This window comes from Rana temporaria, chromosome 2, assembly GCF_905171775.1.
Source record: "Rana temporaria chromosome 2, aRanTem1.1, whole genome shotgun sequence".
NCBI classification, from domain to species: domain Eukaryota; kingdom Metazoa; phylum Chordata; class Amphibia; order Anura; family Ranidae; genus Rana; species Rana temporaria.
In genome coordinates this window covers 392,807,513-392,916,162 of record NC_053490.1, presented here as the reverse complement: position 1 = coordinate 392,916,162, position 108,650 = coordinate 392,807,513, and the positions used below count along the sequence as shown (strand labels likewise).

Sequence of the window (108,650 nt, the reverse complement as noted above, 5' to 3'; positions counted from 1 at the left end):
CTAGACTAGTGATCAATCCCACTAGTCATATCAATCCGTAAGTTTACAAGAGTATCTAGCCGAAATTTTCTATTATTAGCAGTAGGGTTGTCCCGATACCACTTTTTTAGGACTGAGTACAAGTACCGAACTTTTTTTCATGTACTCGCCGATTCCGAATACCGATACTTTTTTTTAAATGTGTCCCCAAATGCAGCCAGTGTCCCCCACAAATCAGCCATGTCCCCCCACAGATGCAGCCATGTCCCCCCCATATGCAGCCAAGTCCCCCCACATATGCAGCCATGTCCCCCCACAGATGCAGCCATGTCCCCCCCATATATGCAGCCATGTCCCCCCCATATGCAGCCATGTCCCCCCATATCCAGCCATGTCTCCCCCATATCCAGCCATGTCTCCCCCATATCCAGCCATATCCCCCATATCCAGCATGTCCCCCCATATCCAGCCATGTCCCCCCCCATATGCAGCCATTGTCCCCCCCATATGCAACCATGTCCCCCCCATAATGCAACCATATCCCCCCCATATGCAGCCATGTCCCCCCATATCCAGCCATGTCCCCCCATATCCAGCCATGTCCCCCCCCATATCCAGCATGTCCCCCCCATATCCAGCCATGTCCCCCATTATGCAGCCATGTCCCCCCCCCCATATGCAGCCATGTCCCCCCCATATGCAGCCATGTCCCCCCATATGCAGCCATGTACTACCCCCCTATCCAGCCATGTCCCCCCCATATATGCAGCCATGGTCCCCCTTACCGTACATGCTGCCACGCCGCTTGGTTAATGCGGGCGGGGAACATTACAGCTTTCATTTGAATAGCTGTAGTCTTTCGCGCTGCGTATAGACACTCCCCCTTGCTCGGGATTGGACAGTTCCACCCCGAGCAAGGGGGAGTGTCTATACTGGCGCGGGCGGGAAACACTACAGCTATTCAAATGAAAGCTGTAATGTTCCCGCCCGTATTAACCAAGCGGCAGCGGGGGATGTCGGCGTAGCGGCGGGATGTGGCGTAGCGGCGGGGGGGGGGTGCAAGTATTCTATTTCGGTATTGGGGTATTTGCGGGAGTACAAATACTCCCGCAAATACTCGGGAATCGGTCCCGATACCGATACTGGTATCGGGACAACCCTATTAGCAGTAACGGAGGGGCGAGGGAGAGTTCAAAGAGTATACTGTGAAGGATATGTCAGTGTAAATCTCCCTGCTTGGTTAAATTGTGGGTTAGAGGTAAAATGGATTCATGTGTTACAAGCTATTGACATGGTTAATGACCCGTCTGCAGCTAGCTCCTTATTTCAAAGGGATGTTAAACCTGTTACTGTGATTAGAGGTGACTCATGCTATGTATTCTGATTGCTTCATTATGCGGGTGCCAGGCTGCCCAGCTAATGTGTTCTGTGCACCTTGTAATTAACTTCCCTGATGTCATTATTTAAAGAAAATGTGTCTCAGGGCGGCTTCGGATTGTCTGGCTATATTCTGTATGAGAAACTCAGAGTGGGTGAAAAGGGGGTGGGGCTCCCATTGTTCCTTGATTAAGGATTTAGCTTGTAAAACTGTATTTATAACCAGCAGCAAGCTGCCAATAAATCATTCTTGGTTCCAGCATTCAGTCTTGACTCATGTGTGATGATCCTGTGATGTTCTTGTATGGAGAGGAGGAATGCTTGACGGGGATATCATACTGATACCGTCACAAATTGGGTTGGCAGCCGCGGGATTTTCCCTTCTACTCTCCCTTACACCAGGATTCCAAGCAGACACTGGGAACAGTGAATGGAAGGCTGCTACACCCTGCTTAAAAGAAATACACTGAAAGAACTACTGGAAGTTCGTGGAAGGATTGCTAGCAACAAAACCAAGCGGGTCATCATAGCAGAATTAATGGAGCTAGACCAGGAGAACGTGATTGCAGCAACGCCATCAGTACAAGAGATGGAGACACCAGTGATTCAGGAGGAGTCACCAACCAACAAGCTAATGAGAGAGAAGCTAGCGTGGTTCGGCCCGAACCCAACGCCGGATGTGGTGCTGAAAGTGATGACCTGTTAGCGAAGGAGGCTAAACAATAAGAGACGCCGGAACTACAGAAGGGATTAAAACAAATAAGAGACGCAGAGCTACAGGAGGCTCTAACAAATAAGAGACGCAGAGCTACAGAAGGGATAAACAAATAAGAGACGCAGAACTACAAGAGGATAAACAAATAAGAGACGCAGAACTACAGAAGGATAAACAAATAAGAGACGCAGAGCTACAGTTAAAACTGGCAGCAGTCCAACAAGCAGCCGCAACATTCTCCAAAACAGTAAGTACAGAACAGCAGACACAAGGAAGATTCCGTTTAGCGCTTTTAAGCTTTTGATGAAAAGGACTGTGAGATTGATAACTACCTGGCAGATTTTGAGCGACAATGTAACCTGCACCGAATAGCTAGAGGAGACTGGGTTGCAATATTGTCAGGCAAACTGTCAGGCAAAGCTTCTGATGCTTTCCGGACCGTGCCAGATCAGGATATCCATAGCTACGCCAGGGTTAAAGAAGTGCTCCTGGCTCGTTATGCAGTAACCCCAGAGTCCCACCGACAGAAGTTCAGGGACTCACGCAAAACCACGAAAGACTCTTACGCTGAATGGGCATGCCAGTTGTCCCTGTCGGCCTCTAACTGGGTTACAGGAGCCAGGCCACCACCGCAGAGGACATTTTGCAACTAATGCTCCTGGAGCAATTTTACAATCACATTCCAGACGGATGTCAAAGATTGGGTGAGAGATCGCAGGGCCCATGACTCTACCAGAGGCCGCGAAGTTTGCAGATGAATATGCGGATACTCGCAAGACGAAACCAGGGTCACACCACGGGTACAACCTCCACGACCAACGGCGCCCTCACACCCACCAGCCGCTAGATACCAACCGCCTACAGACCGATGACATTGAGGCCCTCGCTATCCACGCCAGGAGGACAACGCACAACGCTGCTTCCGGTGCAAACAGCTGGGTCACTTCAAGCAGAATTGCCCCCTGAATGACAACACCAGATCAAATTGGTCCTCAACCTGGGGTACCGCCCACCAGCAGCAGCCCATTGTGTAGACTCGGCTTGGATCCCCAGTGAGCTGGGTCAGGAAGAACCATTGGGCACCCCTTACGAAGCCCTCATGGTACAATCTGTTATTACGGACAACAGGGGAACACCATTGTCAGCTGGTCATGGGCGACAGCCATGAGCCGGAGGGGCCTTGGAGGGAGCTGGGCAGAAAGAGGCACCGCCAGCTACCCTCCAAGAAAAGAGGTCCTGGAAGTCATATAACCAGCGGACCTCTGGGAGGAGAAGAAGCGACTGGAGGGAGATGGAATGCGCAGCGGGCGCCCCAGATGCGGGCCGAGATGTTCGCCAAGGGGCCCACCCCCGTGGCCCCTACAAACACGCACCACCACCCAGTTCCTGCTGATGAAGGGACCCACGTGGAGAGCCTGCAGGACATGCGCAAGCAGGAGTGATCCGTGAGTACATGGAGCTGGAGGAGTGCATAAGCCGCATGGAGGAGGAGAGAACAACCCGCCTGAGGTCACAGCAGGCTGACCCCCCCAGGCTCCATGAACTGGAGATGGAGCTTGAGAAGCTCCAAGAGGAGAAACGGGCGGCTGCGGAGGGAGCAGGGGGTGGCTGACCTTATGGGTCTCTGATTCCCCCCCCCCCCCCCGGACTCTGAGCACCAGTGCTACAGCATTTCAACAAATATAACTTTTCCTTTTTATGAATCTCCTGTGATTGTCACTTCAGAGCCATAACCTGCCCCTCCCATAGCGGGACACCTAGACGGCGGCGCACAGACCCATTCGCCGTCTTCACACTGACTTCTGGTGACTCTGCAGATCGCACAAAGACTTGGGGACTGACCGGCGTGTGATCTGACGACCCGGTGGCATACCTGAGTCGGAAGCAGTTACCAATGGAGGTCAGTCACGCCAAACGGAGTTAACCTCGGACTAAAAGCTCTGAACCCGTCAACCCTACTGGACCAGGGATGGTCCAACTGGGTTTGCCGGAGCAGGGAGAAAAAGGGGGGCCATTGTGAAGGATATGTCAGTGTAAATCTCCCTGCTTGGTTAAATTGTGGGTTAGAGGTAAAATGGATTCATGTGTTACAAGCTATTGACATGTTAATGACCCGTCTGCAGCTAGCTCCTTATTTCAAAGGGATGTTAAACCTGTTACTGTGATTAGAGGTGACTCATGCTATGTATTCTGATTGCTTCATTATGCGGTGCCAGGCTGCCCAGCTAATGTGTTCTGTACACCTTGTAATTAACTTCCCTGATGTCATTATTTAAAGAAAATGTGTCTCAGGTCGGCTTCGAATTGTCTGGCTATATTCTGTATGAGAAACTCCAGAGTGGGTGAAAAGGGGGTGGAGCTCCCATTGTTCCTTGATTAAGGATTTAGCTTGTAAAACTGTATTTATAACCAGCAGCAAGCTGCCAATAAATCAGTCTTGGTTCCAGCATTCAGTCTTGACTCATGTGTGATGATCCTGTGATGTTCTTGTATGGAGAGGAGGGAATGCTTGACGGGGATATCATACCGATACCGTCACATATAGGTCAGACTAACTTAAGTGAGGTTTAATATTGCCCGATAGGCTTGCATACCCCTCGTCATCCTTCGCTCTCCCCTACTGAAGGGGTACATACAGGACACTCTTTGCATGAGTTTAAAGATGAGGGGGAGATCGGGGAGAGGAGCGGTGGCAAATATACCTAGAACAAGTGCGAGCCCCGGATCCATAAGAAAATATATATTACAGGAAGGGGGAAAAGCCAGCCCTGGTAATAAGGCAGGTGCTAAAACAAACTCGGATTCGGCTAGTTTGCTGAGAGAGGAATTAGAGGACGACGGGGAAATGGAAACACGACAAAAAAAGCAACAATTAACTAAAGGGGAGATGGCAGAAATGCTAGCAAGCATGGAACTAAGATTAGAATCCTCTATAAAAGGGGAAATAAACAGCTTACGGGAGGACATGAAACATATGCTGAAAAGAGTGGAGGAAGTAGAAGAAAGAATGTACAGCCATAGTTCAGAAATAAAAGGGTTAAAGAAACAAGTGGAGGACTTATGTAAAGAACAGAGATACGGAGACCTCTTACTACAGAGCACTGCAGAGCATTGCTTAAGATAAGTGTATGTCTAGAGCCAGACTGGTGCATGACACCCGCGATAATTGGGACAGAGCACTGCAGAGCATTGCTTAAGATAAGTGTATGTTTAGAGCCAGACTGGTGAATGACACTCGCGACAATCGGGACGCTTTCCATTTTTGCTTGTGCTTTCTGCTTGTGCTGACCTGTATTGTGCTGACCTGCATTGACCTGTACGGTCATGTACTGACCTGTTTACTGAATACTGTGTACTGACACATCCTGTCCCCTGCTGGAAAGGAACGTTACCATCTCTGTGGATAGTTGTCAGCGGATCTCACAATCATTTACTATCATTCATTCATTGTATATCCAAGTATATATCCAATATTATCTTTGATATAATCGCTGACACTATTGCCTATATTATCATTATCATTGATCAGTCATACTGCCATACTGCTATATGGTTCTCTGTGGTGATATCTGAGTATACCCGCTGCTCTCTACTTATCCATATCACGATACTAATATCTATACCCTTTGAAACTACCGGAAATTATTGACAATTATCGGCTTCATAATTACATGTTTCACTATATTTGATGCTGTGCCTGGTGATCTTCGGTGCTTATCAGTGACTTCTATAAAAAAAAAAAAAAAAGGGGGGGGGGGCGGAGACTCTATCTTAAGATATTGTAACGGACATTGGTCAAAATAGATTCTCTGTTCATGGACTCTTTTATACCAACTGTTTTCCATCGGGATATATGATGTTCTATGTCTGATTCCACACTTCTACAGTCGTTTCCATACTTATTTTTTGTGGTTGTTTTTAGGGGTGGTGCTCCCTAGACTAGTGATCAATCCCACTAGTCATATCAATCCGTAAGTTTACAAGAGTATCTAGCCGAAATTTTCTATTATTAGCAGTAGGGTTGTCCCGATACCACTTTTTTAGGACTGAGTACAAGTACCGATACTTTTTTTCAAGTACTCGTCGATACCGAATACCGATACTTTTTTTTTAAATGTGTCCCCAAATGCAGCCATGTCCCCCCACAAATGCAGCCATGTCCCCCACATATGCAGCCATGTCCCCCCACAGATGCAGCCATGTCCCCCCCACAGATGCAGCCATGTCCCCCCACAGATTCAGCCATGTCCCCCCCATATATGCAGCCATGTCCCCCCATATGCAGCCATGTCCCCCCATATGCAGCCATGTCCCCCCCATATCCAGCCATGTCCCCCCATATCCAGCCATGTCCCCCCCATATCCAGCCATGTCCCCCCATATCCAGCCATGTCCCCCCCATATGCAGCCATGTCCCCCCATATGCAGCCATGTCCCCCCCATATGCAGCCATGTCCCCCCATATCCAGCCATGTCCCCCCATATCCAGCCATGTCCCCCCCATATCCAGCCATGTCCCGCCCATATGCAGCCATGTCCCCCCCATATCCAGCCATGTTCCGCCCATATGCAGCCATGTCCCCCCCATATCCAGCCATGTCCCCCCATATGCAGCCATGTCCCCCCCCCCATATGCAGCCATGTCCCCCCCATATGCAGCCATGTCCCCCCCCATATCCAGCCATGTCCCCCCATATGCAGCCATGTCCCCCCCCTATCCAGCCATGTCCCTCCCATATATGCAGCCATGTCCCCCTTACCGTACATGCTGCCGCGCCGCTTGGTTAATACGGGTGGGGAACATTACAGCTTTCATTTGAATAGCTGTAGTCTTTCGCGCCGCGCTGCGTATAGACACTCCCCCTTGCTCGGGATTGGACCGTTCACCCGAGCAAGGGGGAGTGTCTATACGCCGCGTGACGGGAAACACTACAGCTATTCAAATGAAAGCTGTAATGTTCCCCGCCCGTATTAACCAACCCTAAAGGCCTATTTGAGAGGAGCCCTAAAATCTACTATTGAATATATTAGGGAGAATGTTGCATGTTCTCAAAATTTCGATTCGGTGCTGTCACGGAAGCATGAATCAGACGTACAACAATAGATAAATGAAATAGGAAGGCTTTATTGAAAACCAAACAGCAAGGTAAAAGTCCAAACGGATGATCAAACAGTACAGAGTCTTCCACCGGAGCCAGGGATCGGAAGCCAGAAGGATAGTCCAAGCGAAGCCAGGGATCAGGAGCCAGAAGGGTAGTCCGAACGAAACCAGGGATCAGGAGCCAGAAGGGTAGTCCGTGGAAGCCAGGTTGGTAACCAAAAGCAGCAGCACAATCTCAGGAGCATGTGAATACAAGAGGACCAAGCAGGGAACTGAAGCAACAGACCTCCTATATATATGCAAGGCATCCAGCTCCTCCCAGTGGGAAGGAGGAGCCGCAGGGTGTGGTAAGTTATAAGAAGCCCAGAAACCAACATGGCCGCCAGCACATGTCAGATGAAAGAAGCCAGCAAGAGGTAAGATCATGACAGTACCTCCCCCTCAAGGGCCCCTCCTCCGCGGCGCAAAAAACGGTTTCTGGGGGAAGCGCGCGTGGAAGTCTCGGAGCAAGGCAGGAGCATGGACATCTGCGGAGGGAACCCAGGAACGCTCCTCTGGACCATAACCACGCCAGTGGACCAAAAACTGCACCCGACCACGGACCAAGCGTGAGTCCAGGATATCCTCACCTCATGATCGCCCACCTGGACCGGACGAGGCCGAGGAACCGAGGAGGTGAAGCGATTGCACACCAGTGGTTTCAACAGGGAAGCGTGAAACACGTTGGAGATCCGCATGCCAGGTGGGAGCGCAAGGGCATAGGCAACCGGGTTTACCCTGCGAAGCACTCGGAAGGGACCAACAAAGCGAGGAGCCAGCTTGGGAGTGGGCACTCGAAGGTTGAGGTTGCGAGTGGACAACCATACACGGTCTCCGACCTGGTAGGAAGGAGCAGGCCCGTCTGCGATCAGCCTGGAGTTTCTGGCGCTGCGCAAAGACCTCAAGGGACCTCTGGATCTGTATCCAAGAAGCACGTAGAGCGGAAAGGTGATCCTCCACAGCCGGAATATCTTGGGGAGAGAATGACTCCGGTAACACGCCAGGTTGGAACCCATAATTGGCCATGAAGGGAGACGTCCCAGAGGAAGAGTTCACCGCCGTGTTCCTGGCAAACTCAGCCCAAGGCAGAAGGTCAACCCAATTGTCTTGATGATCGGAGACATAGCAACGAAGGAATTGCTCCAGGGCCTGATTGGATCGTTCTGCGGCCCCATTGGACTGAGGGTGGTAGGCCGAGGAGAAGGAGAGATGAATCCCCAACTGGGAGCAAAAGGCGCGCCAGAACCTGGACACAAACTGACTCCCCCGATCCGACACTATCTCCTTGGGCAAACCGTGCAACCGGAAGACCTCCCTGGCGAAAACCGTGGCCAACTCTTGTGCAGAGAGTATTTTCTTGAGAGGAACACAGTGGCACATTTTGGAAAAAACGATCCACAATCATGAGAATGACCGTATGGCCTCGGGATGCAGGAAGGTCCACAATGAAGTCCATCCCAAGGTGTGACCATGGGCGCTCCCCGGTAGCGATGGGTTGCAGAAGGCCCAACGGAAGGTGCCGAGGGGATTTACTCTGGGCACAAACAGAGCATGCCGCTACATATGCGGCGATGTCAGAACGTAGAGAAGGCCACCAGAACAAACGTGAAACAGCCCAGGACAGCTGATTCTTTCCAGGATGCCCCGCGGTCTTGGAGTTATGGTAGGTTCGCAACAACCGAGTGCGCAACTCCTCAGGCACAAAACATCTGCCGTTGGGTCTCCCAGAGGGAGCACCAGATTGGACCGCCAAAATCTGCTCTCCAAGGGGAGCGGTCAGGCTGGTGCGAATGGCGGCCAGGATATGATTAGGAGGTATGACCGAAGTCGGTATCGATTCCTCCCTGGACAGCTCGGAGTATTGACGTGATAAGGCATCCGCCCTGACGTTCTTGGAACCGGGTAGGTAAGAGCCCACGTAATTAAACGTGACAGGAACAGAGCCCATCTGGCCTGACGTAGGTGTCAATCTCTTGGCCTCAGAAAGGTAAGTCAGATTTCTTGTGGTCCGTCAGGATGAGAACCGGAACCACCGAACCCTCGAGCAAATGCCTCCACTCCTTGAGAGCCTGCACGATGGCCAACAACTCTCTGTCACCAATCTGGTAGTTGCAGCTCCGCGGGAGACAGTTTCCGGGAGTAAAACCCACAGGGAAGCAGAGGACCCTCTGGTGTTTGACGCTGAGACAGAAGGGCGCCTACTCCCGTCTCAGACTCGTCCACCTCGAGAACAAAGGGCAACCCAGGGTTGGGATGAGACAGTATTGGAGCCGACACAAAGGAAGATTTTAGAGCCTCAAAAGCCCGGATGGCCTCGGGCGCCAGACCTGGGAATTAATGCCCTTCCGGTCAGATTCCGTGAGAGGCTTGGCCAGCATGGAGAAGTCCCTGATGAACTTCGATAATAATTGGCGAAGCCCAAAAAGGCTGCTGCAGGGAACGAAGACCACTGGGCTGGGGCCACTGTAAGACAGCCGAAACCTTCTCAGGGTCCATGGAGAACCCCTCAGCGGAAATATGTAACCTAAGAAGGTTACCTGGGACCGGTGAAATTCGCATTTCTCAAGCTTACCGAACAGCTTGTTCTCTCGTAACCGTTGCAACACTCGCTTGACATCCAGAATGTGGGCCTCCATGGATTCAGAATATACCAAGATGTCATCAAATAGACCACCACACACTGCTGCAACAGGTCCACGGAAAACATCGTTGATGAATTCCTGAAAGACTGCGGGCACATTGCACAACCCAAAGGGCATAACCAAGGATTCAAAATGGACCGGTCCCTGGTGTTGAACGCGGTCTTCCACTCGTCACCAGCCTTGATCCTTACCAGGTTATATGCCACCCTCAGGTCGAGTTTAGTAAAGACCGTAGCCCCTTTCAGGCGATCAAACGGTATCGGGTATGCATTCTTGATCGTGATGCGATAAAGGCCTCTATAGTCGATGCAAGGCCTCAACTCTCCGCCCTTCTTTTTCACAAAGAAAAATCCAGCCCCTGCCGGGGACGAGGATTAGCGAATGTGACCACGGAAAGCGCCTCCTTCACGTACTCCTCCATGGCCCTCATTCTCCGCAACCGACAGTGGATAGACCCTGCCACGAGGAGGAACGGCACCAGGTTGTAACTCTATGGCACAATCGTATGGGCGGTGCGGAGGCAGGGCGAACAGCACGCACCGAATCGAATACATCCCGGTACCCCTCGTTTCAGGAGGCAACACAGAGTCCGAGGAAGGTACACAACAACTTGACAGGCCCATGGATGCAACTAGCCCCACACTGTGGTGACCACGAGAGGATCTCGGCCGATCTCCAATCGAAAGTCGGATTATGCTTCTGGAGCCAGGGGTACCCCAAGACCACCGAGTAGTGTGGAGACGAAATGACCCTGAAGGCAGGCCGACTCCCTGTGAACGGCCCCAATGGCTATCCCCACTGGAAGGGTCTCATGAGTCACGTGTGACGGCTGGAGGGGTCTGCTGTCTATCGCCTCGAGAACCAGCGGGGAAACTCTGAGCCTGCAGAGGAATGGAGTTGGCGGCAGCGAACTTACAATTCAATGAAAAATCCACCAGCACCAGAGTCCACCAACGCCTGGGTCGTCACCGAGCCCCCGACCCAGGAGAGAACAACGTGATCAGTGGTTTATCAGCACGGGAAACCGGGGACGAAGAGACTCCACCCAAGATCTGCCCCCGACAGGATCTCAGGTGCGAGCGTTTCCCGGACGGTTCGGACATGCCAACCGAAAATGCCCACCGAGACCACAGTACATGCATCGGCCCTCGCGTCTCCGGAGTGCCCTCTCCCCCTCGGACAGGCGAGCAAACCCCCAGCTGCATGGGTTCACCCCCAGACATGACAACTCCAGGAGGCGTGGGAGGAGAGGGAGGCACGGGTGGGACAGCAAACGCAGGCGCCAATCTGTTAGGAGACCTCCGCAGGCTCTCCTTAAAGAAAGGTCTCTCCCTGAGTCTGGTGTCAATCAATATCAGGAAAGAAATAAGAGCCTCGAGCTCCACTGGTAGGTCCTTAGCTGCAACCTCATCCTTCAAGGCATCCGAGAGACCATGAGAGAAAGCAGCGACCAGAGCCTCATTATTCAGCCCACCTCTGCTGCCAGGGTACGAAACTCAATGGCGTATTCGGCTACGGATCGATGAACCCTGTCTGACGGACATAAGGAGCTTCGCAGCAGAGGCAGAGCGAGCCGGTACATCGAATACCTTCTGAAGAGAAGCAACAAAAACCGGAAAACTCGGCAACCACCGGATTGTTGTTCTCCCATAAAGGGCTGGCCCAGGCCAAGGCTTGTCCGAGAGCAGCGAGATCAAGAAGCCCACCTTAGATCTCTCAGTAGGAAAGGCATGTGGCAGCAACTCGAAATAAATGCCCACTTGGTTAAGGAAACCTCGGCACTGAGTTGGCTCTCCCCCAAAGCGCTGCGGAAAGGGGGGCAGAACCGGTCATACCCCCGAGACACCGCAGGCGCAACAGGTGTCGGGGTTAGACTCTGGCGCAACAACCGGAGCGGCAGTAGGAGCGGACCCAGGAGCGACAATCGGCCTATCGGCAATGGGAAGCGAGATGAGCCGTGCGTGCAAGCAGGGTTTGCAACGCCTGAGCGAACTGACCCAGCAGGTGATCCTGCTGATCAAGTCTGGCAACCAGCATGGGTAGCGAAGGTGGCCCTGTACCGTCCGAATTCATGGCTTGGTCCTAATGTCACGGAAGCATGAATCAGACGTACAACAATAGATAAATGAAATAGGAAGGCTTTATTGAAAACCAAACAGCAAGGTAAAAGTCCAAACGGATGATCAAACAGTACAGAGTCTTCCACCGAAACCAGGGATCGGAAGCCAGAAGGATAGTCCGAACAAAGCCGGGGATCAGGAGCCAGAAGGGTAGTCCGAACGAAACCAGGGATCAGGAGCCAGAAGGGTAGTCCGTGGAAGCCAGGTCGGTAACCAAAAGCAGCAGCACAATCTCAGGAGCATGTGAATACAAGAGGACCAAGCAGGGAACTGAAGCAACAGACCTCTATATATATGCAAGGCATCCAGCTCCTGCCCAGTGGGAAGGAGGAGCCGCAGGGTGTGGTAAGTTATAAGAAGCCCAGAAACCAACATGGCCGCCAGCAAGAGGTAAGACCATGACAGGTGCACCCCTAATGTAAAGCGCTGCGTAAATTGACGGCGCTATACACAAACCTGAAATAATAAGTAAATAAAACAAGCATCCCATATATATTCATCTCAATTATCAGCTATTGAAAACGAAAGGCATTCTATGCTCAACAAAAATACTTTGAGTATGGGCAACTAGTCAACAAATATCCAGTTCTGTAGTGACTAAGATAGTGAGCGCAGAAGGCACTGAGGCTGGGTACGCCTGGGATATACTTACCCACTTTTACAAGCTCTATACTAATATGTATTGTGAAGGACTTTTTGGTCTATATGCTTCAGTTTAATCCCTCCCGGCTAGTTTACTGCTGTGTGTGTGTTAGAGGGAAGGTGGTTTCAGGTGGGACTCATTCCTCTAACAGACTATTGATATGTTAATGACCCTTCTCAGCCAGCTCCCTATTTCAAAGGGTTAATTGATCTATTGTGTGTGGAAGGAGCCCTGTGGTTACTGTTTACTGTGATTAGAAGTGGCTCATGTTAATCATTCTGATTGCTTCATTGTGGGTCCAAGCTGTCTAGATAATGTAATCTGTACAACTAGTAATTAACGTCACTGATGTCATTATCTAAAGAAATGTGTTTTTAAGGTCGGCTCCGAAATGTCTGCTTTTCATCTGTATGAGAGCCCCCACTGTGTGAGGGGGCGGAGATTTGTCATTGTAACAGTTTGTAAATTACATATAAGCTCTGTGTTGTACCATTAAAGCTGTCTTGTTCCAGCAGTAAAGCGTGACCCATGTGTGGCTTTATGGGGTGATTCCAGGAATATTCCCCCTTTTGGAATATTGGGTGATTTTTTTTTATGGGAAGAAGGGAAGACTGACGGGGATATCATTCTATAATACCGTCACATGTATTAATACCACTCTTACATACCCCAGTCAGGCTATTGACGCATACTTCGAAGATTTAAGCTTTCCTACATTGCCAGTACAAGTATCATTATTAGATGCAGGAAGATGACATTAGAGAAGCGGTGGCCTCCTAGCAGTTTGAAAGGCATCAGTCCGGATGGCCTTCCCCTGGAGGTCTACTGCAGATACTTGGACATTCTAGCGCCTGTTCTAATGCAAAAACTATTCCAAGTGTCTTAGATATTTCCCGGAAAAATAAGAATTTAATATTACTAGAACATATTTGTGAGATTCGCTTAGATAAATATGAGTCCTTTTAGGGACCATTCAAAAAGAAAAAAAAAAAACACATGCTTTCCAAATGGTCAGGGGATTAGCCATCTTCTAATTTTTATGCAGCCCTTTTTGGAAACAAAAGGCCAGGCCTGATTAAACAATGGTATCTAAATAGCTGACAGTGGTGTTTGAGCTCTCAAAAGGTCTGGAACAATGATAATAGCTTTCTCACCAACAAGATGTTTGAACTGGTTTCAAAGTGAGGAGATATACCCATTGTGGGGTAGTTGTGGTGGACACTAGTGTTGGCTTTAGCCGTCCTAAAATAATGGACAATGTTGACCAACAAGGGGTCCCTGAGAAGAAACTGTTTATACCAGCCTGAGCCATCATCCTGCCTTCATTAAGAGGCAGTTTAAAGTCCGATCCTCACAAACCAATGTACAAATTTGACCCCGCATTATAAATAACATGATATTAAAATAATCTATATTGACATGAAATAAATGAAAAATAATGTTAGATTATCATGACATCTTAGACAGAGGAAAATATGATCATCGCATATGTTAATTTAGAAATCTTGATAGAAGAAAATATATATAGATATATGAAGTAATTTTAAAATAGAAGTGTGATAGAAGCTAACCAACATTATGAAATATATCAAATTGTGATTATAAAAATGTGAATTAACACATATTTCATCAAACACATATCAAATGATTCATGTATCCACATTAATGATTTTTTGTATTGAGTGAGAGATATAAACCTATGCATGGTTGGAAAGAATGTTTTTGGGGAAGTATACGTTTATAAAGGAATATAGAAACATGTTATGTAGGAATCAAAAATATACTAATTGTATCATATATAATATAAAGTTGCCAGAGTTGTATATGTGTATGTATATATCTATATATAGATATATACATATATGTAGATATAGCCAGATTCAGAAAGAGTTAAGCCGGCGTATCAGTAGATACGCCGTCGTAAACTCTGAATCTAGCCGTCGAATATTTAAGTGTATTCTCAAATTGAGATACACTTAAATCTAGCTAAGATACAACGGCCTGCGCCGTCGTATCTTAGCTTTCTACTTAGGCCGGCCGCTAGGGGCGTGAAACGTTGATTTACGCCCTAGAATGTGTAAATTCAGCGAGATACGCCTATTCACGAACGTACGCTTGCCCGTCCGCAGTAAAGATACGCCGTTTTACGTAAGGCGTTTTCAGGCGTAAAGTTAGTCCAACAAAAATCTGGCCTAGCCAATGTTAAGTATGGACGTCGGTCCCGCGTCGAATTTTGAAATGTTTACGTCGTTTGTGTAAGTCGTCCGTGAATGGGCTGGGCGTAATTTACGTTCACGTCAAAACCAATAAGTCTTTGCATCCACGGACGGCGCATACGCCGTTCGTAAAAAAAGTCAATCACGTTGGGGCACGATTCATTTGCATAAAACACGCCCATCTCTTCACAATTTGAATTAGGCGCGCATAGGCCGGCACATTTACGCTACGCCGCCGTAACTTAGGACCGCAAGTGCTTTGTGAATACAGCACTTGCCTCTAACTTACGGTGGCGTAGCGTAAATACGATACGCTACGCCGGCTCAAACATACGGCGCCCACGTGAATCTAGCTAAGAGTCCTCCCCAATATATAAATATTAACGTATAGATAATCTCACAATAAATCTCAAACATACGCCGCCCTACCTGAATCTAGCTAAGAGTCTCCCCAATAATATAAATATTAACGTATAGATAATCTCACAATAAAGGTGAGACACCTGGTGGTTGAGAGTGATATTACTTAAGGATCCTCAAAGCCCAGGGGACAGTTAATCATTAAGTTTATCAGCCAATAGAAACCAGAGACAGGAACTCCATATAGGGCCACGAACCTATAGTTAAGGACAGGTATCGAATGGGCAGAACTGGGTATATATCTTTATAGTCCTATTGTCCTGATCGATATATAATGAGGGAAGAAAATTAGAGAGAGGGCAAAAAAGAGGAGACCCCATCAATAGGATGACCCCATGAAAAGCAGGAATGAAGCAATGACTGAAGTATAATGCAGGGAGGACTGACTTCGATGGGAGGGGCAACACTAGCACAATGCATGAAGACATATCCTTATTTCAATTCTGGTCACATTGCCAGTAGAAAATATTATTTTGGAATCGGTAATTATGCCATTTTTGATTTTATCTGAAATCTATTGTGTTTCCCTAGGAAATGTTGAAATATTGGAGTATTGAATATTGGTAGTTATGGTTTGTTCTCATAATCAATAATTGGTAAATCTTTTCTTAAAGGGTACAATTTTTATTATATTTTTATTTTTACATACGGTAGTTCAAATTTTACTGACAAAAACAAACATCCAATATATTTCACATTGTTAACCACTTAACTTACCTGCAGTATAGTAACGGTTGGACGTGTGAAATAGACGCTTTTCTTTCATTTCATTACGTAAAATTATTGTAACCATATGAGAACCTACCATTGCACAAATTGTCAGGGTGTACCGTATGCCCCATTTTGGGGTATTTTCTTGATTTTCAAGTCGTCATGTCACGCAATTGGTATTTTAATTTCATGTAAATATTCATATTTTTGTCAACCAATAAATTTGCTATTGTATGATCATACGTCTCCGTGAATAAGTTTCATATTATAGACTATGTCGTATAGATTGACTTGTATTTAAAAATATCTTCGTTAGAAAATAATTCAAGATAAATTACTGTGCGGGTAAAAATTACCTTAAAAAAGCACAACACAAGGCATTTTCAAGAGGGTAGACTGTCGCCATCTATGTATTCAGCTACAGTAGTACTTATACCCAAACCTGACAGACAAGGACCCCACTGGAAAGTCCAGAAAAAATCCACGTCTATAAAAATTCTAAGGGCTAATTTTACAACTTAGAAAATACATACTACGAGTCTAGTGTATGTGTAAAGCCTTTGACTCAATAGTGTGGCCATTCTTGCAGCTGCATTATGGTCATTTGGATTTGGAGAGAAATGTCAAAAAGTGGGTAAACTATTCTTTATACAAACCCCACGTCCCAATTATTGATTAATGGTCTGCTGTCAGCTTCAATGCCATGTACAGAGGTACCCGACAGGGGTGTCCTCTGTCCCCATTATTGTTTGCAGGTGGCCATTGAGATGCTGATTGCTGAGATTCCGACAGTCTGCACTTATTACAGGTATTATACTGGGTAATAGGTCTGTGCAGATGACCTTATCTAAACTTGCAGGATGCATCAGCATCATTGAAGGCGGCCATGCAGATCAGAGATTGACTATGGGGCTTATTCTGGCCTAAAATCAATTGGCAGAAGTCAGCTCTGATGCCTCTTCATCCCAAACATATTCTCAAGATGGAGCAGTTTGCCCTCTTAAAGTAGTGTCCTCTTTTAAATATTTGGGAGCACTCATTACCTTATCAGAAAACTGAGTCTTTGAGTCTTAATCTAGACCCCTTACTTCAGATGATTAAACTTAAACTTGGCATTCTGGGTAAGGCTACCTCTGTTCTACAGCGGCCTAAAGCTGAAGCTGGGATGGCGCTCCAATATGTACTACTATTATCTGGCAGGGCAATTAATCCCAATTGAATAACTGGTTGTCACCTGTCACTCCAGAGGTGGTAGAATCACATTCTGGCTGGGTGTTAAATCTTAAACACTTGCTGATGGTTTAGAGCTCCATTGTCAGCTTGGGAAGGGAACGCATTCGCTAACCTGACTCTGACACATATGGTGTGGAGGGAGGCTTAACAGCTGGACAAATTTGACGATACGAATCTAGTTTCCTCATTACCTGAAATTCGCAGATCATTCCTTTTGGGAAAATAGGGGACTTGTTGTACTACAGACTTAAAAACAGTGAATGTTATGGCTTCCTTTATGGATTTACAGAGAAAATATGAACTCCCCCCCATTCGGCTTTTTACAGGTATCTCCAGTTGCACCATGCTTTACAAACTCAATTTGGAGTTACTAGCACTAAGTTCTCTGACTATCCATTAATTGGGGTGTAGAGGTCACAGGGCACCAAAGGTTCAATTTTTACTGTTTACTCTCATTTATTGGCTACCTCACTTAACACAAATCCTCTGGAGGTTCACAAAAAATAGCAAATAATTATACCAGATTTGTCGGATGAGGACTGGGAGAAGCGTGTACCTCCCTTTTAACCGTTTGACTGGCTATTAATAACAAGCTTATTCAACTATACATTGTACATCAGTCTTACCTTGAACCCGGTAGGGTTGCACATGATGCATCTATCCCAACACTGGCAAGTACTAGATTTACCAACCAGCATGCAGACTTTATTAACGTTATGTGGCTATGCCCTGTTATTGATGTATACTGGAAACAAGTGATAGATAGATATATTGTCTAAAATTTTCTTGGTCCATGTGCCATGTGATCCATGCATCTGTCTACTGGGTATACTAGATGAGGAACAATGGCTTAAAAATTTACTAGAATAATGCTGAGAGAAACACTATTTTTAGCTCGTTAGGCTATCGCACTAAGTGAACCAATCTGCTCCCCATCTACTCGTCAATGGATCCAGATGGTGAATCAGATACAGCCTTATAAAAACATTTTTTTTGAGCATAGGGTTGTCCCAGCAAATACGACAAGGGTGTGAAACACTTGGTGCTCCTCCGCTCTTACCATTTCTACCAATTTGTGAGCAATCTATTTTCTATACTTACAATATGTGAGAATTGGAGAATAAACTTTTGTACTGGGAATAATGTTAAAATGGAACCAGCCTACTCGGTACTTATATGTAACTGTTCTTTATTGAGTCTGGACACTCAAGTATATACAATTGCAAATTTGTACATCTCATGTGATGGAATGTCTCCACCTAGTGGTCTGTAACAGTGTATAAAAAGGAAAAATACCAATTGTGACGCCGAAGTGGCCACATAATGGTCAGATAATCCCCAGAATTAGCAGCCCACAAGTGGAGTGATCCCTAGCTCAAAAATACCTCCTTTAGAACGCCAAGGAATGTCAATTGAGACATATATTAATTGAAATTTTATAAAAAAGCATGTATATAAAAAATATGCGACCATATTACAGGTAACAAGTTAAGATCTCAATCTTCCAAAGTTATAGTAATAAGGTAGCAAAATAATTATCGCATAGCCCTGTATATGTTAATATTCAAACATGAATATTAATAAAGAGCATAGAATAATAGCAATGGACTTAGCAGGTAAGACGATGAACAAGAAAAGCAGATACCACAAAAAATAATAAAAGACAAAAATAGTATTCTGTCAGACGATTCTGTAACCAATATATAAAAAGGCATAGATGACCATATTTCAAAATGCAGCTAAATTAACCAATTCAGAATCTATTATAGACACCGAAGCTAGTTTGTAGGCTGAGTTAGTTATAAGAAAAGTACTATAGGACTGGGCCTCATTGATACCTGGAGCGCATAAAGCATTCAAACGCTCAATCCACAGTGTTTCCCTACGGAGAACTTGTTTGTCCCAATCCCCCCCGCGAGGGTCCCTAGGGATCACAGCGAGGGCAATAAATGATACCAAGGGAGGTATCAAATTTGTGGTACAGATCCAAATGTCTGCTAACAGAGGGTAATCATTTTACCCCCAGCTGAATAATTATACATGATCTTTGATACAAGATCGAAAATTTCTGATTAGTATTACCTACATAAAATGCGTTTGCATTTGCATTTTATCAGATAGACTATCTCCTGAGTATCACGAGTGGCATGGAAGTTTGGGACAAGAGTTCCCAGTTGGGTAATGTGAAACTGGTACCGACATTGATCCAAGGACAAAAGCACATTTGCCCACATTGGCAATGCCATTGGATGGAACACTTAAATTTGCAGTGTTAGAATAATGACTTGAGGTTAGTTATCACGTAAGGACCCACAAACTCCTTGCTGTAAAAGGCCAAGATTAGCAACCCTAATCAGACAGTGAGATTTATTACTCGCTATTCAAGTCAACATTCTGAATTGAGGAATGTTCTAACGAAACATTGGTCATTATTACTTGATGATCCAATACTTGCTAAATATGTCAACTACAAACCTGACATTACGTTTAAGAGGTCGAGGTCTTTACGTGATAAACTAACCTCAAGTCATTATGCTAACACTGCAAATTTAACCACTTAAGGACCGCCTCCTGCAGATATAACGTCGGCAGCGACCCACGGCTGGGCACTTAAAGAGGACGTACCTTTACGTGCTTGTGCCCAGCCGTGGGTCGCGGGCCACGCGCCCGCGACCCGGTCCGAAGCTACGTGACCGCGGCCCGCAGGACCCGTCGCCACTGGAGTCCCGCGATCGGTCCCGAGCTGAAGACGGGGAGAGCTGTGTGTAAACACAGCTTCCCCGTTCTTCACTGTGGCGCTGTCATTGATCGTGTGTTCCCTGTTATAGGGAAACACGATCAATGACATCACATGTCCTAGCCCCGCCCCTACAGTTAGAAACACATATGAGGTCACACTTAACCCCTTCAGCGCCCCCCTAGTGGTAAAAATCCCAAACTGCAATTGTCATTTTCACAGTAAACAATGCCCGAGGGCTTTCACACTGAGGCGATGCGCTGGCAGGAGAGAATAAAATCTCCTGCAAGCAGCATCTTTGGAGCGGTGAGAGGAGCGGTGTGTATACCGCTCCTTCACGCTCCTTCCCATTTAAAACAATGGGAAACCCCGGTAATACCGCCCGCAATGCGCCTTTGCAGAGGCGCATTGCGGGCGGTATTAACCCTCTTTCGGCCGCAAGCGGGGGTTAATACCGATAGCGGCCGAATCCCGCAGCAATTCCGACGGTATAGCGCCGCTTTTTTTAGCGCCGCTATACCACCAACGCACCTCCACTGCCCCATGTGAAAGGGGCCTAAATGTATCCACAGTGCCACTCTGTGTCATGATACACTTACTTCAATATTTCAAACTTTTTTGAAGAGGCAAACTTACGTCCAGTTTTTGTGCAATTTAGATTGATAAGTGATTTCATCTCCCATCTTGTCCACAAGAAACATGACTTGCTCCGTCATGATGATAATCTCAAATATATTTTTTGAATCGAGACAAGTTTGTGATGACATTCCTATTTTTGATATATAGAGCAGATGCACTCTTTAATGTCATAGGGTTAAAGTTAAATGTCTATATACATATAGCATGAGTCTTCAAACTATGGCCCTCCAGTTGTTCAGGAACTACAATTCCCATCATGCCTATTCATGTCTGTGAATGTCACAGTTTTACAATGCCTCATGGGATGTGTAGTTCCGCAACAGCTGGAGGGCCGTAGTTTGAGGATCCCTGACATATAGGGTTGACACCTGTCCAGGATTGACCTGGACAGTTGGAGTTTTGAATTATGTGTACAGTTTTATGATGAAGATGTAACCTATGTTTTGTATTATGTGTCCAGGTTTATGTAATCTATATTTATGCATTTTATTCAATTTTTGTTAAGTGTTCAGGTTTGGCTTGAAAGATAAGGGGGGCAACCCTATATTCATAACATACTGAAATAAAATATAATAGAGTCCAATACCATAAGTAAATACAGGTAAACTGCATGAAATAATAAATACCACTAAAATCCAGTGATTTCCAACGTTTACTGGACACAGCCAAATATCTTCTGGAAATATATTCTGCGCAAAAGGGTTTAAAGTGCATTAGTAATGGATTTTATACTTATAGCTGTAAAGCTGTAATTGTGACAAGTAATCAACCTTGACGAACAGATTCCTGTTTAAAATTAAATTAAAATTTATCATGCAAAATAACAAAATCAGCAAACATGTGGCCGACGCATACACATAGTTCACATACAATTCACCCTTGCCTGCTGGTTTTTAATTAGGTGATGTAGGTATGCTTCATTTACCTGCATTGTAAAAAAAATATAAAACACATTTTAATAACAATAACAATTAATAACAAAAACATAATCTTACACATTTGATTTGGATACGGCCAACCATATGACCAATAGGGTCAAACTAGCAAAAGAATCCAGCAAAAACATAATGCCAAACAATGTTAAAGGGTCACTAAAGGAATTTTTTTTTTTTAGCTAAATAGCTTCCTTTACCTTACTGCAGTCCTGGTTTCATGTCCTCATTGTTCGTTTTTGCTGTGATGTTGCTGTAATTCCTCTCTGTTCTGGACACTTCCTGGTTGTCTGTTTCCTGATCACCACAGTACTGGGAGATTTTTCACTGTGGTGACTAATCAAGGAGGTGTGATTACTGTGTGTCAGCACCAATCCAGTTTCGTTTTACAAAGCTTCACTGCCCTCTATTGGCTCTTTGTCTCTGTACATCAGAGAACCAGGAAACAACAGCAAAAACGAAACTAAACTGCAGGTACATTATATGATTGGTTTTTATCTTTTTTTAATCATTTTTAAAATGAATCAGTTAACTATTATGTCTCTATACCCTGTAAACAGTAATTTCAGCAAAAAAAAAAATGATTTTAGTGACCCTTTAGGAGCCTTCCATGCCAGAATAGACAGAGGCATGGACTTTTTCCAGGACAGCACTATTAAAGCGGGGGTTCACTCTAAAAAAGATTTTCTAACATTACATTGACATGACCCTCGACAATGACAGTATGCCGGGTTTTTTTTGTTTGTTTTGTTGTACATACCTTTGTACAGCTATTTTCTTCCCTGGCTTCCGGGTAGGGCCTCCTATCCAGCAGGTGATTGACGTGATGACAAAAACTACCTCCCCCCGTCGCATAAGGTGCGTTACGAGTTGTCGAAAGAAGTCGAACGCTATACGGCGCCTGTGCGCCGCTGTTCAGCTTCTTTCGGCAACTCGTGACGCTCCTTATGCGACGAGGGGAGGTAGTTTTTGTCATCACGTCAATCACCTGCTGGATAGGAACGCCCACTCCCGCAGGAGGCCCTACCCGGAAGCCAGGGAAGAAAATAGCTGTACAAAGGTATGTACAGCAAAAAAAAATAAAAAAAACGGCATACTGTCATTGTCAAGGGTCATGTCAATGTAATATTAGAAAATAGTTTTTGGGGTGAACCCCTGCTTTAACTTCCTAGCATACTAATACAATAAAGTTAAAAGAGTGCGTGTCACCCTTATAGGGGCTAGGGCATCAACAAGTCCCAGAAGACACACCTCAACAGCTGGCCGTACACAAAGTGTAGTAACCTCCTACACACATTCAGTGACCCCATGCTGCAGCAATAATTACATTTATAAAGCCCAAAAAAAAATGAATTTTTCGACTCAAGCTTTCTTTATTTTCTAAACAACTGCTTGGAGAGCCAGTCTGTATGATGTGGCCACAATTTTGTGCACTCATAACAAGATTAGAGATTTTTTAGATAAATTCTGGTGTCTCTTTTGCAGACTTTGGATAGAAGTAACAGGTGCGGAAAAATTGATCTTTGGGGGTCGGTGGTGCCTTCACATCGTAATGCCCGGTACACACGATGAGATTATCGGACAAATGATCGTCCGTTCTATTTTTGCATATTAATCGCAGATCGAACTGAAGAGTTTACTAAATTCATGAAAATTCTCGTACGACAAAATAAAAATTCAAAAGTGTTGTAATGGATTTTCGAATGGCAGCTGTAGCAATTGAACGACAATCGTACAACCTTGCATCGTATGAAAAAAAAATAGGATTTTTGTAACAACTTTACCTGTAAAAATCCTTTTCTGAGTATACAACAGGACACAGAGCCTTAATCATTACATAGTGGTTTATGGGTCACCAGAGGTGATTGGACACTGGCAACAACAATGAAGACAAGTTCCCCTCCATAAAACCCCTGCCATAAGGGAAGTACCTCAGTTTTTGTAGCAATGCAGTAAGGTTCCCAAGAGGGGGGGGGACCTTTGTGTTCTGTGGTGTACTCCAAGAAAAGGATTTTTATAGGTATGCTGTTGCAAAAATCCTAGTTTCTTTATCGTACATCACGGGGACGTCACAGATCAATGCTTAATATAGAAGGATGGGGAGACACAGATTCAATCAGGCTGCCAACAGACAAGAAGCCCTAGACCGCTGCCTGCAGCACACTACGCCCGAAGTCAGAATCCTCATGTCCTCTTACATCTATTTGATAGAAGTTGGTAAATGTATAGACTGAAGACCAAGTTGTAGCTTTACAGATCTGAGCCATCGAAGCCCGGTGATGCACTGCCCATGAAGCACTTATTGCCCTGGTCGGGTGCGCCTTAAAAGGAAGAACCTTGTTCCTTAAACCATAAGCTTGAACAATTACATATCGAATCCACCTAGCAATGGTGGATCTTGATGCCGCTTGGCCCTTCCTGGGACCATCTGGCACAATAAACAAAACATCTGTTTCATGTAACTGAGCCGTTGCCTGCAGATAAACTTTTACTGCTCTCACTACATCTAGAGCAAGGATCTCCAACCCCTGGGCCGCGGCCCACTACCGGGCCGTAGCGTCTCTTCAGCTGGGCCGCAGCGGGCGGCATAACATTGCAAGACAGGTAGGAGGGGGGCGGGTGAGAGAGCCCGGTGGATCAAAGAGGCAGGCAGGCGGATGAATGCGAGAAGCGGGCTGGCGAGCAGAGATGAAATCATCTCTCTCCGCCCACCTAGCATCACCACTCTTCTGCCCTCACTCAAGAACGGAAGCAGAGAGATGACATCATCGCTCACCACCCGCTCCGCATCACCGCTCTCCTACCCTCACTCAAGAACGACCACTGCACAGAGGTCTGTGTTAAATGAACCAGTGCCACCAATGCAGTGACAATCTACATCTGGTGGCACTGGCAGGTAACATGGCAAGTGGCATTCCTCATCTGGTGGCAGGCAACATGGCAAGTGGCATTCCTCATCTGGTTGCAGGCAGCATGGCAAGTGGCATTCCTCATCTGGTGGCAGGCAACATGGCAAGAGGCATTCCTCATCTGGTGGCAGGCAACATGGCAAGAGGCATTCCTCATCTGGTGGCAGGCAACGTGTCAAGTGGAATTCCTCATCTGGTGGCAGGCAGCATGGCAAGTGGCATTCCTCATCTGGTGGCAGGCAAAGTGGCATTCCTCATCTGGTGGCAGGCAACATGGCAAGTGCATTTCTCCTCTGGTGCAGGCAACATGACAAGTTTCATTTCTCATCTGGTGGCAGGCAACGTGGCAAAGGGCCGTTCTCCTCTGGTGGCAGACAGAGTGGCAAGTGACACATTTGGGGCTCCCACGGATTCTGCTTTATGGTGAGTTTGAACTATTAATTTATATAACTATGTAATATAAGAAATAATGTGCTTCAATCATTCTGACACATACCAACCATGGTGTCATGATGATTGATGCACCAACACCAGAACACCAGCTATTGCCCCGATTAATTGCCTGAGAAAAATCGCTCTCCTGGGCCTTGGCACAATTTTCTTTCACACAGCCGGTGCCAAAAAGGTTGGGGGATCACTGATCTAGAGAGTGGCAATAACTTTTCCCCCGCTATCTGTGGTTTGGGAAAAAAAGAAGGCAAAACAATGTCTTGATTTAAATGAAACGCTGACACCACCTTTGGAAGAAAGGTAAAATGGGGGCGTAGTACAATATTGTCTTTGTGACAAATTAAATAAGGCTCTACACAAAAGAACTGCTAACTCTGATACTCTTCTAGCAGAAGATATAGCAATTAAAAAGGCAAATGTCTTGCTCAAAAGAATCAAAAGGAATATGGCGGATAGGTTCAAAAGATTGCTTTTGCAAGACTGATAATACCAAGTTCAAATCCCAGGGACACAAGGGCGACTTGATTGGCGGATTTATCCGCAGTACTCCCCTGAATGAAGGCCCAGACTAGGGAATGAGATGCCAGCGGTCTCTGAAAAAAGACTGAGAGAGACAATATTTGACCCTTGATGGTACTCAGGGCTAATTTCATATCCACTCCCAATTGGCAAGAGGTGAGAATCCTACTTATGGCATAGTTTTGAGGATTCCACCCTCTTGATTCACACCAGGAAACATACGCCTTCCAGACTCTATAGTAGATTAGCCTGGAGGCTGGCTTTCTAGCACTAATGAGTGTAGAAAGAACTGGACCCGAGAGCCCTTGTTTCTTCAAAATGTAGGTCTCAGTATCCAGACCGTCAAATGTAACTTCCGTAAGAAAGGGTGGAACACTGGACCCTGTGACAACAGGTTGTGACGTAGTGGAAGCACCCAAGGTCTTCATACCGCTATCTTTATGATCTCTGTGTACCAAGACCTCCTGGGCCAATTTGGGGCCACTAGGAGTACTGGTAATCCCCCCTTCCTGATCCTGCACAGTAATCTCTGTAAGCGAGGGATCGGGGGAATGCATAGATCAGTGAAAACTGATTCCAAGGAATTATCAGAGCATCCGTTCCATAGGACAGCGGATCTCTCGTCCTGGACACAAAGTTGTCCAACTTCTTGTTGAGCCTGGAAGCTAGCAGGTCTACATCCGGGGTCCCCCATCTCTGGCATATTGCCTGAAAGACATCGGGGTGGAGAGACCACTCTCCTGGTGACAGTTGCTGGGGACTTAGATGGTCTGCTTGCCAGTTTTCTACCCTGGAAATGAAGAGTGCAGAAAGACAAGGAAACATGTTTTTCTGCCATGTCAAAATCCGATCACCTCCTTCTGAGGCATCCCGACTCCCGGTGCCTCCTTGGTGATTGATATAAGCTACTGCAGTAGCATTGTCAGATTGAATTCCGAACCGGGTGGCCCTGTAACCTGTGTGTCCAGGTTCAGAGGGGCTAAGCATACTGCCCGAATCTCCCATATGTTGATGGGGCAGGCTCTCTTCAGGTCTTGCCCAGGGCCAAGACTGAAGGACATTTGTGTAGTGTTGCATTAAAGCGGAGCTCCACCCTACAGTGGAACTCACGCTGATTCGGCACCCGCCCCCCCTCCGGTGTCACATTTGACACCTTTCAGGGGGGAGGGGGGTGGCAGATACCTGTCTAAAGACAGGTATTTGCACCCACTTCCGGCCACACGCTACGGGCAAAAGACGGGTTTTTCTGACTTTCCCGTCTGTCGCCCGTTGTGTGCTGGGAACACTCGGCTCCCAGCACACAGCGTGTGAGCCAATCGGCGGGCGCAGCGCGACTCGCGAATGCGACGTAGGAACCGGTTAGTGAAGCCGGAGCGCTTCACTTCCTGGTTCCCTCACTGAGGATGGCGGGGGGAGCAGCAGAGAGACGAGCGATCGCTCATCCTCTGCTGCGGACGGCGCTGGACGTCCAGGACAGGTAAGTGTCCTAATATTAAAAGTCAGCAGCTGCAGTATTGTACTGCTGGCTTTTAATATTTGTTTTATACTGGCACATCCGCTTTAATGCACAATTGTCAAAGTGTGACAGTGCTGAAAGCTGAAAATTGGCCTGGGCAGGAAGGGGGTATAAGTGCCCAGGTAAGCAAGTGGGTAAATAACATGATCCCCCACCCCATAGACTTAAAAGGGATTCACCACAAAGTTTGTGAACAAGCAAAATCAGCAAATCAGTTAAAGCGGAGAGCCGGGGTACGAATTATTTTTTTTAAAAAACCACCTGCTGACTTTTAAAAAATTATTTTTTTTAAAAAAACCACCTGCTGACTTTAAAAAATGCACACTTACCTGTCCAGCGCGCCAGCGATGTCAGCAGCCCGAGGCTGAGCAATCGCTCGTGTCCTCAGCTGCTTCCTTGTGGCTTCACTGCCTGATTCGCCTACTGCGAATGTGCGAGATCGCGGCATCGACCGTCACTGGTCCCCGCTCTCCTCCTGGGAAGTGGTTTCCCAGGAGACAGCGGGGGGGGGGGGGGGTGATGTGTCAGGCTGGATTCCCGTGGGGATCCTAACCCGGAAGTGGTGTAAATACCTGTCTCAGACAGGTATCTGCACCCCCCTCACCCCTTAAAAGGTGTCAATGTGACACCGGAAGGGGGGGGGATCCAAAAAGCGGAGGTTCTTTTTTTGTGTGAAAACCTCCGCTTTAAGCTGAACTCAACCTCCCCTATCAAATATATATAATAAAGGTATATTGTATACTTATATGTACTTTCTGAAATGTAAAACATTGGCAAAAACAGTGAAAATGTACTTTTCTATCTACGCAGGCGCCGGAGCTTTACAGACAGCCAAATGTTTACAACCCCTCCTCCCGGACGTAAGGACGTGCCGACATGCATAGCCCGCGTGCACATATCCCCCTAACAAACATGGCGAGAAGTTCGTCACAGCAGAAAAAAAACAGACATGAGGCCCAACGTCGTGACGTTTTTGTCCTGACAGAGCGCCAGCAAGAAGCTGATTGGTCAGAAGGAGGTCGGCGCCCAGCGCTGCCTCGGCTGTGAGTGGTGGCGGGGAGAGGGGCGGAGTTTCTATTGGCTCGGACAGGTTAGCGCGCGAATAGGCTGATTGTGGTGCCTGGAGTGTGAAGCGGGATTGCGGGCAAGATGTGGAATAACCACGGTGAGTCCCTGGGTGCCGGGAATATCCCATACGGGTCAGCCCTTGTGTGTCGGTTTCCGCACTTGTCTAGCTGCCAGTGTGTTCAGGTGTACATTCCGGGACAGTGACGTTTATCATAGAATAGGGGACCCGGAGTGTTGATAAAATCTGTTGAACTCTATTTATTGCTGCGTCATGTTTTTTTTAAGTGAAATTAGTAAAACAAAAACAACATTGGATCAGTTTCGGTTCTTTAAGATGTGTAGCCCAAAGTGGTAGCTTTTATTACCTACAGGTACGCTTATAATGAAGCTTACCTGTAGGTAAAATGAAACTGTGCCCGTTTAGGTGATATGCTAGACAGCGCACCGCTGGGGGGGCTTCGTTTTAAAGCAGGGGTGTCAAACTGGCATCACTCCAGTTGTTTTGGAACTACAAGTCCCATGAAGCAGCGGCGTCACTAGAGTTGGTGTCACCCGTCCGGTAAAACATGGTGTCACCCCTCCCCCCCCCCCCTCTGTCTAGGCTGCCCAGCACCAAGCAGGCAGCGCACGGGGCACACCCCAAACCAGCCCCTGTAAATGATAGTATAGTGGCAGGTTAGGGTAGTATAGAGTGGTATAGTGGCAGGTTGGTGTAGTGGGGTGGTATAGGACAGGTTAAAGTGGTATAGGGCATGTTAGGGTGATATAGGGTAGTTTGGGGTTGCGTAGGGCAAGTTGGGGTTGCGTAGGGCAAGTTGGGGTGGTACAGGGCAAGTTGGGGTTGCGTAGGGCAGGTTGGGGTGGTGTAGGGCAAGTTGGGATGGCATGGGAAAGGTTGGGGTGGTACAGGGCAAGTTAGGGTGGCATTGGGCAGGTTGGAGTGGTATAGGGCAGATTGGGGTGGTACAGGGCAAGTTAGGGAGGCATAGTGGCATGGGAAAGTTTGGGGTGATACAGGGCAGGCTGTGTGGCACAGGGCTGTTTGGGGGGCACAGGGCAGGCTGGGCATGTCAGCTAAAAAAAAAAAAAAACGGGATGGGTGTCACCCCTCTAGCGGGTGTCACCCGGTGCGGACCGCACCCCCCTAGCAACGCCTCTGCCATGATGCATTGCAAGGCAGGACAGTTACAAAAAAAGACAAAATCTCACAGAGATACCAAGACTGGGATCCCTGGGGTTATAAGGGGCTACTAAGGCAGTGACGGACAATGATATATGTTACAAAATAGTTTAATAAGTATAAATCTACAAATTGATGGATAATAGCAAAAATATTCCTAAAGTTTTATATTGATCAATATTGATTAAAATACCAACTAGCTATGCCGGTCAGTGCTGCACCAATGAACCTGGTTCATTGCATGGTACAAACACATAAAGACTGGGACAAACATAGACAACATAAATCTGTGGCGTCCGGACGCCTAATGGAGCGCAGTCCGTTGATATTCCCATGTGGTAAAAAATTACCATCCGTAAATTAAATAATATAATATAGAATAGGGGGAATTATCAGCGTGGCGTCCCACGGAGGATTGGAAAATATACTAGTTATGGGCTAATGAGCATCAGATGCTATATGTAAAAATGATTGTAGCTAGCGGATGATTACTGGGGGCAGGAATATACGGAGAGATTACACAGTCCCGATAGATTTCAGAACTATTGTATCCATGCTGGTTGTAAAGAGATGGTTGTCCTATGTATGGGCCAATTGAGAAAGAAAAATTCCCATATATCCGTTGTTTATTTTAGAGTCCCTATACAGTCATTTCTTGTTTAGTACAAAGCGCATTTAATCTGGCAATCTTCCAAAGTTATGGATTCAGCAATTCAAACACATGTTATTCATAGTGAAGTTTGTATAAGGCTGATATTGCATTTAGCACTGGCACCGGGGTATTTAGAAGTTATGGTATAATTGGAACAGTCTTACCATCCTTGTAGTTAAAGGTAAGGTAACACGGAAATAAATCGCACATTCTGACTGTCCTCCTGCATGAGGGGTTTTGCTACTGCCGGCGTCTGTAGCGTACAGATGCGCTCTTGTGGTCAGTGTAGTAGCGATTACCCGGGGTCTTAGCGTTCCAGCCATATGTCCCGTGTCTGCCTGCTTGCTTTCTCTAGTTCCTTGCGCCAGATTAGGTCTTACAACAATTTTTGTGTTTGCAATCGTTTTCTGTGTCGTTTGCTGCAAGCCCAAAAGTATTCCAAAACTCCCGCTTGAGCGGGAGTAGCTTCTGCGGCTTCAGACACTGCGTGACGTCAACGCGTTTCGCACGTGGTGTTCTTTAACCAGTTTCCCGACCCCCGCATGTACATATACGTCCACAATATGGCACGTACGAGCACATGGGCGTACACAGTACGTCCTCGCCTATTAGCGGGTGGGGGGTCCGATCGGGAACCCCCCCCCGCTACATGCGGAGGTCGGGTCCGCTCGGGGAGCGATCCGGACCACGGCGCGGCTATTTGTTATAGCCGCTCCCGTCGCGATCGCTCCCCGGAGCTGAAGAACGGGGTAGAGCCGTATGTAAACACGGCTTCCCCGTCCTTCACTATGGGCGGGCGCATCGATCGCGTCATTCCCTTTATAGGGAAGACACGATCGATGACGTCATTCCTACAGCCACACCCCCAAACAGTTTGTAAACACATACTAGGTGCAACCCTAACTCCTACAGAGCCACCTGTGGTTAACATCCCAAACTGCAACTGTCATTTTCACAATAAAGAATGCAATTTAAATGCTTTTTTTGACTGTGAAAATGACAATGGTCCAAAATGTGTCAAAATTGTCCGAAGTGTCCGCCATAATGTCGCAGTCCGAAAAAAATTGCTGATCGCCGCCATTAGTAGTAAAAAAAAAAAATAATAATAAAAAATGCAATAGAAACTATCCCCTATTTTGTAAACACTATAAATTTTGCGCAAACCAATCGATAAGCGCTTATTGCGATTTTTTTACTAAAAATAGGTAGAAGAATACGTATCGGCCTAAATTGAGTAGAAAAAAATGTTTTTATATATGTTTTTGGGGATATTTATTACAGCAAAAAGTAAAAAATATTGCATTTTTTCAAAATTGTCGCTCTATTTTTGTTTATTAGCGCATAAACTAAAAATCGCAGATGTGATCAAATACACCAAAAAGAAAGCTCTATTTGTGGGGAAAAAAAGGACGCCAATTTTGTTTGGGGAGCCACGTCGCACGACCGCGCAATTGTCTGTTAAAGCGACGCAGTCCCGAACTGTAAAAACACCTTGGGTCTTTAGGCTGCATATTGGTCCGGGGCTTAAGTGGTTAAAGCGGAGCTCCACCAAGGGGAAAAAAAAAAATGCTGTAATTTTTTTTTTATTTTTTTTTATACATACCTGAAGTGCCTGTTGCTAGGATCGTCCTGATCTGCCACTTCCTGATCCGCGGTCCGTCTTCTTTCTTCTCCTCGGTTTCCTCCTGTGGAATGGGGTCTCAGGAGACATCACCCATTCACGTCGTGCGGCTCATGTATGCGCAGTAGATAATCGGGCGGTGAAGCCCAAGGCTTCACTTCCTGATTCCCTCACCGAGGATGGCAGCGGGGCAGCCGAGTGTTTGCTCCGATTTCGGCTGCCGTCATCGCGGGGCACCCTGAACAGGTAAGTCTCCTTATTAAAAGTCAGCAGCTACAGTGGCTTTTCCCCGCATCAGATAAAACGCACCACCCATAGGATGCATTAAGGTGAAAAAACTTGAGGGTTTTTTTTGTTACACAAGCACAATATTGCTCACACGTTTAAGAAAGATGTATATATGTATCTTTTTTTTTTTTTTTTCCGGCTTGCTCCAATCTGTGACATGATTTAGCTCCCCTGTGTTTGTCAGCAGTGGCTGCAGTGCAGGGAGCACTGACGATGGTTGGGCCATGGGAATCTATGGGTGACATCACCACTCCAGGCACTACTAGTAATTTCCAAGTGTTGTACTCCCTCCCTTGTAGTCACTGCTGGCTGACATGGGATCATGTGACCAGAGCGGGCTGAGAATAGGCAAATAATTTATACTTTTAACACAGGTTAGTGAGAATGTGTTTGGAGGGGGAGGGGACATTTTTAAGACTAGTAAGATTTAGGCTGGAATTTTACTTTACAGATTTTTAAATGCTATATATTTTTCAACTCATTTTATTTGTTTTATTTTTTGTACATTAGGTGGTTTTGATGGCGGCTATGGTGGCGGCACGGGTGGAGGAGGCGGAGGAGGGTATATGCAATCACCAGGTGGCTTTGGCTCCCCGGCACCTACACAAGGAGAAAAAAAATCTGTACGTATAAAAAAATATATTTAGTATATTTGCTTACTCTTTGTCTCAACCTGCAGAAGATGCTTTAAAACGGGGATTTCAACTTTCTAAACAAAGGGCCAGTCCTGGTGTCAAGTGGGAGTAAACGATGCCATATCTTTGGTGTTGGTGAAGTGGCTCATCTATATCGGTGGAGTGAATAGTGTGCCAGTGGGAGGAATAGTGCCCCACTGTTGGTGTCACTGGATGGAATGGTGCCCCAGGGGCTGGATATAGGCAAGCAAAGACTGCTGCTTTAGAACGGTTATCTACATGAAAGATCATCAAATTGATGAAAAAAAAGTACAGTTGGTTATCTTCAAAATTCGAATGTTTAAAATGGAACAAAAAACTATATTATAATTCACAGCCGCGTCTATTTAGATTTTTACTGTCTTCTCTTAAAGCGGAGTTCCACACATTTAAAAGTCAGCAGATACCTAAAGTGTAGCTGCTGACCTTTTTAATAATCAGACACTCGCCTGTCCCACGGTCCAGTGTTACGGGCGTATGAAGCCCCCGCGGCGCCGGCATTCTAACTGTGGGCACCTGGCTGTAGCCAAGCTGCGAATGGCCGGGCAAACTTCTGGGATCTGTGACGTGCCCCGGAAGATTGCAGGGAGGGGGTGAGAGGTGATCTTCCTTCTGGCACCGCCGTGCCAGGGGAGGAAGTGGGAGCCGGGTGCCTGTAAAAACAAATGTGGCATGTCAGGGGCTCACAAGCGCCTAAAGCGGAAGTTCCATTTCTGAGTGGAACTCCGCTTAAAAATTCTTATGTGGCCCTATGAACCAGAGCAGTGTTTCTTAAGACAGGAGTTGTTTTGAAGGTTTAAGTTTATCTAAACCGAAGGGGGGGAGGAAGTAATATGCTAATCCCAAATTCACATCTATGCAAGGGGTAGGCAAACTTAAAGGGGTGTAGAGCTACCTGAGCAATATGGGAGAAGTCAAAGATCACCAGGCACAGTGTCTCCTCCTCACACCTGGTTTAAACCCCTAGTTGCTGTATTACTAATCATGTGCATTGCACAGCAATCATGGGTTTAAGTCACACACTTGGCAAGCGGCACTCTTAGGGCAGGTTCAAAAGCCTGCTGTTGGGGTTTTACAATCCCTATACTCTTTAGCTGGTGTACACATGCTGCAGCAGGAATTAAACCTCCTGTTGCTTTTGGTAGCTGCTACCACCTGCAAATCGCGACCTTTTCAAGTAAATGGGGCCACTTTGCAAGCGTCTTGCAACTGTATGCTTCTGTGGGGTCCATGGGGTTAGGGCAGGTGGTGAGAGAGCAACACAATGCTGTCTGCTTTAACCCCTTGTTTGCTGCACTGCTAAAGGTTGCAGAGCACTTCCAGACAGCCTCATTCACTTAAATGGGTAATGCTACACCCATTTATACTCGTATAACTCCTGTGGCTGCAACATGTGTACACCCCTGGCCACTGCAGCTAAAGAGTAGTGAAACACGTCTTAACCACTGGGTTTTACCACCCCCCAACTGTAAATATGAATGAATCCTTACTGTTCTGAGTCCCATATGTCTGCTTTCACACTGATGTGCTGCTGTTTACCAGCACCGCTGGAGCAGTGCATCTGCAACTTTCCTGGTTTAGCTGTGCTTTGCCATAGGCTTCTATTATGTCCTGCAGGCGTAGTGCACTTTCTGAAAGTGCCCCAAAACACCTGCATTCAGATAGTGCACCAAACCCGCAGGATATAATACAAGTTTATGGCTGAGCACAGAAAACCTGCAGTGTGGGTAAACCACAGCACATCAGTGTGAAAGCAGCCCTATACTATAATGCCCAGTGTATTGCTTCAGACCTGAAGATCTTTTCTTTCCTGCTGCTGGCACCACTCTGGAGACCACTAGCCTGGTTAAGCGATTGTGTGCAGTGTCGCTTCCCATGGGACAGGAGCAATCACTACAGAGGAGGCGCTCTGTTTGATAATCTGGAATGGCGGGTCAGCAAGCCCAGATCTATAGGTTGCTAACCCCCATTTTAGTGCGTTTGCAGCTCCACTGAAACGCACTACAATCATGTAATCTCATTTCCTATTAATTCCGTTCACATCTGACGTTTCCTGCAATGCGTTTTTTTATTTTATTTTTTTTAAAGGTGATGTGACTTTTTTACATGCAGCACAGTGCACTTTTGGCTCCATTGACTTGAATAGGAATTGCTACAAACCCACATCAACATGCAGTTTTGGTGCGTTTTCCTGCCTGATAACAGATACCACCTCCTAGCAATATCAACACTTCCCCGAAATTCATTAAAATGCACATGAAAAAATGCGAATGCACTGAAAAATGCATTAGAAACACATCATCAGAACATACATGGATGTGAACCTAGCCTTAAATGTGTCTGCTGCATTCATTTTCTTTAAGGCCCCTTTCACAGCAGATGCAGTTGGATCGGTTGCATTTTTTTTTTAAATGGCATTCCCACTTCATTGATGGTGTACATTCCAAAACGTGCAGTAGAAGTAAAGTTTCTGGTTTTGAATGGACCCTTCATCTGGTGATCTGCCATTGTGTCTATGGTGGAGCATCAGGCACCTTTTTAGACGTCAACCTGTGGAGAGGGTCGCTTTTAAATGTTTTTTCTCTTTCGTTCATAGACGGACACAGCATCCTTTGACCTTAGGGTTATGTTCTTCCTACCAGGAGATTTTAGGCAGAATTCTTACAGCACTTAAGGTGTTAAAACTTTCCTTCATGCCGCTCCTCCCAGGGGGCGTGGCTCCCCCAGGCATAACCCACACCCTGCTCCAGCAGCTTCAGTTTGTTTCTGCCTAACCGTCAGGAGAGTCAGGCTCTCTCTGGACTCTGGAGTTTTTTCTTGCAAATTTTTTTGCATTTTGCGAGTTTTTTCTCGCTTTTTTATTTTATTTTTATTTTGAATCCTGCGATTCTTCTATCAACAGCCGACTGGGTGACAGGCTGGGTCCTCGACCCTTGTAGTCCCCCCAGGTTCGGCCTTCGAGCGTGTGCCGGCCCTCAGCTCCGCTTTGGGACGTCCACGACAGGCCCCATTGCTCCAGGGGCGGCCGGGGAACTTCGGTTCTAGGGCACACATATGACCGGTCTCTATGGCCTTGTCACAGTGTGTCTGGCTGACAACCATGCCGTTCGCGGACTTTGGTTCTGTCTGGGATACCTCCAGCCGGGTAGTCGCAGGACAGGTAAGTAGTGGCCCCTTACTCAGGTAAGTGGTCTGGCTGGAATGTTTTCCCTTGGGAGGTCGACTGAGGGTTTTCCCCTGCTTTCCTCTCTCCCTTATTCCTCTCCCTCCTTCCCCCTTTGGGTGACGGCTGTGCAGGGTTTTTTTTTCTCTGGGGCTCATTTTTTTCACTCGTGGTATGGCTGGGGCTGTTCTGTGTCACTGCAGGGGACTGTGGTGGACATTCTGGGCATTTTTGTGTGTGCTGTTTTGGTGTACTGTCATTTTTGGGTACACTGTCTTTTTAAAACTGCGCAACGGCGGCCATTTTGCCGGAGCCGCGCTTGTATTATTCGGCGGCCATTTTCTTGTGGCCGGCGCCGTTTTCAGCACTAGTTCGGCCTCTAGTGGCCGTTTCGGCGGGGAAAAAAGACCGCGAATCATCTGAGGGGACAGACGCAGCGCTGCAGCTTCTCCTCAGCACACACTTGTCCTTCACAGACCGCGCTGTACCAGGGGGGTGGTGAGTCTCAGGGGGCCCCAGACTGTGCTCTAGCGGCCGGGAGGTGACCTGTGGGGGACTTTTTTCCTGCCATTGGCAGTGGGGGTGACACGGCAGCTGCAATATGGAGCCTGAATCAGGCCCCTCATTCCTCACAATGCCGGAATTAACCCTTAGCGCCCCTTCCCCTGCCACATCTGTTGAATCGGTGTCGGCTGTCCTGGAATCTTTTCTCACCAGGTTTGAAGCTGCCAGTGCTCGGTTGGGGGGTAAAAAGCGCCCCCCCCCCCCGGAGGCTGTTTCTGGGGATATCTCTTGACGCAGAATCTGATAACGCTGTTGCTGCTTCTGGTTCTGTCATGTCAGAGGATGCGGGCTTAACCCACATGGACAGCGAGGATGACTCTGCTGCGGAGTCTGCTGACAAGGAATTTGTTGGAGCTCTTATAACTGCGGTACGTGAGACTCTTCATTTAGAGGATGTGGCGGAGACACCAGCGGTGCCAGTCCCTTTTGGATTCCGCAAACCACCGCGTACCGCTAAGGTATTCCCTTGTGTTCCTTATTTGGACAATTTGTTGTATAAGGAATGGGATACACCGCAAAAGGCTTTTACTGTTCCTAAAAGCTTTGCTACCCGTTACCCCCTGGAGGAGGATTTTTTAAAAAAGTGGGTCACTCCTCCGTCGGTGGACCCTCCTGTGTCCAGACTGAGTAAGGCTACTACGTTGCCTGTGGAGGGGGCTCCTGCTTTCAAGGACCCCGCTGATAGGAGAGTGGAGGCCGTGGCCCGCTCCCTGTTCTCGGTGGTGGGTTCGGCGGTAAGGCCGGCTCTGGCCGGCGCCCTGGTTGCTCAGACGCTAACTGAAAGGGCGAAGCTCCTGCTGCAGGATCTGGAGGTCCAGGGTGCTTCCGAGTCCTCTAGGGACCTGGCTGAGCAGTTGATTCAGGGGCAGAAGTTTCTCTGTGAGGCGGCTATGGATTCGATTCCTTTGCTTTCCAGGGCTTCTGTCTACGCAGTGGTTCTGCGCCGCCTTATATGGCTGAAGTGCTGGTCGGCTGACCAGTCCTCGAAAAAGGCCTTGGTGGATTTGCCCTTTTAAGGGCGGACGGCTCTTTGGGGCAATCCCTGGATGACATCATTAAGGATGCCACTGGAGGTAAGAGCACCTTGCTCCCTCAGTCGGGGAAGGGTAAGGAACCTCGCCGCAAGCAAGGTCCTACTTTTACTACCCCTAAGCGGTTTTTTCGTGCGCCCAGCGCGGCTGGAAAAGGTCCGCAAGGGGCAAAAGCCCCTGCTGCCGGGCGTAAGCGCCCCTGGTTTAACAAACCAAACAAGCCTGCGGACAAGCCTGCTTCCGCATGAAGGTCATGCCCCCGCCCCGGGTCTCGGGTGGGGGGACGGCTTCACGACTTCGCGGATCGGTGGAACTCTCTTCTGACCGACCGTTGGGTTTGCGAGGTGGTCGCCCTCGGGTACAAGATAGAGTTCCTCTCTTGTCCCCCAAACAGATTTTTTCCATCCAACCTCCAGCTTCCTCCGGATCGTCGGCTAGCCCTGTCCGGGGCTTGTCCAGGATCTTCTGGACAGAGGGGTGGTTGTGCCGGTTTCCCTCCGCTGGAACGGTTTTTGGGGGGTTCTACTTCAATCTGTTCGTGGTTCCCAGAAGGGAGGGGTTCGCCCTGTCCTGGACCTAAAGGCCCCTCAACTCCTTTGTCAAGGTGCAGTCGATTCAGGATGGAGTCGGTCCGTTCTATCATAGCGGCCCTCCACCAGGGGGACTTCATGGCGTCCTTGGACATCATGGACGCATACCCTTGCATGTCCCCGTTTGCACAAGTCACCAAAGGTATCTGCGTTTTGCGATCAGGAGGACCACTATCAATTCGTGGGCCCTCCCGTTCGGGCTGGCGTCGGCACCCACGGGTGTTCACCAAGGTGGGCTCGCCCCGATCCTGGCCTTGCTAAGGCAGCGAGGGATCGATATCGTGGGATACCTGGACGACCTTCTCCTGAGAGCTTCTTCAAGCTCAGAGTTGGAGGAGGACGTGTCCATCACGGTCGAACTCTGGCAGGAGTTCGGGCTGGCTTCTGAATCTCAAAAAAATCAGTGTTGGTTCCGTCCCAGAGGCTGGAACACCTGTGCTGGTTTTTGGATTCGGGGGAGGCAAAAGTGTTCCTCCCATCGGAAAAAACTACGGACCCTGCAATCTGCAGTGAGACAGTTGTCGACCCAGAAGTGGTCATCTCTTCGCTTCTGCATGCGGGTTCTGGGTCTGATTGGTGGCCTCCTTCGAGGCGGTTCCGTATGCCCAATTCCACACCAGGGTACTACAGAAGGAGATTCTGTCACTGATAGGACAGGGTCCCATCTTCTCTGGATCGCCAGATTCGGTTGAGCCATCTGGCCAAGTCTTCCCTGGCATGGTGGCTGACCGTCTCCGTGCTTCGGTCCGGGAAGTCTTTTCTTCCGTGCCGCTGGACAGTGGTCACGACGGATGCCAGCCTCTTCGGCTGGGGGGGGCGTCTGGGGCACCCAGTCAGCCCAGGGGCGCTGGACTCAGGAGGAGTCCCGCCTGCCGATCAATATCCTGGAGCTCCGAGCGATCAAGCTGTGCCTCGTCAGGTGGTCCCTGGAGCTGCAGGGCCGTCCTGTCAGGATCCAGTCCGACAACGCCACGGCCGTGGCATACGTCAATCATCAGGGCGGCACAAGGAGCTCGGCCGCGGCGACGGAGGTCGCTCACATACTTCGGTGGGCCGAAAGGTCCGTTCCGGCCCTGTCAGCGGTATACATTCCGGGAGTTCTGAATTGGCAAGCCGACTTCCTAAGTCGCACGACTCTGGATCAAGGGGAGTGGTCTCTCCACCCGGAGGTTTTTCAGATCCTGTGCCACAAATGGGGCACTCCAGACGTGGACCTTCTGGCGTCCCGTCTCAATCGGAAGGTACCACGGTTTGTGGCCAGGTCAAGGGACCCGTGGGCAGACGCGTCAGACGCGTTAGTGGCTCCCTGGGGTCAATATCACCTGATTTACGCCTTCCCTCCTCTAAGGCTCCTACCCCGCCTGCTGCGCAGGGTGGAAGCCGAAGGGATTCCAACGATCCTGATCGCCCCAGATTGGCCGCGTCGCTCTTGGTACGCGGACCTGGTACGTCTGGTAGCAGACGCCCCCTGGCGCCTGCCTCTGAGGGAAGATCTCCTGTCTCAGGGCCCGATCTTCCATCCTGCTTTACGGTCACTGGCTTTAACGGCGTGGCTGTTGAGAACCAGGTACTGAAGGACCGGGGCCTGTCGGGCCCGGTAATCTCTACCATGATGCGTGCACGGAAGTCCACTTCTCGAAAAATTTATCATCGTACATGGAAAGCATACATCTCTAGGTGTGAGGAGATGAAGTGGCACCCCCGTACTTACGTGGTGTCCCGGATCCTGCTGTTCCTACAGCGGGGAGTGGACCAGGCTCTTGCCTTGAGCACGATCAAGAGTCAGATTTCTGCTCTGGCTGTTTATTTTCAGCGTCCCGTGGCAGCGCACTCTTTGGTTCGCACGTTTGTGCAGGGGGTCCGGCATGTGGCCCCCCCGGTGCGCCCTCCGCTACCTTCTTGGGACTTGAACTTGGTCCTCTCGGCGCTTCAGCGTGCCCCCTTTGAGGACATTCGGGAGATCCCCTTGCTGACTTTGTCGCAGAAGGTGGTCTTTCTGGTAGCTATTACCTCTATCAGACGAGTGTCTGAACTGGCGGCCTTGTCTTGCAAGGCCCCCTACTTGGTCATCCATCAGGATAAGGCGGTGCTGCGCTCGCGACCTTCTTTTCTTCCGAAGGTCGTTTCGGCCTTTCACATTAACGAGGACATTGTTGTTCCATCATTATGTCCTCAGCCGAAGAACCCGAAGGAAGCCGTTTTACATTCTCTGGATGTGGTTCGGGCCCTTCGAGTTTACTTGTCGGCGACAGCTCCGTTCCGGAAGTCGGACTCGCTGTTCGTGTCTGTGTCCGGTCCCAGTAAGGGCCTGGCAGTCTCGTCGGCCACCATTTCCAGGTGGATCCGTCAGGTTGTGCTTCAGGCCTACGCCCTGAAGGGGCGGGCGCCTCCCTTTCGGGTCACGGCGCATTCGACCAGGGCGATTGGAGCCTCCTGGGCTTTCAGACACCAAGCCTCTGTGTTACAGGTGTGTAAGGCTGCGACTTGGTCGTCGGTCCACACTTTTTCAAAGTTTTATAAGGTGGATGTGAGTGCATCTTCTGATGCCTCATTTGGCCGCAGGGTGTTACAGGCGGCAGTTTAAGGTTGGAGTTCCTCCGTTGAGTAACTCCGGTTTTGTTTGGGGTGTAACCTGTTGTTTGCTGTTATTTTTCCCACCCCTCGTTTTTTTTTTTGACACTGCTTGGGGACGTCCCTAAGGTCAAAGGATGCTGTGTCCGTCTATGAACGAAAGAGAAAAAGGGATTTTTGTACTCACCGTAAAATCCATTTCTCTGAGTTCATAGACGGACACAGCACCCACCCCTCCTTGGTTTGTACTGCTTGTTACGAACTGAAGCTGCTGGAGCAGGGTGTGGGTTATGCCTGGGGGAGCCACGCCCCCTGGGAGGAGCGGCATGAAGGAAAGTTTTAACACCTTAAGTGCTGTAAGAATTCTGCCTAAAATCTCCTGGTAGGAAGAACATAACCCTAAGGTCAAAGGATGCTGTGTCCGTCTATGAACTCAGAGAAATGGATTTTACGGTGAGTACAAAAATCCCTTTTTTTTTTTACATAAGTGACCAACAAAGCTTAAGACCCTTTTAACACTGGGGCGGTTTGCAGGCGCTATTGCGCTAAAAATAGCGCTTGCAAACTGACCTGAAACAGCGGCTGCTGTTTCTCCAGTGTGAAAGCCCGTAGGACCGCTCCAAAAGTCCTGCTAGCCACATCTTAGAGCAGTGTGTTTACCACTCCTCCACCGCTCATTCCCAATGAAAGCAATGGGATACCGCCGGCAATGTGCCTCTGCAAAGGCGCGTTGCCGACGGTATTGACACTTTTTCGGCTGATAGCGGGGGGTAAAACTGCACCGCCAGCGGCTGAATACTGCCGCAATTCTGACGGTAAAGCGCTGCTAAAATTTAAGCGCTGCTTAAAATTTACCGCTACCGCACCTCCCGCCCTAATGTTAAAGGGGCCTAACTCCCACTTTAAGCAGTTAAAGGCACTACTCTCTGGATCCATTCATGAAACCGGTTTTCTATCCATGTACATACAATTTTTTCAATTCCAAGAAAATGTATTTTATAGAATAAATATTTGAGGTACACCATCAATGACTTGGTAAAATCTAGATAAACTACATCCACCGGACTACCACCATCCATTTTCTCACTAAATACTATGCATTCACTTTCCGGAGGGGTGGATTCTATGCTATATTGATTAACTATTCATAATTGTACGTTTATTGAATTGTTTCACAGCTTGATCACCAGCATGTTTTTTTTTTTTATTTATTTCAGAGGGCCAGGACACAGCAAATTGTTCCTTGTACAGTTTCCCAGTTGCTGTCTGCCACCCAAAGTGATGAACTCTTCAAGATAGGAGAGGTGGAACTTTCTCAGGTGTGTGTATAAGGATTGGTTGTGTGACAATGAGAATATGTAGAATAGGTTAGTCTGGACATGTCTAAAGCCACTTGCCAAACCAGTCATGTACCTGGTACGACGTTGGACTTCAAGTAGTTGTACCAGGATGATGGCGTCGGGCATCATTCGGTACTGTGTTTTTTTGTTGTTCAGCGCTGACAGTTGGCTCTTGTAAAAGCAAGCCAGCAGCTACCTAGCCGCTGGCTTACTTTTACGAGCAGCGGGAATGGACGCCTTCCACAGCTTTTCCAGGATCTCGTACCATCGGGATTCTCGATTGATCTGCCGGTGGCTGATCGGGGAGCCAGACAAAGACTGGATCGGCTCTTGTCTATGGTAACCCGCATTAACCCTTAGCACTGGTGTTAGCAGACGCATTATTAACCCTTAGCACTGGTGTTAGCGGACGCATTATTGACCCTTAGCACTGGTGTCAGCGGACGCATTATTAACCCCTAGCACTGGTGTCAGCGAATACATTAAAAGGTTAACTTTTTTAATAAACATAACACGTAATAGTTACACAGGCATATAATCGTAGTGCAATACATTAATCGGGTACACAGGTGAATAGTGTGAAACAGTACACAGAAAACATTAGCGCACAGCATAGTTTACTCTAGTCAGGGCGTAGGCACTGGCAGTAATTGGACCATAATATCCCTATTACGAGTTGTGCCCTAGGGGGCAGGTGGTATGGTACTATCTGAGGTAACCCAGGAATTCCATATTTTGGAGAACTTTCTTGGACATCCTCTAGCCTCGTATGTTAACTTATATAGTGGTATTGCTTGCTTGATAATGTTAAGCCAGAACTTTATAGTTGGGATTTCCAGTGCATGGTTATTGTGTTTTTTTTTTTTTTTTTGTGTAAAACATCACTATGCATATAAAGGATTGCACATTTTTGGACAATGCTTCATCAACATATCCCAGCAGACATCTAAGAGGATTACAAATGTTTGGTATCTCAGCTACAGAGCTGATGAAGGCTGTAACGTCCGACCAAAACTTCCTGATCGGAGCAGATTCCCACATATGAAACAACGTGCCATCGGCCATTCCACATCGAGTGCACACATGAGTGGATAATCTCTTTAGTCTATATAAAAAATATGGTGTAAAATACGATCTATACAGCAGTTTGGTCTGGATTACCTTGTCCCTTAAGGAGATGACGGAGGGCACCTGGAGCGGAAGAATTTTACCCCAGATCTCCTCCGTCGGCTCAGGTATGTCTGTGCGCCATCTCTGTTCAATGGTGGTAAGCCTAGTGGTCGTGGAGTGTAGTAGAGTCTTATAGTAAGAGGAAACTAGTTTGGTGTAGGAGGGATCAGTCAGTAAGTTTTCCAATGTAGACGTACGCATCTCTATATTTCACAGCCCGAATTGTGCGGCAGCGGTATGTCGTATCTGGACTACCACGCACGGTGATATCGTTTTTACCCCTTTTTAAACCAGTACCCCCCATCGGTTCTCTGATGAAATTCTGGTAGGCATGGGTTTCCCTATAGCGGGGCGTTGGGAGAATATTTAGCTGGGTGGTAATAGTTTAGAGATTTTAAAGATCAATAGGGATAATGTACCATGAGAATCAGACTGGCACGAGTATTCCCTCACAGTTGCATGTTTCCATCTCCAGGCCTCCACTAGGTCAAATTGGGTTAGGAAGAATCCTAGGGGCGTGGGGGGTAGCGTAGAACAGTTAAATCTATCCAAAGAATTGTCTAGGACTGTGTTGTAATCCCCAGCTATTATTAAGGGGCCCTCCTGCAATTTCCAGTATCATGCTCGCTACCTTCTCAAAGAACTTGTTGGTAAAAGGTGGTGGGACATATATATGTGTCACTGTATAAGGTTTACCCAGAAGTTCCAGGATCACAAAACAACCGTTGGGGTCAAGTTTAACATGTTTTATTGATACTGGTGCCGACTTGGCAATAAGGATGGATGTCCCTCGAGCATACGTGGAGTGCAGAGCGTACGCTATTTTAGCTCTTTTAAGGGTTATAACCCTGGAGCCCCAGAGATGGGTTTCCTGGAGGATTACATGCGGTTTGTGCCGTGCCAGATAATCAAACAGAGTGCTTCGCTTTAGAATTGAGCCCCGTGACATTCCATGAAATTGGGTGTAAATTAGCCATGTATGGGTGTTGGTCAGAAATATGCGCGTCCAGCTCTCAAAATGTTTGTCAGCTACACTGTGGGACCCTGTGCAGCGTGAGGTGGGGGTGAAACCCGATTACATACATATGAGCCAACACTGTGCTTTTATTCAATAATACCGGAGTACCCTGCCGGCCTGTCTGGCCTGCGAACCTGTAAATAATTGGTACAGAATAACAGTCATGTAACAACAAAACAAAGAAAGTTCCCCAAGCCACCCTAGCCCTCCCGGCTCCCATACCCCAACACGTGAGAGCTTTGTTTCCTGAACTAGAACTGCGAAGCAGGGTTTTTTTAAGGTAGTCCCGTGGCTCACAAACCTTAGATAGAACCACCCTAACCCTCCCGGCTCCCAAAACCAACCACATAAGAGCTTTACTCCCAAAACTGCAAAGCAAGGGGGTCATGGCACAGTCCCTCAACCATCAAACCCTGAGATGTGAAGAAAAGTCTGTAGTCATGGTCTTCCATCCACGTCAACACAAAACAAAAATATGAAGTAACCCAAATTCTAAAAAAACAAGTTCTTGAGTTGGTAGCAGCAACAATTAAGGAGAAACATAAAGTCAACATCAACTGTCATTTCGCCTGGCTGACATGCACGTAGCCCGTGATATAAAAATTAAGATGATCCCCAGCATCTAGTGGGTAGCAAAAGAAGTGAGAGGGCCATAACAAACATGAGAAGCGGACGCATTATTAACCCCTAGCACTGGTCACTATCAGGGCACAGCGCACATCTGGGTACAGGAGGTTAGGGGCACAGCGCATCAGGGTTCAGGGCACAGGTCAGCGTTTACTTGTCGTTTTTCTTCATATGCAAAGTAGGGCAGGGAAGCGTCTGTCATAAGTTCACTTCTCTACCCCTCCTTCGCGGCACCCCCCGCCCTGCCTGTGGGCCATTTATAACCGTTCCACGGGCCGCAAATGGCCCGCCTGCCGGTACTTTGAGATCCCTGCTCTAATAGGGCTTCTAAGATGGGGCTTCTGCTTTAAAAACAAGTTTGGGGGTTCTAAGATTTTCTAACAAAACAAAATACTGTTTCTTAAATGTAAACAAAGTGCCAGATGAGACCTTCAAGTGGTTATCTTTGTTTACATTTTGTTTTAAATTCTTTTCTCCGCAATTTGCCGAATTGGTGTTGTGTGATTTTAAGAGTGATATTGAATCATTTGGAACGATGCGAAAACTTTAAAAAAAATCTCATGCCTCTTCATAAACCTCTCACATTAAAATCATCACATCAAAATCAATGTGTAGCTTCATTAAGAATGCTCCAGGCTCCTTACTGACCGTTAAAAGTGGATCATCTTTGGCTGTCTTGATTGGCAAGCCTAGGATGATGTAACTCCCATACATGTATGGGAGAGGTGATCCATCCTGGCACAAAGACATGCTAAGAATGTACAAGAGGGCTGCGAGCAGGCTAGTATGTCTCCTCTATAGTAAAAAGCCTACCAAATATCTTGAGTCCCTTTTTTAATATGTATAGTTTTCAGCCTAACCTTTAGGACTAGGTAAAAAATAGTTGGCTTTTGGCAAACCAATAGGGGTTCTATCAATCTAAGTAGCAACATTTATTGTTCTAGTGTTTTTCTTCTCTTTTTTTTTTTTTGTGTGTTCTAACATGTTGTCCTTTTTTTTTTTTTTTTCAGGTTACAATAGTGGGCATAGTGAGACATGCAGAAAAAGCACCAACAAACATCTTGTATAAAGTAGATGACATGACTGCAGCACCCATGGATGTCAGACAATGGGTGGATACAGATGTAAGAACATAAGTGATCTCATGGGAATGAAATGTGTATACATGATATTGTCAAAAGTATTGGGACGTCTGCCTTTACACGCACATGAACTTTAATGGCATCCCAGTCTTAGTCCGTAGGGTTCAATATTGAGTTGGCCCAAAGGCAGCTATAACGGCTTAAGCTCTTCTGGGAAGGCTGTCCACAAGGTTTAGGAGTGTGTATGGGAATGTTTGACCATTCTTCCAGAAGCGCATTTGTGAGGTCGGTCGCTGATGTTGGGCGAGGCGGCCTGGCTCACAGTCTCCGCTCCTAATTCATCACAAAGGTGTTCTATCAGGTTGTGGTCAGGACTCTGTGCAGGCCAGTCCAGTTCCTCCACCCCTAAGGCTGCATTCACACCTTTGCGTAGGCGATTTGCGGCGTTTTGTACCAAGATTTGCCGTGACAAATTGCGTCGTTTTGTACCGTGATTTGCCACAACAAAACGCGTCGTTTTTAAACACGTTTTTGTATAGGTCATTGTCGGCTATGGAAAACGCCGAAGCCGCCCGATACGAGCGACAAAAAAGGGTCCGGGACTTGTTTCAGCTTCAGGCGTTCGGCTTGGAGATGTGAACCATCTCCATAGACAATAATCTTATTTTTCCCCTACAGCTTATTGTAGCGTTTTTTGCAGCTTCAGGCAACAAAAACGCCTAGGTGTGAATGCAGCCTCACTCGCGTATTCATGTCGTTTATGGACCTTGAGTGGTGCACTGGTCCAAATCATGTTGGTAGATGGGGATTTGGTGTGCGGGTTGTTTTTTCAGGAGTTGGACTTGGCCCCCTTAGTTCCAGTGAAAGGGAACTCTTAAAGCGGTGGTTTCCCCCTTAAAAACTACATTTTTTTTTTCCACTGTCCACCCCCACATTCCATCATGGAAGACGATTATGCTCTTAATATTTTTTTCTGCTGTACATACCTTAGTACAGCATCTTCACGCCGTGAATCCGGGTTGCGAGTCGCGCGGGAGTGGCGTTCCTCACAGGCTGTTTGATTGACGTTTTCCCAAAAACGAGCTCTCGCCCCCGTCGCGTAAGCCGCGTCACGGTTGGCGAAAGGAGCCGAACCGCGAGTCGGTCGCGTATACTGCCGCATGCGCATCGCCCGTTCGCTCCTTTCGCAATCGTGACGCGCTTACGCGACGGGGGGAGAGCTCGTTTTTGGGCAAAACGTCAATCAACAGCCTGTGAGGAACGCCCACTCCCGCGGGACTCGCAACCCGGATGCACGGGTGAAGATGCTGTACTAAGGTATGTACAGCAGGAAAAAAATATTAAGAGCATTAATCGTGATGGAATGTGGGGGGGCAGTGGAATAAAAAAATGTTGTTTTTAAGGGGGAACCACCGCTTTAAGGCATCGGCATACTAAGACATTTTGGACAATTTCTCACTCCCAACTTTGTGGGAACAGTTTGGTGATGGCCCCTTCCTGTTCCATGACCGTTTACCAGTGCACAAAGCAAGGTCCTGATTTCAACCCGATTAGAACACCTTTAGGATGAATTGGAGTGGAGACTGCGAAAGAAGAAAGGTGTTCTATTGGGTTTGATGTGCGCAACAGGGCATCACCTGTGCGCCGGATCATATAGTCCCGCGTAGGGAATGCGTGCCTCTGGCAGCTTACTTTCGCTGTGATTACACAGCGGAAGCTGATCATGGGTGCACGGTACCCAATGTTCGCCGGGACCCACCGATCGTTGGGCAGAGATAGAACATCGATATGCCTAATGTAAACCAGGCAGATCACTGTTCTGATAGAAGGGATGGAATTTGTTTTCCTGCAGAGGAAAATTCCATCTTTTCCCCTAGTATAAAGCACCTCACACAGTATAGTTAAAACACTGGCTAGGCACACGGTTAACCCTTTCATCAACTCTGATGTTAACCCCCTCCAGCCAATGTTAGTACAGTGGCACTGATCACTGTATTGGTGTCACTGGTACCCAAAAAGTTTCAATGTCCGCCGCAATATCACAGTCCCGCTATTAATCGCTGATCTCCGCCATTACTAGTAAAATAATTTCCTATAGTTTGTACATGCTATAACCTTTGCGCAAACCAATTAATGTACGCCTTTTGGGATTTTATGGGATGTAGCATAATATATATTGGCCTAAAATTTATGAAGCATTTTTGACTTTTTTTATTTTTTCAAAAAATGCAGATGTGATCAAATACCACCTGTACATTTCTATTTGGGTACAGCGTTGCACGACGACACAATTGCCAGTTAAAATACCGTATTGCAAAAAATGGCCTGGTCATGAAGGGGGGTAAATCTTCCAGAGGTCAAGTGGTTAATGAGGAAAACAATAAATATTCCCTTTTTAAAAGTAAACCTGTAAGGATAGAACTACAGGGTAGCGCTGGGGCTATAATTGTGGCTTCACTGCTTGGTGAATAACTGACCTGGATACCATTTACAGGCTACAAACTTGTTCAGTTTTTGATTCTTTAGCTAATAAAGTCAGTCCCTACACAATCAACAGTAATATCTTCTGTTTCCATATAAGTTAACATTGTTGTGATAATCCATTGTACAGTTTGGCAGATTTTTTTTATTTGTTAACCAGGGCTGTGGAGTCGGAGTCGGGGGAAATTTTGGGTACCTGGAGTGGGAGTCGGCAAACAATGCTCCGACTCCTACTAAATTTAGATTGGAATAAAAAAAAAAAAAAAGCAAGTCTCTACTGTAAGAATAAAGACCAATGCATGCAGTGCCTCGCGTAACCGCAAAACGAACACGTTAAGTGACCGTGAAGAAGCGTGCTTTTCATGTGCTTCACTATATGGCACGCAACGCACAATTAGGAGCTGCAATACTTCTACTTTCCATAGTGTTGTGTTCTGCTTTTACAGGGAACGCATGTTAGAGAACCAGTAAGTGTCCAAATAAAAAAATTCCAACAGGAGTTTTATAAAGCACTAAAAGAAGTTGAAAAGTATGATCGCTCATCAAAACTACTGTTGAAGAAGCCATCCTTGTTTATCCAGAGATCGTTAGTGATGTGGCCAGAATAGTTACTGCAATGCCACCCACCCAAGTCAGTGTCGAAAGATTATTTCAGCCCTAAAAATAATAAAGTCTGACTTAAGAGACTCTATGAAAGAGGATCTGGCAGAGGCAATTCTCCTCCTTAGAACTCTACATTGAATTGATTTGCATTTGCTAAGCCTAGAACTACATTTCTAGATTAATATAAACCATTTCTAGGTTTTACAGATTTTGTTTTTGGTTCATTATAGATAAGCTTTGTTTTTGTTCTAAAACAACCAAATAATGTGGTTTGTATTTTTAACTGGTAAAGATCCTGTTCCTGATGTTTATGCCTGCTGCTACTATCCAGCCACTTGATTGTTTTCATTGTGTTGTCTTTTGCTTAAACCTGTGCAATACAGTAGACTGTTGGCTTCCCAGCCAGTAGTCCTGTGGTAGGTTGCGTTTCTTTCCCTCAAGGAATGTATAAAATACATTCGCATATTAATACAGAGGAGTCGGAGTCGGGGAGTCGGAAGTACATAAAACTGAGGAGTCGGAACATTTATCTACCGACTCCACAGCCCTGTTGTTAACATCAGACCTCTGAGTAATTGTTTCTGTAATCGCTAGTTTCCTAGACTTCTAAAAGCATGCTTTTACTCACAAGCTATTACATATAATTTATCTTCGTCTACAGTTTAACAACTTCATGACCGGCCGCCGCAGTTTTACTGCAGCAGGTTGTCTCTCCTGCGTCAACCGGCATCATCGTATGTCGTTCGCGCAGGTGCGCATCGCCAGCACTCGCTCCCACTGCGGGAGCGTGTCGGCGAGACGGGCGGACTTTATGTAGAACAAGGCAGATCCACATTCTGACAGGAGACATGTCAGGATCTCAACTGTGTTACCTTTATACTATTGTACTTTTTTATTATTTTTTTCTAGTGTTTTTACACATGCTTGTGGTGGTTTATTTTTTTTCTTTCCAGGAAGCAAGCTGTGAAAGTGTGTTGTACCTCCTGGAAGTTATGTGAAAGTATCAGGTCACCTTCGTTCCTTTCATGGTAATCTATTTGTGCATGGATTTAGATTTCATGCATTGTTAAGAGGGCCATCTCCACCTTTTAAAAAGTTACACCTGTATTTAGGAGTAACATGTTGCTGGGCAGCACACTTGGGCCTCATGCACACTGAGGACGCTTTTGATGTTTTTACAGCACTGTTTTTGGCAGAAGTGTCCATGCACATATAGGCTTGTTTCAGCAGTTTGAGGTAGTGGTGTTTTGAGCAGTAAAAAAATAATAATGGTGGGTTCTGAGAGACTTTGATCACCACATTTAATGTTTTGATCCATTGAAAAAAAAAATATAGGTATTCTCTTCGTTCATAGACGGACACAGCCTTCATTGACCTTAGGGTTATGCTTCTTCCTACCAGAGAGTTAGGCAGAATTCTACAGCACTTAAGGTGTTAAAAACTTTCTTCATGCTGCTCCTCCCAGGGGCGTGGCTCCCCCAGGCATAACCCACACCCTGCTTTAGCAGCCTCAGTTTGTTTTCTGCCTAACGACAGGAGGTCAAGGCTATCTCTGGGAGTTCCTGACTCTGGAGTTTTTTTCTGGCGATTTTTCTCGCTTTTTTTATTATTTTGTTCCTGCATTTTTTGAAACCTGCGATCTTCTATCAACAGCCGACTGGGTGACAGGCTGGGTCCTCGACTCTTGTAGTCCCCCCATGTTCGGCTTCGAGCGTGTGCCGGCCCTCAGCTCAGCTTTGGGACGTCCACGACAGGCCCCATTGCTCCAGGGGCGGCCGGGGAACTTTGGTTCTAGGGCACACATATGACCGGTCTCTATGGCTTTGTCACAGTGTGTCTGGGCCGACAGCCATGCCGTTTACGGACAGTGGTTCTGTCTGGGATACCTCCAGCCGGGTAGTCGCAGGACAGGTAAGTAGTGGCCCCTTACTCAGGTAAGTGGTCTGGCTGGTGTTTTCCCTGGGAGGTCGACTGAGGGTCCGCCCTGCTTTCCTCTCTCCCCTTCCTCTCCCTCCTTCCCCTGACTGGGTAGTGGCTGTGAAGGGGGGCCTCCTGGGTTTCTTTGTTACCACCGGAGCCTGTGTGTTGTTAGGGGGACTGTGTTGTTACTCTGGGGGGTGCTGCTGTGTGCTGCTGTGTTCTATGAGGTAATTTTTACCTCAGACAGCGGCCGTCTTGGAAATCTCCTTGGAACGCTGTGATTCTTTTCTGAGGTAACAAAGCAGTCAGTGCTGCTGTGTTCTATGAGGTAATTTTTACCTCAGACAAGCGGCCGTCTTGGAAATCTCCTTGGTAACGATGTGATTCTTCCCTGAGATGACTCGGCACAGCCTCTGGTCAGTTTTAGTGCTGTTAGTTTTAGTGCTGTGAATCTTCCATGAGAATACACATCACAGTCAGCACATCAGAGCACACCTGAGGTTTTTCAGCTCCCTCTGCAGCTGGGTGGGGTGGTGAATACCGGGGGCCCCCATGCTCTGCAATAGCAGCAAGGAGGTGACCAGTGGGGTTTTTTTTGTCCTGCCTTGCAGGGTGGGTGACTCAGCGCTGACACTATGGAACTCAAGCTATGCCTGAGTTAACCCTTAATGCCCCTCCCCCTGCCACATCTGTTATGTTGGCTGTCCTGGGTTTCTTGCCAGGTTTGAAGCAGCTAGTGCCCGGATGGGGGGTAAAAAAGTGCCCCCTCCCTGAAGCCTGCTTCTGGGGATGACACAGAATCGCTGTTTTTTTCTGGTTCTGTTATGTCAGAGGCTGCGGGTTTTAACCCTTATGGATAGTGAGGATGAAGAATTTGTTGGAGCTCTTGTTTCTGCGGTGCGTGAGGCTCTAAAAATTGAGGATGTGGCGGAGACACCTCCGTGTCAGTACCAGCAGACTACCACGCATCGCTGAAGTGTTTCCTTGTGTTCCTTAATTGGACTATATGTTATACAAGGAATGGGATGCACCGCAAAAAGTTTGTCAAAAAACTTTGCAACCCGTTACCCCCTTGAGGGGGGGCTTTAAAAAAAAAAGAAAAAAAAAGTAGGTCTCTCCTCCGCCAGTGGACCCCCCTGTGTCCAGACTGCGCAAGGCCACCACATTGCCTGTGGAAGGGGCTCCTGCATTTCAGGATCCCGCTGATAGGAGAGTGGAGGCCGTGGCCCGCTCCCTATTCACGGTGGTGGGTTCGGCGGTGAGGCCGGCTCTGGCCGGGGCCTGCCAGGGCCCCGACTAAAAGGGCGAAGCTCCTGCTGCAGGAGCTGGAAGAAGGACCTCTAAGGTGGCCTTGGTGATCACCGTTAAGGGTGAACGGTCCTTTTGGGTCTTCCCTGACTGGCATCATTGAGGATGCCACAGGTGGTAAGCGCATGCTGTTCCCACGGTTTGGGAAGGGCTAGGGACCTCGCCCTGTGCAAGGACCCTCCTTGCCTACCTCCGAGCGTTTTTTTCGCTCGCCCTGTGCGGTGGGGGTAGGTCTACATGGTGCTTGAATCCCCGCTGCGGGGTAGCAGCGCACCGGATACCGCATGCCTAACAAGTCTGCGGACATACCTGCTTCCGCCTGAAGGTCTGCTCCCGCCCGTGTCTCGGGTGGGAGACTGGCTTCGCATTGCGAAGTGTTTTCCTTGGGGTACAAGATTGAGTTTCTCTCTTGTCTGCCAAACAGGTTTTTTCCCTCCGGCTTCTGGCCTCCTCCGGTTCGCCGGTTGACTCCGTCAGGGGCTGTCCAGGATCTTCTGGTCAGGGGAGTGATTGTGCCAGTTCCCTCGTTGGAACGGTCTCGGGGTTTTACTCCATTCTGTTTGTGTCCCCATGGAGGATGGGGCCCGGTCGATCCTGGGCCTCAAGTCCCTTGTTTTGTTTTGTCAGGTTTTTCTGGCATCCTTGGATGTCATGAACGTGTACCTGCATATCCTCAAACCACCAGAGATTCTGTGCTTTGCGGTCGGAGGGGACCATTTTCAATGGTGTCCTTCCCATTCGGCGGGTTTTCGCCAAGGTGCTCGTACCGATACTGGCCCGGCTGTGACAGCGGGGGTTTGTTATCATGGGATGTCTGGACGACATTCTCCTACGAGCTTCTTCGAGCTCTGCATTGGTGGAGCCGTGTCTATCACGTGTCAGGCTCTCCGAGTGTTCGGCTGGTTTCTGGATTGTCCTGAAATCAGGGTTGATTCCGTCTCAGGGATACCTGAGACTGGTCCTGGATTCCTCCGGGGCGGGAGTGTTTTTCTCCTAGAGGAAAAACTTCAGACTCTGCTATCTGCTGTGCAGCAGTTGCCGACCCAGAAGCGGTCATCTCTGCGATTCTGCAGGAAGGTTCTGGGTCAGTTGGTAGCCTCTTTCGAGGCGGTTCCGTATGCCCAATTCCACGCCAGGGTACTACGGAGGGAACTGCTGTCACGATGGGACTAGCTTCCGTCATCTCTGGATTACCAGATTCAGTTGAGTCATCTGATCATGTCTCCCCTGGTATGGTGGCTGGCGTTTCCGGTGCTTCGGGCCGAAAAGTCATTTTTCTGCAGGCCACTGGACAGTGGTCACGACGGATGCCAGCCTCTCCGGTTGGGGAGGGGCGCTTGGGGCACCCAGTCAGCCCAGGGGCACTGGACTCGGGTGGAGTCCTGCCTACTGATCAACGTTCTGGAGCTCCGAGCAATCAAGCTTTGCCTTACCAGGTGGTCCCTGGATCTACAGGGCCGACCGGTCAGGATCCTGTCCGATAACACCACGTCCGTGGCGTAGGTTGATCATCAGGGAGGCACACTGAGTTCTGTTGCAGCGACGGGGGTCGCGCGCATCCTTTCGGTGGCCGAAGGGTCCGTTCCGGCTCTATCGGCCGGGTACATTCCGGGAATACGGAATTGGCTAGCCGACTACCTAAGTCGCACTGCACTGGGCCAAGGAGAGTGGTCTCTCCACCCGCAGGTGTTTCGGGGTCTGTGCCGAAAGTGGGGCACTCCGGACGTGGACCTTCTAGCGTCCCGTCTCTATATCGGTAGGTGCCACGGTTCGTGGCCAGGTTTAAGGACCCGTGGGCGGACGCGTCAGGCGCGTTGGTGGCTCCTTGGGGTCGCTGTCGCCTACTTTACACCTTCCCTCCTCGGAAGCTTCTTCCTCGCCTGCTGCGCAGAGTAGAAGCTGTAGGGATTCTATCGGTCCTGATTGCCCCAGATTGGCCGCGTCGCTTCTGGTACGCGGACCAGGTGCGTCTGCTGGCAGACGCCCCCTAGCGTCTTCCCCTGGGAATTGATTTCCTGTTACAGGGTCCAATCTTCCACCCTGTTTCACAGCCACCGGCCTTAGCGGCGTGGCTGTTGAGAGCCAGGGGCTTAAGGACCGAGGCCTATTGGGCTCGGTGGTCTCTACCGTGCTGCCTGCACGGAGGTCTACCTCACGTAGGTTTTTTCCTCATACATGGAAGGCCTACTTCTCTGTGTGTGGGGAGATGAACTGGCACTCTCGTACATGCGTTGTGTACAGGATTCTGCTGTCTTTGCAGCAGGGAGTGGTTCAGGCTCTCGCCTTACGTACGGTTAGGAGCCAGATTTCTGCTCTGGCTGTTTTTTACTTGCAGCGACCCTTGGCATAGCACTCCTGGGTGCGTGCGTTGGGTCAGGGGGTCTGGCAGGTGGCCCCTCCGGTGCGCCCTCCATTACCCCCATGGGACTTGAATTTAGTCCTTTCAGTGCTTCGGGATGCTCCCTTTGAGGACATTCGGGAGGTTTTTTGTTTTATTGTCACAAAAGGTGATTTTATTTCTGGTAGCAATTACCTCGATCAGACGGGTGTCTGTCTGTTCTGGTGGCCTTGTCTTGCAAGGCTCCCTGCTTGGTCATCCGTAAGGATGAGGTGGTGCTGCGGCCGCAGCCGTTTTTCTCCCTAAGGTCGTTTCGGCTTTTCACTTGGATGTGGACATTGTTCTTCCATCCTTGTGTCCTCAGCCGAAGAACCCGAAGGAAGCCGTTTTACATTCTCTGGATGTGGTTCGGGCCCTTCGAGTTTACTTGTCGGCGACAGCTCCGTTCCGGATGTCGGACTCGCTGTTCGTGTCTGTGTCCGGTCCCAGTAAGGGCCTGGCAGTTTCGTCGGCCACCATTTCCAGGTGGATCCGACGGATTGTGCTTCAGGCCTATGCCCTGAAGGGCGGGCGCCCCCCTTTCGGGTCAGGGCGCATTCGACCAGGGCGATCGGGGCCTCTTGGGCTTTCCGACACCAAGCCTCTGTGTTACTGGTGTGTAAGGCTGCGACCTGGTCGTCGGTCCACGCTTTTTTAAAAGTTTTATATGGTGGATGTGAGTGCATCTTCGGATGCCCCCATTGGCCGCAGGGTGTTACAGGCGGCAGTTTAAGGTTGGAGTTCCTCCGTTGAGTAACTCCGGTTTTTGTTTGGGGTGTAACCTGTTTTTGCTGTGTTATTTTTCCCACCCCTCAAATTTTTTTGACACTGCTTGGGGACGTCCCTAAGGTCAATGAAGGCTGTGTCCGTCTATGAACGAAAGAGAAAAAAGGATTTTTGTACTCACCGTAAAATCCATTTCTCTGAGTTCATAGACGGACACAGCACCCACCCCTCCTTTGTTTGTACTGCTTGTTACGAACTGAGGCTGCTAAAGCAGGGTGTGGGTTATGCCTGGGGGAGCCACGCCCCCTGGGAGGAGCAGCATGAAGGAAAGTTTTTAACACCTTAAGTGCTGTAGAATTCTGCCTAAATCTCCTGGTAGGAAGAAGCATAACCCTAAGGTCAATGAAGGCTGTGTCCGTCTATGAACTCAGAGAAATGGATTTTACGGTGAGTACAAAAATCCTTTTTTTTCTTAAAAAAAAAAAAAAAAAATGCTAACATGGAAAAACGCTATTGCAAAAAAGTTGAAACTCACTGCAAAGCTACTGGTGTTTTTTATAACGTTATTTTACGTACAGTGTGCATTAGGCTTTGTAGTCTATTGACACTTCCTGTAGCTCAGGTGGAATATTGGGCTCCAGCTGACACTTCCTACAACTCTGACTGTACTGTGTACAGTACGAGTTGTAGGAAGTGTCTGCAGAAGCCTGATATTGCATCTGCAGTGTTTATATTAAAGCACATTTTTACCTGCAAAAACATTAGCAGCCTTTTTTTTTTTTTTTTTTGTGGCAAATCGCACAGTTTGCACTTTTTTTGTGTGTGTTTTCCATGAAGCAACTTTATTAAAACGTGGCATTTCATTAGGTTCTATTGGTCTTGTACTTTGTTACGTTGAAAAAAAATTACTGCCTACAATATTTTTTTTTTTTTTTTTTTACTGCAACACAGTGGTGTGCACTAGGCCCATAGAAGACCAGGCATTTTGCCTTGTCTTGCAGTGGGACTGCACTGGAATAGCGGTCTAACGCAGTCCCATCCACCTGGTGTGAATCAACCCCCCAAAGGTCACCAAGACAGATGAATAAATCCGTGGTTTTGACTTTAAACTAACTTCAATTGCTGCAAGAGGCAGCCGAGCAACTGACATTTTAAGAGGGTCACTATGGTATCCCCATAGTTCTCTCCGTGCAAGAGGAGTTTCTTTCCAGTAACCAGCCCATTGGGCCAGAAAACCAAAACAAACTTGCCTCTTAATCATTGATTTTATTTAACATTTTCATTATGATTTTGTGTTGCATTATATTTCTTTTTTTTTTGTGTTTGTAGAATAAGAAGAGTGTAGTTGCGTTTAAGATTGCTCCTGTTGAAGACATGAATGAGTTTGTGTCACACATGTTGGAAGTTGTTCATTCTCATATGAGTCTCAATGCTCAGGTAAGTTCAGGTTTCATCTGGCCTTTTTCTTTTTTGTTATTCTGTTGGTGATGAGAACCCCATGGCTTTTGGTAATGTGACTTGCTTGAAGGGAGGGAAAGGGAGTATTAAACTCTTCCTTCTGTTACTCATTAACTTATCCCCCAAGACTGTTATTCCTTAACCCTTTACTAGGTTTAGGCTCACTAACAGAGGTTGGAACATCTGTAAGAAATCTGTGGCCTCATTTTGGAGACTTCTTCATGTGTCAGTGACCATGTTATCCAGAGGAAGTGAGGGAAAATCTCTCCAATGAGGCCACGAATGGCAGTCTGTTAAGCCCTAGCCCGTTCAAACTTCCCTTACCCACTTTATTCATAATTCTACTTTCACCAAGACATTTCATTTCACGTTAGAAATTGTTTTCTGAACAGTACACAATACTTTTTTGTTTTCCTTTTTCAATAGCCTGGAAGCGGTGGGCCGTCTTTGGCACTCAATACACCTGGTCGTGCGAGTAGTGACACAGCTGGCAGCTTCTCTGCAGGAAACGATATGCATACAAATGGACTAACACCCCATCAGGGCCAGGTTTGATAACCCATAGCTTCTTATTTTTATAAGCCTTTCTGTCTGCTGTTTAGCATTCTGGTGACAACAGGGTTGAATACATTTGACTTTTTTTTTTTTTTAACCACTTCAATACCCGCCCATTGTCATTTGACATCCACAGATGGGATCTCCCATCCTGGGTGGACGTCAAATTACGTCCTGGGCTTTGCGGGTGGATATCTGATTGATGCCTGCAGCTAGAGGCATCAATCAGATATCCTTTTGTTCTGCCCGCGATTCTGTGCAACATTAGAACGATCATAGAGCCGCTTGATCGTTCTTACAGGCGGCGGGAGGAGACATCCCGCCGCCATCCGGTGCTTCTCCGGGCTCTCCCGTGCCATCGGGGGCCCGGAGAAAGAATCGTCCGGCGCTCCCAGGAAGCATAGCGATGACTAGTGACCAAATGGTCACCAGTCATCTCTATGACCGTCGGAGGACCCGGGCGTGATGTGATGACGTCACGCCCGGGTCCCCGTAAGTAAACAAAGCCGCGATTGCAGCTAGTAAGCAACAGTATTCATGAGATCGGTGAATTTTTTTTCACCGATCTCATGGTTTCCAGCCTGGAGGAGAGATGCAGGGTCTTAATGACCCCGCATCTCTCCATAAAGAGGACCTGTCACACACACTTCCTATTACAAGGGATGTTTACATTCCTTGTAATAGGAATAAAAGTAAAAAAAAAAAAAATTAGAAAAGTGCAAAAAAAGGAATAAAAAATTAAATTAAAACGCCCCTGTCGCTCGCGCGAGGTAGCGAACGCATACGTAAGTCCCGCCGACATATGTGAACGCCGTTTAAACCACATATGTGAGGTATCGCCGCGTGCGTTAGAGTGCCAGCAACAAATCTAGAACTAGATCTCCTCTAACTCTAAACTGGTAACCTGTAAAAAAAAAAAATTAAAGCGTTGCCTATGGAGATTTTTAAGTACCGAAGTTTGGCGCCATTCCATGAGTATGCGCAATTTTAAAGCGTGACATATTAGGTATCTATTTACTCGGTGTAACATAATCTTTCACATTATACAAAAAAATTGGGCTAACTTTACTGTTTTTTGTTATTTTTTTAATTCATGAAACAATTTTTTTCCAAAAAAAGGGCGTTTGAAAAATTATTGCCCGAATACCGTGCAAGATAAAACGTTGCAATGACCGTCGTTTTATTCCCTAGGGTGTCTGCTAAAAAAAACATATATAATATTTGGGGGTTATGCGTAATTTTCTAGCAAAAGAATGATGATTTTTACATGTAGGAGAGAAGTGCCAGAATAGGCCCGGTAATGAGGTGTGTATAAAACCCCGGTATTGAAGTGGTTAATATACATGTTTGTGGTTTTGGCTGTTTTAACGCTAGACTTTTTTTTTTTTGTGTGTGTAAGATTTTGAATCTTATAAGAAGCTGTAAAGGAAGTGAAGGCATGGGCTTTGAAGACCTGAAGTCAAGACTGCATGGAATGAATGTGAATACCATCAAGTAAGTATGGGAAATATGGTGCCAACATTAGACTCCCTGTACCGCTACACGGCATCTGTACATGTTGCTATGACTGAAGTATTCTTTTGCTAAAAGAACAGTAATCTCGACTTGACAGTTCTGAAGAAACATAGTGTCACAAACGGCCTTGGATAGCTCAGGGTATGTTCTATTATGTACCGGCCATGCAGGTTATGGTGTGATTTTAAAGGGAAATGGGCAAATCCAAGATCATGCTTGGTTTGGCTCTCCACTCCATGTCAGGATGTTATCTGGTTGAAGTCTTAAACTGTAAAGAGTGCCTGATTCATAGGGTGTAGTCGCAAATGTGCCCTGCTGTTAGTAAATGCTTTAACTTGGTAATCTAGCATATATAAATCCAATCTTCTATGCATCAGTATCTAACAGGGATGGACTGGCCATAGGGACTACAGGGAGTTTCCCGGTGGGCCGATGGCTCAGTGGGCCGTTTTTTAAAACAGAGATGCTGCTTTCAGTCGCTTTACAGGCGCTATTTTTAGCCCAAAAGTGCCTAAAAAACGTCTCAGTGTAAAAATGGGTCCTACACTCACCCCCTCTCTTTTACACTCACTCTCTTTTTCTTACACTCACCCCCTCTCTCACCCACCCCCTCTCACCCCCTTTCCCTCAACCCTCCCTCTCTCTCTCATTCCCCTCTCTCTCACCCTCTCATGATATACAATAATGGATGTGGGGGCCTTTTGGTGGGCGCGAGCATTTTATTGAATTAAAGTGGGCCAGTCTGGATGAAGTCCAGGGCCAAATTTTTGTCCCAGTCCAGCCCTGGTATCTAATGTATAACTTTAAAATAAACCAAGTGTGTTACTTGAATCATATATTGACATTAAAAAACAAGACCTAATCCCTAACACAATGGTGAGAAATACTTTGCTCAGTGATATGCACTGAGCAGTGTGAGGCCCTGCCACTGTGAAAATGAAGGAGAAAGCAACACAGGGTTCTCAACATTACAGTTGGAGGGGTTCCAGAATGTCAGTTCAGAGTGGAGAAAGATGTTTCTCTTTCGTTCATAGACGGACACAGCATCCTTTGACCTTAGGGTTATGTTCTTCCTACCAGGAGATTTTAGGCAGAATTCTTACAGCACTTAAGGTGTTAAAACTTTCCTTCATGCCGCTCCTCCCAGGGGGCGTGGCTCCCCCAGGCATAACCCACACCCTGCTCCAGCAGCTTCAGTTTGTTTCTGCCTAACCGTCAGGAGAGTCAGGCTCTCTCTGGACTCTGGAGTTTTTTCTTGCAAATTTTTTTGCATTTTGCGAGTTTTTTCTCGCTTTTTTATTTTATTTTATTTTGAATCCTGCGATTCTTCTATCAACAGCCAACTGGGTGACAGGCTGGGTCCTCGACCCTTGTAGTCCCCCCAGGTTCGGCCTTCGAGCGTGTGCCGGCCCTCAGCTCCGCTTTGGGACGTCCACGACAGGCCCCTTTGCTCCAGGGGCGGCCGGGGAACTTCGGTTCTAGGGCACACATATGACCGGTCTCTATGGCCTTGTCACAGTGTGTCTGGCTGACAGCCATGCCGTTCGCGGACGTTGGTTCTGTCTGGGATACCTCCAGCCGGGTAGTCGCAGGACAGGTAAGTAGTGGCCCCTTACTCAGGTAAGTGGTCTGGCTGGAATGTTTTCCCTTGGGAGGTCGACTGAGGGTTTTCCCCTGCTTTCCTCTCTCCCTTATTCCTCTCCCTCCTTCCCCCTTTGGGTGACGGCTGTGCAGGGGTTTTTTCCCTGGGGCTCATATTTTTTTCACTCGGGTATGGCTGGGGCTGTTCTGTGTCAATGCAGGGGACTGTGGTGGACATTCTGGGCATTTTTGTGTGTGCTGTGTACTGTTTTGGTGTACTGTCATTTTTGGGTACACTGTCTTTTTAAAACTGCGCAACGGCGGCCATTTTGCCGGAGCCGCGCTTGTATTATTCGGCGGCCATTTTCTTGTGGCCGGCGCCGTTTTTAGCACTAGTTCGGCCTCTAGTGGCCGTTTCGGCGGGGAAAAAAGACCGCGAATCATCTGAGGGGACAGACGCAGCGCTGCAGCTTCTCCTCAGCACACACTTGCCTTCACAGACCGCGCTGTACCAGAGGGTGGTGAGTCTCAGGGGGCCCCAGACTGTGCTCTAGCGGCCGGGAGGTGACCTGTGGGGGACTTTTTTCCTGCCATTGGCAGTGGGGGTGACACGGCAGCTGCAATATGGAGCCTGAATCAGGCCCCTCATTCCTCACAATGCCGGAATTAACCCTTAGCGCCCCTCCCCCTGCCACATCTGTTGAATCGGTGTCGGCTGTCCTGGAGTCTTTTCTCACCAGGTTTGAAGCTGCCAGTGCTCGGTTGGGGGGTAAAAAGCGCCCCCCCCCGGAGGCTGTTTCTGGGGATATCTCTGACGCAGAATCTGATAACGCTGTTGCTGCTTCTGGTTCTGTCATGTCAGAGGATGCAGGCTTAACCCACATGGACAGCGAGGATGACTCTGCTGCGGAGTCTGCTGACAAGGAATTTGTTGGAGCTCTTATTACTGCGGTACGTGAGACTCTTCATTTAGAGGATGTGGCGGAGACACCAGCGGTGTCAGTCCCTTTTGGATTCCGCAAACCACCGCGTACCGCTAAGGTATTCCCTTGTGTTCCTTATTTGGACAATTTGTATAAGGAATGGGATACACCGCAAAAGGCTTTTACTGTTCCTAAAAGCTTTGCTACCCGTTACCCCCTGGAGGAGGACTTTTTAAAAAAGTGGGTCACTCCTCCGTCGGTGGACCCTCCTGTGTCCAGACTGAGTAAGGCTACTACGTTGCCTGTGGAGGGGGCTCCTGCTTTCAAGGACCCCGCTGATAGGAGAGTGGAGGCCGTGGCCCGCTCCCTGTTCTCGGTGGTGGGTTCGGCGGTAAGGCCGGCTCTGGCCGGCGCCCTGGTTGCTCAGACGCTAACTGAAAGGGCGAAGCTCCTGCTGCAGGATCTGGAGGTCCAGGGTGCTTCCGAGTCCTCTAGGGACCTGGCTGAGCAGTTGATTCAGGGTCAGAAGTTTCTCTGTGAGGCGGCTATGGATTCGATTCCTTTGCTTTCCAGGGCTTCTGTCTACGCAGTGGTTCTGCGCCGCCTTATATGGCTGAAGTGCTGGTCGGCTGACCAGTCCTCGAAAAAGGCCTTGGTGGATTTGCCCTTTAAGGGCGGACGGCTCTTTGGGGCATCCCTGGATGACATCATTAAGGATGCCACTGGAGGTAAGAGCACCTTGCTCCCTCAGTCGGGGAAGGGTAAGGAACCTCGCCGCAAGCAAGGTCCTACTTTTACTACCCCTAAGCGGTTTTTTCGTGCGGCTGGAAAGGGTCCGCAAGGGGCAAAAGCCCCTGCTGCCGGGCGTAAGCGCCCCTGGTTTAACAAACCAAACAAGCCTGCGGACAAGCCTGCTTCCGCATGAAGGTCTGCCCCCGCCCGGGTCTCGGGTGGGGGGACGGCTTCACGACTTCGCGGATCGGTGGAACTCTCTTCTGACCGACCGTTGGGTTTGCGAGGTGGTCGCCTCGGGGTACAAGATAGAGTTCCTCTCTTGTCCCCCAAACAGATTTTTTCCATCCAACCTCCAGCTTCCTCAGGATCGGCGGCTAGCCCTGTCCGGGGCTGTCCAGGATCTTCTGGACAGAGGGGTGGTTGTGCCGGTTCCCTCGCTGGAACGGTTTCGGGGGTTCTACTCCAATCTGTTCGTGGTTCCCAAGAAGGGAGGGGTTCGCCCTGTCCTGGACCTAAAGGCCCTCAACTCCTTTGTCAAGGTGCAGCGATTCAGGATGGAGTCGGTCCGTTCTATCATAGCGGCCCTCCACCAGGGGGACTTCATGGCGTCCTTGGACATCATGGACGCATACCTGCATGTCCCCGTTTGCACAAGCCACCAAAGGTATCTGCGTTTTGCGATCGGGGAGGACCACTATCAATTCGTGGCCCTCCCGTTCGGGCTGGCGTCGGCACCACGGGTGTTCACCAAGGTGCTCGCCCCGATCCTGGCCTTGCGAAGGCAGCGAGGGATCGCTATCGTGGGATACCTGGACGACCTTCTCCTGAGAGCTTCTTCAGGCTCAGAGTTAGAGGAGGACGTGTCCATCACGTGTCGGACTCTGCAGGAGTTCGGCTGGTTTCTGAATCTCAGAAAATCAGTGTTGGTTCCGTCCCAGAGGCTGGAACACCTGGGGCTGGTTTTGGATTCGGGGGAGGCAAAAGTGTTCCTCCCATCGGAAAAACTGCGGACCCTGCAATCTGCAGTGAGACAGTTGTCGACCCAGAAGTGGTCGTCTCTTCGCTTCTGCATGCGGGTTCTGGGTCTGATGGTGGCCTCCTTCGAGGCGGTTCCGTATGCCCAATTCCACACCAGGGTACTACAGAAGGAGATTCTGTCACGATGGGACAGGGTCCCATCTTCTCTGGATCGCCAGATTCGGTTGAGCCATCTGGCCAAGTCTTCCCTGGCATGGTGGCTGACGTCTCCGGTGCTTCGGTCCGGGAAGTCTTTTCTTCCGTGCCGCTGGACAGTGGTCACGACGGATGCCAGCCTCTTCGGCTGGGGGGGCGTCTGGGGCACCCAGTCAGCCCAGGGGCGCTGGACTCAGGAGGAGTCCCGCCTGCCGATCAATATCCTGGAGCTCCGAGCGATCAAGCTGTGCCTTGTCAGGTGGTCCCTGGAGCTGCAGGGCCGTCCTGTCAGGATCCAGTCCGACAACGCCACGGCCGTGGCGTACGTCAATCATCAGGGCGGCACAAGGAGCTCGGCCGCGGCGACGGAGGTCGCTCACATACTTCGGTGGGCCGAAAGGTCCGTTCCGGCCCTGTCAGCGGTATACATTCCGGGAGTTCTGAATTGGCAAGCCGACTTCCTAAGTCGCACGACTCTGGATCAAGGGGAGTGGTCTCTCCACCCGGAGGTTTTTCAGATCCTGTGCCAAAAATGGGGCACTCCAGACGTGGACCTTCTGGCGTCCCGTCTCAATCGGAAGGTACCACGGTTTGTGGCCAGGTCAAGGGACCCGTGGGCAGACGCGTCAGACGCGTTAGTGGCTCCCTGGGGTCAATATCACCTGATTTACGCCTTCCCTCCTCTAAGGCTCCTACCCCGCCTGCTGCGCAGGGTGGAAGCCGAAGGGATTCCAACGATCCTGATCGCCCCAGATTGGCCACGTCGCTCTTGGTACGCGGACCTGGTACGTCTGGTGGCAGACGCCCCCTGGCGCCTGCCTCTGAGGGAAGATCTCCTGTCTCAGGGCCCGATCTTCCATCCTGCTTTACGGTCACTGGCTTTAACGGCGTGGCTGTTGAGAACCAGGTACTGAAGGACCGGGGCCTGTCGGGCCCGGTAATCTCTACCATGATGCGTGCACGGAAGTCCACTTCTCGAAAAATTTATCGTACATGGAAAGCATACATCTCTAGGTGTGAGGAGATGAAGTGGCACCCCCGTACTTACGTGGTGTCCCGGATCCTGCTGTTCCTACAGCGGGGAGTGGACCAGGCTCTTGCCTTGAGCACGATCAAGAGTCAGATTTCTGCTCTGGCTGTTTATTTTCAGCGTCCCGTGGCAGCGCACTCTTTGGTTCGCACGTTTGTGCAGGGGGTCCGGCATGTGGCCCCCCCGGTGCGCCCTCCGCTACCTTCTTGGGACTTGAACTTGGTCCTCTCGGCGCTTCAGCGTGCCCCCTTTGAGGACATTCGGGAGATCCCCTTGCTGACTTTGTCGCAGAAGGTGGTCTTTCTGGTAGCTATTACCTCTATCAGACGAGTGTCTGAACTGACGGCCTTGTCTTGCAAGGCCCCCTACTTGGTCATCCATCAGGATAAGGCGGTGCTGCGCCCGCGACCTTCTTTTCTTCCGAAGGTCGTTTCGGCCTTTCACATTAACGAGGACATTGTTGTTCCATCATTATGTCCTCAGCCGAAGAACCCGAAGGAAGCCGTTTTACATTCTCTAGATGTGGTTCGGGCCCTTCGAGTTTACTTGTCGGCGACAGCTCCGTTCCGGAAGTCTGACTCGCTGTTCGTGTCTGGGTCCGGTCCCAGTAAGGGCCTGGCAGTCTCGTCGGCCACCATTTCCAGGTGGATCCGACAGGTTGTGCTTCAGGCCTACGCCCTGAAGGGGCGGGCGCCTCCCTTTCGGGTCACGGCGCATTCGACCAGGGCGATCGGGGCCTCCTGGGCTTTCCGACACCAAGCCTCTGTGTTACAGGTGTGTAAGGCTGCGACCTGGTCGTCGGTCCACACTTTTTCAAAGTTTTATAAGGTGGATGTGAGTGCATCTTCTGATGCCTCATTCGGCCGCAGGGTGTTACAGGCGGCAGTTTAAGGTTGGAGTTCCTCCGTTGAGTAACTCCGGTTTTGTTTGGGGTGTAACCTGTTGTTTGCTGTGTTATTTTTCCCACCCCTCGTTTTTTTGACACTGCTTGGGGACGTCCCTAAGGTCAAAGGATGCTGTGTCCGTCTATGAACGAAAGAGAAAAAAGGATTTTTGTACTCACCGTAAAATCCATTTCTCTGAGTTCATAGACGGACACAGCACCCACCCCTCCTTGGTTTGTACTGCTTGTTACGAACTGAAGCTGCTGGAGCAGGGTGTGGGTTATGCCTGGGGGAGCCACGCCCCCTGGGAGGAGCGGCATGAAGGAAAGTTTTAACACCTTAAGTGCTGTAAGAATTCTGCCTAAAATCTCCTGGTAGGAAGAACATAACCCTAAGGTCAAAGGATGCTGTGTCCGTCTATGAACTCAGAGAAATGGATTTTACGGTGAGTACAAAAATCCTTTTTTTTCATCGGTCTCCTGGTTTTGTGATTTCTGGACCAGGGTCTGAAGCTCGGAGACTTTGAAGTGCTTTGGGTGGGATAAAGTCTCCAACCCAGTGTCCAGGTCTTACTGCAGATCAGCAGGCTGATGGTGCAGCTGAGCAAATCTGTTGGAAGCTATGACTGTACAATAGATTGGTGCTTCACCCAAGAGACAGGAGGTCTCAGCATAGGAGTCAGGAGGACTGCAACCCCTTCCCAGGAGTCGGGTTACACAGAGCAGCCAGAGCATGTATGTCCGACATTGGTTGCAGACAGTGACGGAACATCAGGGAGCTGAAAGAGAGCTGGGCCACATGCCTCCTGGGCACTTTTACCGCCTTCCTGCCCAGGCCAATTTTCAGCTTTCGGTGCTATCACTTTGGATTTTAGTCCGGACATGTGTACACACGATCCGATAAACCGACGAAACACATTTGTTGTCGGAAAATTTGAGAGCATGCTTTGGACTTGGCCATTTTATAGATAGGCAACTCCTATCCTCATTGATTAGTGGTTCCAAATTATTATCTACTGCAGTAGGGAACAGACACAAAAGATACTCGGCATCTTTCCAAATAACTGTTCTGTTTTATTATGACATAATTGTAGGTTTTTATACACATGATTTACGTAGGTATCACATTAATATTACAATTGTATGTTTATGGTAACAAGGGGCGTAACATAGGCAGACTAATTCTAATCGGGACTCGAAAGAATGAAAACATTATTAGTGCCGTGTGCAGAGTGAGGGCAGTGTGCAATACATATAGAATACATTTATATACAGAACTTACAAATTTCCTTAACACTTTAAAACATTTGTTGACGGAAATTCCGACAACAATAATCCGATGGAGTGCGCAAACGGTCGGATTATTCGTCAAAAAGCCTGCCATCACACAGGATCGTATTTTCCGACAATTGTGTATGGGCCTTAGAATGACAATTGTGCTGTCATGCAGCAATGTAGCCGTATGAAATTATGATATTTATTTATTTTCTCACACAAATTTTTTTTTTTTTTTTTTTTGGGGTATTTTTAATCACCACTTTTTTTTTTATTTTTTTTTTTTTTTTTTTGCTAAACAAAAGGAAACAATAAACATATTTTTCAGTTTGTTATAAAAGTTTTCTCCTTCACTGATGAACACCAATAGGCAGCACTGATGGGCACTGCCCTGATTATCAATGCAGATGTCCATATTCACACTAGCCGGTTAATAGTTACTGTGACAGCGTGAGGAAAGGAATTGTGTTTTACATCGTGATCGGACAAAACTGATCACGTGGTAAAGAGCCGCTGATTGGCTCTTTACACCGATCACAGAGCGTGCTGCAGCAGGCACGATCACAGGGAGGACGTCATATGACGCCTTACCAGAACTTACCGACCACGCTGTAGCCATAATTTTGCTATAGCACGGTTGACAAGTGGTTAAAAAAACACAGCTGGGTCTCTAGATCGTGACCTCTGGGTCATTCTCCACTTGTAGGAAGCTAGGTATAACAAAGCACCCTAAGGCTGCATTCACACCTAAGCGTAGCGTTTTGCAGAGTTTTTTACCGCGTTTTGTTGCAAATTTGGACAGGTCTAGGGTCACCAATGTTAAAAACAGAAAAACGCCCAAATCTGCCTAAAAAAAAAAAAAGTCCCAGAGCTTGTTTGAGCTTCAGGCGTTTTTGAACTTCTGGCTTCAGGCGTTTTGTAGTGGAGATGTGAACTATCTCCATAGAGAATAATAGATTTTTTTCCCCTCCAGCGTTTTGTAGCTTCAGGCTTCAAGCTACAAAACGCCCAGGTGTGAATGGGGTCTAAGTGTAGCTCCTGCTGATGTATTTATAACACTCACCTTCACTTTAAAAGGGAAGTTTCATGATAAAACTTACATTTTAAATAAAGAACTGTGAAGCAAAATAAGGGTCAGTGCCCATCTGTTGCCGTGAATGCAGCCTCACCAGCCCTGGACATGTGTGAACTGGCTCCATTGAAAGCGGTGCGAATCGGATGTGGTTAAATGCATCCAATTTGCATATATGCTGAGCTTTAAAATATAATCCTTTTCCATGTTCAAACCTGCTGTTGTAATAACAATTTAACTGAGGGATGGGCTTCCTTTTGGGTACAATGAATTTTTATTACTCATGTTTATTGGATCTTGAGGCATAGATGGCATTTATTTATATTGACTATATTGCATTGAACTGTGTTGTAGAAAAGTATTGCACATTTACTAACGCTACCTAATTTAAACCAATGATTGCGGTGCAATGCACACAATTGCAACATGGCAGTATGGCAATTGGAGGTTGAAATCGCATGTGAGGCAGTGACACTGTGCTTGGTGATCTTTGGCTTCTCCCGTGTTGTTCAGGTTAGCTCTCCACCTCTTTTTAAGGTTGCCTACACCTGACCTAAAAGCTAACGGCACTTTTTGGTCATATTGCAACTCTGTGCATAAAATAAAGTCCAACTGAATGTGATAAAGTAGGTGTAAAAAACATCTGTTGAAACACCATTTAAAAGTAATGCATACAAAATCATTAATCTCCTTTGATTAAAAGGATCTCATTCGTGCCAGGTGCCACAGTGCTGTGATCACACCATCTCATCGCACAAACACGGTGACTGTCTCGGCATTGGGGTATAGTTGCTGTGTCACCACGCCCCAACCTCGTCATAGGGAAAGTGACGAAACGCGATCATGGGAGGATGTCTATTGATGCCCTCCCGGCACTGGAAGCCCATGCTGTAACCATCTTTCGGCTATAGCGTGAGCGTAAAGTGGTTAAATGTCCTCTTTTGAGATTATACCTGTGTTCAGCATTTTGTCTCTATTAACAAGTCCATTTTTCTTTTATTTTTTTCTTTTAGACAAGCTTTGGAGTTTCTCAGCAATGAAGGTCATATTTATTCCACCGTGGATGATGACCATTATAAGTCAACGGATGGAGATTAATCAAGTGGGGAGCCTAGAAGAAACCAATAGTAACCTTAGAGATTTTTTGGCTGATTGCGAGAACAGACGACGACAGCTGGTCATTGCTGGCATTTGTTTTGCTTTTAGAAAGCTAAGCATGGTATATTATCCACCCCTTTTATTACTGAAAGATACACACTTGATTACATATGAACCCTGGGAGGGAAATGCTGTAAATTTTGTTATGTTCATACATCTGGACCATAGCCACATAAAACTACCAGTTCAATTCTAAGTGGGGAGAAAAAAGATTTTTGATTTACTGGTGTCTGCATCAGCATAAAAGGATAATTTTTATATCTGCTAGGTATGAGATTTGTTACTGAACTGGCTAAGTGGAGTGGATGCCATTATTCATAGCGAGAACAACTATTTACAAGGTGCTCACCATAAATATTCACCTTCCTTGTAACAATTTATATTGTGTATTCAGGTAAACTGTTAAAGTTTATCTAGGAACCATGTATATGCAGCTATATACTGGTATTGTGTGGGTAGTTTAACTCTTGATATGCTACCAAAAGCTAAATTTTCCATTTAGATTTACAACCACCTTTTTAATGTCTGTCCAATTCTCTAATATTCTATTGTGTACAGACTGTATTCATAAGGGTATCACTTATAGCTGTTTTGTACTATGACACAAGGATTTTTCTTAATTTTAATATTGTGTAGTTTCAGTTGAACATTAGTCTTTAAAATATATGTAAATAAAACATGTAAAATAAATGTGGATGATGTGAATAAATTAGTCTCTTCTGTAGTCTCATTCATTCATAGTTTATTTGTAACCGCCCCATCCAGGTGAATAGTGTTGGAGGGGCCAAGCTCAGGGATCTTCAGCTCTTCTCTGTCATTGTCTGGAGTGTGGGTGGGCTCCTTCTAGCAGCACTCACAGCAGCAGGCACAGGACTACACTTCCTAGCAGTCTGCGCGCCTCACAAACATACCATGGGTTTGCGGGACCTAGCTTTAGGCAGGGACTTCCAATAAACAGATTCTTAATACAATTATTCTAGAGGATTGACCTCATTAGTGTGTGCCCTTCTTTTGTAAGGATATTGTGACATGCTAGAGCAGGGTCAAGCTTTTTGATTCTAGACCAGGGAGGACGATGAGTTGGAAGGGGTGCTTTCACATGGTGGATGCTACAACAGTGCTTGTGTGCATGGTTCAGTACTAGGGCATGTGACCAGAACAGAACACCGGTAGAGCTGACACAGCAGCAATTGACCTTAGGGTATTATCCTCCCTTTTAGGAGATTATACTAGGCAGAAAAACAGCATGTTAAGTGTTAAAACACTCCACACAGGGGGCGGATCCTCCGGGTACATCCCTCTCTCTGCCATCATGCAGCCTCGGTTTTTTCCTGCCTAGCGAAAGGAGATGACATGGCTCTTCTGGGCCCACGTGCTCTGGAGATTTTTTTGCGATTTTCTCGCTTTTCTTTTCTTTTTTTTTCCCTGCATTTTTGGATCCTGGGATCTACAATCAACTGCCAATTGGGTGACAGGCTGGATCCTTGTAGTCCCCCCATGTTCGGCAATCGAGCGTGTGCCGGCCTTAAGCTACGCCCTGGGCTGTCCACGACATGCCCCGTTGCTCCAGGGGTGGCCGGTGAGCTATACGCTCCAGGGCACACATATGACCAGGCTCTATGTCCATGTCACAGTGTGCCGGGCTGACAGCCATGCCATAACTGTGTCCCTCCGCCCTACTTTCCTCTCTCCCTCCTTTCCCCGCTTTTCAGGTGTCGGCTGAGAGGTGGGGGGCTCCGTCCCGTGGCTGCGGCTGCTGTCGGGGGTGCTGGGTGATCTTTGATGTCGTGTGTGTGTAGGGGGGGGGCCTGCCCCCGGGGGTCCTGGATGTTTTGCTATTTTTACTGTATTTTCACAGTTTTTTTTATGCACTGTGCACAGCCGCCATTTTGCCAGTGACGATCGGCGGCCATTTTCTTGTAGCCCGCATGCTGTTTTTGCATGTCGGTGGCCATTTTGGAAGGGGTTTTTGCCTCTAGTGGCCAGAATAACGGCGCGAATGGCTCCAGCACACTTCCTAAGGGACGGCACAGCACGGACAGCGGTCCCTGTGGATCTTGCCTTGCAGTACAAGGGTGGCATTAGAGTGGGTCAGCATGGCGTCCGAACCGGAGGCTTCCCCCCTAGATATGCCGGAGTTAACCCTTAGTGCCCCTGTTCCTGCGACCTCCGTGGATGCTATGGCTTGAGGTGTTTGTTGCCAGGATTGAAGCGGCACGTGGCCAGAGGGGGGTAAAAAGCGCCCCCTCCCCCCGCCTTTTTCTGGGGATGTCTGACACGGAATCGGGCCCTGCTACTGCGTTCGGCCCTGGTTCCGTAATGTCAGAGGATGCAGGCCTAGTCCACACGGACAGTGAGGATGACTCTGCATCAGGGTCAGCGCATGATAGGGTGCTTGTTGGAGCTCTTATCACTGCGGTGCGGGGATACTCAAAAATTTGAGGATTCGGCGCAGTCATCAGTGATGTCTGTCCCTTTTGGGTTCCGCAAGCCAGCCCGCACCGCAAAAGTGTTTCCTTGTGTTCCTTATCTGGAAAAATACAGGGAATGGGATCGGCCGCAGAAAGCGTTATTTTTGTTCCAAAATGCTTTGCGATCCGTTTTGAGGAGGACTTCCTAAAAAAGTGGACCTCTCCTCCGTCAGTGGACCCCCCTGTGTCCAGACTGAACAAGGCTACCACGTTACCTGTGGAAGGGGCTCCCGCTTTTAAGGACCCCACAGATAGGAGAGCTGAGGCTGTGGCCCGCTCCATGTTCACAGTGGTGGGGTCGGCGGTGAGACCAGTCTTGGCACAGACACTTACCGAACAGGCAAAGTTGTTGCTGCAGGAGCTGGAGGCGCATAATGCCTCTGAGGACTGTGTGGCGCTGGCCGACCAGTTGGTGCAGGGCCTTAAATTTGTCTGTGAGTCAGCCCTGGATACGCTTCCCTTCCTCTCCAGGGCCTCCGCCTACACGGTAGTGCTACACCGCCTTGTGTGGCTGAAGTGTCTGTCTGCAGACCAGTCTTCTAAAAAGGCCTTGGTGAACTTGCCCTTTAAGGGTGAATGGCTTTTTGGGGCGTCTCTGGATGACATCATAAAAGATGCCACGGGAGGTAAGAGTACTCTGCTCCCACAATCGGAAAAAAGGTAAGGAGCCGTAAGCAGGGGCCCTCCTTTACCGCCCCCAAGCCTTTTTTTTTTTTGTCCGCCGGTGCGGCAGGTAAACCTTTCCAGGGCGCTAAGGCGCCCGCTGAAGGGCAGAACGCTAGACCAAGGAGAATGGTCGCTACACCCGGATGTGTTTCAGAGTCTGTGTCTGAATTGGGGCACTCCAGACGTGGATCTTCTGGCGTCCCGTCTCAATCGGAAGGTGTCTCTGTTCCTGGCCAGGTCAAGAGACTCGTGGGCGGACGTGTTGGTAGCGCCATTGGGTTACTATCGCCTAATCTACGCCTTCCCTCCTCTGAAGCTTCTTCCTCGCCTGCTGCACAGAGTGAATGCCGAGGGGATACCAACAATCCTGATCGCTCTGGATTGGCCGCGCAGTCCCTGGTATGCCGATCTGGTGGCAGACGTTCCTTGGCACCTGCCTCTGCAAGAAGATCTTCTGTCGCAGGGTCCTATCTTTCATCCTGCTTTACAGTCGTTGGCTTTAACGGCGTGGCAGTTGAGAGCCAGGTGCTGAAGGATCGAGGCCTGTCGGACTCTGTGATCTCTACCATGCTGCGTGCGCGGAAGTCTACTTCAAAGAAGATTTACCATCGTACGTGGAAGGCTTACATCTGTGTGAGGAGATGAATTGGCACCCCCGTACATACGTGATGTCCCGGATTCTGCTGTTCTTACAGCGTGGAGTGAATCGGGCTCTCGCCTTAAGTACAGTTAAGGGTCAGATTTCGGCCTTGGCTGTTTACTTTCAGCGACCTTTGGCGACACTCTCTGGTGCGTACGTTTTTGCAGGGGGTTCGACATGTGGCCCCTCCTGTGTGTCCTCCACTGCCTCCATGGGACTTGAATTTAGTTCTCTTGGTGCTTCAAGAGTCTCAGTTTGAGGACATTTGGAAAATCCCTTTTATTGACCCTTTCCCAGAAGGTGGTTTTTCTGGTGGCAATTACTTCGGTCAGATGGGTTTCTGAACTAGCGGCCTTGTCTTGCAAGGCTCCTTACTTGGTCATCCACAGGGATAAGGTGGTGCTGCAGCCGTCATTCCTTACGAAGGTTGTTTTGGTTTTTCACATTGAGGACATTGTTCTTCCATCCTTATGTCCTCGGCCGACGAACCCGAAGGAGGCCACATGGTTCGAGCCCTACGTGTGTACCTCTCTGCTACGGCTCCGTTTCGGAGGTCAGATTCACTGTTCGTGTCGGTGACTGGTCCTAAGAAGGGTCTGGCGGTCTCGTCGACCACCGTTTCTAGGTGGATCAGACAGGTCGTGCTTCAGGCCTATGCCCTAAAGGGGCGGGCACCCCCCTTCCCGGTTACGGCGCATTCGACCAGGGCGATTGGTGCCTCTTGGGCTTTCCGCCATCAAGCATCTGTTTTACAGGTGTGTAAGGCAGCGACCTGTTTGTCAGTCCACACCTTCTCAAAGTTTTACAAGGTGGATGTGAGTGCATCTTCGGATGCCTCCTTTTTACAGGCGGCTGTTTAAGGTTGAAGTTCCTCCGTTGAGGAACTCTGGTTTGTTTGGGGTGAAGTTGTGTTTTCCCACCCCTCAATTTTTTTGACACTGCTTGGGGACGTACCTAAGGTCAATTGCTGCTGTGTCCGTCCATAAACGGAAGAGAAAATAGGATTTTTGTACTCGCCGTAAAATCCATTTCTCTGAGTTCATGGACGGACACAGCGCCCACCCCTCCTTTGTTTGTACTGCTTGTTTATGAACTGAGGCTGCATGATGCAGAGAGAGGGATGTACCCGGGGATCCGCCCCCTGGGAGGTACTGTACTGTGTGGAGTGTTTTAACACTTAACATGCTGTTTTTCTGCCTAGTCAATCTCCTAAAAGGGAGGATAATACCCTAAGGTCAATTGCTGCTGTGTCCGTCCATGAACTCAGAGAAATGGATTTTACGGTGAGTACAAAAATCCAAATTTTTTGGAGACTATTCATTGACTACTATTGTGAGCATAATTTTGCAGCTTAGGTTAAACACTCGGGGGGGGGGGGGGGGGTATAATCCACTTGGATGCACTAAGTAGTTGTGATATGTACTGTTGTACTATTGTGTTAGTTGCAAAATGTTTTGGTGTTTAAAGTTTTTGACCTTGATCATGAAGTGGTTGTTGAAGTGGTTAACCTCGGAGTGCTCCAAAAGGAGTGCTTTATAAAAATTTAAAAACACTTTGGGGTTTATTTACTAAAGCTGAGGAGTGCAAATTCAGGTTCACTTCTGCATAGAAACAAATCCGCTTCCAGATTTTATTGCCAAAACTTAAGTGAACAAGCTGAGGTTAGAAGCCGATTGGTTTCTATGCAGAAATGAGCCTGGTTTTGTGCATGCCATCTTTAGTAAATAAACCCATTTGTGTTCTGTTTACATTGTGAGTGTTGTGTCACCGCACACCCATTCAAAACAGGGGGGCCAGCAAAGCGTTCATATTTCTGCCCAGCCTTCCACGCAGCAGTCAATCACTGCTGTAGTGATCAACTGCCGGCTGATTGCAGCCAGCAATAGATGATGAACCACTTGCTACCCAGGCCAATTCTGCCATCTCTCCTACACAGAGCTGCACGATTAATCGTTATGAATTGAAATTACAATCTTTTTCCCTTCCCGATCTTCAAAACTAAATAAAAATCCAGGCAGCCTGCCAAGTTAATAACACGCTAATAAGTGAAACAAAGTATCTCTCCGTTCTTTTATCAAAGGAAAGAACTCCAGCGTGTAGATGAAGGAAGTTTTAACCATTTAAAGACCAAAACTTTTATGACATTTGATGCTTACAAGTAAATGTTCTGCTAGAAAATTACTTGAAGACCCAAACCTAATATATAGCAGAGACCTTGGAGAATAAAATGGTGGTTGCCATATTTCATGTCTCACCATATTTGTGCAGCTTTTTTTTTAAACGCATTTAAGAAAAAAAAAATACACGTTAATGAATTAACCACTTAAGCCCCGGACCTTTAGGCAGTTAAATGCCCAGGCCAGGTTTTGTGATTCGGCACTGCGTCACTTTAACAGACAATTGTGCGATGTGGCTCCCAAACAAAATTGGCGTCCTTTTTTCCCCACAAATAGAGCTTTCTTTTGGTGGTATTTGATCACCTCTGCGGTTTTCTTTTGCGCTATAAACAAAAATAGAGCAACAATTTTGAAAAATATTTTTTACTTTTTGCTGTAATAAATATCCCCCAAAAACATATAAAAACAATTCCTCAGTTTAGGCCAATACGTATTCTTCTACCTATTTTTGGTAAAAAAAATCGCAATAAGCGTTTATCGATTGGTTTGCGCAAAATTTATAGCGTTTACAATATAGGGGATATTTGGATTGCATTTTTATTATGTTTTTTTTTTTTTTTTTTTACTACTAATGGCGGCGATCAGCGATTTTGGAAGTGGAAGCTAGAAGCAATTTTATTTATTTATTTTTTGCTTTAATTTAAATTATAACCTATAAAACTATTAGATTCAAATGTTCATAATCTAACACTTCAAACCATTTTCTGTTTAAAATTGTGCAGTTTTTGAGGGGTTTTCAATATATTTTCAAAGATGGGGTCTTTGTTGTTTCTTGAACAACAAGTCCGTCTGCTGCGGTGGGACTTGTAGTTTAAGCATTCACAGATCCCTGTAAATGAATGATGTGGCTGTGTGGGTGGAGCCCTGGACCAATTAAAATGTGACGGCTTCTAGGGAGAGAAACCTCTACCCTGTTGGGGTGAAATGTTTAACCGGCTGCAAAGATGAGCTTAAAGTGGAGGTTCACCCTAAAAACATGTATATACCATTACATTCAGCATACTTCCGACATGTACAGTATGCTGTTTGTTTTTTTTTTTTTCGTGGTACATACCATATTATTGTTCTTTTCCACCCGGTTTCCGGGTACTCGCTCCCACGGGAGTAGGCAGACTTGACCCCAAGTTCGAGTGTTATTCTGGCTGCCAGGCTTGTGGGAGAGGCCTGTCCAGGTGCGCTATACCCATTCCGGATGGAGTGGCGAAGTGAAAGTTTGTCGTTGGGCGCAGGACTGTTTCCTTTTTACATACACCTGAAGCTGCTATTTCCATATATACTATTCCTCACCAAGTTTTATTGTTTTTACCTGGCTGGGTAATAAAGAACACAGAAAAAGACATTTGTGGACATTCCGTTACTGCAACTTGCACCAAATACCCCTAGACGGCGGAGGAACACGAGGTAACAGGCCACCCGAAACAAACCAGCAGCTCCTCCGGGGGTAGTGCTACATATGTATTTGATTTACACTTGTGATATGTTTGTTTCAGCACATTTACACTTTATAATTGGTGTATGCCAGTATTATTTACGATTTATATTCACTTTGCATAATTTTTGTTGGACAGCAGCTGTCGTCATTTTCACAGAGCTGACAGTAGGAGGCGGGACAGCTCTGGGTGGAGGGTGGGTGTGCTGAGTTAACATGTAGGTAAGAGGTTGCTAGGATGCAGGGCAGTCCTAGCAACCAATCATTAGCTTGCACCCTCTGGCCAGACCTACTGTGCCTCCTGCTCTGTCTGTGTAAGGCTGAGGAAGTAATGTTGAGTGACTGAAGACAGTGATGTGAAGGGGAAGAAACTAATGTGAAGGGACTGAGGATGCTGATGTAAGAACAGGCTTGTGATATTTGGCTCCCTTCAGACGTGCGCATATCACCGGTAGGGCATTCAATTCATTTTAATGGATTGACCTATCCAAGATAAACGTAGGGAAAAAAAGTCCAGAATTTTTTAATTATTGCGCCACGCGAGCCCCCATGGTGCTGCAACATTATGTGGCTTGACATGCACAAAAATGTGCTATAAAAGAATGAATGGAACCCCACATATCTTTCCAGTGCAGCGCGTTTCTTTGCGGGTTGGGAATGAATGCGATTGTGTGCAAGTTCTGCAGCCAGAGATGTGAACCTAGGCAAAGAGGAGGGAGCTGTGAAAGATCGAAGTCATCGCACAAACGTGATTTGGACCTCTGCTGGAAGAATTTATTACTGACTGGACCTCTGAATTTTATTTCAATACCCCTGATCTATATAATGCATTTCCAGATATGTTGCCAGTGTAAACACTCCAGTAATTGAAACGCCACAGACAATCAAAGTGTATCCACAATCACTTGATAAGTTGTACCTCCCACCATATAATTCCACCACTGTGCAGCAGGAACATTTGTTTTTAGCCTCTCACCATCAATTTACTATGTTGTTAATGGGCAAATATGGCAGATTGTAATAATCACAAATGACCACAAGATGTCCCCCAAGTCCTGATGAATCCACTCTGTGCATTACTCCTTGGTGGCAAATGCCACTCCATAGTGCAGTAAAACTTTATAAAGCATTTTTTTAAATAAAATTGCACTCCCATATATTTAAAAAAAGAAAACTGCATGTAGATTGGCAATAGTCCGGTATCTAGTTAGACAGAAATCACCCACACTTCCAGTTTCTGGTCCGGGCATCTGTCATTTCCTCCTTTTTATACATGGAGAAGATTGTACTTGCCAGCATGTCTCTTATAAACTTCTTGGAAAAAACACTATTTCTGAGGTAAAGAGCCGGACGATTTAATTAAAAAATATTTAATTAGACTGTATTTAATTGTGGAGCACAGAAATAAAGATTTTACAGATATCAGAGATTGTCATTCTTAAAAATGGAAGGCCACATTGGAAACAGAGTTGGCCAACATCAGCATTAAATTGTTAGGGAAACACCGATTATAGCAATTGTACATATTTTTGGAAGTTTGAAGGCAGAGAGTCAACTTATTTCAGCCAGCAAAAAAATAAAATAAATATATATATATATATATATATATATATATATATATATATATGTTACTAGCATATGGGGATAAGCAGCGAATAGACGAACCGCGAAACATGTTGGCTATTTTAATGTAACATCTCTGTTTGACATGCTGTATACGTACTATTGTTTTTATTTATAGGGGTATGTATGATATTCCCCTATTTTTTATGCATTGTGTCTTTTTCTATGTTTTAAAAATTCAATGTTAACATGTTTGTCATTTGTCTTGAGGAGACAATTTAATGCCCCAAATCCAATACATATCCCTTATCCCACTAATATGTGCGCGTTATATGCCGATATGCGGTGTTTGAGCATTGCTCAAGCCCTGAATTAATTAATTCCAATAAAAAATTAATAAAAAAAAGAACTGAAATGTTTAAAAAAAAAAACAATACAACCTGCAAGCACTGAATAAATCCCCAAAATAATTCCAATAAATAAAAAATAAAAAAACTGAAATGTTTTAAAAAAAAACATTTCAGTTTGTTTTTTATTTTTGTATTTATTGGAATTATTTTGGGGATTTATTCAGTGCTTGGATAATAAATGTCAGACAGGTTGTATCTTTTTTTTTTTTTTTTCTTCTTCAACGATACAACCTGTCTGACATTCATTATCCAAGCACTGAATAAATCCCCAAAATAATTCCAATAAATAAAAAATAAAAAAAACTAACTGAAATGTTAAAAAAAATATAAAATTGTCATTAATGAAATGAGAGAATGTAAAAATTACGCATCGCATTCTGACCAAACTCGCACAGTACCATTTTTGTGGTCCGCACCAGAATCGGATCACACCTATGCGATCAGTTCGCAGTGTGATATGCAAGCTGAAATGGGGGTGTCATTAACAAATGTATTGACACTCCCCGCAGATCGCATATGGCAATGTGAACTGCTGTGTGAGTTGGGTGCGATTCGGGAACCCTGTGAATCCACTGCGGGTTCCCACGTCGCACCCGACTCGCACAGCAGTTCACACTGTCCTATGCGATCTGCAGGGAGTGTCAATACATTGTTAATGACACCCCCATTTTAGCTCACATATCGCACTGCAAACTGACAGTTCAGACATGAATCAGATCGCCTAGGTGTGAACACCCATGCGATCCAATTCTGGTGCGGACCCAAAAAAGGGGTCCTGTGCGAGTTTGGTCCAAATGCAATGCAAGTATGATAATAACACCAGTATTACCATACCATACTACACACATTACAACAGAGTACTGGTAAATTTACGCACCCAATACTACCTTACTCGTTTTATTTAAATTTAGGTAAAAAGAATAGCACTGGTATCCCTAATGGAATAAAAAAAAGCGTGGAGCATATACAGCTGGTTTCAAGTTAAACCAAATAACATTGAAATAGGGCTGCAGCAAGGCATTTTGGAGAGCCACCAACAGAAAGCACAATATGAGATTAGCGAAAAAAGGAAGAAAAACTCAAGACATTATTAAAAACAAAATGCAATTTTCGTAGCGGTATTGTTAAATGGACAAAATTAGAAGAATGGGTGAAGGAATTTGTAGTAAATCATAGAAAAGCTGGCATTGCTTTATCAACAAAAATGATCATAATTCAAGCAGTGAAAATCAGCACAGAGTTGCAAATACAGGATTTCAAAGGGACAACATCATGGTGTCAAAGATTTATGAAGAGGCATGAGCTTCGGATGCGAACAAGAACCAGGATGGCCCAGCGTATGCCGGAAGATTATGAAGAGAACATAATACATTTCCATCACTTTATTATCAAACAAAGGAAAAGACAAAATGTTGAAATTGGTCAAATCGGCAACATGGACGATTTATTCATCACTTTTGATGTTCCTTCAAATAAAACTGTGAAAGCAAAAGGTACCAAGACCGTTACGATCAAAACTTCAGGGCATGAAAAAAATCATTATACCGTGGTCCTTGCGTGCACTGCAGATGGAAACAAGCTGCCACCATTGGTCATTTTTAAAAGGAAAACTTTTCCAAAGGAGAAAATTCCAAGTGGCATAAAGGTGCATGTTCACCCTAAAGGTTCGATGGATGAAGAAGGCATGAGATTTTGGATTAGAAATGTGTGGGAGAAGCGCCCGGGTGCTTTGTTAAAGAAGCCGTCCTTGTTAGTACTGGACTCATTTAGATCTCATCTTACAGAGCCAACAAAGAAAGAATTTAAAATGTGCAACACAGAGATGGCGGTCATTCCAGGAGGACTAACATCACAATTACAGCCATTAGATGTTTCCATTAATAAGCCCTTCAAAGCCTTAATGCGTGAAGAATGGAATAAATACATGTGTGATGAAAAGCAACATGAAGTTACAAATTCTGGGCGATTGAAAAGACCTGGCATTACAAAAGTGTGTCAGTGGATAAAGACTTCGTGGGACTCAGTTAACGAAGATATTGTCATCAAATCTTTTAAGAAATGTGGCATAAGCAATGCTTTGGATGGTAAAGAAGACGAGCTGCTATATGAAGACAGTAGCAGTCAAAGCAGCAGTATTGAGTATGATTTTGAAGATAGCAGTAAAGATGAAGAGTTTCTTGGTTTCTCAGACAGCAGCGATTTCTGATTTTAAACTTCTGTAAAAACATATACCGTACCTTAATATCCAAGTTTATTTGTTAAAACAGTTGCTTTTAGTTTCATGTTATGTTCTTTACCTTTATAAGTGCTTAAATATTAATTAAAAAAAAGTTTTGAGCTACCTTTGTTTTGCTTCAAAGTTCTTTATTTAAAATTTAGTTTTTCTTGAAACTTCCCTCTTAAAATTAGGTGTGCGTTATACACCGGTTCGCGTTATACACCGGTTCGCGTTATACGCCGATAAATACGGTAATATCTAGATTGTTATCTCTGAAACCCATGAGTATTACCACACTATCTTATTATGTATATGTCATGCCCTCTTTGTTTTAATAAAACAATTTTTACTATATTTTGGTTCATATAATTCAGTAATGTGCTTCAATCAAAGTCCCACCGTTTAGTTTTTCCATTCAAGTTATCGGGGATGGAGGCATATATAGTTATTGCCTCGATTCAAAGTCCCAACCTTAGCCTTAGGCTCCTTTTTTCACCATCCACACACTGTCCACAGCCCTACTGATACCGTCCACTGCCCTCTGACAGCATCCATACACTGTCCACTGCCCTACTGACACTGTCCACTGTCCTACTGACACCGTCCACTGCCCTACGGACACCATCCACACACTGTCCACTGCCCTATTGACTAACACAGTCCACTTTTAAGGTAGGCCAACTATATAGATTTACAGTGACATTTGTTTTATTGTATTTCTCTAAGTTTTTCATACTATTTAGTTAGGCCGTAATAGTTAAAAAAAAAAAAAAATTAAAAGGGTGTCGAATCCCAGTGATCTTTGATGTCGTTCACGTAGATCTCCACCTCTCAAAGGTTGCCTACCCCTGTTGTATATCATACCACTGCTAAAGGGGAACCCCTTTTATACCTTTAATCCTAATGAGAGATGAAGTAATATAGGTACTAGTGGTGTACTATAGGCTCACCATGCAAGCCGCTTAGGGTCCCGCAAAGATGCGGAGGGCCCCCCAAATTACTAGAGGCCGCCTGGTGAGAAGTCATTTTCGGCCCCTCACACCGCTTCTCAACTCGTTGGCTGCATGGAAGAAGAGGTAAGAAGTCAGCACCCCCTGCTTCTCACTTTAATGTAAGATGTAATTTCCGAACAGAACACCCCCGCTTCTCAACTGTAATGTCATTTTGCTTAGGGCCCCAGGGAGGTCAGGATCGGCACTGAGTGGTGTGTCCCTTTATATAGTGATAGAACAGCAATGTTCAAAATGCAAGGCCTTGCGGTTATCTTCACCGGCAGTTGGAGCTCAAAAAAACAAGACTTCTAAATGTGGCACAGTGATATGCAGTCAAGGCAAAGCAGCTGAGACTGACCAGTAGTAATCCTTAGGGTAATCTAGGTATAAGGTGTCTGTATACAGTGTCCTGTGGAGTATGCTAGTGACTGGTACTGGATTTTTGGGCAGGTTTCCAAAAACCAAAAATGGAGATAGGGTAGGAACTTCCTGAAGAGCAATCCAAGTCGGTTCTTACTTGTGCAGAACAGTCTGAGATGACGGACTGGCTGATGGAATAGTAAATCATCTGGTCCTGCTGTTTACAGTGATGCTGCAGTGGTGCCTCTCATGTAGCAAGCAGCATCAGAACTGCCTGAGTGGGAACTGGGAGCGCCGTGTTGCCGCGTGGTAGGCCACAGTCCTCTCGCACAGCAGTGAAGGGGGTGTTTACTTGATAAAAACTGGGAAGCAAGAGAGCTTGGGCAGATGGCTTGCTGGGAAGTGTAGTTCATGCATAGTTCTGCAGATCAAGGTTGTCTGTTTAGAAGACTTCAGTTCCCATAATGCTCTCTGCTTGGCTCAGGAACATGATGCATGTAATCGGAGCCCAGCACTAGAGGAACACAGAGGCAGTCTAAGAAGGGAGAGAGGATAAGTCTGCAGTGCCAGATAACTGTAGTCTGCTGTCGGCTACATCCACTTATATAGACTTTTATATGAAGGACTCATTTATCTATTTCTTTATTTATTGAGTTTTTTCTATGTTTATTTACTTACTGATTTTGTTATATGTTTGCACTACTGTGGATTATTATTGGTTTGTTACTAATGTTTTTTTACTTTTATGAATATATTTGGAATAAAAAGTAGCAGCATTAATAGGAGTATCACTGGATATAGATTTTTATCACTTTAAGAGCGGGTGGAATTTTGCAATTAATTGTCAAATAAACATATGCATATGTTTGTAGAAACCCTGTTATAAAGGTTCCTACTGAGTTAATCTTTCTTTTTTTTTTTTCTTGTAAAGTCAGTAGATTGAAGTTCAACTGTTTAATATTTCACCATGTTTTGTTAGATTATGTATTTATGTTCCGTGTCTTTGTCGGTGCCAACTTTTCATCAGTAAACTTTATAACCTTTCTTTCGGACTGATAATATTAGTAATAAAGATATTCTCTAGCTTATTGTTTTCTGTGTGTAAAAATGTAAAGTGAAACAAAGCTACCCATACACTTCTCATATACCTTCTGTAATCTCTTTTTCTTTCTTCTTTTTCCCCTCGTTTCTTTTAAATATATTACCCCACTGGAATAAGCAAATGGACACATTTTAAATTGTTTTTACATTTCACATAACTGGTTATATGTATACGTAGGTTATATCATGTAGCAATATGGACCATGATTGCAACAAACCGCTATTCCTTGCCCTATCTGTATATCATATTATCCCTCTAGTGACCGGTGTTATTGAACTGACATCATATTTGTGAGCCCAGCCAAGGGTATTGTGGGATTGTAGTTCCAACAGATGGCTGTTCCCTTGTATGACTATACGCTCGGACTACATATCCCAGAGATCTTTGCTACCATCGGGGAGATTGCTGGGAAGAGCTATAAAAGAATCCAGAGACCCACCCCAGGCTCTCTTCTTCCCAGGCCTCATGTGTGATGTATCTTTCCGCGCAGTGAGGTCGTGGCCTACTATGCGGGTGTACATCATTCCTACCCGACCACGAAGGGGCCCAGCGCTGCCTGCTGCTCATTGGACATCTGACCAGCACCAACTCAACTGTACAGTAATTTATGCTCTGTGGTACGTAATCAGGGTATCATCACAAACGAGTCCGCTGCCAGCACGTCTATCTGGGGGTTGCTATCTGCGTTGAATTGGCCTGGTCGTTGGTGAGAGGGCAATTGCCCACCTTTGCAAGTCTTTCCTTGGTTGTTATATTGTCCAGACAGCTTTACTTTGGGAACACTTCATTGCATTTCTTTTTGAACACTGTGCATAGACATCTTTAGCTACAGCCATCATAAGATATACTACCACTCTGTTACTAAATCTTATTGGATATAGTTGATGAGCTCCGACTGGTGGTGAAGATCATCAGATCTGCAACAGGGACATCCTGTCATTGCAATTGAAATTTTTTAAAAACAAAATTATAAATTATAATATAATAAATAATTATAAATAATCATAACAAATAATAATATAATTATAATAAAAATGATTCAATAATGTAATCAACTCAAAATCACTGAAATTTGCTCAGTTGCAGAATTGTCGCTGTCATTACTTTTATTTTTTTATGACGAATTTCCCTACAAATCGCTATAGCACAATTCTGCAAGTGATTCTAATTTATTATCGCTGTTTTCTAGCTGCTCTAAAACCATTTTTGACATAAAGGGACACTTTTGGTTGCTATGGACAATCTACAGTTTGTAGACAGAAAGAACAATTTCTCTTATCGTCCATGGACGGACACAGCTCCTTAAATCTTGACAAGTGGGTTATGTTCCCTGTTTACAGGAGAGGACTAGGCAGAAACATGTTAAATAGTTAAATACATGTTACATTAACAGAGTTGAACAGCCCCGCCCAGGGGGCGGTCCCTCCAGACATAACCCTCCTCACTGCAGCTTGCAGCCTCAGTTTCGTTCTGCCTAGCAAAGGAGAAGGACGTATGGCTCCCTTTGGGCCCAGCGCCCTGAGGAGAAATTTTATTTTATTTTACTTTACTTTTTCTTGAAGAATCTTCTTTCAACTGTTGGCTGAGAGACAGGCTGGATAATATAGATCCTTGTAGTCTACTCAGTCCGACCAGCAAGCGTGGGCACACCTTTGCAAAGAGGCTTGGTCTGCCACGCCATACCTCATGACTCCTGAGGTGGCCGGTGAGCTTTGCTCCGAGGTCCACATATGACTGGGCTGTGGTGTTGTCTCACTCACAGTGGACCGGGCCGACAGCTACCTCCATTGCGGTTGTAGGTCTGTCAGGAATGTGTCAGCGAGTCCTCGCTCGGACGGGTAAGTACAGTCCCTCCTGCTTCGGTGGGTTGGTACAGCTGGGCATTCCTGGGGTTCGGGGGTCCCTTCCCCTTACTTCCCTGCTCCTTTCCCTTGCTGCATTGCTAACATTGCCGCTGTCAGGGGGGGGAGGGGGCCTTCCTGAGGGGACTGTGTTATCTGGCCTGTGTTTTTTCTTTTTTGTATTGGGCTTTCCTGTGAGGTAAAAAGCCCTGTGATGAGCACAGATGTTTATGATTATACTTCAGCAGACGCTGACTGATTGGTGACACCTGTAATGGTTTTGCTTTTTATGCTGTATCTGTGACTTGTCCTTAAATAAAACAGCCCTAGGAGGCTTTTCCTGTTTAAACACAGGTCCCTGCAAAAGTTACCTCACGGTTCTTTTCCTCACAGGCAGCGCTGTGCAGTCTCCTCCTGAGGGAGTCCCCTGGTTACCCCTGGTCAGCGCAGCAAGTGGGTGAGAGGCCCTGAATAGGGCTCTAGGAGCTTTTGTCTATTTGTATGGACAGGTGTGCATATTATAATACACACTATATGTAAATATTGGAGTCAGTATCTGGGTCCTTCCCCACATGCTGGTGGTGGCAGCAGGTGTTAGCACCTGTGATTCCCACAGAGTTTTTATTGTTAGTCCTGGACACAGTTTGTGCCAGGGTGGGGGTGGACTGCGGGCGGGCGGTAAAAGAGTGCCCCCTTCCCCCGTTATCCCCTGGGGAATGCTCTTATGGAGCCATGGACTAGGTACCTAGTTGAAAAAAAAAAAAAAAAAAAAAAAGGCAGAATAAGGCATTTATGGGTGCGCTTTTTACTGCTGCAAGGGACTCTCCTAAGCTGCATAGTGCAGCTGGGTTTCCGCTGAGGGCTCGGTCTTTTTTGGATCACACAAATCAGACCGCTGTGTAGGTTTTTTCCTTCTGTGCCCTTCTTTGATAATTTCTGAGATGCGGAATGAGAAAAGCCACTGAGGGCTTTTGTAGTCCCTCACCGCCGGGCGGGAACCCCTACTTGTATGGATCTGACTGATAGAAGATCCGAAGTACTGACCCGTTCCATGTTTACCATGCTGGGGTCTGGCTTGCGGCCTATTGTGGCCACTACACTGGGGTCTCAGTGGTCGCTGGCGCTATTTTTTTGGGAGATTTTTCAATTACATTGAAAACTCCCATTGGCGCCCATTTTGTCGTAGCCACGCTATGGCGCAGCTTACATTGTGCTGGCCTTTTTCCTGTGGCCGCGTTCTGAACGCTCGGCGGCCATCTTGGAGTAGTCCTGACCCCTAGTGCTGTATACAACTCACAGAGTGAGCATTTTGCACCAGACAGTGGAGGAGCACCGACTCTCTCCTGAGGTTATTAGCCTAGCGGACCAGCTGGTCCAGGGCCTCATATAGGTCTGTGATGCTTCATTGAATGCTGCGCCCTTGTTATCCAGGGCGTCTGTTTCAGAATGGTTTTATGCACACGGTGGTGTAGTGCTTAACTCCATTACTTGGCAGCAAAAGAGTCATTGGTTCAAATCTGCACACTGACGCCAATCTGCCTGGAGCTTGCATTGTCGCTCCCTTTGTCTGTGTGGGTTTCCTCCGGGTACTCCGGTTTCCTCCAAAGACATGTGTGCATACACCTACATAATATACATACACACTATGTGTGTGTATTATTTAGGGGCAACCCTCCCAGGCCGTCAAAGGCCCAGCTGGGGGACTAATCTGTCCCTGGGTGCATAAGCCGATCACGCCGGCACCCAAATCCTGCCAATGTATATAGCCTTCCCTCCCTGTCTCTAGGTGGGAGGGGCGGCTTGCAGGTTCACAATTCAGTGAAACCTCCCTGCTCTCCGACTAGTGGGTCTGCGAGGTGGTCTCTTCGGAGTACTAGATAGGGTTTCCTCCTATCCACAGAACAAAGTTCTGTCCTTGTGTCTTCCCCTCCCGGCACGTCGGTCTGCCTTGGGCAGTGTGGGATTTGCTAAGCTGCAAGGTAATTTTACCTTTCCTGCAGGACGAGAGTTTTGGGGTTTTCTATGGGCCTCAGGCCCTAAATACCTTTGTGAACGTCGGGTAGTTCCGCATGGAATCCATTTGTTCGGTGGTAGCTGCGCTTCATCCGGGGGATGTCCTGACGTCCTCGGACATCAGGGACGCATACATGCATGTCCCGTTTTGCACATGTCACAGTGTTTTTTTCTGTGCTTCGTGATGAGAGAAGGGTCTCTGTCAGCCTGTGGCCCTCCCTTTTGATCTGGCGTCAGCACCATGGGTTTTCAGCTAGGAGCTCGCACTTATTTGAATTTTGTTGGGACAGCGAGGCTTTGCCTCATTGGCTACTTTGACGACTTTCTTCTGAGAGCAGCTTCTGTCTCCGACCTAGTGGATGGGTTATTCCCATTCAGACCCTCCGAAGATTCGGGTGGATGTTAAACGTTTAGGCCAGAAAGTGTAGCTCAGTGGCAGCAAGCCTGCCCTACATGTGTGCGACCCAGGGTTCAAATTATGGGCATGCTAGGTTCCGACTCAGCGTTGGAGTATCTAGTGTTGATCCAGACTCCTCAGTGGCAAAGGTCCTTCTTCCCCTGGAGAAATTGCAGACTCTTCAGTCTGCGGAGAAGGTATTGGCATCACGCAATCGGTCTTCTCTCCGGGCGCCTGCTGGTTCAGGGTCTGTGGGTAGCCTCCTTCAAGGTGGTACTGTATGCCCAGTTCCACACCCTGGTTTTCCAGTGGAACTACTGTCCAGGTGGTAAAAATCTCTTGTCTCTGAAATCATTAGATTCCTGTGCGCCACCTAGTCAGAGTCTCTCTGAGTTGGTGACAGAGATTCCCGACTCTTCGGTCCGGGAAGTTGTTCCTTCCTTCCAGTGGTCGGTGTTTACGACGAATGCCAGCTCACGGGTTGTGAACCTGGAGGTTCACAAAACTGGGGGGTCCAGTCGGCCCTGAGTCGCTGGACTTGCGTGGACCTATGACCACACCTCCTTGAATGTGTCTGGTCTCGGTAGCTACCCAGGGTCGGGCCTGGCTAGTGCCTGGTGGAAGACCGCCTGGGAATACCAGGTGCTGTCTACTGTTCATTGTCCTACTATTTTAGGCGATCAGGCTATGCTTCTCCTTGTGGTCGACCAATCTGGTTTCAGCCGGACAACGCCACGGCCGTGGCTTCAGTCTACCATCAGGTATGCCGGCAGGCAGACTACTGGAGTCGCCAGATGCTGGACCAGGGCGACTGGTCTTTGTGCTTGGGGTGTTTCGGCTCCCTTGCAGGAGGTGAGCCTCACATGGCATGGATCTCCTGGCAGCTTGTCTCCGCCGCAAGGGTGTCAGTTAGTGGCCAGGTCTAGTGATCTTGTACAGACGCGTCAGTCGCGCTGGTGGCCCTGTGTTGTCTGTATCGGTGATTTTTTGCCATTCCTCCATGGTAGTTGCTTCCTCGGCCGCTCCACAGAGTGGATGCTGAGGAGATCCCGATGATTCTAATCGCTCCAGATTAATCTCGGCGTCCTTGGTACGCTGATATCGGGCGCCTGGTAGCGGAGGCACCCTGGCTATTGCCAGGGCAGGAGGTTCCTGTCTCAAGGTCCCATACTTCCTCCTGTTGTACAGTCACTGACTTGCTTAACATGGTTATTGGAAGCCAGACTTTAGGTGACCAGGGTCTGTCTGACTCGGTCATCTCAACAGGGCACCGTAGTCTTCTTCCGGAGGATCTACCGTCGCACCTCTCTTGGTGCGAAGGGATGGAGTGACGTCCACGGGCGTACTTTCAATGTCCAGGGTCCTGCTGTTTTTAAAGCTTGGATTGGATCTAAAAATTGCTTAAAGCACCGTTTGGGGGCAGATTTCAGCCTTGGCTGTGTTCTTTTAGTGGCCTTTTTGCGGCCCGTTCCCTGGTGGGTCCCCTTTTTTTGTGTGCAAGGGGTTTGTCATATACTTTCCCCTCTTGGCCCATCTCTTCCCCCATGAGTTTTGACTCTGGTGCTCTCGGTTCTTCAGGAACCTTCCTTTTGGAAACATCAGAGAGATTTTCTCTTGACACTATCTCAGAAGGTGGCCCCTTTAGTGGCCTTTACCTCTGTTAGAGGGGTTTCTGAGTTGGCGGTCTTGTCTTGCAAGCCGCCATGCTTGATCCCCCATAAGGATTAGGTGATGGTGCGCCCGCGACCTTCCCTTCTTCCGAAGGAGGTTTCGGCCTTTCATACTTTAGGCGTGGTACGCGCTTTGCGGGTATACCAGCCTACTACGGCTCCATTTCGGAGCTTCTGACTCTCTTTTGTGTCGGTGTCTGGTCCACAAAAGGGCCTGGCGGTCTCGTCGACCACCATTTCTCGGTGGATCGGGCAGGCCGTCATACAGGCCTATGCTCCTAAGGGCGGGCCCCCCTTTCCGGTCACGGCACTTTCGACCAGGGCAATTGGTGCTTCCTGGGTTTTTTTTTTTTTTTTCCGACATCATGCGTCGGTCTCACAGGTGTGCGAGGCGGCGATTTGCTCGTCCGTTCACGCTTTTTCCAGAATTTACATGGTTGCTGTGAGTGCATCTTATGATGTTTTTTTCAGCCGCTAGTTTTTGCCGGCAGCTGTTTAAAGTTGCACCTCCTCCGTTGAGGAGCTCTGCTTGTTTTGGGGTGAAGTTAAAATTGTTTTTACTGATATATTTCCCACCCCTCGTTTTTTGACACTGCTTGGGGACGTCCCACTTGTCAAGATTTAAGGAGCTGTGTCCGTCCATGGACGATAAGAGAAAATAGGATTTTTTGTACTCACCGTAAAATCCTTTTCTCTGAAGTCCATGGACGGACACAGCTCCCACCCCTCCTTTTTAGGTTTGTACTGCTTGTTACGAACTGAGGCTGCAAGCTGCAGTGAGGAGGGTTATGTCTGGAGGGACCGCCCCCTGGGCGGGGCTGTTCAACTCTGTTAATGTAACATGTATTTAACTATTTAACATGTTTCTGCCTAGTCCTCTCCTGTAAACAGGGAACATAACCCACTTGTCAAGATTTAAGGAGCTGTGTCCGTCCATGGACTTCAGAGAAAAGGATTTTACGGTGAGTACAAAAAATCCTATTTTTTAATATATAGAAGAACATGTAGGGCACTGGGCAGACCACTAGGGACAAGGGGGTGTGTATTTTTTACATACAGTACTGTAATCTATAAGATTACAGTATACTGTATGTAAGATGTTTGTTTACCTTTTTGAATTTGGCGCCGTTCTCCGCTCCCGTGCGTCGTAACGTCGCAGGGAACGGAGATCGGCGGCACACAGAGGCACTGTGTGAATCGAGCGAGGTCCCGCTTGCTCACACAGCGCGGTGGCATCGCTGGATCCAGGGACAAAGTAAGTAAACACTGCCTGTGGATTCAGCGAGGCGAGCCCGAGTATGACTCGGGGTTAACGATCGTAGCCAAAAAATCTCACCCCGAGTCAGATTCGGGAACACCGCCAGGGGGGTTAATGGCCCTCATACTATTCTTGTTTAGCATCATCTCTCATTAGGATAAAGGGTTGAACAGGCCGGAGGAATCATTCTGCTGAGTTTGTGCTGTTATTCAAAACTCAGTTGAACCATTACCTCCCTTGTACACATTATCTGAAGTATTCCAGTAAACGTTAATAGAACATAAAAGCATTGAGTGTTGTCTTATTACTTAAAGGTGCTGCAATGATGTCTGAACCCAAAGTGTCAGGTGGGTTGGAATGTTTACAGTGTTATGGCGATGCAGATCAGCAGGTAAATCTAAGCAGTCCCCAAGGGGGCCGTGCTACCATCATATTGGTGATATGAAACCCTCAACACATATCTACCTGTATACATACACATATATATATATATATACGGTATATATATATATATATATATATATATACATACAGTGATACCTCGGTTCACGAACGCTTCTGTTCATGAACAACTCAGTTCACAAAAACTTGTTTCGGTACGCGAACTCTGCTTCGGTTCACAAACACGAGCTGTGGCCATCTTCCCTGCTCTGACACATGGTCAGGACTTCCTGTAGTGAGATCGCGGTCACAAAGAGACACTGAAAAAGGACTGTGAAGACACTTACAGTATTGAGAAGCTTTTTGGTGTGCTTTTTAGCACAAACTGTACAGTACTGTACATCCCTGTGCACACTTGCTGTAAAGCTTTTTTGTGTGCTTTTTATCACATACTGTACTGTACTGGACATCCAGTATGGCTGCAAAGAAAATTCAGAGCAAGCATAGTGGTAAAAAGAAAGTGCGGAAAAGTAATTAAGGTGACAAGACTGTTCAGAGCAAGCATGTTGTTGAAAAGAAAGTGCAGAGCAGTAATAAAGGTGACAAGAATGTGCAGAGCGGTAATATGAAGATGACAAGAATGTGCAGAGCGGTAATGAAGGTGACAAGAATGTGCAGATCTGAGCCTGTGGCTAAGAGTCAAAAAAGAGAGGAAACCCCTAAAAGAGATCTCCCCAATGTCCTTATGGAGGGGGGACTCTCCCTCCGAACAATAACCGCCTCCACACCAGAAGTCGTCTCAAGCAAGGATAGTGTTAGTGTACTCAATTCATACTGTACTGTACTTTGTTTCATATTTTTGTGGTTCAAAAATAAAAAAAAAGTTCAGCACGGATTAACCTGATTTACATTGAATTCTATGGGAAAATTTGCCTCAGTTCGCGACCAATTCAGTTTGTGACCAGAGTCGTGGAATGAATTAAGGTATCACTGTAATAAGTTTTCAGCTAAAAAAATGGTTTGTTTGTAACTACAAACAAACCAAACAAACACTAGCAATAACAAAATCAATACTTAAAGTATAACTAAAGGCATTTTTTAGCTGTGGATAGTGTTGTGGGGTTAGAACACTGTCAGGTTTTTAATAAATGCTGTGTCCTCGTTGACAGGAGAGGGCTGGCAGCCTTAGGCCTGGGGGGCAAGTCCAGTCAAGTGGCCCATTGAACCATCGAATCGGCTGACCATCCATCTACACCACATTCTCTGCACAGAGACAGAGGGAAACTGCTCCACATTGCCACAGAGAGAGAGACCGCTTGACACTGCCTGCACAGAGAGAAAGACCGCTTGACACTGCCTGCACAGAGAGAGAGACCGCTTGACACTGCCTGCACAGAGAGAAAGACCGCTTGACACTGCCTGCACAGAGAGAGACAGACTGTGTGACACTGCCTGCACAGAGAGAGAGACCGCTTGACACTGCCTGCACAGAAAGAGAGAGACCGCTTGACACTGCCTGCACAGAGAGAGAGAGACCGCTTGATACGGCCTGAACAGCAAGAGAGACTGCTTGACACTGCCTGCACAGAGAGAGAGAGAGCGCTTGACACTGCCTGCACAGAGAGAGAGACCGCTTGACACTGCCTGCACAGAGAGAGAGTGATTGACACTGCCTGCACAGAGAGAGAGAGAGACCGCTTGACGCTGCCTGCACAGAGAGAGAGTCCACTTGACACTGCCTGCACAGAGAGAGAGACCGCTTGACACTGCCTGCACAGAGAGAGAGAGACCGCTTGACACTGCCTGCACAGAGAGAGAGAGACCGTTTGACACTGCCTGCACAGAGAGAGAGACCGCTTGACACTGCCTGCACAGAGAGAGAGAGACCGCTTGACACTGCCTGCACAGAGAGATAGAGACCGTTTGACACTGCCTGCACAGAGAGAGAGACCGCTTGACACTGCCTGCACAGAGAGAGAGAGAGCGATTCACACTGCCTGCACAGAGAGAGAGAGACCGCTTGACGCTGCCTGCACAGAGAGAGAGTCCACTTGACACTGCCTGCACAGAGAGAGAGACCGCTTGACACTGCCTGCACAGAGAGAGAGAGACCGATTGACACTGCCTGCACAGAGAGAGAGAGACCGTTTGACACTGCCTGCACAGAGAGAGAGACCGCTTGACACTGCCTGCACAGAGAGAGAGAGGCAGTTTGACACTGCCTGCACAGAGAGAGAGAGGCAGCTTGACACTGCCTGCACAGAGAGAGAGAGACCGTTTGACACTGCCTGCACAGAGAGAGAGACCGCTTGACACTGCCTGCACAGAGAGGTGGCCACTATCTGTGGGGGCAGTGTGAAGCTGTCACTCTCTGTGGGGGCAATCATTGTGGAGCAGTCTCTCAGAGAGAGACTGCATGATTACCCCCAGAGAGACTGAGAAAAAGAGCTTTCACATTCCCCACACCCAGTACACAGACCAATGAGACTGCATAAAGATGAAGACTAAAAACTGTGCTGCCACACTAAGCGCTACCTGTGGAGTCTGGAGCTTCTCTGGTGAGTAAGCACCACACCACTGGGCAAGCCAAGCAAGCAAGCAGAGTAGCCGAGAGTCACAGTAAGCAGAGCAAGCTAAACACGCAAGTCCTGCTGTCCCCCCGGCATAACCACCAGATTCCCCAGGCTGCAGGCTTCTCCTGTGTCAATTGCAGGTAGTGAGAAAAGCACATGCAGGCGCACACTGGTGCCCTGAGCAGTTTAAGGGCATTGTGGGCCTGCAGTGGACCAGGTTTAGGAGTGGCAGGAATATGAGGTAAGTAATGTCATATATCAGCTCTCCTCTTAATGGCCACCCTCCTGTGTTTCCAGTAGGGATGAGCTTCGTGTTCAAGTCGAACCCATGTTCGACTCGAACATCGTATGTTCGATCGTTCATCGAAATACAAACGTTACGGGCTGTTCGCGCCGAATTTGAGTGGCGCGTCACAGCCCATAATTCACTGCGGCATTGCTGGCTGATGATTGGCCAAGCATGCACTATGACCCGCATGCTTGGCCAATCACAGCGAAAAACGGAGAGCCATAATTGGCCAAAGCCAGGGTGGCTTTGGCCAATTATGGCTCAGGGGGTTTAGTACATGCCCCACACTATAAAAGGCCGCCTGCAGGTCGGCCTTGTGTAGTGTGTTGCGGCGGTGGTTAGAGATCTGTCTAAGAGAGAGAGAGAGTGTCTTTTTTTCTAGGTAGATAGAGCAGGCAGGCTAGGCAGTTAAAGTTAGAGGCCCAGATTCTCATACATTCGCGCTGCTCCTGGGCAGCGTAATATATGAGCTCTACGTTACACCGCCGCAGGTCTACAGGTTTACATCCTGATTCTCAGAACACTTACCTGTAAACTTGCGGCGGTGTAGCGTTAGATTGCTCGGCGCTAAATGACGTCGCCCCGACGTCATTTGCCTAGATGTATACGTAAATGGCGTCCAGCGCCATTCACGGACGTCTTACGCAAACGACGTAATTTTTATTCAATTCGACGCGGGAACGACGGCCATAGTTAACATTGGTTGCGCCTGCTAATTAGCAGGGGCAAACTTACGCGTCGGGTACGCTACGCAAACAACGTTAATTTGCTGCGTCGACCTCGCGTATGTTCGGGAATCGCCGTACTTACCTCATTTGCATAGACGACGGGGAAAAGCGACGATGCGACACCTAGCGGCGGGAAAAAAATTTACTTTTAAGATCTGACAGCGTAACAGCCTTACGCTTGTCAGATCTAATGGGTACCTATGCGAAACTGATTCTGAGAATCAGTCGCATAGATACCCGGGGCCAGATGAGGTGTTACGACGGCGCTAATGGTGTTGCGCCGTCGTAACGCCTTTGAGAATCTGGCCCACAGTGTGTAGAGGATATATATACATCCTAGGTGTTGTACATATATTTATACACTGTATAGTTTAACTAGATCAGTTCTTCCTAATTTACTGGCAGGCAGTTGATTGTGCTAGCTGAAGTATTCTCACGTGGTGTATTGCATGTGTCCTCTGTAGTTTGCACCTAAAGCTACTTGGTGTGTACTGCACGTGTCCTCTGTAGTTTGCACCTAAAGCTACTTGGTGTGTACTGCCCATTTGCTCTGTAGTTTGCACCTAAAGCTACTTGGTGTGTACTGCATGTGTGCTCTGTAGTTTGCACCTAAAGCTACTTGGTGTGTACTGTACGTGTTCTCTGTAGTTTGCACCTAAAGCTACTTGGTGTGTACTGCCCGTGTTCTCTGTAGTTTACACCTAAAGCTACTTGGTGTGTACTGCCCGTGTCCTCTGTAGTTTGCACCTAAAGCTACTTGGTGTGTACTGCACGTGTGCTCTGTAGTTTGCACCTAAAGCTACTTGGTGTGTACTGCACGTGTGCTCTGTAGTTTGCACCTAAAGCTACTTGGTGTGTACTGCACGTGTGCTCTGTAGTTTGCACCTAAAGCTACTTGGTGTGTACTGCACGTGTGCTCTGTAGTTTGCACCTAAAGCTACTTGGTGTGTACTGCACGTGTGCTCTGTAGTTTGCACCTAAAGCTACTTGGTGTGTACTGCATGTGTGCTCTGTAGTTTGCACCTAAAGCTACTTGGTGTGTACTGCCCGTGTGCGCTGTAGTTTGCACCTAAAGATACTTGGTGTGTACTGCACGTGTGCTCTGTAGTTTGCACCTAAAGCTACTTGGTGTGTGTACTGCCTTTGTCCTCTGCAGGCCATTAGTATGTCTGGAAGGACAACAAGGAGAGGCAGAGAGTCACGAGGGCAAGCAGGCTCTGCATCTAGAGGCAACAGTGCTGGTCGTGGACACGGTGCATCCTCATCAGCACGTGGCCGTTGGACTTGCTCGTCCTTGTTTTCGGCAGCTGGACATGTTGAGCCGCAACATGCTGAAGACTTGGTAGAGTGGATGACCAAGCCGTCCTCATCCTCCTCATCCTCTCTCACCCAGGCTCAGGTTACTTTGTCTGGCAAAGTTGCTGCCAGGGCGTCCTCTTCCCTCTGCTCAATGGCATCACTCACTCCTTCCCTAGCCCCACCATGTCCTCTTGAGGAGTCCCCCGAACTGTTTGAACACAGTGTTGGGTACATGCTGCATGAGGATGCGCAGCGTTTTAAAGGCTCCGATGATGGTACACAGATAGAGGAAGGCAGTAACATGAGCCCAGAGAGAGGGGGTGCCCAAGAAGGACAGCAATCTGGCAGTAATGTTCCCCCAGCTGCATCATACTGCCAGGTTTTATGCAGTGATGAGGAGGGAGGGGATGATGAGGTCACTGACTATACGTGGGTGCCTGATAGGAGAGAGGAGGAGGAGGCACAGGCACATCTCCAACGAGGCAGGGTGCCCTCCAGGGGCCAGCTTAAGGGCAGCACACCAACTGCATCACAACACAGAGCTACGCATGTGCAGGGCGCTGCTGTGTCTCAGCGTTATTTCAAAAGTTCTTTGGTGTGGGCCTTTTTTGAGATGACTGCATCAGATCGCACCGCTGCTATTTGCAACATATGTCTCAAGCGTATCTCGCGTGGCCAAAACATCACCCACTTGGGCACCACATGCTTGACCAGACATATGTCGACCTGCCATGCAGTTCGTTGGCAAGCGTACCTCAAAGACCCAGACCAAAGAACAAAGCGGACCTCCCCTTGCCCCTCATCAGCTAGGATCTCCAACCCCACTATACCCTCAGTCCTCTCTGAAGCCTGCACTGATAGGACTGATAGGCTCCCGCGCCGAGCGTACTGCGCATGCTCCGTCGGGTAAATTACCCGACGTGCATTGCGCTAAATGACGTCGCCCCGACGTCATTTGCCTAGATGTATACGTAAATGGCGTCCAGCGCCATTCACGGACGTCTTACGCAAACGACGTAATTTTTATTCAATTCGACGCGGGAACGACGGCCATAGTTAACATTGGTTGCGCCTGCTAATTAGCAGGGGCAAACTTACGCGTCGGGTACGCTACGCAAACGACGTTAATTTGCTGCGTCGACCTCGCGTATGTTCGGGAATCGCCGTACTTACCTCATTTGCATAGACGACGGGGAAAAGCGACGATGCGACACCTAGCGGCGGGAAAAAAATTTACTTTTAAGATCTGACAGCGTAACAGCCTTACGCTTGTCAGATCTAATGGGTACCTATGCGAAACTGATTCTGAGAATCAGTCGCATAGATACCCGGGGCCAGATGAGGTGTTACGACGGCGCTAATGGTGTTGCGCCGTCGTAACGCCTTTGAGAATCTGGCCCACAGTGTGTAGAGGATATATATACATCCTAGGTGTTGTACATATATTTATACACTGTATAGTTTAACTAGATCAGTTCTTCCTAATTTACTGGCAGGCAGTTGATTGTGCTAGCTGAAGTATTCTCACGTGGTGTATTGCATGTGTCCTCTGTAGTTTGCACCTAAAGCTACTTGGTGTGTACTGCACGTGTCCTCTGTAGTTTGCACCTAAAGCTACTTGGTGTGTACTGCCCATTTGCTCTGTAGTTTGCACCTAAAGCTACTTGGTGTGTACTGCATGTGTGCTCTGTAGTTTGCACCTAAAGCTACTTGGTGTGTACTGTACGTGTTCTCTGTAGTTTGCACCTAAAGCTACTTGGTGTGTACTGCCCGTGTTCTCTGTAGTTTACACCTAAAGCTACTTGGTGTGTACTGCCCGTGTCCTCTGTAGTTTGCACCTAAAGCTACTTGGTGTGTACTGCACGTGTGCTCTGTAGTTTGCACCTAAAGCTACTTGGTGTGTACTGCACGTGTGCTCTGTAGTTTGCACCTAAAGCTACTTGGTGTGTACTGCACGTGTGCTCTGTAGTTTGCACCTAAAGCTACTTGGTGTGTACTGCACGTGTGCTCTGTAGTTTGCACCTAAAGCTACTTGGTGTGTACTGCACGTGTGCTCTGTAGTTTGCACCTAAAGCTACTTGGTGTGTACTGCATGTGTGCTCTGTAGTTTGCACCTAAAGCTACTTGGTGTGTACTGCCCGTGTGCGCTGTAGTTTGCACCTAAAGATACTTGGTGTGTACTGCACGTGTGCTCTGTAGTTTGCACCTAAAGCTACTTGGTGTGTGTACTGCCTTTGTCCTCTGCAGGCCATTAGTATGTCTGGAAGGACAACAAGGAGAGGCAGAGAGTCACGAGGGCAAGCAGGCTCTGCATCTAGAGGCAACAGTGCTGGTCGTGGACACGGTGCATCCTCATCAGCACGTGGCCGTTGGACTTGCTCGTCCTTGTTTTCGGCAGCTGGACATGTTGAGCCGCAACATGCTGAAGACTTGGTAGAGTGGATGACCAAGCCGTCCTCATCCTCCTCATCCTCTCTCACCCAGGCTCAGGTTACTTTGTCTGGCAAAGTTGCTGCCAGGGCGTCCTCTTCCCTCTGCTCAATGGCATCACTCACTCCTTCCCTAGCCCCACCATGTCCTCTTGAGGAGTCCCCCGAACTGTTTGAACACAGTGTTGGGTACATGCTGCATGAGGATGCACAGCGTTTTAAAGGCTCCGATGATGGTACACAGATAGAGGAAGGCAGTAACATGAGCCCAGAGAGAGGGGGTGCCCAAGAAGGACAGCAATCTGGCAGTAATGTTCCCCCAGCTGCAGCATACTGCCAGGTTTTATGCAGTGATGAGGAGGGAGGGGATGATGAGGTCACTGACTATACGTGGGTGCCTGATAGGAGAGAGGAGGAGGAGGCACAGGCACATCTCCAACGAGGCAGGGTGCCCTCCAGGGGCCAGCTTAAGGGCAGCACACCAACTGCATCACAACACAGAGCTACGCATGTGCAGGGCGCTGCTGTGTCTCAGCGTTATTTCAAAAGTTCTTTGGTGTGGGCCTTTTTTGAGATGACTGCATCAGATCGCACCGCTGCTATTTGCAACATATGTCTCAAGCGTATCTCGCGTGGCCAAAACATCACCCACTTGGGCACCACATGCTTGACCAGACATATGTCGACCTGCCATGCAGTTCGTTGGCAAGCGTACCTCAAAGACCCAGACCAAAGAACAAAGCGGACCTCCCCTTGCCCCTCATCAGCTAGGATCTCCAACCCCACTATACCCTCAGTCCTCTCTGAAGCCTGCACTGATAGGACTGAAATTGTAGAATTAGGTGTGTCACAACCTAGTAGTACATGCGGGCAATCTACTATCGGTACACCGATGGCAGATTGTACCAGACAAATTTCCCTGCCCCAGCTGCTGCAGCGCCAAAAGAAGTTCTCTCCCAGCCATCCACATGCCCAGCTGTTGAATGCTAGTTTAGCTAAATTGCTAGCACTTCAACTGCTGCCTTTTCAGTTGGTAGATTCTGCCCCCTTCCGTGAGTTTGTGGAATGTGCGTCATCTCAGTGGCAAGTTCCCAAACGCCACTTTTTCTCACGGAAGGCGATTCCGGCCCTCTACCGGCATGTGGAAGGCAATGTCCATGCCTCGCTGGACAGGGCGGTCAGTGGTAAGGTGCATATTACGCTGACTCATAGTCCAGCAGGCATGGACAGGGACGTTACCTATCTTTCACGGCGCATTGGGTGACTCTGCTGGCAGCTGGGAAGGACACAGGGCAAGGTACAGTAGTGTTGGAGGTTGTTCCGCCACCACACCTCCAAAATGCTACTACTGGTTGTGACACACCTCTCTCCTCCACCCCTCCCCTTCTTCCTCTGTGGCCTCGGAACCAGCGGTGTTCCTTAGGCATTCAAGGGGCTACATAGGTACGCAGGCAAAGAGATGCCATGCGGTGCTTGAGCTGGTGTGCTTGGGAGACAGGAGCCACACTGGGCAGAGGTTATGTCATCTCTGCAGGGGCAGGCTCAGAGGTGGTTGATGCCACGCCAGCTTAAGCCAGGAATGGTGGTTTGCGACAATGGCACCAACCTCCTCTCCGCCCTGCGACAGGGAAAACTGACCCATGTGCCCTGTTTTGCTCATGTCCTTAATTTGGTGGTGCAGCGGTTCTTGGGCAGGTACCCGGGCTTACAGGATGTCCTGAAGCAGGCCAGGAAAGTCTGTGTGCATTTCCGACAGTCATATAATGCCAGTGCTCGGCTGGCAGACCTCTAAAGGGAATACAACCTGCCCAAGAACCGCCTAATCTGTGACATGCCCACCAGGTGGAACTCTACGTTGGCCATGCTGCAACGGCTGCAGACGCAGCAGAGGGCCATCAATGAGTACCTGTGCCAATATGGCAGCAGAACTGGGTCAGGGGAGCTTGTTTTTTTCCCCACGCCAGTGGGCCTCGATCAGGGATGCATGCACTGTCCTGTCACCATTTGAGGAGGCCACGAGGATGGTGAGCAGTGACAGTGCATGCATCAGTGAGACTGTCCCTCTTATTTACATGTTGGAGCACACGCTGCGTGGAATAATGGACAGGGCCCTTGAGGCAGAACAGAGGGAGGAAGAGGAGGACTTCCTTACCTCTCAAGGCCCCCTTTATCCACACAGTGTTCCTGCTTGCCCACCTATCACACAGGAAGAGGAGGAGGAGGATTGTGTCAGCATGGAGGTGGAGCCTAGCACTCAGCATCAGCAGCAGCAGTCTTCAAGGGATCAATTACAGTCCCAAGGAACCCATGGACTTGTACGTGGCTGGGATGAGGTGGCTGCGGATCATGTCGTCCTCAGTGACCCAGAGGACTCCACACCGAATGCCTCAGCAAACCTACGCTGCATGGCCTCCCTGATCCTGCAAAGCCTGCGCAAGGATCCTCGTATTCGTGCTATCAAGGAGAGGGATCATTACTGGCTGGCAACTCTCCTTGATCCATGTTACAATAATAAGGTTGCGGACCTTATCTTGCCAGCACAGAGGTGAAACATCTTCGGGAGGCCTTGCAGAAAGGTCTGTGCAACGCGTTCCCAGAGACTGGGGGTTACAAAATCCTGGTCCTGGACAATGTGTTGCTGAGGCTTCGGTCAGTCACAGAAGGAGCGGTGGAGAAGGTGGACGTCTGACCCATGCATTCAGACAATTTTTTAGTCCGCAGCCCCAAGGTATGACCGGTTCCAGCAACCATCGTCAGCGTCTGTTTTACATGGTGCGGGAATACCCAGGGGCAAGATCAGACTTGGACACCTTTCCCACCGAAAATCCTCTGGCTTACTGGATCTTGAAGATGGATCACTGGCCAGAGCTTGCACAGTACGCAATTGAGCTACTGGCTTGTCCTGCATCCAGCGTTCTTTCAGAACGCACATTCAGTGCTGCTGGAGGCTTTGTAAACGATCACAGGGTGCGCCTCTCCACCAACTTGGTCGATCGACTGACCATCATTAAAATGAATCAGGCTTGGATCACCACCAGCTACCAAGCACCTGATGCTGATGTAACTGAGTCATTTTTTTTTAAATGTCAGATCCCTTCAAGACTGCCTATGCTGATGATGAGTGACTATCCTGTTATGCTGAGTGAATATCCTTTTCCTCCTCAATGATCTTGCTGATAGCTTGTAAGAACATTGTTGGTTCTGGGCACCGCCACCAGTGGCTAAGGCCCAATTTTTCTGCCCCTGTTTAACAGGGGTGTGTAATTACAATTTTTGATGCAATGCTTTGCAGCGGGCTCATTGCTGCACTCCAACTAGAGTATCTGTGAGGGGTTGCAGTGTTGTGGCACCAGCACCAGTGCCTAAGGCCCAATTTTTCTGCCCCTGTTTAACAGGGGTGTGTAATTAAAATTTTTGATGCAATGCTTTGCAGCGGGCTCATTGCTGCACTCCAACTAGAGTATCTGTGAGGGGATGCAGTGTTATGGCACCAGCACCAGTGCCTAAGGCCCAATTGTTCTGCCCCTGTTCAACAGGGGCATGTAATTACAATTCTTGATCTAATATTTCACAGAAGGGCGTTCCAGCGCCCACCAAGACTAATTGTGAGGGCTTACACTGTTGTGGCAACACCAACACCTAGGGCCCAAATTTAAGCAGAGTATATACGGCAGGCTCCTACTTTCAAACATCCAACTTACAAACGACTCCTACTTGCAAACGGAAGGAGACAACAGGAAGTGAGAGGAAATTCTCTTCTATAAAAGGTGTCTCCTGTCCACTGATGCTTTATCACAATCCTTGTTTCACAAAAAAAAAAAATCATTTTCAAAAAATCATTTGTCATTGGGACAGAAAGTGAGGTGCAATCTTCTGAACAGATGCACACAGACAGCAAAACAAATGTTACAGGGGTGATAACCCTTCTCTATGTTTTCAGAAAAGTTTAAAAAAAGATTTTATGGCTGAAGCTACACTTTAAAGAAGTACCAGTTGAAAATTACAAACAGATTCTACTTAACAACAAACCTACAGTCCCTGTTTTGTTTGCACTGCCTGTATACTGCTGTTCAAAGTATATAGGGCCAAAGGGGCTTGTAATGACCTGGGGGGAGGGGGGCGGGGAAACCCATGCTATTTTTCTCAGTGATTTTCATCCATATTGCAGGGACCAAACATTACATTAAAGCCGCAAGCAGTCTTAAATTACTTTTTTCTTATAGTAATCTCATTTGGTGCAGGGACAGTTTTAAACATGTGCCACTACTATAGACACCCAGCAGGTACGATATTTAAAGGAATTTTTCTTTTTTTTTTTCACTTTAAGCATCATTAAAATCGCTGCTCCAGAAAAAACGACCGTTTTTAAAACTTTTTTTTCCATTGATACATGTTCCCTGGGGCAAGACCCGGGTTTTCAAACCCTTTTTTTGACAATAGCTTTTGAATTCGAACGTTCGAGTCCCATTGACGTCAATGGGGTTCTAAATGTTCGCGCGAACGTTCGGTCCGTTCAAAGGTTCTGGTGCAAACCAAACGGGGGGGGGGGGGGGGGGGGTGTTCGGCTCATCCCTATTGCTTCTAAATGTATACTGTTTAAGGTTGACATTTTTCCTCATTTTCCTCATTTTGAGGGATCTGTCCCTGTCACAAAAAATGTCCACACTGTTGTCTCTGGTGGATGTCTGGGTTCTCGAGCCACTATTGCCCATGCTTTTTTCTTTTACAGTTTATAATAATTATACAGCTGTCATGTCTATGCCTGTCAACTCACTAACTTTCAGATTTGTAGCAAAGAGCCAAAGAGGAATTTTAAAGCACATTACTAACATTGTCTCTGTGCTACAGGTCTAATAAGCTGTGGGTGGGCCTACAGATAGGGACAGGAGCTAGCAGCTGTATACTAGAAGTCAGAGAGTGCATAGAGGGAAAAAATGCAAGATGTGGCCAGTTTGACCATTTTCTGATGGAATGTATAAATGGTCTGTTATAGGCTTCCTGACAAAGGATCACCATGCACGTTTTTGTGGTCGACGACACAGTGGAGCTTACAAATATATCTCCTGTGAATGTCCAGGGCTGAATGCGGGTGGGGAATAGCTGAAGTAGGTCTATTTTTATAGACAGCTGGACAGTGATGTAATTGTCGGCAGTGTTTCGTAAGGTTTGGGTGATTGAGAACACTGCTCAGGACATTTGAGCACTGTACTAAACCTTTAGGCATTCATCATTTCTAAGCTTGTGTCTGGCATAGTGCTGTGTGGCAGGCAGCCATAGCATAGCTCCCAACTGTCCCTGATTTTGAGGGACTGTCCCTGACTTGGAGCAATGTCCCTCATTCCTCCTCATTTGTCCCTCATTTTTGTCTGATCTGGTCTTGTATATAAAATGCACTTTTTATCAAAAAGTGTTTTCCAGCCCTAAATCTTTCATCTGATCTCTAAATTTCTGCATTTGTAAATTCCAAAAGCCAATATAAAGGAATAGCAGTGGTAAAAAAATCACTTGTGGATTTAACCAATCTTTTTTTGTATAATTCTCCTTTAAGGGGGCGTGGCAAGGGGGTGTGTCCTATGCCTACATACTTTTGCTGATAGGTGTCCCTCATTCTCATCTAGAAAAGTTGGGCGGTATGGCCATAGTGCTGTCATAATAGCTGCAAGTCAGAGTGATTATTAGATTGAGTTATAAATCACTGTAGCTGGAATAAAGAAAAACAGCTTTTTGCTTGTGTGCCACATTCCAGACCCTGCACTCTGTGGTTTATGTACCCGACCCCTGCACTCTATGCATTACACACTCCTGAGACCTGCATTCTGAGGTTTATGTACCCCGACCCCTGCACTCTGAGCATTACACACTCCTGACCCCTGCACTCTGTGTTTTACACATTCCTAACTTCTGCATTCAATGAATTATGCACTGTTAACCACTGCACTGTGTGTGATAAACACTCCTGATGCCTGCACTCTGTTTTTTACATATTCCTGACCCCTGCACTCTGTGTTACACACGCCTAACCCCTGTACTTTGTGTGTTAAACACTCTTGATCCCTGCACTCTGTGTGTTACACACCCCTGACCCCTGCACTCTGTGTGTTACACACTCCTGACCCCTGCACTCTGTGTGTTACACACTCCTGACCCCTGCACTCTGTGTGTTACACACTCCTGACCCCTGTACTCTGTGTGTTACACACTCCTGACCCCTGTACTCTGTGCTTTACACATTCCTGACCCCTGCACTCTATGTCTTATACACTGCTAACCCTTGCATTCTGTGTGTTACACACTCTTGACCAAGCCAGGTTGTTTTTATGTTCCATGTGATAAACCAAAGGCGTCTGCAGTTTGCCCTAACTACCTCACCCATAGCCGCCCTAAGCACAAACTATTCACAAGGCATCCATTCATGTTTAAGGTTCCAGTGGCCAGTTTAGATGCCTGAGGACAGTTGGATTATGCCTCACTGATATCTCTGTCAGCCTAAGACCCCTTTCACACTGAGGAGTTTTTCAGGCGGTACAGCGCTAAACATAGTGCTGCTATACCGCCTGAAAAACTCCTGGACTGCATACTCAATGTGATAGCCCAAGGGCTTTCACACTGAGGCGATGCGCTGGCGGGAGAGAAAAAAATATCCTGCCAGCAGCATCTTTGGAGTGGTGAGAGGAGCGGCGTGTATACTGCTCCTTCACCGCTCCTTCCCATGGGAAACCGCGGCAATACCGCCCGCAATGCGCCTCTACAGAGGCGCATTACGGGCGGTATTAACCCTTTATCGGCCGCTAGCGGGGGTTAATACTGCACCGCTAGCGGCCGAATCCCGCGGCTAATCCGACGGTATAGCGCGGCTATTTTTAGCGGCGCTATACCGCCACTGCAGCTCCCGCCCCAGTGTGAAAGGGGCCTGAAGATTTCTAATCTTAAGCACAGTGATTTCAATACTGGCTCTTTCGAAATTACTCTAGCCTAAGCTTTATTTTTTTCTTAGCTTTGCATAGAGTAACTGTTAGGGTTAGGGCACTTATTCTAGTTTGTGTCTTTTTCTGGGACACAACAGGAATTAGTTGGAAAACTTCCCAAAGGAGAATTTAGCTGTCACTGAAACCGGTGTATTTCTCTTTCCTTACCCTGTCCCCCACTTCTTTCTCTCTCAGTGACGATGGTCACCAGGACAAAGATGACTATCCCCAGGCCAGTGGAGACACAATTTTTGTTTTTGTTGACAGAATTTAATCCCTTTCCTACTCTATCCAAAATGAGAAAAAAAAGGTTCTGGATGATGTTTCACCTGCTTTAACATGTGATGTCAAGGTCACATGAACTGTACATGAAAACGAAGCCTTGCAGAAGTAGGAAAATGTAGCCCTGGACCTTAGTTTACCTACTCCTTTTGGTATCTGATTACGTATTTCCCTTAGCCTTATACCAAGCAGAGGTTCTGCAGTGTAACATGGTTCATATGTCTGTGCATTGTAAACAGTAAATCAAGGTACTGATGTAGTTGTTACGTCTTTAGCCATGTACTTAAATGAACCCAGTTGCTTCATCTCATCACAGAGCTGAAATGCTGTGAATAGCTCATGACTTCTGTTGATCTCCAACCACCTGGTGTTTTCCTTCAGCTATCATTGACAATCCATAATTCTGCTCCCAGACAATACCGTGTTTATCAAGCAAATTAGTCTGCCTCTACGTTAGGGATGTCTATGCTGTAGTTTTTACACATATATGTGAGCCCTGCACCTGCAATCCTGAGCAGATCAGTGTTGGCAACTGCCAGTATTTTTACTGGCAGCCAGTAAAAAACAAGCACTTTTCTCCTGTCAGTAAATAGGGTGACCACGTGTCCCAGATTGCCCGGGACAGTCCCGCATTTTGCAGGTCTGTCCCGGGCACCTTCATTCCAGGACAATACATGGTCCCGGAATGAAACTGACACAGCCACCCCCCAAGCCAAACTAATGCCCCCAAAAAAAGCTGCCACGTCACTGCTTTACTCACTGATAGTACCTGTCCTGGCCAGTAATGCCTGGAGGAGCACAGTCCCCACCCCCTGCTTGTGATTGAAGAAATCATAAATCCCGCCTCTTGTGTCCAATCACTGTGTTGTGATTCGTTACAGCACAAGCTGATTTTTGGAAAGGGGGGTGTCCCTAAATGGTAGTTTGGAAATGTGGTTACCCTAAGTGACAGGAAAAGGTTGCTGTGACGGATCTCGCATACCCCAGGTGGGCACATCTGCCAGACCTGTGTCTCCTGTCCTCCAAACGCACCCGCAGCCTGCAGATTCGCCATAACCAGCCCTTGACCCCTCAATCACGAGACAATCCACACAGGTGTTGAGGGTTAAACATGCAGAGCATAAACTGTTTATTAAATACAAAACATACATTTGACACACAGTTAGAGACACTCCCTTTAGCTTTGTCATAGAGGGGAAAGGGTAGGGGACAAGGAACAACCAATGGGAACTGAACACTTGTGCATTGAAACAGAAACTACAGATAAACATAAAGGGATTATGGTAAGCAGGCAGCTTCTCAATACACATCCCCTGCGGAGAGATGTCTCCAGTCCAGACCATTGTCTATGTGCCATTTACCAACACATTTAGACACAGCAACAAGAGGGAGGGGGGGATGTAGCATTACATTATCTCAATGCCAGCTTGTTCCCAGGTCTCCAGTTTCTTCTGGGCCATAATCTTTGGGTAGGAGGCCCGCCTACAGTCCCTTCCAAAACACACAGTGACAGTGGGTTCTGTCACAGTTGCCAGTGAAAAATATAGCTTTGGCAATCGGCTCAGAACTGCACATGCACAGTTCAGACTGGGCCGGGTCTGGCGGAGGCAGTGCCTGAGCGTGTCGTGTGATGTTGTGGTGCAAGAGAGCTGAGCAGTGCGGCCGGAGCCTCGTGTGTGGGTCTGTGGGACGGGAGCAAGGCAAGCCAGGAGCAGGTCTGTCATTGCTGTTTGGATTGGACTAAAAGGAACCAACAGGCATGGATAGAGACTGTCACTGTGACTCAGAAGGGGACATGTCATGTTGGTGGGGTGTCATCATCATCTGTGCTACTGCAGACTTCTGTCAGTGTCACTGTGAGAGTCAATTCTCATGTGCTTGTTCCTGCCCATTCTGATTTATTTCCCTCCTGAGTCCTGTCCCTGAGCTGCTTACTTACTATATCATATCAAAAATAAAATAGGAAAAATATGTTTTTGACCTCAATATCTACCATAAATCACATTGCTAGTATTATACTTGTTTGTAGCCAAAATGGTCGGATTTTCTGACAAAACCCTTCCATCACACATTTGTTGTTAGAAAATCCGATCGTGTGTACGGACCTTTATGCTGGCCATACACTATACGAAAAAATGGCCGAATCCATTTTCGAAAAAAACAAACATTCGGCCATGAGCACAAAAAGATAGTCCAGGAAACACATTACCCTTTCAATTTATCGTTCATTCGGCAGAAAATTTCCAAACTTGTCGTTTGTTTTTTCGGCTCAAAAACGTTCAAAGGATTATAGATTTTGTGCCCATTAACTGCCTAAAAAATGAACAAACTGTCTAAATAACCGAATGTCGGCCGATTTTTTGTATAGTGTATGGCCAGCACCTCTGCAGTTTTTATTTTTTTGCACGATAAACAAAAAAAGAGTGACAATTTAAAAAAAAAAAAAATTTATTTACTTTCTGCTATAATACATATAAAAAAATATATAAAAACACGAATTTATTCATCATTTTAGGCCAATATATATTCGGCTACATATTCTTGGTAATTTTTTTTTTGCAATAAGCGTATATTGATTGGTTTGCGCAAAAGTTATAGTGTTTACAAAAAGGGGAAATATTTGGGAACTTTCTATTTTTTATAGTGTTTTTATTAGTAATGGCGGCGATCTGCAATTTTTAGCGGGACTGCAACATTACGGCAGACAAATCTGACCCTAAGTGACACCTTTTGATGACCAGTGACACCAATACAGTGATCCGTGCTATATAAATGGCACTGGCAGGCAAGGGGTTAACACTAGGGAGAGATCAAGGGGATAGATGTTCCCTAGGAAGGTGTTTCTAACTGTATGAGGGACAGACTGACTGGGAGAAGAGAGACATCACTGTTCCTGTTCACTAAGAACAGCTGATCTCTCTCTCCTCCCCTGTCAGAACGGGGATCCTCCTTGTTTACAAAGGCAGATCCCCGTTCTGCCTCTCTTTCCTGCAATCGCTGGTGGCCAGCGGACATTGAGTCCATCGATTTTGCGGGCAAGCTCCCGAGGCACTTGCCGGGCGCACGCAAAAGCTAGTGCACAAACCGCTGTATAGAGTATGTACGGCGTTTTGTGCAGGGGAGTCAACCTGCCGGTGCAGTAGAAACCGGCTGACATTTCAGCCCGTTGGTATAACAGAAGCCAATCTCACAAGGGCCATGAGCGCTAATCAATGTATTCTGGCGGGGGGTGAAAGACTCTGCACTTTGGCCCTTCTTGGGGTCCTCGCTTATCGTTATTGGATCAGACACCTTATACTCTGTGCCTACTCTATGGCTTGTGACTCTGCCTGCCCAGCTGTGTGGATAATTTTCTATTTTTGCCTTGTGAGTAAGGAGACATGTAGTTAATACAGTTAATCCTCACTTAACAACCAGGTTTCGTTCCAATGACCAGGTCGTTAAACAAATTGGTTGTTAAACGAGGAGTCACAAGAAATCAATATTTTAACCACTTTAGCCCCGGAAGGATTTGCCCCCTTAATGACCAGGTCATTTTTTGCGATACGGCACTGCGTTGTTTTAACTGACAATTGCGCGGTCGTGCGACGTTGTATCCAAACAAAATTGACGTCCTTTTTTCCCCACAAATAGAGCTTTCTTTTGGTGGTATTTGATCACCTCTGCGGTTTGTTTTTTTGCGCTATTAAACAAAAAAAGTGTGTAAATTTTGAAAAAAAAAAACAATATTTTTTAGTTTTTGTTATAATAAATATCACAATTTAAAAAAATTCTTCATCAGTTTAGGCCGATATATATTCTTCTACATATTTTTGGTATAAAAACCGCAATAAAGGTAAGTCGATTGGTCTGTGCAAAAGTTATAGCGTCTACAAAATAGGGGATAGATTTATGGCATTTTTATTATTTATAATTTTTTTACTAGTAATGGCAATGATCGATGATTTTTATCAGGATTCGACAGATCGGACACTTTTGACACATTTTTGGGACCATCGCCATTGATACAGCAATCAATGAGCTATAAAAATGCACCGATTACTGTATGTCACTGGTAAAGAAGGGGATAACACTAGGGGCGATCAAGGGGTTAAATGTGTTCACTCAGTGTGTTTCTTACTGTGGGGGGATGGGACTGACTACTTGAGAAGCCAGATCGTTTTTCCTAGCTAGTAGGAACAGACAAT

The 108,650-nt window shown here is 47.2% G+C and overlaps 1 protein-coding gene across 1 annotated transcript; it reads left to right on the top strand.

Moving 5' to 3' along the window:
- The first annotated feature begins 27,895 nt into the window (after positions 1-27,895).
- Positions 27,896-69,019, top strand: RPA2 (replication protein A2). The gene is given in 10 exon segments (XM_040338044.1): positions 27,896-28,063; positions 32,218-32,330; positions 41,518-41,619; positions 45,466-45,579; positions 49,575-49,590; positions 49,593-49,660; positions 56,282-56,389; positions 56,837-56,959; positions 58,365-58,459; positions 68,166-69,019. Coding segments are annotated over 10 exon segments (840 nt in total). The 5' UTR covers positions 27,896-28,047; the 3' UTR covers positions 68,251-69,019.
- The last annotated feature ends 39,631 nt before the right edge of the window (positions 69,020-108,650 follow it).